The 115942-nt window shown below is 37.3% G+C and overlaps 1 long non-coding RNA gene across 3 annotated transcripts, besides 1 other annotated feature; it reads right to left on the bottom strand.

Moving 5' to 3' along the window:
- Positions 1 to 3438: 3438 nt before the first annotated feature.
- Positions 3439 to 92837, bottom strand: FILNC1 (FOXO induced long non-coding RNA 1). 3 transcript variants are annotated; one of them, NR_038399.2, is made up of 3 exons: positions 92787 to 92837; positions 7091 to 7146; positions 3439 to 4625 (listed from the first exon to the last, which is right to left on the bottom strand). It is a non-coding gene; the product is annotated as an FOXO induced long non-coding RNA 1 (long non-coding RNA). The 3 variants fall into 3 exon arrangements; NR_138541.1 differs by lacking the exon at positions 92787 to 92837 and adding an exon at positions 8933 to 9060; NR_138542.1 differs by lacking the exon at positions 92787 to 92837 and adding an exon at positions 8959 to 9060.
- Positions 93367 to 93544: a silencer, noted in NCBI's record as "fragment chr6:140091503-140091680 (GRCh37/hg19 assembly coordinates)". NCBI's record gives its function as "represses an EF-1alpha promoter that drives an FKBP-Casp9 reporter gene in an ReSE screen in phorbol 12-myristate 13-acetate-treated (for megakaryocytic differentiation) K562 erythroleukemia cells {active_cell/tissue: K562(+PMA)}" and the evidence as "EXISTENCE:reporter gene assay evidence [ECO:0000049][PMID:32094911]".

Raw genomic sequence — 115942 nt, 5'->3', positions numbered from 1 at the left:
ATAGAAACATCAAAGATCACCATAATAGATATATTAATAATGAAAACATTTGAAATATTTAGAGAATTACCAAAATGTGACACAGAGACACAAACTGAGCACAAGTTTTTGAATGATACCAATAGACTCGTTCAACTCAAGGTTACCAAAAACCATCAACTTGTAAAAAAAAAAAAAAAGCCACATCTGCAAAGCATAATAAAATGAAGTATGTTCACACTCATCAATTATGAGAAATTTAAAGTACAATGAATAAAGAAAAATCTGCAGCATGAAAAAGTAAGTACGTGTAACATATTTATCTAGAGGAAGTCTTTGGACTTGAAACATGCATATGACTAAGTGTTCATAGCTCTTCAAAAAACAAACTCCAGTCAAAACTTAAAGAAGAACAGATGGATAGAAAAGAATGGCAGCAGGCTATGTGAGTTTTGGAAACAGGTTTGTAGGGATAAAGTGGCTCAGAGAGATCATTGCCTTGGGGTTACTCCAAGATTAATGTGTAGGCACATTTGTGATAAATGGGGAAATTTTGATCAGAAGTTATTGGAAAAGGCAATCTATGCCACAGTGAGTGTGTGTGTGCGTGTGTGTGTGTGTGTGTGTGTGTGTGTGTGTGTGTGTGTGATTTACATGTTTAAATAACAGGAGACATCTATTTTGAATCCAGTTGAATTATAATCCTTTTCTCTAGAAAGTAGATACAAGATATAAAATATGAACGAAGCTAGTTTTGTTTGTTTGTTTGTTTTGTTTTGTTTTGTTTGAGACAGGGTCTCACTCTGTTACCCAGGCTGGAGTGCAGTGGTGTGACCACAGCTCACTGCAGTCTCAACCTCCAAGGCTCAGGTGATCTTCCTACCTCAGCCTCCCGAGTAGCTGGGACTACAGGTGTGCACCACCATGCCTAGCTGGTATTTTTGTATTTTTTGTAGGAACGGGGTCTCACCATGTTGCTCAGGCTGGTCTCAAACTCCTAGGCTCAAGTGATCCTCCCAATTTGGCCTCCCAAAATGCTGGGATTACAGGCATGAGCCACTGCACCTGGCCATGGATGAAACTAGTTGAGATCAGTCAAGGGAATAAAAAAACAATAGATCTATGCTCTTATTTGGCATAGAATAAAAAAAGAAAATTAACAGAAGCCAAAGAATTGAGAAATAAAAAAGAAAGCAAGTTATATAAAAGGCAAGCACGTTATAATCACTAGGATTATTGTATTATGGCTGTTAAATCATTTCCAGAACTCTTCATGCTTAGTGTAGGGAGAGGGGCAGGACAGGGAGGAAGAGGTAGAAAAGGAGTGGGAGGAAACAGACAGAGAGGGAAACAGAGAAGAGGAGAAAACTAATGGGAAAGATTGGTTTATTTAAAATACCACTTTCACGATTTCTTTTCATTGCGCAAGAACTCATATATCTTAGTTAAAAATCTATTTGTGTAGTAGTGATTATCAGCCTGCTTTAGTGATAGAAGCCATTTTTTAATGTACCCAGGATAACCAACTTCATCAACATGTGGTGGAAATCTAATCACCTTTGAAAAACAGTTTTGAGTAATTTCTTGGACTACCACATCCTTTGTAATAGAAAGTCCAATCTCTCTCTCCCCAGCTACACATTTGCTATTAATATCAGGCCTTATTCAGTCCAAATAAGTTTTATCTTTCTTTTCTTTTGTTTGTTTTTTTTTTTTTTTTTTGAGATGGGGTCTCACTGTGTCACCCAGGCTGGAGTGCAGTGGCGTGATCTCGGCTCACTGCAACCTCTGCCTCCTGGGTTCAAGAGATTCTCCTGCCTCAGTCTCCCCAGTAGCTGGGATTACAGGCACGTGCCACCGTACCTGGCTAATTTTTGTATTTTTAGTAGAGACGGGGTTTCACCATGTTGGCCAGGCTGATCTTGAACTCCTGGCCTCTGGTGATCCACCCACCTTGGCCTCCCAAAGTGCTGGGATTACAGGCATGAGCCACTGCGACCAGCCAGGCTTTTTTTTTTTTTTTTTTTTTTTTTTTTTTTTTTTTTGAGACGGAGTCTCGCTCTGTCCCCCAGGCTGGAGTGCAGTGGCGTGATCTCGGCTCACTGCAAGCTCCGCCACCCGAGTTCACGCCGTTCTCCCGCCTCAGCCTCCTAAGTAGCTGGCACTACAGGTACCTGCCATCATGCCTGGCTAATTTTTTGTATTTTTAGTAGGGACAGGGTTTCACCGTGTTAGCCAGGACAGTCTCGATCTCCTGACCTCGTGATCCGCCTGCCTCCGCCTTCCAAAGTGCTGGGATTGCAGGCGTGAGCCACGGCGCCCGACCCTTCCCCCCCACCCCCTCCAAATTTCCAGAGCAGAGAGAAATTGGAAGACACTAGACTGATATTGCTGATTCTTTTTGCTACTACAATGTGTAGATATACAAAACTGACTTTGCACAGACTCATGAACGTGTAATTCCCACAGTGATTACAAACCCTGCATGGGCCATACTAATCTATTCTGCCTTGCCACTAAATATGTCAGCCATCTTGGTTTACACTCACATGTTCTACCATAGCTACTCAAAGGAGCATACCATTCCAAAATGGATGCTTACTAAGGTTCCAACCTTTCTTTGATTTATCTAGCTCTGTAAAAACTAGTACCTAGTCCTTTATTTCCTTTGATGGTATCTGTTTTTGGAGAATCCTGGTATCCTATTCTACTTTTGGAACTTAGTAGATGACATCATGATCCACTCAGGAAAGTTTTCTGGATTTCATGTGAGTATGTGTAGTCAATTGCATGTTAAAGTAACCACAGATGAAGATCATGTTTAGACATAGTTTCTAACCTGAAGATTCCAATCCTTAACTTGCTGGCATTGCCACCAATAACTGGCATTTACTCGGAGACCCCTTGAAACATGAGTAGAAGTCAACGTCTTCACTGGGATTTTTGTCAGTTGTCTGGATCCCAGGTTTTGGTAGAGAAATCTTAAAGGAAAGTAATTCAGTGTGGTGTGTATGAGGGCAGTTTTGTTTTGTCAATTCTACTAGCCTTGAAATTACAGGCCTGTATGTCATACTTAGATGGTAGGCTGAAGGCAAACCGAGCGTCTCTGAATCCCCCCTTCCCATCTATGATTTCTGATGGTTTTTTCTTAGTCTGAGTTTAGCTTTTTTGATGTAAAGAACAAAAGACAATTAAAATACACTAATGTTTCCTATCATCATCCAACTATACATTATGAAACGTGGTCTTCAAGACGTAGCAGGCAATAACTTGACTAAATGTTTTGCAACCACATGACAGGGTCAACAGTTTTTCACCTCTTAATATCTTCCTCTCCACTCAATTCACTTAGCCAAAGTCATATTTTAAGTTCTGTTTTGCAGCAACCCAGTCATAGTCCTAAATTCGTTATGACTTGGTTCAACTGCATGTAATGAAAATTCCACAAATAACAATGGCTTAAACAAGATAGTTTATTTTTCTTGCACATAAAAGGTGTCCACAAGGAGAGTATCCAAGGCAACTATGGCAGCTTTACGGTTCAATGAAGTACACAGTCCCTTGTCTGTAAGTATCATTCTGCACATGGCTTACATTCTCCAGACCATCATATTCTGGTCCAAGATGGCTGCTGGAGCTACAGATACAATACTCGTACTCTAAATAACAAGGAAAAAAAGAAAGCAAGGAAAAACCGTCATATTTTTAAGGAGACTTTTCAGAAAAATTATACCCAACAGTTATACTTAATTGTCTTTGGGCACAACCTAGTTATACGGCCACACTTAAACACAAAGGAGTCTGGGAAATGTCATTGTTTAGCTGAGTGGCATTGTGTCAACCTAAAAACGTCAGGATTTTTTTACTAAGGAGAAAGGGGGAAATCAATTTGATAAGATGTTTCTCATAGATGTTTAAGAGTTCTTACAGAAGAATTAAGTGTATTTTGTGTGTCTATATTTGGCATCAAGCACGTTTATCTATCAACGTACTAATAAGTGATTTCTTTGTCTTATGTTTTTCAATTATATACAATAGAGAAACATAAAAATTCAGACTGTTCTCAGAGATTAAGTGAAATATATATACACACACATATACACACATATACACACAAACATGCATATAATTGACATGGAGCATAATAAATCCCTATCTATGATTTAAAGATTTTAAAAAATCTATCACTACAAGGAATTTGTTGCCATAATTTGTTGTATAAAATAATATTTTATTGTTTAAACGATATTTGTCACATTTATAACTAATAGCAAAGAATTATTCCAAAACATATTCCTGAGATGAATTTTTGGTCAAAATTTAAACTGAAGCAAATTTGTAAGTTTGCAAAGACATCAAGTTACTTTCCCCACACTCATAAACTTCTTGAATTCAGTTAGCACTAGACGTAGCATATTACAAGAAAGGCTGTTTGTTTTGCTGTTTACAGCCCAAAAAGTACTGGATATCTCCCAGGAAATTCCAATTTTAGGAGGATTCCAACAAGCATGAAGAACTGAGTGGTTCAGATTTAGGCACAGATTGGAATCATAACATGGACATTATTCCAAGTCCAACGTGTCTGATCTTTGAGATTCAGCTTTCATTCATGCAGGTTCCAACAGTGAGGCATTTATAAATAAAACCTGGAGATAAAACAGGATTCAATATGTCAATATATAATCTTCATTACTGGCATAATAAAAATTAAAATGTACCACTTTCACATAAGCAAAAAAGTAATTTTTGTTACTTTTTTCTAAGATAGATGGCAGTTACTTATAGGTTTTTTTTTAATTTATGCTGTCCCATAATATACAAAAATGCTATAAAAAATGCTTAAAAACTTGAGTGAAACCAATGTTGTAAGATTACATATGCCCACCAAATATGCACTTTCATTCATGAAATTAGTTGTTCTTATGTATGTTTAAAATAGGCTTTTAGTAATCATTCATTTGTTATTTAACAAATTTTTCATTGTAATGTACAATAAATGCATTTATTTACTAGAGGTACTTATGGCTCTCAAAGCAAGTAATGCACATTGAACCATATATTAGTGGATTATTTCTGTGATATAAAGTTCAGTGTTCATCTAAAATAGATCTCTTTCTCTTTTTACTCTATGCCCTTAGTCCTCCTAATTTCTTTATCTGGTAAAATATCCTGCACAAGGAAGATATTTAATAAATGAGGTTAAGTAATAGGTAGGTCAACGGTAATATTAGAATTACCTTTCTACAAAGAGATGCATTAAGAAGCAATGTAGGTCAGTCCTGCAGAGCCTGACTAACAGGTTCTGACACAGGCAAACAGTGCACTTTGGCTAATCCTCCAGATTGCTTATTACCAACACTTGCAATTTTAACTTATTGGAGTCAATATCAGAAATAAAGATGAGAAAATGATTCAATCCATATTGCTACACTTCAATCACTGAGTTGAGAGACAAGACGTTTTAAGATTTCCAGAAGTTACAAAACCTGTCTCTACCCAATAATTGGAACAACCTGTTAACAAGTAAAAGTTATCACCAACCCAGTTTTGTTATCCACTGATGGTGTGTGTGGGAAGGGAGATTTACTGGATTTATCGATTTTATTTGACAATTTATATGCATAATTCTAAAGAATCTTTTCTAGCATAAGAAAAATGAACTTGGGACCACTGAGAGTGAGTTCATTAATTTTCCAGTACATAACGTTTTTATCTTTTTCACTAATTTTTTAATTTTTTCCAACTTAGCAGGATATATTTTCCTCATCTTCAGGATTTAATAGGTATATTTCCAATTTCACTAGTACACTAACAAACAGAAAAAAAAAGAAAGAAAAAATCATAGATATGTCAGATAAATATATACATTACATTTTATTATTTAACGTAAAAACATAAATAATTAGCCTGAAAGTAGCAAATATAGAAATGAGGAGAGCAAATTGTCATCCTAGCTTTGTCCTTACTTTCTGGGTGACCTTGAATAAGCCTCTTACTTTCCTGAGCAATAACTTTCTTGTCTGTAACATAGAATGATCATGCTCATTTCGTCTTTCACGGCGTTGTCATAACATCACATAACACAATTTACGTCAAATACTTTTAAAGCATAAAGAATTATATAGTAAAATGTTAGCCTTGTTAAAAACCAATTCAAAATATGAAATGCAATCCTCTTTAAAAAGATAAATTAGAACCTTGGGACGTCATTATTGGCATTTCAAAATGATTATTTGCTTTTTAAACAAATTTACTGCAAGATTAGTACTTTCATTTAAAGGAGAGGATAAAAGAGAAGAAAGAGAAATTTAGAAAATTCTCTGAATCTCTGGGAATAAGCGATTACTCAATTTCTTGGTTTCTGGCATAAAATGTTTAGTAGAAGACTTTCTTTGAATTATTCAAATTATATTAGGAAGTAAGTCTGAATTTACTACCAATATGAATTTCACACCACTGTATTCAACCAAGAGGCATTTGAGCACCCTCTCACTGTGATTATTGTATTTCAAGCATTAGGTAGTTCTAGGGGTCAAACTTTGCACTGTCGTCTGTGTGAATGGTGACTCTAGAGTTCAGTTCTATTCGGCCTGCACAGCCATATGAGGCAGCTCTGAGCAAGGAAATTTGAGTCTGTTTCTATTACATTGGAACTGAGTCAATGATCCCAATAATGTAAGGACACATTACCAAGCTTCCCATAATATATGTGAAACTACAAATTCTAAATTCCAAATCTAAAAGAACAGAGTATTTTCTATCTTAAGGCTTTCTAACACACTTTTAAATAGAAGCCACTCATTTAATTATGATAGGACTTGTCAGGAACATAATTACTACATAAAGCAAAGATTTCAAATGTTTCTTTCACTAATCTTCTTCATATGTCTAATAACTGGGTATTTTCTAAATCATAATCTTTATTTTTGAATGCATTTCACATTCCCATCATTCTAAGCCCTCTGTAATATTAAAAATATGTTTTTATCAGCCATCTACTTTCAATATTTTAAAATGTTGGTAGCTCTGGGGCAGATGGAAATAGGCATGATTACGTGTTGTAAAGGTGTCTTGGGCTTATGTTCTAAGATCACAGATTACTCTGACTTACCTGTTTTCATTCCTTTCTTTTAGATGTTTACCTCCTTTGGGATTATTTGCTGCTGGCTAGAATGAAAAGACAAACATTCCCTTCAAACAGTATGCCATTGCCTAATAATTTTGCAAGCTCAAATGAAATCCAACCAAATTCAGAATTTAGATTTTCCTACTGGCTTGTGTAATTTTTGTTTGTATGGGATAGAATCAGGTTCCATCTTTTATTCTCCTTCAGAATATCATTAACAAAGAAAACTTTGAATGTTAGTTGGTGGGATAGATACATTGACACTGTTTACATAGCACTGTTTCCTACTCGGGCCTGCACACAAACATTCGCACACATTTTCATGTACACACACTCCTGGGGAGGTCAATGAATATTACAATTCTTCTTCTGGAAATAATCCTTAAGAATGAATGAGCAAAAGACACAGTTTTCAACCCTATTTTCTCTTCTCTTTCTCTCTTTTTCTTCCCTCTGTTCTTTCTCTCTCTCTCTTTTTTCCTTCTTTTTATTTTTTTCTTCCTGGAGAGGTTTCTGAAGTTCAACAGTGATTCTTTAATTAAGAGAAAAAAAAAACCACACATACACACACTAGAGAACAAGAAGGAATAGTAAACAGTTCCCTCCACTGCTAGAGGGGTTAGTTACAAAATAAACATTTCACAGACTGGACCACATCTCCTGTAATGAGACAGCTCTGGCTAGTGAGACTGCAGCTAAAGTCCCCCCATTAAGGGCATTCACTCGAAAAATTAAGCGACCCACTTGTGTTGACTGAAAACATCCTTGCAGAGGGTTTTTGCAATCACCTACAGCATTTTTTGACAATCTGCCTTGTGCTTAACACTGCCTTTCCTGAAGGCTCTCTCTGCTGTGTTTTGTTTTAATGGTTCAGCCTCCTCACTGGTGATTCAAGGTCTAAGCTCTTTCTGTTAAGCCTCTGTATAAAATAAAACTCCTTAAGTCAGAGAAAAGGAGAGGTGAGAAGGGCATTCAGTTTGATTTTTTAGAAGGACATACAGAGGCAGGAAATTAGTATTACATTTTTTCCTTCTCCAAACCAAAACATACTGACCAAAGAAGATTGTTCACATTTGCAAAATTTGCTTTGAGCTCCTCGAAGGAAAGATGCTATATAAAATCTAAAAATAAGCCATGAAAAAAAATGCCTTAGAATAAAAAAAAAAAGAGCATTCTAGCAATAACCTCAGAAATGTCAGCATCAGTCCAAGAAATGCAGCAGGAAGTCACACTAGGATATTATTTACAATCCGGTGGCATGTCACATATCAAAATATATCATGATCTATCAAAATTAGGTCACTGTCTCTAAAGCACTAAATACATACAAACTATTAATGAACATGACATTATATTCCTGTTTAAGCAATGAGAAGATGGAAGTAAAGAATTAACCCGGACAAAGTCATTGGAAAAACAACTGAATTTTAGCTCAGTATTTTCAAACAAGAAAAACTCAACAGGGGTCATACTTCATAACATTACAGATGAAATGAGACAAAAGGTCTAAACCACCCATTTATTTGTCTTTCAAGCTACAATTAAGAGCTACTAATTTATGAAGGTGTTTGTTCACTTGTCAACCAACACAGCACTGCATACTGAAATGTGTAATTCACTTCCAAGTCTCTTCTATCATCTAGAGTTATTTCTTTGACCCACTCACAAAAGGCATTTTTCTAACATATTAAATAATTGATTTCTGCTCTCTATTGTATCCATTGTATCAGAATTAAAGAAAAATACAGACAAATACATTTGTTTCTACAAAAGGTAAAAACATATACATGTAAGAATAAATTGTTAGCTAAACACTTCGGGGAGTACCTTGGAAAGCCGGAGACATAGATCACCTTAATTTACTCCAGGCACGGCTAGGTCTTCACTGTTACTCGTTGACGTCTACTCACCTTTGCTTCTTTACTCTTTTCAGCTTTAATAGCTCCCTTCTTCATCTCAACTATTCAAACCCAATCCAGATTTCACAACCCTGCATGAATAGCATTTTTTCTTCAGACTCTTCTTTGAAAAATGCTAGCTTTAAATTGTCCCCCTTCTCTGAATCCTTATTGTAGCTAGATTTCATATAACCCTATTAAAGACTTGGTTGTTTTGCTTTAATGTATGTTAGCTTTGTCATTCATTAATTCATTCCACAAATATTTATGGGATGCCTACTATGTGCCAGGTATAACTCTAGCTGCTGGGTATACAGCAATAAACACAACAGACAAAAATCTGTGCTCTAATTTGTGTTTACATTTTATTGGAATTTGTAGCCAATATACACTATAAATAAGCTATAGCGTCAGGTAGTGATAATGCTAAGAAGAAAAGCTAAAGCAGAGAAGAGTGATTAGAAATCTCATAATGGAGATATATGTGTGGAGAGGTGCATATGTGTGAATAGGGTTCTTATTTGTCTGATTTTGCTGAAAGTTTCCTTATAAAACTGGCATAAGAAAAAGCTTTTGCAAACCACTGCTATATGGTTCTTAACACAGTACTGGACATAATACAAGTATCAATAAATACTTACTAATTAATTCTTTTAGCTCTTTGCTACTGCCTTGGCCTATAATTATAAATAAGCTATTTTTACATTTGACTGTTATTCTCTGATGAAGAGGAAAGCAAAGGATCTTAACTCTGCTTAAAAAACAATGAAGTGTTTTGGAGTCTGAAGTCTTGCATTCTGAATTCACCTTTATTATTCATTAACTGCTTGACCTTGGTCAAATCCATTTTTCTCAGCATCTCTTTTGTCATTTGTAAAACAGTAATAACAATATTTGCTTCGCAGAATAAGGACCAATGAGGTCAGGCATATGACAGTATTTGTAAGATATTCTATGTTATACAAGTGGTGGTTATTTATATTATCAATGAGAAGTTGGGAGAAAAAAAACTTCCCTAATGTCCAGTTAGGAGACATGCATGTAAAAGGAATGTGGGGCTGTGGAGAGCTGAGTTAAGACACTAGAGCTTTAGGAATACACTCATCACATTTTACAAGGCAATATTTTAAAACGTGCCCAAGGGCTTCAACCAATAAAAAACTAAAGTTGCCATTTGCTAGAAGAAATAAACTTCCAGAAGCTATATAGTATCTGTTCCTTGTAGTTTATTCTTAAATGGAGAAAAGCAATTACATACACACAGAAATACCTAGTCAATCAGCCCTGAAGTAGTTACCAGGAACTTGAGACAAGCTACATACTTTTGTTTCAATAACTAACTGAACACGTGCTTCACTCAGGTCTGCTCCTAGATACTTTTATGGCTTATAGTTAACTCTGCTGGGTAAAGGTCTTGCCACTTCCCTGACCTTGGACCTTGATGTCATTGTGAAACTGCTGCATCCAATTCCAACTTCATTCTCAAGTCAGCCTTAACCACACTTACTGTTCTACCCAGCATTTGAGAAAGAGTGTGTCCCCAGAAGCTATGGGAAAAGATCCAGAATGCCTGTGACCATTAACGAGTTGTTAATGGTCTTAACAACTTATATTCTCTTGTATTCAGAACCAAAGCTCTTTGTTTTATGTTTAATGAAGAATATAAAAATGCAAAAATGTCCACAGGACATCAAAAAAGTATACTTGAATCTCTCATCCATTTCTGAAAGAGAAAAAGAAAAAAAAACGATGTTGAATTGTTTGGATTCCATTCAGAGGCATACAGAGAAATAAAAAGTTGAAACTAAGTTTTCGGATTAAAGAGTCTTTAAAGTGTACAATAAAAAAAATCTTGTGTTGTAATAAGGTCCAAAGGAAGAATCTATGTCTTTTCTCACGGCATTAGGAAAACAGGCTCTCACTAGAGCACAATCCACGCAGACCAGCTGTGGAGTCAAAGGGATATTGCTATCACAAATCCTTTTGGTATTCTCAGTGATAACTACTCTGAATTAGATTTTTTTTTTCCCATGGCGGTCTCTTTTCAAGCCAAAATCCTTCTTCAGTGGACCACTGGAATGGTGAGTGTTCAGTGAACCGCACAATTGCCAAAGAGATAAATATTCCAGATGTTGGGAATCAGAGGTTAAACTAGGTTTTGTTTGCATTACTAACAGACACCTTCCTACTTAAATCAGAAAGACTCATGGGCCTACAGGAAGTGACACACAACCTCAGAGGTATTTACTGTCCATAGTCTGTAACAGCATCTCACTCCATGCACAGTTGTAACTGCAGAGACGTTCTTGGACGTGTGTTCCCAGCCCTAAGTAATCTCCATAAACTTAACCATAAATCTAACTACAGCTAAACGTGAGAGTTTCTGTTTTGTTATTATATATCTTAATCTTCCGTGTGGAACATCACTCATTCCACAAGAAAAAGGAGAAGAAAGGCTCTGAACAATAAAATCAGCAATGTGTCTCCCCAAATCATGAAACAGTTAAGAATGAGCCCCACTGAAAATACAACCAGAATGTGAAACAAAGCCCCTCTCAAGCCCATCATAAAACCGTGGTCTGGTCAAGCTGCCTTTGTTTAGTAGTCAGGTCTTTGCTAGTGAAAAGTTGTAAATGCATAGGAATGTTTTATCCTTGGGTGTGACTGTTAGTAGCTTGCAAACAAGGAAGGAGAGGAGATGATAAAAAATATATATCAACCTTTTTTGATACCACTATCTAAAAGTGTTTTTTTCTCTCTTTCTGTAAAACCGTATAGATAGATGCCAAGCCCATAATCAATTTTTCCTATCCAGTGTTTGAATATGAAATCATTATAGTAATAGAAACTTATAATACTCAACCACCTTGACTTACATAAAAACTGACTAAGTCAGAAAAACATAGAAACAAAATTATTGACCAAAGCTGGTAAAATTAAAATAATTGATTTTATCTTTAAGTCTAGCCTTGGTGTATGTGGATATAGGCTGAACCAAATTAAGACAGAGAAGGAATTCCAGATCAATGTGGAGGAATGAAGGCATGCCATTTACCACGTTTTTCTTCCAAAATTGGCAGTAAACGTATTTTAAAAGAAGATAAAAAGCACGTTTAAGAGATTAATGAAAAAGGGAGAGGAGATAACAGGATTTTGTTTTAATAAGAAAATCAAGAAGCAGAAGGATGAGTAGTAAATGACACAGTAGAAACCCCAGACTATTTTAAGAAAACCTTAAAATTGAGCCAAATAACACTAGGATTCTGGGGATCCTTGAAACATAAATCATTAAGTACTTATGGAAGTAGAGTATACAGCTAAAAGTCCATAGGTATTAGCTAAAATTCTGTTTAAGAAACAAATAGAGACCTACACCCTAGGTGCTCAGAGATAGCCCCTTCCCCATCCTTGACAGACTAAAATTTTACTTTCTAACAATACAGAATAACAAAAACCCTGGATGCAAGAAAACCGGGCCCAGATAAGAGCTGTGATTCATTTCTTAAAAAAAGAAGGTTACGTGAAAGTCTATAGTCTGAATATTATTCCAGTCCGCTTATTTGGCGAAGTTCTAGAAAGAATGCTATCAGGGTTATGCCTGCAAGAAGAAGATGGGAGAATTACTAGGGGAGAAAAGCTCTATAAATTCTACCATTTGGGGACCTCCCCCAGTGAAGATTCCCAACCCTGTAATTCTACTGGGAAGTCTAGCATTTAACAAGTTCCACCCATAAATGCACAGTGTCCAGTTAGCTTCTTAGTGTGTCGTTAACAAATGTGCACAGCAAGCTAAATAGTCAAAGATATTTTATGAATGGCATAGACAAAAATAAAGATAATTTAAAACCTTGGAAGACATAAAGAAAAGGAAGATAAAAATAGATTTATAAAATCTATTATCATATTTATAATTTAAAAAATTATATGAATGCAATAAGATAATGCTGTCAAAAAATCTGAGAACAAAAAGAGCTATTCAAAAATTTAAAATATAATATAAAAAATTAAAATTCCATAGAGGATTAGAAGATAAATTTGATGAGGAGCCATAAAATAGAAAAGAAAGAGAAAGATGGAGAACAGGAAATAAATTAATAATAGAGAATCAGCCAAAGAGGTCCAACGTCTGAATAATAGGAGTTTTTGAAGAGAAATTGGAGTGAAAAATTACCCAAGAAATTATTCAAGTAGATTTTTCAAGAATGAAAGGCATGGATTTACAGATTAAAAGATCCCATCAATGAGCCAGCACAATGAATAAAATAAAGAACTACATCAAGGCAAGCTGTGAAATTTTGGATCACCGGGGATATAGTAACAATTCTAAAAAGGTCTATATTTTTAAAAATTGTTCAATTTTACATGAACAACAAAAACCAATTTGGCAGAAAAAGAATCAGAAAATAGAGTAGCATCAGTTTTCTCAAATGTACTCTTGGAAGGTAAAAATGTCTTTAAAATTTTGAATAAAAATTCTTTTCAATCTAGAATTCTATACCCAGCAAACTATCAAACATGTATGAAAGTTACCCAGCAAACTATCAAACATGTATGAAAGTAAAAAGATGTTTTAAGACATGCAAAGTCTCAAAAAATGTAACTCCTATGTATCTTTTCTTAGTGAACTAATAGAAAAGGTATAGCAATTAGATGTGTGTGTGAGTCAAGATAAGGAGCATTTGGGATTCAGAAAACAAGAGACCAACCAAAAAAGACCAGGAGCATTCTCTTCAAAAGGATGAAGGGACATTATGGAATAATAATTGAGGTGTAGATAGCAAGAAACTGGTCCAGGTTGAAGCAACAGGATGGAAAATTCCAGAAGGATGTCTCCTGGGGGATGGGGGAGTGGGGGTGGGGGGTGGATGAAAGCTCACCTGATGCTTTGAATGAACTTTGGCAAAGAATTTTGGAAGAAATCAGTGGTAGGTACACTGATTTCTTATTAATTTCAGGTTAACAAAAAGCTGTATGAACAAGAAATGTAGTCATAGTACACTGTATAGTTAACCTATGGATGCTGGTTAACATAGCCATGACAATGTAAGTACTGAATATTAGTTTAACCTAACTATTGATTGTATTGGGTGAATGGGGAAAACAGTGGAAGGAAGACGGTACTAAGGAAGTGTAAGAGAAATCAAACCTGCATTATCCAGAATGGGGAATTAAGATCTAAAATGGAAAAATCAAGAAATAGTGTCACAAGCATACCATTTAGAAATACAGAGGCAACTAGAAGAAACTACTGAGATCGTACAAGGTGGCAGTTTTGAAGAAGTAGAAACTGAATGTAGACAAGAGTGTGACAAGGAACTTGTTTCTTGTTTAGCATTATAGGACCAGTTGATATGGAAAATTATGTGTGTACAGCTGATAAAAATAACTTTTAGGCCAGGCAAGGTGTCTCAAGCCTGTAATCCCAGCACTTTGGGAGGCCGAGGAGGGCAAATCACAAAGTCAAGAGATCGAGACCATCCTGGCCAACATGGTGAAACCCCATCTACTAAAAATACAAAAATTAGCTGGGCATGGTGGGGCGTGCCTGTAGTCCCAGTTACTTGGGAGGCTGAGGCAGGAGAATTGCTTGAACCCAGGAGGCGGAGGTTGCAGTGAGCCAAGATCACGCCACTACACTCCAGCTTGGTGACAGAGCAAGACTCCGTCACAAAACAAAACAAACAACAACAACAACAACAAAATAACTTTTAATTTTAAAAAGAGAATAGCTAGAGAACTAGTGCTATGAAATGGTTTGGTACATCCAGCTACTAACCAACTGGGGAGATTTATACAACAAACTGTTGCTCAGTTGAATGTTTACAGAGAAGTAGTTACCAACAAGAAATAATTAAGATAGACACTCCTGGCCGACAGTACAGCCCAATCAAATATATAGAGGCAGGACAGGGGAGGACACACTCAGGAACCTACAGGTAATATGAAACGGTCAGAGCAGGGGGGCACAGATGGTGATAGTGGTCTGAGTTGAAGTAGGTGAGGAATGTGTCCAAATGGACATTGGAATCTTGAAATCCACCCTAAGGAGTTTGAACTTTTTTCCGCAGACAGTCGGGAGCTCTCTGCAGATTTAAGCCAGAGAAATAACATAACAGATTTCCATTTGGAAAAGTATATTTGACAGTTTTATGGAGAGTCAATACAAGGCCTGAGACAGAAGGCAAAGAGTCGATGCAGGGGAGTATTACGAAAGTCTAAGCAGAAACAAACAAGTGACTAAACCAAGGTATAGTAAAAGGGATGTAGAAGCATAAGGTTGTGGTAGCTACAATGCAGGAAACTGGTGCTAAGAAGAGAGATGCAGAAAATCTTCCCAATTACCCGAAGACACAAACCATTATCCCTGTTTAAGGGAAAACCATGCTAATTTGTCAAGTAACTTGAGAAGAGAACACAACTAGTAAATGATAAAATCAGAATTAAACCTAGGTCCCCATGAATACAAATCTTGTTTTTTAGCTGGATCACATGGAGAAAAACCTTTACTTCACACATAAAATGGGAATGATGATAGGATGTAACTCATGTGATGACTGGGAGGAGAAAATGAGAATGCACATAAATTTGTTTTTTAACCTAAAAAAAGCGTTACATAATATTGGTAGTTAAAATAACTTTGCCTTAAGTCCAGCTGTTTCCAAACTTCTGTATTCATCATTTCTACTCACTTCTGTACACTTATACTAAGACGTGACAAATATTTGATTTTTACATGTACCGTAATTTCATGCAGTTGTACATCTGTGATGTAATCCTGTCTTTTTGAAAAATTGCCCATTTGTTCCAACTGAATCTAAGTTCCCTGAAAACCAGGTGGGAACTTTAGACCCTTTACATAGAATCTACCTAATGCTTTCTATCTGCTTAAATATATACTGACCCTTTGAATGAAAATCCTTTTCTAATCTCTCCAAATTTCTGTGCAGTATTAAAATACACCTTTCTTTCCCCACCCAGACAGGGAGGACAGACTGAAAGACAAAGACGAGGGTTATTTTTTGGTAATAATCATTTGCACTTGTGGGTTGGGTTAATAACAGTCAAGAGCACACAATCTGTCAGAAACAAAAACACAAAGGTCTTATCTTTGATATGCTCAGAGGTCTCCAAGTTTTTTATTATTTCTGTTTCAGTGTGACACACATTGTCTGAGGGGAGTAGAGGGAGGGGCTCTGCTGGCAGCTCCGTTATCTATGCCTCGATGTTAGCCTGGGGAGAAGATATCATTTACTCTGCCACCTTTGTGTCTCCTGGAAAATCAGATAACCTACTTAATGATTTCTAACCAGTTAAGCAATCTGGACCCTACATAGATGCTGTAACTCCTTGGCACTGATGTCTCAGGCTAAACTGCTTAGTCTCTGAGACTCTATACTATTTCACAAAAATACTGAAGAAAACAGCCTGGTGAAATAAGGTTTGCTGTTTTGTATGGGGGTTGCTATGTTGGTGTTTCTAGGACTTCGTCAGTCTCTCTCCATTTAGGATCATTTGCCTTAATTTTCCTCCATGATTGCACTAGGTTTATTGCTCCAGTAAATTTCTGCAGGGGAAGGGAGGGCGGGGAGGTACCTGAATACCCAAGGGATTGCCAGCCCGCCTGATATCACCTGACTGCTCAGACCTTCTATCACAACAAGCGCATTCCTGAGGATTCAGTTGCATTGGTGGTGCTAATCCCCGGCTAGAGACATCAGAGGAAAGTAAAAGTGAATGTGTATTTTCTATAACTGCAAAGGTAAGGAGCAAAGACAGAAGTGGGAAGAGGGCAGAGCCACAGCTCAACCAGAAACATTCTTAGGGGAAATAAATGAAAAGCCATACTGTGCTTACACCTCTGCCGGAAACAGTCAAATCCAAGGACATGTCATCAAGCTAAACAGTCATATTATTACAAATAAAATTTCATTCTTCACTGGTTTTTTTATTGTTATCCTGACTATATTATTATGCTTAATTATTCATTATCATTTTTCTCCATTATTGCTGTTATTAATGATACTGTGTTTTTAAAAACCCTGTAATAAAGCCACTTCCCTTAATCAGTCACTGTTTATTTTCTGTACTTCTGTCTCCATGGTGCAAGGGACATAATTGCTTTTCATTTTCGGCAGGCAGCAAGGGTGGAGAGAGAGGGAAGGTACTGGAAAAGGAAGGCTCTCCCTAAGCGCCTTGCGCAGGGTACATGGCAAAGCTACTCTCACAGGCATTACACTTTCATCTGACTTTCTCAGCACATTTAAAGTGTGGCATGTGTTCCAGGAAGAGGAACTTAACCTGCAGGAGAAGTTAACCCAGCAAGTTACAAGTCCTAGAAAGCCTGTGCCCAATAGTGAGCCACAAAGCCTACAAGATAAAATTATTAAATATATATCACTGCGTTGGAAAAATTTCTGGCCTTTGATTCCTATCTAAACTTAGTTAGCTTGCTATCCCAGGAAAAAATTTATCTTATAATAACTACCTGGGCAATCTACTGAAAATGTAAAAACTAGAGCAATCTTGTCATTCAAAGTACTTATCCTACAGATGGAAATACTGAGGCTGACAAGAGGTCAAATGACCTCTTGCAAGGTCACACGGCAAATTAGGTGTAGATCCAGGAAAAGAAACCAAGGCCGCAGGATCCTTGTCAGGTTCTCTCTCTTCCTTAAACCACAGTCTTCCTCAATATGATTCTCCAGAACTGACAATGATGAAAAATAACTTACAAGATGACTTATAAACGGTCAGTAAGGCCTATGCTTGCCAATGACAAAAAAAAAAAAAACACTTTAGTTGAATTGGCTTTTCTTCCCCCAAAAATCTGATCATCAAATACAATGTCTGTATATTGCTATAATTTACTGCCAGCAAATTGCATTTAACTTCATATTAGCTGTGGTAACTCAGAAACTTATATTATTCTGATTCACATTCTACCATATACTGAAAGCCGACTATGTGTGAGATATTGCATTAGATGCTGTGGGGACAAAGGCAGCCCCCCCTTTGGGGTTCAAAATCAATGAGGCTGGGATTCAGCAGTTAACCTCTCTGCAAAGACTTTAGGTGGAAATTTGGACATAGGAACCCTTGTAAACCTGTGAGCTTTGGAGCCTTGGGGGCCCACACAGTGATTGTGAAGAGTCTTTAAATCCATATATATATTCACTTGCTCTTTCAATGAATGTCACAAATGTTGCTAACATTAAAAGTGGTCCTTATGGCCGGGCGCGATGGCTCACGCCTGTAATCTCAGCACTTTGGGAGGCCGAAGCGGGTGGATCACGAGGTCAGGAGACCGAGACCATCCTGGCTAACACGGTGAAACCCCGTCTCTACTAAAAATACAAAAATTAGCCGGACTTGGTGGTGGGCACCTGTAATCCCAGCTACTCGGGAGGCTGAGGCAGGAGAATGGCGTGAACCCAGGAGGCGGAGCTTGCAGTGAGCTGAGATCGCGCCACTGCACTCCAGCTGGGCGACAGAGCGAGACTCCGTCTCAAAAAAAAAAAAAAAAAAAAAGTGGTCCTTATGTTGGAAGTTTTAGGAAGCACTTAACTAGAAAAGCTTTTTTTTCCCTTCATCTTTTAAGTTACAGGGTATATGTGCAGGATGTGCATGTTTGTTACATCTGTAAACAAACCAAAAAAATGTGCCGTGGTGGTTTGCTGGACAGATCAATCCATCACCTAGGTAATAAGCCCAGCATCCATTAGCTATTCTTCTTGATGCTCTCCCTCCCTCAGTCCCCAACAGGCCCCAGTGTGTGTTGTTCCCTGCAATGTGTCCATCATCTGCAGGGATGCTCTTATCATCCAGTTCCCACTTATAAGTGAGAACATTTGGTGTTTGGTTTTCCTGCTTACGCATTTGTTTGCTGAGAATAACAGCTTCCAGCTCCATCCATGTCCCTGCAAAGGACATGATCTCGTTCCTTTTTATGTTGCATAGTATTCCATGGTGTATATGTACCACATTTTCTTTATCCAGTCTATCATTGATGGGCATTTGGGTTGATTCCACGTCTTTTCTATTGTGAATAGTGCTGTAATGAACATACCCATGCATATGTCTTTATAATAGAATGATTTATATTCCTTTGGGTATATACCCCATAATAAGATTGCTGGGTCAAATGGTATTTCTGCCCCTAGATCTTTGAGGAATCTCCACATTGTCTTTCACAATTGTTAAACTAATTGAACACTCCCACCAACAGTGTAAAAGTGTTCCTTTTTCTCCACAGCCTCGCCAGCATCTGTTGTTTCTGGACTTGTTAATAATTGCCATTTGGACTGGCGTGAGATGGTATCTCATTATGGTTTTGATACCATTAGAGAAAACTCATTTGATTTCTCTAATGATCAGTGATGTTGAGCTTTTTTTTCATGTTTGTTGGCAACATGAATGGCTTCTTTTGAGAAGTATCTGTTCATGTCCTTTGCTCACTTTTTAATGAAGTTGTTCATTTTTTTCTTGTAAATTTGTTTAACTTTTTTGTAGTCTCTGGATATTAGACCCTTGTCAGATGGATAGATTGCAAAAATTTTCTCCCATTCTGTAGGTTGCCTGTTCACTCTGATGATAGTTTCTTTTTCTATGCAGAAGATCTTTAGTTTAATTAGATCCCATTTGTCAATTTTGGCTTTTGTTGCAATTTTTTTGGCGTTTTCATCATGAAATCTTTGCCTGTGCCTATGTGCTGAATGGTATTGGCTAGATTTTCTTCTAGGATTTTTATAGTTTGGGGTTTTATATTTAAGTCTTTAAACCATGTTGAATTACTTTTTGCACATCATGCAACGAAGGGGTCCAGTTTCAATTTTCTGCATAGGGCTAGCCAGTTCTCTAAGCACCATTTATTAAATAGGGAATCCTTTCCCCATTGCTCATTTTTGTCAGGTTGTTGAAGATCAGATGGTTGTAGGTGCTTGGTCTTATTTCTGAGTTCTCTATTTTGTTCCATTGGTCTATGTGTCTGTTCTTATACCCCACTACCACGCTGTTTTGTTACTGTAGCCTTGTAGTATAGTTTGAAGTCAGGCAGCATGATGCCTCTAGCTTTGTTCTTTTTGCTTAGGGTTGTCTTGGCTATTCGGGCTTAAAGAAGAGTTTTGCTGCTGTTTATCTTTTTCTCTTTTGCTTTTTGATCTGGAAGATCAAGGATGGCACTACTTCATCACTTAATGGTTGTATTCTTATTAACATAAAAGGCTATCAAATGTCCATCCTAGTAATGACTCTTTTAAGTTCTCACCACATGCTATTGGCTTCCAGTCTTTATTTAAGAAAAAAAGGAGGCCGGGCGAGGTGGCTCACACCTGTAATCCCAGCACTTTGGGAGGCCAAGGCAGGAGGATCACAAGGTCAGGAGTTTGAGACCAGCCTGGCCAATATGGTGACACCCCGTCTCTACTAAAAATACAAACATTAGCCGGGCGTGGTGGTGCACACCTATAATCCCGGCTACTTGGGAGGCTGAGGCAGAAGAATCACTTGAACCTGGTAGGCGGAGGTTGCAGTGAGCCAACATCATGCCACTGCACTCCAGCCTGGGTGACAGAGTGAGACTCCATCTCAAAGAAAAGAAAAAAAAGGATGCTATATTCTCATCGTTACAGGTTTTTCTGAGAACAACGGGTAGAGCATTTTATTGGAATATAGCATTCCTGTGGGGAGAAAAGGTTTGTAGGAACTAAATCATGCAGATTTTTAAGTGTCCAATCCAATCTGTCGTGTGAGAGGTTATATAATTTATCCATTCCACAAATATGTAACAAGGGCACACTATCAAAAGAATGATCTGGGAAAGAAGGAGACAGACTGGGTTGAAATTTTATCTTGGATAACTGGAAGGATAGGGAAGACAATAACAGAAATATTAAATTGAAAAAGTAAAGAAAATTAGCTGCCAAAAAAATTTTGATGAGGAAAGGAGATGGCTTAGGAAGAACCTTGAAATACTGACATATTTAATAGTTTGATAGAGAAGAAGGAGCCTGCAAGGGCAACACAGATGGAAGAGAGAGATAGGTATGAGGAAAATAGAGGAATTGTGGAAGATAAGGAAAGAGAATAATTCAAAAGGCAAGAAGATGCCAACATTGTCCAATGCTGCTGAGAGACCCAGTGAGATGAAAGGCAAAGAAATATTCATTCAGGTTGCAGGTATCAAAATGTACTTATATGAGGAGATAAACAATCAGTCTTTAAGAGGGAAGCTAATACAATTATAAATATAAAGAAATAAAGTGGAAATATATAAAGAAAAAAGATACAGTTTTATTGGGAAAGTAAATCATTGATTAATTTTATAAAGGGTAGGTATGAGCTTGTAATTTCTATACTACACAGCCTTTAGTAGAAATGAGAAAATGAAGATAAAGAAACTCAACAAAAAACAACTTGAGTGACCAGGATCATGTTATTCAGTCATATTTTGTGTGTTCGAAAAGAGGGGGTGCAACATTTCAAATTAGATAAAAAAGGTGACCCTGGAGAATCCATATAGAGAGAATCTTGCTTTCTCTATGGTTAAGGGATTATCTATCATGCATCAGATGCCTTTTTGGGTATTTTATACATGACTCCATTCAATGCTTACAATGATAGCTAACACATACTACTATGGGGTAGGCATGTTTCTATGGGCATTATGTGTAACACCTCACTGATAACTTCCATAATGTTGGTAATACTATTCCCTTTTTTAAAATGAGAATAATGAAAGCATTCAGTACGATTAGGTAGTTTGCTGAGAGTCACAAACTAATAAACAGCACATCTGGATTCAAATCCCACTGAGTTCAAAGTCCATGTTACTTTCATTGCATTTATTACTTGGCTCAAAAGAGGAAGAGAAGTGAAACAGAACAAGGAAGTGAAATCAGAGATGCATGTCAAAATGTTTAAATTTAATTAACAAACCAGCGGCATTTTGGCTCAGATATGCCCATAAGGTGCCTTGCAAATGCCTTTGTACTAATATTGCTAAGAGGCAGTAGGTTCTGCTGAAGGCAATACTGTAAGGAAAATGAAAGAGAAAGGCTGTGACAATACAACCATGATTGTCTCCTGAATCATGGTTAACTTTCACCCTTAGAAACACTCACTGAATATAAGCTTTTTGAATAAGGAAGAACAGTTGTATGGTCAAAAGACAATGTTAGGGTCTACCTTTTCCCAGTTATAATTCATTCACATGTATGTTTTTCTGTTCTGCAGCTAATTTCTACAATGGGTACTTCACAGATCCATGGGGAAAATTCAATAAAACAATGTATATACATAGATTTTATGGAATTTAAAGTGCTATACAAATGGCATGCCTCATTATTCTCTGAACATTCAGATTCCAAAAGACTGCCCCATACACCTCAATTCCCTCTAACTTTCTTCTCAGCCTTCTCCATTCCATGTCCACTTCTCACTGTGTTCCAGAAAGGACAGACTGTATGCTCACCAATGATCCTTGTTGATTGCCAAAGGTTAAGTGGCAAAGCATTGTGGGGATACATTATAGATGTTAAAACCCAGGGAATCCAAAAGACCTAGGATTCTGTAATACTGCACTATCACATTCAATCTAAGACGCACATATCTCTGCATTCTAACAACTCTGAAATATGGATGCATCTTGTAATTAACATGATAAGAAACCATAACGTCCTGTCGATCAAATCTAGCTGACCACCTGCTTTTGTATGGCTCTAGCGCTAAGACTGGTTTGTACATTTTTTACAGTTACAAAAAAAAAAGAAAGAAAAATAGTTTTATAACATGTAAAAGTTACATGAAATTCAAATTTCCATGTCCACAATTAAAGCTTTATAGGAACACAGCCATAGCCATTTGTTTACATATTGCCTACGGTTGCTTTCTTGCTGCGATGGCAGGATTCAGCCATTATAATAGAGACCTTGTGGACCTTAAAGCCTAAAATATTTACTATCATCATTTACAGATAAGGCTTGCCGATTCTTATCATACTTCAATTGACAACACTTTATGTTTTTTAGTGGTTGTATTAGAGTTCTCCAGAGAAACAGAAGCAATATGATAGATAGATAGATAGATAGATAGATAGATAGATAGATAGATAATAGGTGGATGGGTAGATAGGTAGATGTTAGATAGAGATATCTCTATCCATCTCTATCTCTATCTCTATCTATATCTATATCTATATCTATATCTATATCTATATCTATATCTATATCTATATCTATATCTATGGCTCCTGCAATTATAGAAGTTGAGAAGTCCCAGGATCTGCCATCTGCAAACTGGAGATTCAGCAAAGCCAGTGGTATAATTGGGTGCAAGTCTGAAGGCCAGAGAACCAGGGCAGGCAATGGTATAAATCTCAGTCTGAGGACAAAAGACCCATGGCTCAACTCAAGCAGTCAGGCTTCTCTGGTACCTTTTTGAAATAATTGCATTATACAGGTGGTTGGAAAATAGTCTTCACAAACTCCTAGAACAAAATTCCAGGTTAGCAGCTGGGAATCAAATGTACATGGGGCAAATCTCTCAGATATTTTAGAGCCTAAATGGTGATAGTGGGGCACTGAGAGAAAAAAATATATATTTCTTATGAAAGAAATAAATCTGGCATGAGAAACTTATTTATGCAGTGGATCCTGGAGTTTGGGGAAGAGTATAAATTACAAGATTAGTACATCTACTTAACACATACCAACACAAGCTAGTTTCTCCTAGTTTAGCAAAAGACCTAAAAATATGCTATTAATAAAAGAATTTTCTCATTAAATGAGGACTTAAGCCACCCTGCTTTTGGACACCACTCTTTGAGGATAGCTGCAGGGGCAGAAAGTATTTGCCGTTATTGATTGCAAAAATAGGAGAGCAGTCATGACCTCGTGATGGACAGCTCAGAGGCTGGGCAGGACTCCTCATAGTTTAGCTCTTTATGTTTGGTTTCATTTTCTCAACTTTCTCTCCTCAAGCACTTCTCGAGGAGTCTTGGCATCCAAGTACTTCTCCCCTCTGGCTCAGATTAGGAAAATCTCATGGAAAGCCTCTGATTGCCTGGTTTAGGTCACGTTCTCACTTCCTGGACCAATCTGCAGGTTAGTAGGTGAGGTTCTACGTGACTGACTCTGCAGAGGTGCATACTTACTCTTAAACCAGTCACTGTTGCTAACCAGGCAGGTTGGGCAGAGGAACTTCCATCTGGCTCTCATGCTTGTGAAATGGAGAGCAGCTGAGGAAGAAAGAATGAAGCTCCTAAAAAGGGAAGGAAGCACAGACATAGCCGTGGGGGAGATCTGAGTCAGCCAGCCTCCCTTGTTCCTGTGTCCTGCCCTAGGTCTGATGTCAAGGCCCTCCAGCGTTCATGTCCACAACACAATATTTCAAGAATACATGAAACAACTTCATCAATGACATCATGGTAAAAATGGTAACTGTGAAATACCTACTGTATTTAATGGTCGGGATCACTGACCATTAAAAAAGTATTTTTCACTAATGTAAATTTATAAATCACAGAAAAAAGATTTAATAGAAAACATAATTTGTTATTATTTGATTGTTGCTCATGACTCAGATTCTTTGATGTCCACCATGTTCTTTAGTAGTCTACAATTTCTATTCATGAGACTTAAGGACTCTGCCTTGAATAAAGAGCAGATCACTTTAGTAGGTGACACAAAGAAAAATGAAATGTCTTAGGATCAGGCAGAGAAAGCTCAGGAGTGCCCCAGCTCTGTATGTGTGAAGGAGACTTGATATTTGGCATATCTGGCACAGTTTAGAGGAGTCTCTTTGGAGTTCGAGTTTCTGGCTGTATTAGTCTGTTCTCATGCTGCTGATAGACATTCCAGAGACTGGGTAATTTATAAAGAAAAAGAGGTTTAATGGACTCACAGTTCCTCATGGCTGAGAAGGCCTCACAATCATAGAAGAAGGTGAAAGTCACATCTTACATGGCGGCAGACAAGGGAGAATGAGAACCAAGTGAAAGGGGAAATAAAATCATCAGATCTCATGAGACTTATTCACTACCATGAGAACAGTATGGGGAAAACTGCCCCCATGATTCAATTACCTCCCACCAAGTCCCTCTCACAACACATGGGAATTATGGGAGCTACAATTCAAGATGAGATTTGGGTATGGACACAGCCAAACCATATCACTGGCCAAAGAGCAACTTATCCCAATATTCCCTTCCTCCTTGTGCACTTAGAAAGGATGTTGTCCCAATGTATCTACATTTTAAACAAGACTCATTTCTTAACTGCTCAGAGAAAATTTTTTTCCTTTCTTATTTTCTTCTATAGTTCTCTAATTTCTTCTTAACATATTTTCCTCTAATTCTCTTTATTTTTAATTTCAATGCCTTAATTTTTTTCCTACTTAGTGATTAATTCCTACTAATCCTTAGTTTTATCTATTTTTATATTGAAATTTTATCTGATGGGTTTAAGTATTTTATCTTATTCTTTAATCTTCTATAGTTTTATAATTTTAATGATCCACTTTTTATCTTTTAAATCTCATTTGTTTAATCTTACTTTCAAACTCAACATTTTGTTCTACTGGAATTTTAATTCTCTTATACGTACTTTTACTTTATTCTTGTTTTTTCAATCTAAATTTTTATGTTAAATTTTTTCTCTAAACCTCTATTGCCTTGACTTTTCTTTTCCCTTTCCTCTTTCTTTTTAAGTTTTAAAAATTATGATTGACAAAAGGAGTGTGAAAGTGGTGAAAATGAGAATGATGATGGAACTGTTAATAATAGTAGCAGAGGAGAGAGGTAGAAGCCCTTCTTTCTCTCCATGGCTCTTAGGGCCTCTGTGTTTGCCCCCAGATGAATTCCTAATTTCTTCTGCTCCACAAAAACCCTCACCTTAGGAAATTTGGGAAAATCTTTAATCAACACCCCCAAGATGACTATTTTCTCTACACAGGAAGAACAACTCATTTATTGAGATGTTTTCACTTCTTGAGACCTCACACTATGTTGGTTTTGGCAGTTTGTAGGCTTTGCAGACAGGAGAGAATGGCCAGGGAGGCACCTTTCCTGAGGGGCATCCACTAGGCGATAATGCTGGCCTAAGCTCCTTACAGTTGACCAGCACGGAGAGTTCCTATCACTAGACCCAAAAAGACACGCAGCGGATAATCCACAGCTGGGTTTCTGACTCTACTTGAACAACAGTCTGCCCTTAGAAATAGTAGTGTTTACCTCATAGACTTTCATAAGTATTCAATGAGTTGATGTTCATAAAACCCTTAGAACTATGCATGGCATACAGTAACTGCTATATGCTAATTCAATTTAAAATTTCTAAGTTGATTCCTCACACTTATTGGTGTCACAGAAGAATCCTCTTGCAGTTCAGTGAACCCTAGTCCCATTTCCTCACTGGGAGAGCAAAGAAAAAGCTAATGAAAGTGAGATTTAATCAAAAGAGGTTTGTTGTTGTTATTTATTTTACTTTTGTTATGGAATCATCTGGCATCTCTGGAAAACCTTCATAGATGCCAGAGACCATATTATTCAAATCAGAAAGTTGTCTGTTTTCCATCTTCTCTTGAGCATAAGAAAGTAATAGAGATTGGTTTCTTTCAGGATCTTTCCACCTTCTTAAGGGACAGATAATTGGGGAAAGTTAGAAAGAACTAATGACCCATTGTATCTACTGCATAGGGATGGTAATCTGTAAGATGGAGCTGATTATATTCCTACTTCAAGAAATTTTCTCTCATCAGAGCTCCATCCTTGCAATGCTCCATGTAGAAGAATTTCCCTCCTTATGACGGCCCTTGTCACATTATTAATGCATGTCCTCCTGCTCAGCCTTTAGGAATTGATACCTCTACCTTTTTCTGCATTAAAGACTGGACCCTTGGGTCTTCTTCAACAATTGCCCAACACTCTTAGGCAACAAATAATCCTTCCTTCGTTGACTCACCAATAAACTCCACCTCAACGCATTTTCCCATTTCCAGAAGGGCCTATCTTGTGTACATGAATTGTCAGGTCTAGGTGAGCCTTCTCCAATTAGGATAGTGGTTTTTAACTGATGATAATTTACCTAGGAATGTTGACAATTATATTTCCTTAGATTTACTAAATTTGCCTGGAGTTTTTCTTTCAAAAGCAAACTGAGCTTAAAAAAATCTTTTTTGTTTCAATAACTTTAAGGGTACAAATGGTTTTTGGTTACATGGATGAATCATATAGTGGTACAGTCTGGGCTTTTAGAGTACCCATTACCCAAAGAGTGGACATTGTGCCCAACAGGCAATTTTTCATCTCTCACCCTCCTTCCCACTCTCCCACCTTCTGAGTCTCCAATGTCCAATGTCCGTTATTACCACTCTGTACGCCCTTACATACCCATATCTTAGTTCTCACTTGTAAGCAAGAACATGTGGTATTTGGTTTTTCATTCCTTAGTTACTTCACTTAGGATAACAGTCTCTAGTTCCATCCAACTTGCTGCAAAAGACACTATTTCATTCTTTTTTATGGATGAGTAGTATTCCATCGTGTGTGTATATACACACACACACACATATAGGTATATATATATACACACACATATGTGTATATATATACACACATATATTATATATATACACATATATGTGTATATACATACACACACACACACACACATTTTCTTTATCCATTCATTGGTTGGGCACTTCGGTTGATTCCATATCTTTGTAATTGTGAATTGTGCTAAAAGCAAATTGTTTTGTTATTTTCATTTTGTTTTTCTCATCTCAGATCTCATAGACTTCTGTATTGTGGAAAACTATTTCTTTGACAGAAGATTAAATTTTAAAATATCCATCAAGTGATATCCACGGTTTTTAGACCATTTATTTTTCTGGTGTTTTTTTAAATACAATACTTACGTTTATTTTGGTACATACATTTCCTAATCAGGGCTCACTCTGTGTGGACATTGGGTTGCTGTTTGACATTCATTTATCCAACTGATCTATGACAAATTTAGTCATTCTTGGATGTAAACACCAAAATTTCTGGTGGCTCACATGCTGAACTACCAGGGTCATTGGAAAGTAGATGGATTGCTTATTCATGGATCACCTTTTAAAGGCCATTATATTTATGAAAATTTTTTTAAACTGCTAAAATTATTCATGAAGTGAATACTGATGGTGCTGAGTGGTAACACACGGAATGAAACACATGAAATGAAACCAGAGAGTATTTGACCCACATACATAGCCTTGGTGTGAGGTTCATAGATAATACTCACAGAGAGTCTCTGTGAGCTGATCATCATCTCTCAGATTGCTATTCTGAACATGGTAAAATGTAATCATTTCCCTACTGTAGTCCCTGGAAGGGCTTTTATGCAGTGTGCCTGCCATCCTGACTGGATTGGGGGAAGCAGTGAGACTCAAACATGAAAACTTTACAGATGAGCAGTTGATCTCCCAGTAATATTTAAAATTATGCATGGGTACCATAAGAGATTTCTTCTCCTATTAATGAATATCTAACAACTTAAACTGTTTATATCCTACTAACAGAGATGATAAAATATTTTTTCCCTTCTGATATATTCACAAGGAAGCAACTGTCTTTGATTAAGAAAATATTTCAGGCCAGGCACGGTGGCTCACACCTGTAATCCCAGCACTTTGGGAGGCCGAGGCAGGTGAATCACTTGAGGTCAGGAGTTTGAGACCAGCCTGGCCAACATGGCAAAACCCCTTCTCTATAAAAAATAGAAAAATTAGCCAGGAATGGTGGCATGCGCCTGTAATCCCAGTTACTCAGGAGCCTAAGGCAGAAGAATCGTTTGAACCAGGGAGGCGGAGTTTGCAGTGAGCTGAGATTGCGCCACTGCACTCCACCCTGAGCAACAGAGCAAGACCTTGTCTCAAAAAAAAAAAAAAAAGAAAGAAAGAAAGAAAATATTTTAACACAGTAGTTAGGGTATCACTTAGGAAACTTGAAAACCTGGGTTCAAAAGTCAATGCATCACATTAAGAGAAAATTGAGAGGACTTTATTTTTATTTCTGAAAAGTGACGGAAGAGAAGAGATAGAAAAAATTTGGGGAGATTAGAGCCTGTCACAGAGGAGGCAGCCAGGGAAAACCTCTGAGGATATATGGTAGCTTGGTGCAAATATCTGCTATAATTTCATCTCCATGAGAGCAGGGATGTTTGTCAGTTTTTTTCACTGATAACTCCCAAGCACCATGAGCTGTGCCCGGCACAATGTAAGGATTTAATGTTTTTTATAGAAAAGAGTGAATGAATGAATGAATGAATACACGAGTAGAAATTTTTAGTGTTCAATTTGAAATAGCTTGATCTTGGAATGTAAACTCTCAAAAAAACATTGGCCAACTTGACTATTTCCAAAGTTCTTTGTGAGTTGGTGAATGTTCTGAGAAAACTGCGGCTGAATTTCACATCTGGTAAAATCATGCCAAACAGACAGCACGTGTGAGAGAACATGATGATCCCTCACCCAACCTAATCCAGCGAAGGCAGATAAAGCCCCAGTACATGTGCAGGGATAATTGCGATATTTTTGGACTTCCATGGGGGCATAGAATGGGCTTCAAGCTGATTTTCTCTAAATACTACATGACCTGAAGTTTCCACCTAATGTCCAGGTTTTGTCCATTCATGTACCACCACATGTAAGAATTTGCCTGCATGTACTAGATCAGGACTGTAAGGAACAACAGAATAACACACACACACACACACACACACACACACACACACACACACACACCAATTTAGAAAACCCTCTCATAATATTAGTATAGTACTAAAGGAAAGGTTTAGAAGTTGATTACCCCAGGAAAGCATTGTGTTTAAGCTATACCAATCCAATGAGAATATACTGTGTCTTTCAAAAATCTTATTACAAAAGAGGCTGGGGGCTGAAAAATGAGATCGGAGGTGACAGATGAAGTGGGAGTAGCAGAGGGGAGCACCATCTCACATCTGGTTGCAGCTCTAAAGCCGTGGCTCAGACTGACCCTTTGCTCACCTGTGTTGATGCTGCCACACACGTAGGCAGCACTATGCCACGGGCACTATGTTTGCCCATGGGCTGCTGTCCATGCTGTTGCAAAATACCCCTGTTCCCATAAACTCTGCCCAGACCATGCATCACTGCCTTATTTGTGGCACTAATTCACCCATGACCTCCAACCTCTTTCAGGATTTAGAGCACCAAGTCCCTCTGCTGCCACTGCCCATTGTTCCTCTTAGTTTTTCTCATTGTCTCTGATGTTCACCCCTCCAGATGGTGGGGAGATGTACTGTTCTTAGGTTTGCACTTTAGCAGAGGCACCACTAGATTGAGGGGCTCTTGAGCCCTAATAATACTGTTTTTATCTTCCACTCAGCAAACTGGATTGAAGTCTAATTTTACAAAGCTTTGATGTTTTCTCTAGCCCTTTCTTTCCCATAACATGCAAAACTTTCTTCCCAAGGCACACAGATAAGGGAAACTGAGGCTATTTGTTTCCCTTTATACACAATTTATTTGTGAAGAGAGTATTTGCCAAACATAATTCACAGAAAACACAAACTGTACTTCATCCCAGGTTTCATCTCATTTTTATATCCTTACTTTCCTTGGGTCTTTTTCCCTAAAAACTTACTTTCCATTTATGTTATCTAGCTGTATTGAATATATTTGTACATGTTCTTCAGTTATTTCTAGAACAAGATGAAGTAAAATTAAGCAAGCATACTACGTACAGGTAGACACTCATGCCAAATGTGGCAAGACTTTTCACCGAGTCACTAGGGAACTTGAGAGCACCATCGTTGTTCCCATTGTACCACAGGTTCATCATACGATCTTGGCTGACTCTCTTCCCCCTCTGTTTTCATTTACTTTGGCATAAAGGAGTATCATAGCAGTTAACCTATCTCTGGGGTGTGTTCAGCTTTAATGAATAAATGTGTATAATGTCTTCGGAGCACCTCACATGAGATGTGCTGTAACTGTACATTATTAGAGCTGCTATTACAGCACCACCTCGGGACCCTTAGCCTTTAAGCTAGCTCGAGACGGGAGGTCTCGGAAATAATAACAGCCATTCTCCCAGTGTGCCTTTCTCCTGAAACCTCAGAGATCTTAAAGACATTACCTTATTATTGTAAAACTCAGCACGAGACGGATGGGAATGACTCCTGAGTATTTCTTGTTTCCAGGTGGGAGACATCAGGCAACACTTTTGCACTAACACACATTTCACCTGAAATGTGAGCACTTAACCGACATTGTTCATGTAAGAGAGAACCCCTAATTCATGGTTTCTCTGCAGAGACCTGGCGCTGGGTGATGCTGCTGCGAAGAGTGGCTCTAGTGTAGTATTACTTACGCCTCTCAAGATAGTAATAAAGGAATCAAGCCACATTCATATATTAATAATCATAGTGGTGATCATATGTTTTTATCTAGCCATAATTTGCAGAAGTTTGCTTAAGAAAGCATCCAATGTTTTTGACAGTAATATCAATGGAATGCACCAGAAGCCTCTATTTGTAGTTATATGGGTTATTGATTACTTTTAAATGGCTGAAACATTGGCTCTTATTTCAAATTATGACACACTTTTCATAGATATGAAATCATTGGCTGAGAATCAGAGTGTATTTGCCTAGAACCTCATTATTTGAAGGATGAAGAGGCCATTGGCTAAAACAATTATAGTATCAGCCTGCTTAAAAGTAATTCAACTACATTTCTTAAAACTATTCTATAAATCAGACAGCCCTTTCTTACAATTAGTCTTAATTGGGAGGCAATAATTTTATGACATTCAGTCTCAGTATTATGCTGTCCTTGATGCCTATATGCCCTGATGAGTTAAACCTTTCTAATAATGCTCTTCAGGCTCTTTAGTAACAAAGTCTTTTTGAATTGAGCTCCAAATGGACCTGGTTATACTGAAGTCTTCAAGAGTATAATTACTATTATTCATGGTGCTTTCAATGTTGAACCCTTTTTACCTTAAATTTTCTCCAACATTTTTATAAGTGATTTTTAAAGTTAACTCCATAATTCCACTACGTAACACTGCCATTACATACGGAGATGATGGAGATTTCAGTGAGTTGTCTGCTCACACAAATATATATTGGAAATAGAACGAGCCCCTGGGCTCTCTGTCACTTGGTTAAACCTCGGGCATTTGGCTGACATCATTCTTTGGCATTTGCCTCTCTGCTCTCACTCTTTTACCAACGGGTAATGGAAATATGGTTTTCAGCCTCAAATTATCCAAATGTGAGGAAACTAACTCCTTATAACATTCTGCCTTTCCCATTCAAGCCCCATCAAACTCCACATGGCTCCAGCACCTCTGTTCTTCAGCTAGTGGGAAAAGAGCCCAGACAAACTCAATGTCAGACGTTTAACTTAGTCTTAGGCCATTGCCAGTCACTGATTCCTCATGCTTCATGTAAAGGCAGAAAAAGACATCAATTTACCCAGGCTAGTTTATAATGATGTATGTTATGAAAGCATTCCTCCTAGACACCTGCAGCAGGTAGCCTAGGCTTTGAAGCATGAGATTTGATTTCTCCATTTCAGCATGCAGGCATACAAATATTGTTATTGATCATAACATTATCCCATCCTTTAAAAATACAGCTACACTATTTGATTAAAGTACTTTCCACTGCCATAAATTTCAGACTGACTCCCCTTCAGTGCAGAAATTCCTTTCCACTTGGTTTTTTAGAGTGTCTGCAATTAATTTCCTTGAGCAATTCTTTAGTCCCATGTCAGTGGATGGTTTAAAAAGGAGGAACTGGCAGGTTCATTATACTGGCAGCTTAGCAGAATACTAAACTGTCACCTCTAGTAAAATACAAAGTTTTGCTGCTTTCTAACCTTCTGGAGAAAAGTACATCATCGTTTCTACTGGACAAGAGACCTGAAATTGGAGAAAAGCCTGTGGTGATACAGTCTCGGTCTCATCACTCACTCATTCATGTGCGGACATTACTCAGCTCTTCCTGAGTCCTGTCTTCTCTTCTCCCAAGGCAAAGAATCAATTCACCCAACTGGGCTACCAATTGTCTGCATTTAGCAAAAGGGCACCATCACTGTTTGGTGGGAGCCAATCCTAGTATTTGTGTTACAAATCAGTTCAAGTTCTGACTCATAGCTTTCTTAAAAGCCAAAGAAAAATATTGGGGCTGGTGTATTATAGAATGAATTTTGAGTTTTCCCAGGAATTAAACTTGATTTACCACTAACCAAAACAGAACACTGCACGCTATTTTTAACAACAGTTCTTTTATTGAAACAATTAGAACAATTTCCCAGTAATTTGAGTCCAAAGATAGGACTTTCCTGGGAATATTTTGAAAATTAGTTTTTAGCATCAATTATTAAGGATAAATTTATATATTTTCCTCTTCGCTACTTTAGATTTGGCCTTAGGAAATCCTTTGGAAGCTTGCCCTAAAAAAAAAATCACTTGGAGCCAGCAATCAATCACAATTTCAGAGTGCTTGATTACCAAAAAGACCAAGAAAGAATAACCTTTCATCACTCTTCATGTTAGCGTGTGTCAACGCTGACAGCAATTTCTACCTATGTTGTGGGTTGGTTGAAAAGATAGATTTGGTAACAATATTTTTTTCCATGTTTTGAACACAAAAAAAATGGCCTTTGATTTCTGGCCATAGACCTTATTTGATGGACTTGATATTGCTTTCAGTGAAAAAGGAGTAGTTAGTAATAATCAATGTAATTTTAAACCCCAGTGTTTTTATTTATCCCACAGATCAATACCTCTATAGGAGCACTGCTTTCCATCAAAGACACTACGGAGAAACTCTGTTCATCAGCTTAACCATATCCATTTCTCAGCACCAATGATTAAATAACTTCAGCCTGTATGAATTTGTTTGGGGTGTACTTAAAGTAGGCTAATTCTGTTCCAGTTGAATGTCCTTGATTATATGGTACTCAGACAGAAGGAGATTACAAACACTAGAAACGATTCAAATGTCTTTGTGTTAATTAAATTGCCAGAAATTTTATCATCAGGTTGTAATGATTCCAAGGCCCTGGCAGGATGTGGCTCCTTTAAAAGGAGCAACACGCTGGACCCGCAACCTCCCTTTGCTGACTTAGCAGGGCTGTAATCAGCCTGCATGCTAGAGCCCCTGGGAAATGGGCAAAGCAGCCCTTTAGTACTAAGTGGATGTACAGAGGTTTTGCAGGAAGATTTTAAAAATGCGTGCTGAATGTCAAATCTCAAACCTGCTCAAATAGGACAAGGTTTTAGAAAACCTCCTTTTTATTTCAAAGTCCAACACTGCTATTAGAACTTGGAAATGCAACTTTTCTCTTCACCTTTACAGCCTGCTAGAACTCATTTCGTGAACAATATTTTAGGAATTGTCTATTGATTCTTATCATTGTACTTTCTTTTCCACTCTTTGGAACTTGATAGGAAATGTCCCATGCATTCTTCTCTCCAGTGCGAACTTTGAAAAACCCTCTGGGAGAGTATTTTCCCCTAGCTTGGCTTTGAATGTGGGAACATTATGATACAATGTGATAATGAACAATGTGAAACTGTTGGTGCAGTGATAGCAGCCAGGTCCATTGAAAACTGCATGTTCTGAAAGAGGCTGGATGGGTTGCTATGAAATATGTCTCCCTGGAGGTTTTATTCTTGGTGAATTGTCTCTTCCAATAAGTTATCCAAAGTAAGAAACTTGGATTTTTCTCAATTGCAAGCAGCCTTCTTGCTTAGACTGTTGAACATTTTACACTGGAAATTTGAAGCCAGGTAAAACTTTCATATTTCTTTTGGAATCTGACACTACCCAGTTTACCAAGAGATTTGCCAAGATTTGACGAACCTTCCTATGAACCTCGGGAAATTTCACGCTAGTGCTGAAACCGGAAACGAGGCACATTTCACCAGGTGTCAGATTTCCTTCTGACCAGCTATCCGGGCTCTTCCCCCAGGTTGTATTAATTATTTCCTGCCTCAAGATGCAAGAGAAAGATTAACTGGCCTCACACACTACCAAATAAAATATTTCTATGGAAAAAGGATTCCTACCAAATACGTATCGGAAGAAGATGACTTCATGATATCACATCATTTTTATCTGGACTCGTTTAACCAGTGGCTTTGTTACAACACGGATAGTGTTCTGTGAAAATGGAAGCACAAATGGGGATTAAAAGTATATTATGACGGTCTAATAATGATAATAACAAGACCTGCAGTAATAGCTTCAGAAGGAAAAGAAGGAAGGAGTGAAGAACTTTTGAAGATGTTCTTAGTAAATTTACCAGTGAATTCAGTGACCCAATAGAGTTGTTGATGTGGAAGAGGAATGCAAAAACAAGCGTGCAACTTATAAAATTTTACAATATTAGTACACCTAGGCAAGCCATTTTGTAATTCTTTCCTTCTTTTCAAATGAATGAGATTTTTATGTGATATTTATTTCTTAGATGTTTGTGGAAACCAGGCTTCCTCAGCCTCGGCATTATTGGCATTTTGGGCTGGATGATTCTTTGTTGTGGAGGCTCTGTCCCGAGCATTGCAGGGTGTTTAGCAGCATCGCTGCCCTCTATTCACTAGATACCAGAAGCATCGCCTCCGCCACAAGTCATGGCAGTCAATACCCATCTCCAGACATTGCCAAATGTCCCCTGTGAGGCAAAATTGTCCCGGTTAGAACCATTTGTTTAAATCTTGTGTGCCCTATGTCTCCAAATGTTCCAAATTCTGCGATTTATGTGTCAGTTTTGTTTGTCGTTTGTTTGTTGTCCCATGCATTCAGAGTACTTTATATATATCAAGACTATAATTGCTCAACGTTTCCAAGGAACATCTAGAAACAATGATAGAATCTATGAGTTTGAAGAGACCTTAGGAAAAGAGGATCATAACAACAGTAGCAGCAGTAGCAACAAACTAAATTCTGAAGTTCAAACCTATCAATGAGGAAACAAAAAATGCCCTAAAAAGAAAGTACAAATATCAACAATCTCTTGAAATTTCTGAAGGGCCAGCATGTGAAAATGATCGCTAGCTTTTTCAGCAAACTACTATGGTTGTGTTGTCCAGTACAATAGTCACTAGCCTATTGTATTTTGTGATTATTTACATTGTATTATGTTGTGATTATTTAGGTTGTATTGTGTGACTATTCATATTTAAATTTAAATTAAGTAAAATTAAATAAAATGAAAATTTCCGTTCCTCAAGTCACTAGTGCTCAAAGCCATATGCAGCTAGTGACTGCCCTATCAGATGGTGCAGATAAAGAATATTTCCATCAGGGGGAAAAAGTTCTGGCCAATGCTGCTGAGAGTGGAGATGTAACAGGTGGAAATTCCAGTAAGATAAGTTTCAATTTAATATATATTTTTTAAAAAACATTTAAAAATTAGAGCTTTGCAACAGTTATTCTCTTCAATAAGGTTTGAGTAGATACCAAGGAAGAATTCTTGCTGAGTAGACTGCTGCAATGGATGAACTAAATCCTCTAGCCCAGACTCAAAGGGCCTGGTACAAGTTTTTATAATGTTTTAATGTAATAAAATTTTCATAATTTCTAAATACAACCCCATGAAATTGAAAGAAACATTCATATTTTAAAATTGAGACATTTCAAATATTACATATCTTCTCGATTAAGACAATATTTACAAAATGAAGACTGCTTATTTAAAATTTTCCCCTGTGCTAAGACCTGTTCATACCTTATCTGCCTTCCAAAAGAAAGTATATATTATTATGCCAATATTCTCAAGTGAATTCCAGCCACTTATAAAATATGAACCTTGGTTGTATGCCATTTCAGTTCATACGATATCCAAACTCAAGATTTAGTTCTGTATTAGGGGAAATGAAAAACAAGGACTCAGGATGCTCAGGGCATGAGAGGGTCATCAGAGTGAAAGTCAAATGCTACACCAGCTTGACAGGGAAGATATTGCTCTTATATGTAGCAAAACAACTTCCGGTTAAAGAAAGAAGTCCTCTGGAAGGCATTTGAAATTCAGGTGATAATTGAGGCTAAATTATCCTCTAAAACTACTCCCAAAAACAAAACAAAAATGCTACATATACAGTTGACCCTTGAAAAACATGCATTTGAACTACCTGGGTCCACTTCCACATGGATTTTTTTTTCAATAAATATATTGGGAAAAATTTTGGAGATTTGTGTAAATTTGAAAAAACTTGTAGGTGAACCATGTGCCTATCCTAGAAATATCCAAGAAATTAAGAAAAAGTATATCAGGAATGCATAAAATATATGCAGATACTAGTGTATTTTATCATTCACTGCCATAAAATATACACAAATCTGTTATAAAAAGTTAAAATTTATCAAAACACACACACAGACAATACAGGGTGTCATTCAAAGTTGCGAGAAATATAAACAAACATAAAGATGCAAAATTAAATCATAACTGCATAAAATTAATTGTAGTACAAACTGTACTACTGTAATAATTTCATAGCCATCCCCTATTGCTATTGCAGTGAGCTCATGTGAGTATCTGCTTAAAACACCATGTGATGCTAATGATCCCCACGTGAGCAGTTCCAATTCCATATTGCGGTAAAAAGTGATCTCTTGAAGTTCTCGCATATTTTCCATCATGTTTAGTACAATAGTGTCAGCTTTGAATAACACCATGGGATCCATAGGAAGCGCCAACAGTGAGGCTGGAAGTGCCCATAAGAAGCAGATTAAAAGTCATGACATTGCAAAAAAGAGCTGAATTGGTTAACATGTGTGGACTGTAGATTGAGGTCTGTAGCTGCAGTTACTGCCATCTTAGACGATTCATCTTGTAAACAGACAATGTAAACTTATAGTATGGAATACAGTACTGTAAATATATTTTCTCTTCCTCATGATTTCTTAATAACATTTTCTTTCTCTAGCTTATTTTATTGAAGGAATACAGTATAGAATACTCATACAAAATACGTGTTACTCAACTGTGTTATCAGTAAGGCATTCTGGTCAGTTAAGTTTTGTGAGTTAAAAGTTTTATGTGGGTTTCTGACCGCATGAGAGGTTGGTACTCCTGACTCCCAAGTTGTTCAAGAATCAATGTACTACTCTCTTTATTTATGATCTTTTTTTCCCAAAATACAAAGTCAATTCATAAAGCATGCACACATGCACATGCACAGTTTACAAATCTAATTCACTGAATTCCAGAGAACCAACTGGTACTTATTGAGGATTTTATTTTGTTTTTATGATTTTTATTTATTTTACTTTGTACTACTGGTAAGGCAAAAAGAAGACACAATTCCTGTCCTCTAGGAAGCTTAGTGGTTTAGGTGTATTGTAGTCACACACAAATACAATGAGAGAATATTTGTAGGTAATACAAACACACAGGGCAATTAGAGTTGACGCAGTAAAGAGATTGCTACAACTACAGCAGTCCATGGAGGCTTCGTGGAGGGCATGAGAGGAGTAGGGCTTAGAAGCATGGATGAAGAAGTGAAAACCAAACTCTGGATGAAAAGCAGAATGTGCAAAAGCAAAGCAATATCCCAATGCAAGCAAAGACGAGAGCTGCAAATCTGGACTAGGATAGGGAAATGACAGTTGAAAAATGGAGCAGGGTCCGCTAGTGTGTGGCCTTAAAAGCTAGGTAGAGGATCATACACCTGATGTGTTAGGAAACAGGAGGTCTTTACACTCTTGTTTAATTAAGTGGTACAATGAAATAGAACCTAGGAATGTCACTGGGCATAGACCATAGAGTTAACTTGAGGATGGGTGGAGGAGAGTGACTACTAAAGGGTGCCTAGTCATAAGGCTATTACAGGGAATCGAGTCATGACAAAATGAGTGCTGGGATTTATTTGTGGATGATGGCAAAGGCTGAGGAGGATCATTCTAGTAATGAAGAATATTAAATATTGGTATGGATTAGAGTCAGGAGCTTGACATATCTTCTGGCTAAATTCACATATAGGCTTCTCTAAAAAGAGGATAGTAGGCTGCCCGTTTCTCAAAGAATCTTTCAGCCCCATGGTGTTCTGATCCTTAGCAAAGGAGAATCAGAGAGGAATTAGGTTCTTTCTTTTCTCTGTCTTTATTCTGCAATTCCTTGCTGAGCTGCTGGCAGCCTGGAGCAGATCACATACTTTCTCTGTGCCTCAGTTTTAGCATCTATAAAATATAAATTGGTTTGTTACCCATCTCACAGCAATGCTGCTGAGCTTGTGAAATATTGGACCCTAGGAAATATTAGACATTGGGAGAAAAAAAACTTGTCATAAATAGGAGACAGAGACCACCTAAAATTAGTACAGACTTTTACCTTTGAGAGCTGCGCATTTCTTATCCTGCAGGTACCCAGAATTCATCAGGGACAAATATATTCATGCACACAAACTCTGAACAGTAGAGAATATTAAAATCCACATATCTTCTAGTGTTCCAGGATTGCAATGATGCGTTATAAATGTGAACCTCAAAAAATATATGGTCAAGGTAATTTTTCTATGTATTTAGTACTCTAGAAAGGAATATGTGAAATGAATGTTAAGACAAAATGACAGATATTCATGAGCAGTTGTTAGAAAGTGAGAAGAAGTAAATCATTTCTTTATAACCAACACCACTGAAAACCAATTACCATCTGCTGGCCATCAAGCACAACACTCCCAACCTAGGAGAGGACTACTGTATTAGTGTATGGCACTAAGAGGCCACACAGGAAATATTATACTCATGGTTGGAAGATACTAATGTCAAATAAGAAAATTTCTCAGAGGACATCTAGTTCAACCCCTTCACTTTAAGTGGGGGAGAATCTGATGGACTGGATGATTAAGTGGCAAGTCCAAGGTCCCAGGGTAATTAGTATGAGGGGCAGAGTGGATTCCTCAGTCCAGGGACACACTGCTCACTTTTTGTGGGTCAGAATTGGCCTGGGTGCCATATTGAGCAATCATGGACGTGCCATTCCTGAAAGTGATATGATTTCTCCCTCTGAGGTTCCAACCTTGCCAGAAGACCAAAGCTGAACAGTGGCAGCAAAGGGATGGAAAAGTAAGAGTAAGACAAAGATATGAAACATTCAGATTATAGGTCTCCTCAGAGGAGGTCTGGTTATCTCTACTGCTTGTCCTCATTACAAATATCTAGTCCTAGCGGCCTGCAGGAAGGAAAAGGAGGAGTTACATCATAACTTGTATTAGAGATAAAATATCTGCTAGAGCAAAACATAAAGAAACTTAACAGGGAAATTTCCCTTTTTGGTGTATTAGAAAATATGAAGGATTGCTACTGAGAAGTCAGAAATAGGGACCAAAAAAATGAAATGAATGGAGCAAACTTAGTATCAAGACTTTGGAGAGTAGAATGTTGTGACAAAGAGGAGAAGAGAAACTGTATCATTGGATTCACATGTTGGGCATGAGAAGGAACCTTTCAAATAAGGTGAATCAAGATCTTCTGAAAAAAATAAATTGCTGGCTTCACAGAATACTAAGAAAGGTTCACAAGTTTTGGATACCCTTGAAGTGAGATAAGGGGCGTCCATCGTCTAACAGAGATTGTAACTCTCGGGAAGGGAGGTCTGAGCTTCTCACGTGTTGACTTGGCATGACAGGAGTGTAGCAGCACAGCAGTTTGCAGTCTCTGAAGGAGAATTTGCTTATGTTTCCTGAACCAACCAACTCTGCCACTTTTGCTTGTTCACTTGAACCAATAATTAGAGAGACAAATAATAAAGAAAAAAATTGAAAGAGACAGAATCTCTACCTGGGAATTTTGATTCCCTGAGAAGGATTAAGAACATCCAGACACATGTACTATCTGAAAATTTTCTTTGAATTTATTCTCATGGCATAGTAAGAAAAAGTATTTAGAGGTTGTTGAATAACCACTCTTTTATTCAGAGGCATATCACCTAGTATATAAAATATAGTCAAAGGGTGCTTGGGGGAGTGTTATTGATATGCTTATTTATAGATTTGACAACATGATCAAAAAAGTATTAACTTGAAATTTGAAAAACAGAGATAACTACTCAGATAAATTGATAAAGATGGAAATTATCAAGAGCAGCAGATAACACATATGAAAAGTATTAATTCAAGAGAAAAGTGACAGGGAATAACATTAAGCAATATTAAACCTTGGATTCTTCTATTCTAATGTACAGAAAATGCTACGGTAAAGCAGGCTTCAAATTTTTATGAAAGAGACTACCTAAACCTTGTGTACTAATAAAATTTTAAACATAGCAATGAACATTGTGTTTACAAAATGAGACTTATCAGAAGTGGTAAGAGTATGGTACAGTAGAAGGAGACACGCAGTTGTACAAAATTTCATTAGCTACCAAGGTAAACTGGAGAAAAGGCCATTTAGGTGAAAATTTTAAAGAGAGAGAGGGAAAGAAAGAATATAACAGTGTGAGGATGCTTTTGATGTGGAATGACTACTTGTCCTTGGCTGTCTTAAATCTCATCTTAAATATTTTTTCCAAGTGTAATTGCTAATAGTATATCTTTCAGTCTCATAAGTGTCCTCGTTTGAATAAAAAGCATGTGGTGTTCCTAGCTAATGGTAAATATAGACTGTAAATTTAGATTACATTTGTAAATGCATAGTATGCTGATTTTTGAAAAAAGTGCTGTTCAAACCTAGTTTTTATACATTTTTAAAAAGACTAACAAACTAGAGTAACCCATGCTAGTAAGGAGCTGTGAATTACATCAGAAGAAAATCCATTTAAGAAGTAAAACAAGAAAAGACTTCAGTCTAGCATGACATTATCTTTATTCTTTTAATAAGACTTTCAAGAAATGATGATTCAGCTTCATCTTAAACATTGTAGTAGGGAGATCTTTGATTAATGGATACAATTTATGGAAAGGCAGATTTCAATGAATTGTAAACAAGTTCTTTCTAGTAGTTAGAGCTGTTGTTAAAAGGGATGAACTACTTTGACAACTTATGACAGCTCAATTGGAGGCTGGATTTCTGCCAGTCATGGATGATACAGAAGGAAATCTCGTTTTCCTGGAAGTCTGGATTAAGTACTCTCAAGATTTTATGTATCCACAACTTAAGTCTTCAGCAAATGAATAGCGTGCCTGTTCTTTGAGCTTTCTGTATCACAACAAATGCACATGGCCAATATCCACTTAGAGATATAGACTCATAAATAAATAATATTTATTGTTTATAAATTTGTAAGCAAATAATATTTATTAAGCACCCACTTTATACCAGAGTCTTACACATATAGCACTATTTTTAATCTTCATAATAAGCACGGGAAAGTCACTGTTAACCCTTCCTAACAGATAAGGAAGATGAGGTTCCAAAGGCTTTTGATGTCACCAAAGTTACTCAGTTAAAAACTGGGAGAACTGGAATTCCAGTAAATATACTGTGAAATCAGTCTATTCAAGTCAACTTTCACTTTGTGCTCCTAACACCCTAGCAGTGTACCCTCCTGGGAGAAGTGCTGAAATGCTGTTTTTTTTTTTCATTTTTCTGTATTTCCCTTAAAATTTCTACAGCTTAGCTGTGTGCTGCAGAAAATTAAGTATCAAGTGATATCAGAGGAATGTGCTCTAGAGTGTCTTCCTCTCCCACTCTGTGTGTGTGACCTCTTTTGGTGATCCAACACCTTTCTCACTCCTACAACTAAAATTAAAGCAGTGGAAAGTGTTTGCCTCAATGTACACGTTCTCTTAAAGAAACACAAGTGGGCTTAAAGTCAATAGATTAACAAGGGAACACAGATAGTGTTTCTTATCTGGTGGGCAGAGTGATGGTACTAGCACTGGCATTTGGGGAATAAGAGAAAAAGAAGTTTTGGGGTTATATGACAGAGAACAGGAATATTGTGTGAGATGAGAGAAAAACCAGGGGGTGGATGAATGAAGCAAGGGAAGTATTTGAAAGTCACATTCAGGGCTGGGCGCGGTGACTCACGCCTGTAATCCCAGCACTCTGGGAGGCCGAGATGGGCGGATCACGAGGTCAGGAGATCGAGACCACCCCCTGGCCAACACAGTGAAACCCCGTCTCTACTAAAAATACAAAAAAATTGCCGGTCGTGCTGGCGGGCACCCTTAGTCCCAGCTACTAGGGAGGCCGAGGCAGGAGAATGGCCTGAACCTGGGAGGCGGAGCTTGCAGTGAGCAGAGGTCGCACCACTGCACTCCAGCCTGGGCAACAGGGCGAGACTCCATCTCAGAAAAAAAAAAAGAAAGTCACATTCAGGCTAATCGTAATCCAGAGAACATCAGTGCTATGATTAAGAAATCATTTGCCCTAGAATCACTGCAAAATAATAAATAATATCACACTTCATAGGTATGCAGCATTTCTGCTTTATGGAACATGTTCACTTGTATTATCTCATTGGATTGTCATGATATTTATGGAAAATATACATAATTGTCTCCCATTTTACCAAAGAGGAAACTAGGCTCCAGGGACATGAATGACTCACCAATGTCCATAAATCAGGAGCAGTCCAGTAATGTTTTTCCACTACATTCCTTTTATTCCACAAATATAGTATCTGCTCCTTTGAAGAGCACTTCTTCTGCCTGATATGAAATTGCATATAAAAATAAGAGTTTTCATTCTTTACAGAAATTCTAAGCCCAAACTTGTTTATAAAAGGACTTGGGTGTCATCTCTGTTTTTATACTGTACATAATTTTTAAGTTGATGTTTCTTTTTTCTTTGTATGATTATTCACAATGAATAATTCCATTTGGTGATTTCAGATTAAAATCTTAAGGACTCTATAATGAAAAAAAATCAAAAAGAAGTGGAAGATTATCTTTCATTCAGGCTCGTGACCCACTCATTCCAAGGTGATCTATCTCTGGGCTGCCAAGCCAATCTTGGCCGGCTTTTATTTTTATTATTGAACCAGGTCATCTGAAGTATTCCACACCAGGGATCAAAGAAAGTCACACTTTTTTTTTGTCAAGATGAGCTTTATGGAGCAAACCGGCCATTGAACTGCTTTTATGACCAAGAAATCGTTTGTCTGCCAGGCAGTGTGATTTGCTGAGTTGAGCCATATGATTTCCAGTAATATTTTCTTTTCAAGATTTTCTTTTAGTCCTGAAACATCTTGTAAATATCAACACAGGTAGCAATATACACAGCAATATAGCACTATATTTAATCTTCATAATAAGCAGGGGAAAGTCACTGTTAACCCTTCCTAACAGATAAGGAAGATGAGGTTCCAAAGGCTTTTGATGTCACCAAAGTTACTCAGTTAAAATCTGGGAGAACTGGGATTCTAATAAATATACTGTGAAATCAGTCTATTCAAATCAACTTTCATATTGTGCTCCTAACACCCTAGCAGTGTACCCTCCTGTGAGAAGTGCTGGTAGTTATTTGTACCTGTTCCTTTGCAAAGGAAAAAAAACAATTGGAGTCATTGGCCTACACATTGACTGAGACACAACACAAAGGACTTTGAGAGGGTTCAGTTACCTTTCAAAATGAGATGAATGGAGTCAAATTAGAAGGTTTTTTGGTGTATTTTGATTTTCTGAGTTTATTCTGTCACTGTTGAGCCTTCTTGAGTTCTTCATATGGAATCATTTGAGAATCAGTGGGGCTTACCAAGCCAGGTTACATAGTTAGAACTGGAGAATTGGAAGAATTAATTTGCTTTAGGAGAGATTTCAGGGTACACCAAAGATGGGGATAAGAGATGTAGCTTTATCTTGGCATAATCTTATAATGGCCTTGACACATGCATTAATGTATTACAAGCAAACACAAAAACACTCCTCTCCTTATATTGTATTGGTTCAGAGATGACGGAGGGAACTGAAAATTGCCCACCAAAATATATACTCTCCTTCTTCCATGAAATTAGCCCATGGCTACATTGCTACACTGTTCTGTGGCCTCCCATGCAGTTAGATATGGCCATGAGATCCATTTCCCACAAATGGATGTCAGGGGAAGTGATGTCTACCATTTCTAGATCTGAATTTTAAAAATATGTTGTAACTTCTCTACCCTCTCTTCCTCCTACCTGCTGGCTGGTACTCAGGATGTGATGGCACCTTTATTTGACCATGCAAGCATGGAAAATGCCCAGATGATTGCAGATCTGCCTCTACAGCTTAAACTCGTCACATTTTACTGGAAAGCAAAATAGACTTATATCTTCTTTACAACACTGAGTTTGGGGCCATTCTGTTATAGCAATGTGACCTTTACCCTAATTAAAACAGAGGCTGACTAAAAAGTTCATGAGCCAATGACTAATATCTCCATAAAGGAAAATATAACAGCTTACATAAAGTCCAAGATTCAGAGCAGCAGTAGTATTTCCAACTTACTATCAGGATTCAAATAGGACTCAGTCCTCAAAGCTAATACAGTATATATAAAGAGGCACCCTGATTCTTTGCAGATTTTTCATTTCTTTTCTTTCCCAAGAACTGCCTCCACTTTGAAACATGCAGCTCATGGTTTGTAGAATCCTCCATTGCTGGGTGTATCTTGGTCATCTGTTCTAAGACTATATGCTATACTTCGCCAGATGCTAGAAACAGCACAGTGACCCAGTCTTCAATGGAGACACTAACTAAATTGAAGGCGATGGCATAGAACATCATTTTATAATGAGGTTTCTTTAAATGAGTATGTGCCAGGTATTTTTTAGCTGAAGCAGAGGAAAGTACTAGAGTTATAAAAGTGCTGAAGTCCTGTTACTTACGTGTAAAACCTGACAAAATCACTTCTTGTGCTCTAAATTGCATGAGGCAAGTTAATTCAACAGTTTTCAGTCATCCACTCAGTGTTGGGCACTGTACTGGGTGTATATATAGGGATACACGGATAAATAAAACACAGACTCTGTCTCGAAGAATTTATATATATATTACAACTTAGCAAGAGAAGAGCCACATGTCAATCACCACTTCCCAATTCTGGCATCAAGACCTGATCCCTGTTGCCCTACTCTATTTTTTTGTTCTCCATAGCTCTTTTTATCTTTTGACATATTATATAATTTACTTATCATATTTATTGTTTTGTCTTCTCACCACCACCACTAGAATTTAACCTCCAGAAGGGAACACCTTTTGTTTTGTTCACTGAGCTATCTCAAGGAGCTAAAACAGTGTCAGACATGCAGTGGCCCTCCAATAACTATTTGTGAAATAAATGTCACCCAAAAGGGTGACAGATTCAAGCACTAGTGTCACATGAGACAGATATAGTACGGATTGGGAGGAAAATTAAAAACACAGAAGTAATAGAGTGCAAGCAGTCATATGAACTCTCTAATCCTGCAGCTTAGATCTGAGCCATCAATGGTCTTCATGTTTCACAGTTGACATTCTAGTAGAGAGGGTTCCTCACTCCGCAATGCATTTATGTAGCAATGGAAGCTTCTTGGTTGAAGAATAAACCATGTTAGAAGAGGGTACCTGATGAGCCTGTGACTGATGTCCTGTTTTTTGGTAAATCTAACACAAACCTGCTGAGTTACCAAAAATAAGGAGGATATGAGCCTTCAGAGTGATTCTAATCTCCTTCTCATTAATGAATTCACAAATAAATGATAAATCAAGAAGGAATTTAGTTTCCATAATCTACTAATACTTGAGCAATAGTTTTTAGTCTACTATAGGACCTGTTTGAGGGAAACAGAGAAAGAGTTAAGAAACATTAACTACATGCTGTTTCCTGACCCCATACTGAAAGCTACCATTTCTACCATAATGGACTCTCTGGCTATTTTTTGTGGAAAAAGACCCACTTCACTGCCAGGATACTGAGTGCCCCAAATTTAATGTTTGCATGACAGAACTAGCAAAATGCTGATGGTGATGCTTCTTTTTTTATTTCATTCTAGGAACTTCAGTGATCTGCCAATATAACAAGAAAGGTAGGAGGGACTGTATTTGAAGATGTTACGATACCAGATCAAAGAAAAATGGTGACCTGTGGAAAAATAACATCAAAAGGAATGAATTTCATTTTGATTTCCAGAAATCAAGGAATAAAATATATACTGAAGTCGATTAATGATTTTCAGTGAGTTTAGCACCAGTATTGGGTACATAGATAAAAAATAGTTTTCATCCTTTTTACTAATACCAAATCTTAATTTTATCTTTGCTCCCTTTTTCTTGGTTTCCCATTTCAATCTCCACCATTACATTTTCCACTGTGACTATAGCAAGGAGGGCAAAGTGGCTGTATTACAAAAAATTCTGGAGGTAGATATTTCACTTACAAGGGTAGAAAGGTATAATTTGTATGAGTAAGGAAGTTCTTGGGTTGTTTGGGTTTATTTTACCCAAAAAACAATTGAATCAACCTATTTGGGTGCAAAAAATAAACCCCCTCCCAAGGACATGATCTGGAAGCAGATTGTAAAATAATAAGATAATAACGTTGGAAATTTAAGATACTGTTGTCAGCACAGGAGAGAAAATAAGGGACAAATGAACATTAAGAAGATGTGAGAAGATTATGGAAAGAGATGAGTACCACCAGTATAATGAAAGTGATAGCCAATAAGAAATATGACCACTGAGAGTGTCCTCATGATGGGGGATGCTCAATGCATTCCTACAACACTAATTTTTGACATCAAATTGGAAATTAATATATGCTTTATTGATTAAATAAACTCACTGATGTGGTTTGGCTGTGTCCCCACCCAAATCTCACCTTGAATTGTAGTTCCCATAATGCTCACATGGGAGGGACCCAGTGGGAGGTAATTGCATCATGGGGGTGGTTACCTTTCTCCCGGCACCTCTCCTTGCTGTCTCCATGGGCAGAAAAACGTGTTTGCTTCCCCTTCAACCACAATTGTAAGTTTCCAGAGGCCTCCCAAGCTATGCTGAACTGTGAGTCAATTAAACCTTGTTTCTTTATCAATTACCCAGTCTTGGGTATGCCTTTATTAGCAGTGTGAGAATGGACTAATATACTCACTAACCATAAATGTTTAGTAAAACAAATACACCAATAACCTTGTATTAGTGTTGAAATTATTTTCTTCTCTGTGTTAGAGTAACTGTCTACCCTCTTCAAACTTTCAGAAAGGACTCTTCTAAATCCTACATCTTGAGTTAGTCATACGTAACAGTCATGAAAGAAGAGGAGGGGTGAGTGAAGAAAGCAACTGCTGAGAGGGATTTGCAATGTAGGAAGCAGACTATGGGTTGGTCTGACCAGAAGAATATAGAAATTACTGAGATTTCCCACAGAGATATGATCCATATTGGATATGAAAGTAAGGGGTAACCCCTGAGGATTAGAGAACATATGGATTTTCTGAGTTACAGCTGGGCCTCTCATCTGGAATTGCTATGAGCACTGGTGCATACTCACCAATATTCTGAACCAGTCAATACCTAAGCTCTGAGCCAGAAGTATATCCTTACCATGGGTGCAAAACAGTCACTGAATGAGCCATGGAGTTCTATCACACAGCAATTTGGGGATGGTGGCAGCAACTCCCTTACCAGATCAATATTGGGATATAGTTTCAGGAATCTTTCCTGTTAGCTTATATCTTGTAATTCCAGTCTTGCCCATGATTCCAAGAACAATATTTCTTGTATAACCAGGTAGAGTGAATTTTGCTCTTTCCAGTTAGGAATCTTAACAAATATAACATCCTAACCCTGAACTTTTTGCATGAGATAAATCTCTTTTTGGTCATTAGGCATGATGGAGGCAGAAGCCCAGGTCATTGCATTTCTATTATAGGCAGAAACTGTGGAAACTGAGATTCACATATAACATTTTTTAAACTATGCATCAGGCCAAGACGGGGAGATCACTGGAGGTCAGGAGTTGAGACCAGCCTGGTCAACATGGCAAAGCCCTGTCTCTACCAAAAATACAAAAAATTAGCTGGGTGTGGTGGCACATGCCTCTACTCTCAGCTACTCGGGAGGCTGAAGAATGAGAATAGTTTGAATCTGGGAGGTGGAGGTGCAGTGAGCCAAGATCATGCCACTGCACTCCAGCCTGGATGACAAAGCGAGACTCTGGCAAAAATAAAAATAAAAATAAAAATAAAAATAAATAAAAAATTCTGCACCAGAGGGAAGCCTTCCCAAAATGCTAATATTAGAAGAAGTCCTGCCCCAGGCTTATTTTCCTCCACCAAGTTCACCATATTTACACAGTTCACTTTAAAAAACACTATAAAATATGACCTCCTCTAAGCCATTTCAACTACATATGCTACTTCCTACATTTTCTCACCCTTCTGCTTTTATTATAACATTTCTACAATTTCATGGTGTAAAATTGTCATATTTGGTTCCATAAGCATAATTCCCACAACTGTTGAGCATTAGTTTAATGTTTAAATGAATTCGCTCCTCACCGTGACTCCATTTATCTTCACTTCTAAATTCCTATTTTGGTTGGCTGAAGTCTGTCCTCTGGTAGTTTTTACAAGGATGTTTATGGAAACAATATTTCTTGATTTCTTGTATGTTTGAAAATATTTTTCCTTGTTTTTTATTATCACACAGTGGTGTAGCTGGACATAAAATATGATGATGTTCCTTTCTATTAAAGCTTTGTAGACATTGCTCCACAGTCGCTAGCGTTGGATGCGGTTCTAAAGAAGTCTGAATCCAAACTTACTGTTTTTCTTCATTAAACATCAGGTTCTTTTTTTCTTTCCTTGCCTGATGGTTCACAGGAGTGTTCTGATATGATTATGTCCAATAACTTTTCTCAGGAAAGACCTGAAGTTGATCAATTAATGTCAGTTTTTTCTCTGACATGTTCTGCTCTCAATTGTGAGAATATCTTTCATTATTCCAAGAAAGATTTCTTTGAATTTATTGGTGGAAATTTTATCTTTTTAATGTGCATTAGTTTTACATCTGTTGAGGCTTTATAATTTTTCACATTTTCCCACTAATTCTTTGAAACTTTCTTTTTTTCCTACTTAATTTTGCTCATTTATGTCAAACGTCTGTTGTCCTAATTGTGTTCTCAGCTGCTTTCAAAAATACTATTTTTAAGGTGGTTTTATTTTTCTCCTCAATTTTTGTTTTGGTGGTGGTGAAATTGGATATGATTTTTACATTTACTGAATAAATAATACGTGAATAATGTTCAAAATTTAGGCAGCAAAAGGTCTATACCCTTGAGGCAATTCTAATGCCTTTCCCTATAAACAACAAATGCTCTTCTATATCTTCCTCCATGTATAAGCAGCAAAAATATTATTTATCTTTTTTACACAAATGGTGGCACACCCTATATATACTGTTCTGCATTTTGATTTTGTTTTATATTTAAATATATCTTGAAGATCTTTCCATATTAATATATAAAGAGCTTATTTTCTTCTTTCTTTGTTAGTTCTTTTCTTTCACACTTGTTGATATTCTTTTGTATTATTCAACCTCTTAGAGACAAATATTCAAGTTATTTTTATTCTTTTGTTATTATAAACTATATTGTACTAAATAACTTCACAGGTATGTCATTTCACACATGTGATATGTTTATTGGATAAATTCTTAAAGGTGTAATTGCTGAACTAAAAGGTATTTGCATTAGTAATTTGCATAAATATTGCCAGGTTATGATCAGTAAGAGCTGTTCTAATTCACACTCCCACCAGTAGCATACCAGTTTTCTCACGCCCATGCTAACACTATGTATTATGAAACTTTTACTCTTTGCCAACTAGATAGGTAAAAGATATTATTTATTGTTGTGTGTATTTGCATTTCTCATATTACGTGTGAGTCAGGCACATAGTTGCACATTTAAGATTTGCATTTTCTTTTCCTTTCATTCTTATTTTTATCCCTAACCCATTTTTATTGAGTTATTGGTCTTTTACTTTCGGTATATATTATGGAAATTATACATAACAAATTTTTTTGAAAGTTTCTTGCTCATCTTTTAAGGTGGTTAAGAAAATTTTAAGTAGATTTTTATCCTGCATAATCTATCTTTTTATGAGTATTGCAATTTATATCTTACTTAAAATTCTTGTCACTCTAATATTATTTATTTCTGTGTGACTGTTTTTTTCAAATGCAATCTGATCAGTAATGCATCTTTTCTCCAATGATTTGAGATGCTACTCAAGTGCACTGAACTGCTTCTGGACTTTTATTTCTGTTCCATTGAGTTATCCATTCATTTATTTGCCATTACCACACTGGTTTGATTTATGTCACTGTATGATATGTAATTCTTCTTATTTAGAATTTTCTCTGCTTGTTTATTTTTTATATGAAATGAAAATTCAAGTTGTTTAGATCCCTCAAAATCATCTTAATATCTCATTGCTATTATACAATAGCAATTAAAGTTAACACATTAATAAAATTGTTATTTATATTATATTGAATCTTTCAATCCAAAAATATTATGAAGTTCTCTTTTTTCAAGTCCTCATGTCACTCAGGAGTGCCTTAAGTTTTCCTTTATAGAGATAGTGCTTATTTCTCAAATATATTCTTAGGTAGAGAAATTTCTGTCCAATCATTAGAAGACCACGAAGGCAACCCAACACAGACTTTAGTAGCCACAGCCAACCTCATAGAATACAGACTTTATGGAATTAGTTCATGAAAGTCATTCAGGAAACAAACAGCACAAAACAAACCCTGAGGAGTGAGCAGAATCTTATTTTCATAATTAAACATAATATTATCTTAAATGTCCAGTTTTTAACAAAAATTTTAGTACATAGAGACATCGGCAAATATAGTTTATAAACAGGGGAAGAAAAATATACCCAATAGAAACTATTCCTAAAGAAATTCAGATATTATATTTACTAGATTAAGACTTAAATTCAAGTATTTTAAATAAATTTGAAGAACTAAAATAAACCAGGTTTAAAGAACGAAAGAAAAATACCAGAAGTATGTCTCATCAAATAAAGAATACTCATAAAGTGATAGAAATTTTTTTTTAATGAACAGACAGAAAATCTGGAACTCAAAAGTAGAGTAAATAAAATAAAAGTTTACTATAGGGCCACAACAGTGGATTTGAGCTGGCAGAAGAAAGAATCAGCAAACTTGAAGATAGTTCAGTTGAAATTACCTTGCCTGAGAAACAGAAAAAGAATAAAGAAAAATGCATGGAGCCACAGAGACCCGCGGGACACCATCAAGCATACTAACACAACCGGAGTCTCAGAATGAGCAAAGATGAAGAAAGGGGTAGAAAGAATATTTAAAGAAATAATGGCAAAAAGATTCCCAATTTTAATTAAAAAAGTAATTTTCACATCAGATAAATTCTTTGTGAATTCAACATAGGATAAATTCTATGAAATTTACACCTGAACACATCATAATCAAACTATTGAAAGACAAAGGTAGTGAATCTCAAAAGCAGTAACAGAGAAATAACTCATTGCCTGTAAGGGATTCCCAGTAAGATATCAACTGATTTCTCATGTGAAACTACGGAGACCAGTAGGCTGCAGGATGACGTATTCAAAGTGCTGAAAGAAAAAGACTGCCCACAAAGAATTCTACATCTGACAAAGGTACAATTTTTAAAACAAGGAGAAATTAAAACATTCTCAGATAAATAAAAACTGTTGCTAACAAAACTTCCCTGTAGCATACTAGACAGTAAATTATATCTACATAAAGAAACGAGGCACGGTGGCTTATGCCTGTAATCCCAGCACTTTGGGAGGCCGAGATGGGCAGATCATGAGGTCAGGAGATCGAGACCATCCTGGCTAACATGGTGAAACCTCATCTCTACTAAAAATACAAAAAATTAGCTGGGCGTGGTGGCGGGCGCCTGTAGTCCCAGCTACTCCTCGGGAGGCTGAGGCAGGAGAATGGCGTGAACTCGGGAAGCAGAGCTTGCAGTGAGCCCAGATAGCTCCACTGCACTCCAGCCCAGGTGACAGAGCGACACTCCATCTCAAAAAAAAAAAAAAAAAAAAAGCAACGAGGGAAACTACATAGGTAAATATAAAAGACAGTATGGGCTCATGCTTATAATCCCAGCATTTTGGGAGGCAAAGGTAGCAGGATTGCTTGAAACTAGGATTTTGAGACCAGCTTGGGCAACAAAATGAGACTTTGTCTTTACAAAAAAGTACATAAGTAAATAAATAAGCCAGACATGGTAAAGTGTGCCTGTAGTCTTAGCTACTTGGGAGGCCAAGACAGGAGGATCACTTGAGGCCAGGAGTTCAAGGCTACAGTGAGCTATGATCTTGCCACTGCATTCCAGCCTGAATGACAGAACAAGTCCAGATCTCTAAAAAACTTTTAAAAATCAAAGACAGTATAAGTGTATTTTGTATGTATAACTCTTTTTTTTCTTATCTGACTTAAAAGACAACTTTTAAGAATAAAGAATAGTTATAAATCTGTGTTGATGGATATACAGTGTAATTACTTCACAATAATAGCAAAAAGGAGAAGGGAGGTAGGGATGAGGCTTTATATAAGCAGCCGTATTATATGCTATTAGACAAACAGAATTGTAATATATTAGATGTTAATTGCAATCTCTAGGACAACCTGTAAAAACAAGTCAAAATATATAATAACAGAAACAACAAGGAAATTAAAATGGTACACTAGAAAGTATCTGTTTAAAACAAAAGAGATAGTAATGAAATGAGAAAGAAGACATATACAGTAAACAAAAAGTAAAATGGCAGATATAAATTATTTTAGTAATTACATTAAATTTAAATGGATTAACTGCTCCAATAAAAAGGCAAAGATTCACATAATGGATTAAAAATATGGGCCAACTCTATGCAGTATGCAGTAGACAAACTATTCTTTTTAATTTTTTTTTTCTTTTCAACTTTTATTTTAGATTCAAGTGGTACATGTGCAGGTTTGTTACATGGGTAAATTGTGTGTTGTGGGGGTTTAGTGTACAGATAATGTTGTCACCCAGGTAAACAGCATAATACCTGATAGGTAGCTTTTTGATCCTTACCCTTCTCCCACCCTTCACCTTTAAGTAGGCCCTGGTGCATGTTGATCCCTTATTTGTGTCCATGTGTACTCAATGTTTAGTTCTCACTTATAAGTAAGAACATGAAGTATTTGGTTTTTTGTTCTGCAACGATTTGCTCTCCAGCTCCATCCATGTTGCTCCAAAGGCCATGACCTTGTTCTTTTTTATGTCTGTGTTATTCCAAAAATAGTATATTTTCTTTATCCAGTCCATCGTTATGGGCACCTAGGTGGTTTCCATGTCCTTGCTATTGTGACTAGCGCTGTAATAAACATGTGTGTACATATATCTTTATGACAGAATAATTTTTATTCCTTTGGGTAAGTACCTAGTAATGGGATTGCTGAGTCAAATGGTAGTTCTATTTTAAGTTCTTTGAGAAATCTCCAGAATGCTTTCCGTAGTGGCTGAACTAATTTACATTCCCATCAGCAGCATATAAGCATTCTGTTTTCTCTGCAACCTCACTAGCATCTGTGATTTTTTACTTTAGTAGTAGCCATTCTATTTAGTGTGAGATGGTATATCATTGTAGTTTTGATTTGCATTTCCTTAATGATTAGTGATATTGAGCATTTTTTCACATGCTTGTTGGCTACATGTATGTCTTCTTTTGAGAAGTGAGGAGTCAAACTTTAGATTTAACAACACAAGTTAATTGAAAGTAAAATGATGGAAACAGATAGAACATGCAAACTGTAACCAAAAAACATCCAGAATGGTTACATACAAATCAGGCAAAATAAACTTTAAAACGAAAATTGTGGCAACAGACAAGGAAGGACATTTTATGATGATAAAAGGGTCAATACATCAAGAAATGACAATCGTAAACATATATTCACTTATTAAATGAGATCTAAAATACATAAAGTAAAAATTGACAAAGTTGAAGGAAGAAGTAGAAAATTCAACAATAAGGGTCGTAGCCTTCAGTAGCTTACTTTATTTTTTATTTTATTTTATTTTATTTTATTTTTATTTTTTGAGATGGAGTCTTGCCCCTGTTGCCCAGGCTGGAGTGCAATGGCACGATCTTGCCTCACTGCCTCCACCTCCCAGGTTCAAGTGATTCTCCTGCCTCAGCCCCCCGAGTAGCTGGGATTACAGGTGCCCACCACCCACGCCTGGCTAATTTTTGTATTTTTAGTAGAGACAGGGTTTCACCATGTTGGCCAGCCTGGTCTTGAACTCCTGACCTCCTGATCCTCCTGCCTAGGCCTCCCAAAGTGCTGGGATTACAGGCGTGAGCCACCGCGCCTGGCCCAGTAGCTTACTTTAAATAATGAATAGGACTACTAGACAGAAGATCAACAAGTAAGACTTGAACAACTAGACATAACTGGCATCAGTAGAACACTCTACCCCAAAGCAGCAAAATACGTATTCTTTTCAAGTATACATGAAACGTTTTCCAGAATAAACCATGTTAGGCCATAAAATACATCTTAATGAATTGAAAAGAATTGAAATCATGCAAAGTATGATCCTTAATCAAAACGTAGTAAAATTATGGATTAATAACAATACATTTTGGGAAATTTACAAATGTGGAAATTAAATAACACACTCCTAAATAGCCAATGGCTCAAGGAAAAAAAATCAAAGAGAAATTATAAAATACTTTGAGATGAATAAAATAAAGACATAATAAACCAAAATGTATGGGATATAGCTAAACTAATTTTTAGAGGTATATTTGGAAAACAAACTAAATTCAAATAAAGCAAAAGAAAAAATAAATATCAGAGGAGAACTAAATTAAGTAGAGAATTTTAAAAATGAGAGAGAAAATTGACTAAAAAAGTTTGTTCTTTGAAAAGATCAATGAAAAAAATTGAAAACTTTTAGATAATTTTACCTACCAATTACAAAGATCAGGAATGAAAGAGGGGATATTACTACTGACTTTACTAAATTAACAAGCATTATAAAGTAATACTGTGAACAACTGTATACAAAACTTTTAGATAACATAGATGAAATAGACAAATTCTTAGAAAGATACAAACTACTGAAACTGAATCAAGTATAAATTAAAAATCTGAATAGAACTATAACAAGTAAAGAGATTGAATTGAATCAGTAATCAGAAACTCACACATGCACACAAAAACTTCTAGGACCAGATGGCTCCACCGGTGAATTTTACCAAATGTTTAAGGAAGAATTAACACTAATTCTTCACACATACAAAAGAATCCCTTCCAAAAAATACAAGAGAAGGGAACATTTCCCAGCTCATTTTATGAAACCAATATTATCCTGATACCAAAACCAGACAAATACGCTGCAAAAAATTAAAGACCAACATATCTTATTAATATAGACACAAAATCCTCAAAAAATACTAAGAAGGTGAGTCCAAGAACATATAAAAGGATTAGACATCATGATCAAATATAATTTAACTCAAGAATGCAAAATTGTTTCAAAATACAAAAATTAGTCAATGTAATACACCATATAACAGAAAGACAAAAAACACATGGTTGATAAGATGACAATAATGCCCAATAGTAATTCAACACAATCAAAATTCCAGCTGCCTTTTCCCTAGAAGTGGATAAGCTCATTTTAAAATATATATGGAAATGCTGAATAGCCAAAACAATCTTGAGAGAAGAACTAAGTTTGAGAATTCACATTTTCTGATTTCAAGACTCACTACAATGAAACAGTAATCAAGACAGTGTGGCACTGGCATATGAGACCATGGAATAGAATTGAGAGTCAAGAAACACACACACATGTACACACATACACATGCATGTGCCCCTTTACATTGATGGTCAACTGATTTTTAACAAGGGTGCTGAAATAACTGAATGGGGAAAACAACTGTCTTTTCAACAAATAATGCTGAAAATAATGAATTTCCACAGGCAAAATAATAAAGTTGGACCCCTGCCTCACACCATACACAGATATTAACTCCAAATTGATCAACAACTTAAATGTGTGTAACTAAAACTATGTAGCTAAAAGTATACGGCTCTTAGAAAAAAACGTAAGCATAAATCTTTGTGATCTTGGATCAGGCAATGGTTACTTAGATATGACACCAAAGCACAAGCAACAAAAGAAAAATTTGATAAATTGCACTTCATGAAAGTTACAAACTTTTGTACCTTAGAAGGTACAATCAAGAAAGCAAAAAGACAACCCACAAAACAGGAGAAAATATTTGTAAATCATATATCTAGTAATTGAATACTACCTAAAATGTATGAAGAACTTGCACCCAACAATAAAAAGACTACACAATTTTTTTAAATGGGCAAAGAATTTGAACAGATATTTCTCCAAAGAATATATACAAATGGCCAATAAACAAATGAAAAGAAGGGAAAACAAATCAAAACTACAATATTATATGGGAGGGAGGATGTAAAGTAGCATTCCTGCTTTGGAAAACAGTTTTGCAATTCCTCAAAAAGTTAAACATAGAGTTACAATGAGACTCAGAAATTCTGCTCTTAGGTGTATACACAATGTATACATGAGATAATTAAAAATATGTGCATGTAAAAACTTGTATGCAAATGGTCATAACAGCATTATTCATAATAACAAAATTTTAGAAATAATCTAAATGTCTACTGACTGATGAATGAGTAAACAAAATATGACATATCCATACACCAGAAGGTCATTTGGCTATAAAAACAAATGAAGTTCTGATACTTGCTAAAACATAGATGAACTCTGAAAATATGCCATGTGAAATAATCCAGACTCAAAAAGTCACATATTATATAATTTTATTTATATAGAATGTTCAGAATGGGTAAATCCATAGAGATAGAAAGTAGATTAATGATTGCGGGGAATGGGGAGTGACAGCTAATGGGTATGTGTTTCTTTTAGGTGACACAAATAAACTAGAATTAAATAGTGGTACTGGTAGTATAACTCTTTGAATATATTAGAAATACCTGAATTGTACACTTTTAAAAGGTGAGCTTTATGGTATATGTATCATATCACAACAGGGGGAAAAAAAACTAGTGTGCTATCTATTAGAATTGTGTATTCTGTGTATTCTGTCATCTATGCCAAAAAGTCTTCAGCAGCTGCCATCTTGTTGATGGCAGTGGTGGCCCAACTGGAGCAGCCACTGCGAAGATGCCAGCTGCAACAGGAGAGGGTGGCTAGGGCTACATGCTCCATGGAGCTCACAGGAGCCAGGAACAGGTGGGAGCCTTGCCCCCTTCCAAGTTGGTGGGGCAGGAGCCCTGCCCTCCTGGGCACAGCTGCAGTCACCCAGCTGTGGCTGCTGACCTGGGCATTCCTGTACTCTTGAGGGCCCAGGAAACCCCCCTGGCCCCCCATCCCCACAGGCTTGGGAGTGCCTGCTCCCACTGCCTGGCCTCTCCCTACTCCCAGCACCCACTCCAATTTCAGAGCAAAATTGGAGGCTGAGCTCCAGCACTGTCACAACCCAGCCAGGTGTGCATGTTCTGAGGGTGGCACTGACATGCCAATCCCTGCCACCTTGGCCACCTCCAGACTTTGGGCACCGATGAGCACAGGAAGGAAGCTGAGAGGGGGCTGAGGATGGCTTGGCACAGGCCTGCAGGCACCCCTTGTCACAAATAGCCTGGGTGCCATAGACAACATGTTGATGGTGGCAGGAGGCAGGCTCCTGGGTGGAAAGGGGAGGGTCTTCAGTTAAACCCCACCTTCAAGCCTGGGAAGGCCTGAAGCATGGGAGCCTGGCTGTCAGTTCAGTAGAGTCTGTGCAAGAGTGAGAACTTAACAGTGCTTTTTCCAGGCCTGCGCATGGATGCCCATGGACCAATCAGCATGCACTTCCTTCCTTCTGAAGCCCATAAAAACTCCAGACTCAGCCAGACTCAGGATGATCTGCCTGTGGATAGGAGGTACCCACTCCAGGTGTCCTCTCTGCTGGGGGCTGCACAGTCATTGGGATGATCTGCCTGCAGATAGGAGCTCCACTCTGGATCTTCTCTCCACTGAGAGCTGCACTCGATGGGATGACCTGCCTGTGGAAAGGAGCAACCCACTTTGGGTTTCCTGAAAACTGTACTCTTGCTCAGTAAAGCACTTCTTCACCTTGCTCACCCTTCAGTTGTCCGCATACCTCATTCTTCCTGGACGCAGGACAAGAACTCGGGACTTGCCAAATGGTGGAGCTGAACAAGCTATAACACAAACAGGGCTGAAACATGCCCCTCCTTGCTCACCAAGTTGCAGGTGATGAGGAAGAGAGAAGAACTGTGGCCCTTCTCAGGGCCCAGACCAAGAAGCTCCCCGAGCCAGGGCTGTGACACCCTCTTTGGGGCTCTGCAGTTTCTGGTGTCTCCAAGCTTCTGGGCACTAGCACATTCCCCTCATCCAGATGCAGGTGCCAGCAACGGAAGCTGCTTGCAGTGCATCTGATCTAGCCACAGGATCTCATAGAGCCAGCACCTGGAGCTGCCCACACAGCTGCAGCAGCTGGCATGCCTGGCTGTGCACAGTGGCCAGATCCTGCACTCACTAGTTCATGCATCCTTTTCCACTCCATGTCTGGCTTGCCCTTGGCAAGCATGGGATCCCGGCCAGTAGCATGAGCTGAGCACAGCCTGCCAGGCCAGGTGGGTGGAACAAGCCCAGTGGGCTCGAGCAAAACTCGGGCGAAGGTGCCACCGGCCACAGAGGTTTCCAGCTGGAAAAGTGACACCTGAAGAATCCTGTAACATTTTGACATCATTTTCTCTTCTTCTACATTAGTCCACATTTTATTACACTTAGCTGTCCCTCCTCATGTTTTAGTTTGGAATTTTAGGTACTCCACAATTGTGTTGAATATAGAACTTCCATTTTTGTTTCTCACTCACTTTGTCATTTTCCAATTGATTTTTGAGAAAAAGTGGAAAATAATTGATTTTTTTCCTCATGTCCTAACAAATGGCTAGACTTTGTTTTTCAAACATTCTAGAGCAGAAGTTCTCAAATTCTTCTATCTCAGGACCTTTGTGCTCTTAAAAATTATTGAGGACCCCAATATGTGTTATTAATATATGCTATGTCTATCACAGTGGAAATTAAAACTGAGAGTGTAAAAAATATTTGTATTACTGGCCGGGCTTGGTGGCTCATGCCTATAATACCAGCACTTTGGGAGGTCTAGGTGGGCAGACCACCTGAGGTCAGGAGTTTGAGACCAGCCTGGCCAACATGGTAAAACCCCATCTCTACAAAAAAAATAAAAAATAAAAAAAATTAGCTGGGCTTGGTGGCTCACACTTGTAATCCTAGCTACTCAGGAGGCTGAGGCAAAAGAATCGCTTGAACCAAGGAGGTGGAAGTTGCAGTGGGCCAAGATCGTGCCACTGCACTCCAGCCTGAGTGACAGAGCAAGACTCCATCTTAAAAAAAGAAAATGTGTATATATGAAAAGTGGCATCGTTTTATATTTCTACAAATATCGTAAATGTCTTGCATCATAGAAGATAGCTGGATTATCATATCTGCTTCTGCGTATAGTCTGTTGTGATATCAAACATCTTGTCAAGCCATTGGAAAACTGTACCAATCATTTTTGAGAAGATGAGTGAAAGGGTAAAAAACATCCTCATATTAGTATGAAAATAGTTCATGAACCTCCAAAATGGTCTCAAGGGTCCTCAGGAGTCCCGAGACCACACTTTGGGAACTGCTGCTGTAAGCTATATTTGTTACATAATACACTTCTTTTCAAGCCCATAAAATTCCATTCTCAAAATTCAAGAAGTCTGTGTCGCCTTCTGATTCTCCATCTTATGTTTTCCCTGTCTCTGAGGGTACATCATAAAAGCAGGATAAATAATCTACCAAGAGTAAAATTCTCATTGCATAATCAATTCTGCTAGCAGAAGACATTTTGTCACCTGTGCAACTCCTATGTCAGAAACAATCTTGGCATAACAAGGACTTGAGTTATCTTGAGGGATGTCCTAAAAGAAAGAGGCATTCTTTCACATTGCTTGGCTCAGGCATTCCCCACTCATCAGCTTCTGAGACAATATGCCAGACTGTCTGACATGCCTCCCTTACACAGCCTCCACAAAATGTTTGGAAATGAAGAACTATAAAAGAAAACAACATCACCGTCACTTGATCTGCAGTCTGTATGTGGTTATTAAGTATCTTACACTGTTCTGCTCTCTTTCCACCTCACCATGAATATGACCACTACTTCATTATAGCTGTTGAAAAAAAGAGAAGAATTTCCCTCTTTTTGAATCATAGCTCCTCATCTGTTCCACCTTGCACTTCACTCCCGGACGTTCTTTGCCTTCAAATCCTGCCTTGGCTCTTGACTAAAGTTTATCTTCCTACATAGCATCTATTTCAAATAATCAACACCTACAGCTTTTCTCAAATACATCTCCTGTTCTTATGTTTTGAGTCTACCCTGCCACTATTTGCAGCTCCATGTCCTGAAACTTCCACCCTGCCCAGGTATATGGAGAAGAAAAATTTTTGAAAAAGCTTTTTCCAAACATGTCTTGCCTTCAGACTCGTTTTTTTTTTCATTGCTCCTCCTCCCGGGTAAAATACATTTGATCCAAAATATTTTAGGTTTTCATATCTTGAAGACATCCTCTCAGAAAGCTTTTATGGTGGAGGAAGAGAGACTAGCATGAGCTGCTACCCTGCTATTATCACTAGCTGTGAGAATACAGGCTCATGACTGGTGGTGCTGTGACTCAGCACCTAGGACAGCATCTTGCATATGGAAGGTCTTCCACTGTATGTCTGTTGAATGGTTAAGTGAATGACTGATTGCCTTCCAGCACCAAAATTAGCCTTCCAATAAAATAATGTAGCTTTCTGGCTTTTCTCTCTACCTTTCCCTACATTAGTCCTATGTGTTCTGCCTTCTTTGCCAGTTATCACTAAAAGCAATCTGATAATGATCAATATAGAATACAGATTTCTGTGCAGGAAATATGGTAATTTTATGGAGTTTCATGGAGATAACACCTTCACTTTATGAAAACAAAGTCTAATGATGAGGATAGCAGTCACTGCAAATGGCAAAGGTAATTCTGGACAGGGAAGTTATTTCTTGTACCTCATAAATCATGGTGGAGAAAAAATACCTCATCCACCTCTAGATAAAACTGTCACAGCTTAATCCTGTGCCTGAGGAAATCTGATAGTTTACTTTTCAGTTCCATTTTCCCCTAACTCTTTTATGGGATTCAGGTCAAAGTTTCTTCCGTGACATTTCTCTTTAAACAATATCTCTCGCCATTTTCATTTTCTTATCAGAACATCCAGGCCAGACCAAGAGCCAGGTACTGATATTTACGATGCTAACCTCAGTGCACATTAATAATGTATTTTTATAATTCAGAGATTTTTTTATCTTGTCATGGAATATTTTAGGTGTTGTACAACTCAAAGTCTACCGGATTCTCTTTTGATCTGTTTATTTACAGGAGGGAAATAAATAATGACAACTTAAATTTATATTTAGCACACATGGGCACACACAGGCTTGATTTTGATAACTGTTATGTTTACATTTGGAAGTAATGAAATGTAGTAGAAATAGTAAGGGGACCTTGAGTCAGAGACCTGAGCTTCATCTTGGGTTTATGTTACCAGCTCTGTAAACTTAGGCAATTTATTCAGCACCCCTGATACTCAATCTCCTTGTTTGTAATATGAATGTAATAACAGTAATACTATCTCACAGTAATAATGAGAGGTTTGAAGGAGATTTTAAAAATGTAAATATGCCATGTAAGCCCTGAAACTCCTTGTGAGTGCGTGCCACAGCACATTCATTCTTGACTTTGTTTCTGCTGTACCATGAGAGAGGGAGGAGCCTTATATACATAAGGAACTCCCATGTTCAGGTTTCAGGATTAGGCAGAACTACATCAGAATCCTTGCTAAGGTTTCATTTCCTCTAAAGGTTGCAGAAAATAAAAACACTTAATTCATGTGTTTTAATGAAATAATGCATATAAACCATAGGGATTGTCACATAATAATAACCAATAGATATTTGGTTATGAATTTTTTTCCAAGCACACTACCTACAACTGCACCCATTCTCTCCTACTTACACACAAAAAAAATCACCGGAAGAAATGTAGGAATAATAATTCTTTGATATACCACTGAATCCATCCTGATTTATTCTTTAATTGGGTCAGTCCAAAACTTGGCAATTTATTCTTTAAAAAGTATTACTTCCAGTACATCTTTTGATCAACTATTATACACCAGAGTGTCTGCCTGTGCGCCGTCAGTGGTCTCTACACTGTATGTCATCGACTGATTAAAAAGCTGTAGGATTATTATATGCCCCAAGTTTTATCTGTAGACTAAATAAATAAAAGTAAAACTCTGATTAAGCGGGATTCCACCACATGTTTTAATATTTAAAATGGTTTAACGTTAAAATATGAAAATGCTGGGTTGCAATAACCTTTCAAAAATTTTCCAAATGACTGAAACCATACCAATTAATTTATGTCATCAAAATCCTAACACAGCTGTAGGCAGGGGGAATCTTTAATCAGTATGGCTTGATGATGGTTTGATGGAACAATGTGAGGTGAGAACAAAAATAGGAATATGAAAACTAGAGGAGATGAAATCTGACCTAGATATCTTTTCTGGTACACATTATGCTTCTCTAAAATTTTGAATTCTTGATTGAAACAGCCTCCACCTAAAGTCCTCCTGGTTAGAATTGTGATTATGTGGTCAAGGTGATTCCAGTTGATCAGTGGGCAGATGCTTAGTTGAATACTCATTTCCATGATAGGACATTATGATACACATGAGAGAATCAGAAGCCAATCTGAAGATAACATAGAACATTTCAAACAGGTGATTACAACATCTACGCAAACATTGTTTGCTTGAATGCAGTGAAAAGTAAAAGGAAGAAAATCAAGGAGCGTGTTATAGGAGAATTTTTCTGTGTGCCAAAGAACCGTTCTGGCTTAATTATTTTCTTTCTTTTTCCAATCAATTGTCTGTGTATCAATGAGTGACAGTCAAAACAAATTCTCTCTTCTCTCTCTTTCTTTCCATATATCTATGTATACATATGAATGTATACGTATATATACATACATTGTGCGTGTGTGTGTGCGTGCACGTGTGTGTCTTTATGAGAGGCACATTGGGGATTTGAAATTTGCTGGAGTTTATGGTACTGGACAATTGATAAGATCATCCCAAGGGAAGTCAGAGAACAGTGAGTGGGAAGCAAAAAGAACAAAGGGGCAAAGCTAAGTCAAAAACTCGACTAAGTTATATAAACTAACTCTTAGTTACAGTGAATTTGTGATGCTTTACTCAGCTGTTATTTTCAAAAGTCAAAAATTTTGAATGGGGGCCAGAATTGGATCCTATTCTGAATCAACAAAACCAAGCTCTTTCCATCTCCATCAAAAAATTTTCATTTTGCCAAATAAGAACATATTGAAAATGTCACCAAAATGTAACGTTCTCCTTCCACCAGCCCACTTGACACAGGGATTATCTCACTTACGGCTCACAACAACTTTTAAAGTAAGGATTAATATTATCCCTATCTTAGACATAAAGAAGCCAAAGAACAAAGTGCCTACAGTCACACATCTCATAAGCTTTGGAGATGAGATCTGAACCTAGACAAGTTTGTGAACACACTTTAGCTCTTAATCACTATATCTATACATCTTCCAAGAAGAAAGAGCTGAACAATAGGCTCCTTGGGAGTATATATACGTATTCAAATCAGTACTATAGCCTAAGAAAGGCTTGAAATTCATTTTAAAATTTTATTCATAGTATTATACCAACTACATATATAAATATATATATAATCACATTACTTTCTTATTACAAGGAAATAAAAGTTCCCTTTTCTTCTATTTTTTTTCCTCTCTTTTTCAGGTTGATCTATTTGCCTCCATAACAAATAAAGAGCCTAATTAAAAAGGTAAGACTGAAAAGCAACATAGGATAAAGGGAAAAGTGAGGTTAAGTCAAGGATAGAAGCTGGAAGATCAGAGCTTGGCCTGTGGTCTGCTGTACATGCTGTTAGGTAGCAGCATGAATGTGACTGGTTGAGTATAATGACTGGGAATATATGGAAAATCATATCAAATCAATGACTAATATTCTAAATCATCATGTGATTGAATGTTGATTTCAGTAGTGAAAAAAAGTCTGTCCAAATCTTAGAGAAAAATCAATACAGTCCTGTGCCACACAATAATGTTTCAGTCAATGATGCACCGCATATATGATAGTAGTTTCACAAGATTATAATACCATATTTTTACTGTATATTTTCTATGTTTAGATATACAAATATCTATTATTGTGTCACAATTGCCTACAGTACTCAGTACAGTAACATGTTGTATGAGTCTGTAGCTTAGGAGCACTAGGCTCTACTATATAGCCTAGGTGTATAGGAGGCTGTATCATCTAGGTTTGTGTAAGTACATGCTAGATGTTTGCACAATGATAAAATCGCCTAGTGATTTATTTCTCAGAATGTATACCTGATATTAAGTGAAGCATGACTGTATAAGAATATTTCCATAATAAGTGGAAATTAAACTAAAATTTACAGTAATGGGAGAGATTAAGAGAAACGAAGAGAAATGGGTATTGAAACTCAAAGTAGTAAGGATACTATGAGAAAAGCCATGGAACCTAAATTAGTACGATATGTTCACAAGACAGAGAAACTATGCACTATAATGTCATGAGAATTGTGTTGGCTAGGAGACGAATAGCGGTTATGAAAATTTGGTCAGAGTTAGATTATTAATGTCAAATATTTCAATATAAGTATTTTGCACTTTCTTTTGTAAGCATATGGAGGCAATGACTGATATTTAATGCAAATTGAATTGGTGTAGTGAGAAACTAGAGTAGGGCTCCAGTTACAAAATGCTTGCATAGTAAAGATATGAGACAGGAAAGATCTTGAATACAGTCGTGGCAATGGATATTGGGACGGCAAGGCAGATGTAAAATGTTAAAAGCATTTGCAGGACTTCTTAGAGGATTAGATATGGACAAGGAAGAAATGTAAGGATTCAAAAATAACTTCAAAGCTAAAAGCCCGAGTATCTGATAAAATATAATAGTGCCATTTGCAGAAACTAGAAAGAAGAAAAGAGAATTGGATTGTGTCATAGTCCATTTTGTGTAGCTATAAAGAAATACCTGAATCTGGGTTATTTATAAAGAAAAGAGATTTATTTGGCTTACAGTTATGCAGGCTGTACAAGAAGCATAACATCAGCATGTGTTTTGGTGAGAACCTTAGGAAGTTTGCAATCATGACAGAAGGTGAAGGGGGAGCAAGAATGTCACATGGTAAGAGAGGGAGGAAGAACCAGGAGAGGGATGCCATGCTCTTTTAAACCACTAGCACTCTTGGCACAGTGCGGTGACTCACACCTGTAGTGCCAGCACTTTGAAAGGCCAAGGTAGGTGGATCACCTGAGGTCAGGAGTTTGAGACCAGCCTAGCCAACATGGCAAAACCCCATGTCTACTAAAAATACAAAATATAGGTGAGCATGGTGGTGGGCTCCTATAATCCCAGCTACTTGAGAAGCTGAGGCAGGAGAAGCACTTGAACCTAGGAGGCAGAGGTTGCAGTGAACTCAGATCGCACCATTGCACTCCAGCCTGGATGACAGAGTGAGACTCCATCTCAAAAAAAAAAAAAAAAACAACTAGCTCTCTCATGAACTAATTGAGTTAAAACCCACTCATTGCCATGGGGACAGCACCAAGGCATTAATTAAGGATCCACTTCCATGACCCAAACACCTTCCACTAGGCCCCATCTTCAACAATGTGGATCAAATTTCAACATGAGATTTGGAGGGAACAAATGTCCAAACTCTATCTAGTTGAGAAGCATATCAAGTACTAGAAATATCAACATTGACATGAAAGAAAGAAATTTATCTGGAATGGCAATATGCCTAATTTAGAGGTCATGGATTGAGATTCATCTTTGGGAAACAGCTTCATAAATGTAAATATTATATTTGTTTGACTTGATGAGTCCTTCAAAGATAGTCATGAATTGTTTGTGACCATGACGGATTCACAGGGACCGGGTTTACCCTTCTATCTTCAATAAGCAAAAATTTTGAAATATTCCAGCACACATATCAAGACTATAATCACTCAGGAAAAGAAACAAGTTAAGTGAATTTTACATTTTACATCACTACCTACAGTTCAAAGAAGCCAAAATCATTGAAATTTATTGGGAAGAATATCAGAGAGGAGGGACACAGATAAAGTGTCCCAAAGACCTGCAGAAGATCCCTTCAGAGAACTGTAAAGTGATACTCAACTAGGGAATGCTTCAAGTCTGAGTACTGATCTGCATATAAATGAGCAGAAACTACCCAAGTCTGAAGAAAAAACTATGGGAAAACAGCAACATTTAGGGCTCCCACAAAACTGGGCATATTTTGTATTTCCACCATCCAAAGTAGAAAGTCATAAAGCACTGGGTAGAGTTCTTGGAAGGAGATTATCTTAGTAGTGGGACCATAATGACTTTAGATTAATGGCTATTCTAGATCACACCTCACCCTTTCAAGAATCTTAAAAGGAAGGCTAAAGTTAGCTGATCCCAAGCAAATGTTCACCAGGACAAGTTCAAAACAAACAAAAAAAAATCATGCAACATCCATCAACATAATATTCACAAGGTTGGATAATCAATCAAAAATTACCAGACCTGAAAAAAAGGTAGGAAATGTAACCATAATCAGGAGGCAAAAAGTAAAAAACAATCAACAAAAATATACATAGATGTGACATAGATAATAAAATTAATAGATCAGGAAGGGCCAGGCATGGTGGCTCACGCCTGTAATCCCAGCACTTTGGGAGGCTGAGGTGGGCGGATCACGAGGTCGGGAGATGGATACTATCCTGGCTAACATGGTGAAACCCCGTCTCTACTGAAAATACAAAAAATTAGCAGGGCGTGGTGGCGGGCGCCTGTAGTCCCAGCTACTCAGGAGGCTGAGGCAGGACAATGGCGTGAACCCGGGAGGCGCAGCTTGCAGTGAGCCGAGATTGCACCACTGCATTCCAGCCTGGGCGACAGAGCAAGACTCCGTCTCAAAAAAATAATAGATCGGGAAGGACTGGGAAGTTAAAACACACACGCACACATATATATGTATATCCATATATCCATACATATATATATACACACACATAGATATGTATATCCATCCATGTATGTTATTCCATATATTAAAGAAAGAGGAGGAAAGCATGAAAGTGATGAGGTGCAAAATGGAGATTTTTAAAAATAAAGCTAAAACTTCGAGAGGTGAAAAAATAGATTTCAAATTGTTAAGACACAAAATAGGATTAACCATAAATACTGTAAAAGAAATGATTAGTAATTTGAAAGATGTAGCAATAGAAAGTATCTAAAATAAATAAAAAATTAAAAAGCCATTAAAAAGAGCTTTAATAATAAGATCTTATGTTGGGAAAAGCCTAAAGATTCCATCTAAAAACTATTAGAACGGATAGATTTAATAAAGTTTCTGGATACAAAATCAACATAAAAATCATTAGCATTTCTATATGCCAACAGTGAACAATCTGAAAAAGGTTATCAAGAAAGTAATCCCATATACAATAGTTACAAATAAAATTAAATACCTAGGAATTAACCAAAGAAATTAAGGATCTCTATAATGAAAACCATAAAACACTGATGAAAGAAATTGAAGATTATACCAAAAAAATGGAAAAATGTTCTATGTTCATGGATTGGAAGGATTAATATTGTTAAAATGTCCATACTACCCAAGGCAGAGCTGCCCAAAACCATGGGAACCCACCTCTTGCATCAGCATGACCTGGATGTGAGACATGGAGTCAAAGGAGATCATTTTGGAGCTTTAAGATTTGACTGCCCTGTTGGATTTTGGACTTTCATGGGACCTGTAACCCCTTTGTTTTGGCCAATTTCACACATTTGAAATGACTATATTTACCCAATGCCTGTACCCCCATTGCATCTAGGAAATAACTGACTTGCATTTGATTTTACAGGCTCAGAAGCAGAAAGGAATTCCCTTGTCTCAGATGAGACTCTGGAATGTAGACTTTTGAGTTAATGCTGAAATGAGTTAAGACTTTGAGGGCCTGTTGGGAAGGCATGATTGGTTTTGAAATATGAGGACATGAGATTTGGAGGGGCCAGGGTGGAATGATATGGTTTGGCTGTGTCCCACCCAAATCTCACCTTGAATTCCCATATGTTGTGGGAGGGACCCAGTGGGAGGTAATTGAATCACGGGGGCACGTCTTTCCCATGCTGTTTTGTGATAGTGAATAAGTCTCACAAAACCTGATGGTTTTATAAGAAGGAGTTTCCCTGTACAAGCTTTCTGCCTGCCACCATCCACATAAGATGAGATTTGCTCCTCCTTGCCTTCCGCCATGATTTTGAGGCCTCCCCAGCCATATGGAACTGCAAGTCCATTAAACCTCTTTTTTTGTAAGTTGCCCAGTCTCAGGTGCATGAAAATGGACTAATACAGGAACCCTTATACACTGTTGATGGGTATGTATATTTGTACAACCACTATGGGAAACAGTTTGGAGGTTCCTCAGAAAACTAAAAGTTGAGCTACCATATAATCCAGCAATTCCGCTGCTAGATATATACCCAAAAGAAAATAAATCAGTATATCAAAGAGATATCTGAACTCCCATGTTGGTTGCAGCACTGTTCACAGTAGCCAAGATTTGGAAGCAACTTAAGTGTCCATCAACAGATGAAGGGATACAGAAAATGTGGTACATATACAGGAGTACTGTTCAGCCATAAAAATCAATGAGATCCAATTATTTGCAACAACATGGATGGAACTGGAGTTCACTATGTTAAGTGAAATAAGCCAGGCACAGAAAGACAAATATTGTATGTTCTCATTTATTTGTGAGATCTAAAAATCAAAACAATTGAACTTATGGACATAGAGAGTAGAAGGATGGTTACCAGAGGCTGGGAAAGGTTGGGTTAGGTGCCGTGTGGGGAGGTGGGGATGGTTAATGGATACCAAAAAAAATAGGAAGAATGAATAAAACTCACTCTTCGATAACACAACAGAGTGACTATAGTCAATAATAATTTAATTGTACATTTAAAAATAACTAAAACAGTATAATTGGATTGTTTGTAACACAAAGGATAAATGCTTGAAGGGATTCTCCATGAACTGATTATTAGGCATTGCATGCCTATATCAAAACATCTTATGGACCCCATAAATATATATATATATATATATATATATATATATATATATATATATATCTCTACAATATACCCCAAAAAATTAAAAATATTTTTTAAAGTGCTTTAGTAACTTAGGGACAATATCAAGCAGATGAACATACATATAAATAGTGTACTAGAAACAGAGGTGGAGTCTTTGAAAACTATTTTAAGAACTAATGACCAAAATTTTTTCAAAGTTGATAACTATAAATTATACAAATCCAAGAATCAACAAACACCAAGAAGAAATATGAAAATTACTATACCAAAGAACTTAATAATCAAATTGCCAAAAAAAAGAAAAAATGATGAAGGGAAAATCTTAAGAGCAGCCAGAGAAGAAGAGACACATTATGTACAGAGGAACAAATGTAATAATGACAACAGACCTCTCACAAAAACAACACTGCCAAGGGCACAATGGAGTGACAATATTAAAATACTTAAAGGGGAAAAATAAGCTGTCAATATAGAATCCCATATCTAGCAAGTACATTATCCAAAATTAATAACAAAATAAAAGCTTTACGGCCAGTCACAGTGGTTCCCACCTGTAATTCCAGCACTTTGGGAGTCCAAGGCAGGCCAATCACTTGAGGTCAGGAGTTCAAGATCAGCCTGGTCAACATGGTAAAACCCCATAATCCCAGCACTTTGGGAGGCCTAGGCGGGTGGATCACCTGAGGTCACGAATTCGAGACCAGCCTGGCCAATATGACAAAACCCCGTCTCTACTAAAAATACAAAAATTAGCCGGGCCTGGTGGCACGCACCTGTAATCCCAGCTACTCAAGAGGCTGAGGCAAGAGAATCACTTGAACCCAAGAGGTGGAGGTTTCAGTCAGCCGAGATCACGCCACCGTACTCCCCTCCAGCCTGAGTGACAGAGCGAGACTCTGTCTCAAAAAAATAAAAAGGCTTTTTTTCCATACAAACAAAAATGGACATAATTAATTTCCAGAAGTATAGTAAAGATATATGTTTTAGTTATTCAGGCAGAAATATATCTAATGAGCAAAATCTGGATATTTACAAAATTCATAAAAATAATCCACTAGAAGACAGCAAACGTAGAAAAAAGGACAAACGGTAAAATGGATTAAATCCAATTATCTTGATAAATGCATTAAATATGGTCCAAATATGCCAGTTGAAAGACAAATGTGTAAGATTGGATTTAAAGAGCAAGACTCAACCATATGCTGTTTATAAAAGCCTACTTTAGTATACATATATAAGTTAAAATTAAATGCAGGGGAAAAGGTATACTATACAATACAAACACTAATCAAAAGAAAATTGAATGGCTAAATTAGTATCAAACAAAAATTTCAGAACAAAGGAATCACTAGGAATAAAGAGAAATAATTTATAATAATGAAGGGAACATGATAATTTTGAACAGTTTCTAAATACAAAAAAGAAGCAAATTTAAGGAAAAATAGGCAAATTCACAAATATCATTGTGAGATCAATATTTTGCTCCCAATAATCAATAGAAGTAAACAAAAACTCAGTAATAATTGAAGATACTAGAAAAGCATTATAGAACTACTTAGCTTACAGGATATTTATACGCATGCCACCAAACAGGAGAATACATATGTGCAAATGGAAATTCACAATATATATTTGGGTTCATGAGGCAATTATCAATACATTTAACATAATTGAAGTTATGTAAATTACATTCTGTGACTACAATGGAATTATAAAAGTGAATAATAGAAATATAACTGGAAGAAATCTACAAATATGTGGTAATATAAAAATAAATGCTTCTAATACCTCATGAGCCAATAAAAATATCATAAGATAAATGTGAATATATCTTGACCTCAGTGCAAATTAAAAATACATGCAACATTTTGTGGGATGTAGATAAAGCAACAGCATTCATTCTCAGCAGAGGGAAATTTATAGCATTAGAAGCTTATATTAGAAGAGATGAGATTTCTCAAATCAGCAAGTTTAGTTTCTATTGTAAGAAACCAGAAAAAGAAAAATAAGTTTTTACAAAGGAAAGCAGAAGAAAGGAAATGATTAAAAATAAAAGAAAAAATTTAAAATATGGAAAAATGATAGAAAAAGTAAACAAAACCAAAGAAATAAAAAACCGGTTCTTTGAAATGTCAATAAAATTAATAGCCCTCAAGCAATGCAAATCAGGGAAAAAAATGACACAAACTACCATTATTGTAAAAGAAGGAAAAGATATTACTACAGATCCAACAAACATGGAAATGGTATTAAAAGAATAATATGAACAATATCAAACCAATTTGACAAAAGTTCTTAAAAGACACAATCTACCAAAGCTCACTTGAGAAAATAATCAATAACTTGTGTAGCTGTATGTCTTTTAAAGAAATTGAATTGTTAGTTCATAACATTTCAGAAAATAAAACATTGGACCCACGTGATTTAACTGTGGAATTGTAGAAAACGTTTACAGAAGAATTAATACCAATTCCGTGCAAACTTCCAGAAAACAAAAGAGGAAACAGTTTCATTTGGTGAGGCCAGTATTACTCTGTCACCAATATAGTAATATGTTCAAAAAAAGAAAACTTCAGACTACTCTCCCTAATGAACATAGATGAAAAATCTTTAACAATATTTTGTTAAATGTAATCCAAGGGCATATCTAAAGAATAAAACTAGATAATCATCTCAATAGATGCAGAAAAAGCATTTGATAAAATTCAACATCCATTTATGATTTACAAACTCTCTGTAAATTACTACTCAAGTTAATAAATGGCATCTACGAAAAACCTTCAGTTAAATCATACTCATCAGCAAAAAGATGAATGTTTTCTTTCTATTACCAGGAACAGGTCAAAAGTATTTGGTCTTACCACATCTGTTCAACATTCACTACTGGAAGTCTTAACCAATGAGACAAAGTCAGAAAATGAAATAAACAACCTACAAATTGGAAAGAAAGATGCAAGATTATCTTCATTCACAAATGACCCAAATGTTTCTACAGAAAAACCCTCAAAATTTTATTTTTAAAAATCCCCTAGAACTAATAAGTAAATTTATTAAGGCTGTGTGATACAAAATCAACACACAAAAATCACTTGTAATCCTATGTACTGACAACCAGCAATTACAAAATGAAATTTTAAAAATTACTATTTACTACTACAGTACCCATTATCATGAATATTTAGAAATTTTATTTACCAAAATACATGCAAACATGTATGCTGAAACTCGTAATTGCTAAAGGAAAATTTTCAAGACCTAAATAAATGCAGAGATATAATATACTCATGGATTGGAAAACTTGAGATTATTTAGATGTAAGTTCTCTTCAAACTGTTCAGTAGAATCAATGCAGAATATTTTGTAGAAAATGGCAAGTCAATTCCAAAATTTATATAAAAGAATGAAATTGGAAGACTCACACTACCTAACTTCAAGTCTTACTATAAGGCTACAGGAAGTAAGAGACTGTGGTATTGACTAATGCTAGACACATAGACCAGTGGGACTAAATAAAGTCTGGAAGTAGATAAATATCTGTAGGGTCAATAGATTTTTCACAAAAGTGCCAAGGTAACTCAATGTGAGAAAGAAGAATCTTTATTATAGTTGGCTATCCATACATGAACAGACATAAACACACACACACCAATTTCACTATTTAATCCATATCATTTAAAAAACCAACTCAAAAGGGATAATAAGCCTAAATATAAGAGCTAAAATGATAAAACTCCTAGAAAATATATGAGAAAAATCTTTGTGACCTTGTGGTAGATAAAAATTTCATGTAAGATACAAAAAGCAAGAAGCATAAAAAGAAAACAAATTGATAAATAGGATTTCATCAACATAAAAATATTTATTCCTTCAAAAATACCACTAAGGTACACACCAAGGGGATTTCAGCCAACATGGCCATCAAGACACAGCCAGGAGAAACATCTGCCACCAAGAGACTAGGACATTGGGATGACTGGAATGCTCCAAACAGATCTTCAAAAGGAAGCCATTGAGAGTAGACAGAGGGAGGATGCAGATGCTAGACTGAAAAGGGAGGAAGCTGGGAAACCTGCATAGGGCTACCAAGCACCAGGACTCATTCTCAAACCCTATATAGTGACTCCTGGGAAGGGGTGAATTGAACAGGTGAGGTGTGTCCTGCTTTCACTGTGGACCTCCAGAATCCTGGAAGCAGGAGACCCTACAACCCCCATGGACACTTGAGCTGGCAGGGTGAGATCCTTAAAGCGGAAGTAGGGGCAGGACTCCAGCCTGTGCAGAGCCCAGAGTTATTGATGCAGGAATGTCTGCAGTGGAGCACAGTCAAGGATGCCTACCTCCCAAGGCTCACCATGCTCTTCTAGGAGACTTTAGCCTTGGCGTTACTGTTGGACTTGGGCAGAGCAAGGTGATCTTGCCTGTGAGATGAGGGCAGCCTCTAATCTGAGCACACCCCTCTCTGTTGGCCTCTTCTAGGGTCCCAGCTTGACCATGCCAACTTGCAGTACAGCCTCAGATGCTGAACCAGCGTGCTTTCCTAGGAGCCCTCATCATAGCTCCTTCACCAGTAGACCATGCCTGACCATTGGAGAGCTACAGCAGAGTGGCCCCTGCCATGCACACAAACCTACCTGCACCCTCTCCCAAAGGCAACTTCTCCTGCACCATTTTGCTGGTACACACTCGCCCATGGCCAATCCCCAGTGCTTTCCCAGTGTGTGTGTGCAGGGGGATTTTACCTACCCTCTCCTGCTGGTACACATGTGCATACACACCCCACAGTGCCACTGTTGCCAGCATGAGCACCCCCCACCACCCCCTCCCACTGACATGGAGGCACCCAGCTGAGTCTCCCATTGCCAGTGTAAATGTGTGCATATATACCAGCAACCCTGCTCCCCCATGCCATTACGGCCACAAATGCAAACATACTCATGGATGCCAGCAACTCTGCCTGCCCCATGCTGACACCACCACTGCTGCCATCATGCACATGAACACTGTCAGCCCTGCCCCCTCCTGTAGCCACCACTGCTGATGTGAACACATGCACTGAAGCCAGCAGCCTCACATCTGCCAAAGCCCCACCCTACCATGCTGCCACCACCACCAGCATGAGTACATGCAGGAATGCCACAATCTCACTCCCACTGATACTCCACCTGAGCAGGCGCAGGTGCATTCTGCTGTGCTGCTACATCTGCTGACACATGAAAACAATTATGGATCCCACTCCCACTGCCCTGATGAAGCATTTTGGTCAGCACCACCCATCAGAGTGTTGTGACACGCAGAGAGTGAACACATTGGCCCCTCCAGCACAGCAGGTTCCTAATCTTGAGGGACCAGAGAACAAAGCTGAAAATACTAGCCCCCCACCCGAGTTAGAATATTCAGCCCAAGAGTGTTGGCCTGAGCCTTGGCCCCCCAAAATCTTCCAGAAACAAATCCAGTTGACTGAACCCACCTTATAACACAATCAGACCCCCAAGGGCATTAAAGAAGATAAAAGAAAAAAAAAACCATAGAAAGCATAGAAACTTCAAAGATTGCAGGAAAAATAGCCCACACAGATGAGAGAGAATCAGCAGAAGAACTCTGGCAACTCAAAAAGCCAGCATGTCTTTTCACCTCGAAATGACCACACTAGTTCTCCAGTAATGGTTCTTAACTAGCCTGAAATGGCTGAAATGACAGATATAGAATTCAGAATATGGATAGAAACAAAGATCATTGAGATTCAGAAGAAAGTCAAAACCCAATCAAAAGAATCTAAGAAATATAATGAAATGGTACAGAAAATGGAAGATGAAATGGCCACTTTAAGAAAAACCCAAACTGATCTTACAGAGCTGAAAAAATCACTTCAAGAATTTCAGAATACAATTACAAGTACTAACAGCCAAATTGACCAAGCTAAGGAAAGAATTTTAGAGTTTGAAGACTAGTTCTCTGAAATAAGTCAGACAAAAATTTTTAAAAAAAGAATAAGGAAGAATGAGCAAGGCCTCCAAGAAATATGGGATTCTACCAAATTTACAACTCACTGGTGTCCCTAAAAGAGAGGATGAGAAAGCAAGCAACTTGGAAAACATATCTGAGGATGTTGTCCATGAAAGTTTCCCCTCCCTCACTAGAGGGGTCAACATTCAAATTCAGGAAAAGCAGAGAACCCCTGCAAGATACTATACAAGATGACCGTCCTCAAGCTATATAGTCATCAGGTTCTCCAAGGTCAAAATGAAAGAAAAACTGTTAAAGGCAGCTAGAGAGAAGGGGCAGGTCACCTATAAAGAGACTCACATCAGGCTAATAGCAGAACTTTCAGCAGAAACCCTACAAGCCAGAAGAGATTGGGGGGCTGTATTCAGCATTCTTAAAGAAAAAACTGACAATCAAGATTTCCATTTCCCACCAAACTAAGCTTCATAAGTGAAGGAGAAATAACCTCCTTTTCAGACAAGCAAATGCTCAGGGAATTTGTCACCACCAGACCTGCCTTACAAGAGGTACTTAAGGCAGTGCTAAACATGGAAAGGAAAAATTGTTACTGGCCACAAAAACACACTTAAGTACATAGACCATTGACACTACAAAGAAACCACACAATCAAGTCTGCATAATAATCAGGTAACAACACAATGACAGCACCAAATCTGCACATATCAATATTAACTTTGAATGTAAATGGTCTCCATGCCTCAATTAAAAGGCACAGAGTGGCAAGTTGAATAAAGTAGCAAAACCAATTGTATGCTGTCTTCAAGGAACCCATCTCACATGCAATGACACCCATAGGCTGAAAGTAAAGGGATGGAAAAAAAAAATCTACCAAGCAAACAGAAGACAGAGTTTGCTATTCTAACTTCAAGAAAAATGGACTTTAAACCAAAAATAATAAAATAGAACGAAGAAGGACACTACATAATGGTAAAGGATTCAATTCAACAAGAAGACCTAACTATGCTAAATATATATGCACCCAAGACAAGAGCACCCAGATTGATAAAACAAATTCTTAGAGATCTACAAAGAGTCTTAGATAATCACAAAATAATAGTATGAGACCTCAACACCCCACTGACAGTATTAAACACATCAATGAGGCAGAAACTAACAAAGATATTCAGGATCTGAACTCAACACTTGATCAAATGGACCTGATAGACATCTACAGAATTCTCCACCCCAAAACAAAAGAATATACATTCTTCTTATCTGTACATGGTACATACTATAAAATCAGCCACACAACTGGCCATAAAACAAACCTCAGCAAATTCAAAAACCTGGGTTTATATCAACTATTAATACATTCCTGGACCCTAGTACAATAAAAATAGAAATCAGTTTCTCAGTGAAAATCACAAACCATACAATTCAATGAAAATTTAAAAACCTGCTTGTTAGCTTCAAAGAATTTCTTGATTTCTTCCTTAATTTTGTGTATGACCTTTTGGGTGAACAACAAAAACAAAAATTAACAAGCTAATATCACACCTAGAGGACATAAAAAACAAGAGCAAACCTAACCCAAAGCTAGCAGAAGAAAAGAAATAACTAAAAACAGACCTGAACTAAAAGAAATTGAGATTAAAAAAAAAAAAAAAAAAAAAATAGGTGGCCAAGATGGCCCACTAGAAGCAGCTAGTGTGCACAGCTCTCACAGAGAGGAATGGAAGGGCAAATAAAATACAGCACCTTCAACTGAAACATCCAGATACACACATTGGGACTAATTAAGGAAACAACTTTACCCTGGAAGAACAAAGAAAAGCAAGGCAGGACAATGGCCCACCCAGGAGCAACACAGAGCTAGGGGAACCTCCGCTGCCCAGGGAAGTGGTTAGTGAATGTGCAACACCAGGAACCCATGCTTCTCCCACAGATCATTGCAACCCTTGGCTCAGGAGATCCCCTCATAAACTCACTCCACAAAGGCCTTCAGTCTAACACACAGAGCTATGTGAAGCCTTGGTAGCATTGCTATACACCAAGAATACCCAAGCTAAGAGCCAAATCAAGAATGCAATCTCTTCACAATAGCCACAAAAAGAATAAAATACCGAGGAATCCAGCTAACCAGGGAAGTGAAATGTCTCTACAACAAGAATTACAAAACACTGCTCAAAGGAATCATAGATGACACAAACAAATGAAAAGACATTCCTTGTCCATGGATAGGAAGAATCAGTATCATTAAAATGCCCATATTGCCCCAAGCAATCTACAGATTCAATGCTATTTTTATCAAACTACCAATGACATTATTAAGAGAACTAGAAAAAAAAACTATTTAAAAATTCATATGGAACAAAAACAACAAAAAAGGCCCAAATAGCCAAGGCAAACTTAAGCAAAAGGAACAAAGCTGGAGGCATAACATTACCCAACTTCAAAGTACACTACAGGGCTTCAGTAACCAAAACAGCATGATGCTGTACAAAAACAGGCACATGGACCAATGAAACAGAATAGAGAGCCCAGAAATAAGGACACATATCTAAGACCATCTCATCTTTGACAAAGTTGACAAAAATAAGCAATGGGGAAAAGCTCCCTATTCAATAAATGGTGCTGAGATAACTGGCTAGCCTGTTGCAGAAGATTGAAACTGGACCCCTTTCTTATACTATATACAAAAATCAACTCAAGATGGATAATGACTTAAATGTAAAACCTAAAACTATAAAAATCCTGGAAGACAACCTAGGAGATACTATTCCATACTTAGGCCTAGGCAAAGATTTTGTGACAAAAATGCCAAGAGCAATTGCAACAAAAACAAAATTTGACAAAAGAGACCTAATTAAACTTAACAGCTTCTGCAAAGCAGAAGGAACTATTGCCAGAGTAAACAGACAATCTACAGAGTGGTAGGAAATATTTGAAAACTATGCATCCCACAAAGATCTGATGTCCAGCATCTATACGGAACTAAAACAAATTTACAAGCAAAAAAACAAAAACTCCATTAAAAACTGAGCAAAGGACATGAACATACACTTTTCAAAATAAGACATACATGTGGCCAACAAGGATATGACAAAATGCTCAACATCACTAATAATCAGAGAACTGAAAATCAAAACCATGATGAGATTCCATCTCACACCAGTTGCAATAGCTCTTATTAAAAAGTCAAAAAGTAATAGATTTTGGCAAAGTTGCAGAGAAAAAGGATGACTTATACACTGCTAGTGCGAATTGTAAATCAGTTCAGCCATTGTGGAAAGCAATTTGTTGATTTTTCAAAGAACTTAAAACAGAATTATCATTCAACCTGGAAATCTCATTATTAGGTATATCCAAAGAAATACAAATAATTCTGTCTTAAAAACATACACATGCATATGTCCATCACAGCACTATTCACTATAGCAAAGACATAGAGTCAACCTAGATGCCCATCAGTGGTAGACTGGATAAAGAAAATTTGGTACAAATACACCATGGGATACTACACAGCCATGAAAAAGAATAAGATTATGTCCTTTGCAGCAACATAGATTGGAGGCCATTATCCTGGGCAAACTAACACAGGAGCAGAAAACCAAATATCACGTTCTTACTTATAAGTGGGAGCTAAACCTTACATACACATGGACACAAAAAGGGAACAACAGACAGTGGGACCTATAGCGTAAAGGGTGGGAGGAGGGTGAAGATCAAAAAATTACCTATCAGGTATTATGCTGATTAACTGGGTGACAAAATTGTACACCAAACCCCCATGATATGCAATTTACCTATAAAACAAACCTGCTCATGTACCCCAGAACCTAAATTAAAAATTAAAAAAAAAAAAGATATCATTAAAATAGAAATGGACAAGTCACCATCTGGGAGAAAATATTTTCAAAACATGTAGCTCACAAATGACATATCAAGTATATATTTAAAAATTATACAACTAAATAATAAGAAAAGAAACAATCTACTTAGAAAACAGACAAAAGTTTGAACAGACACATCTCAAAAAATCATATAAATTGAAAATATGTGTATGAACGGATGCTCAACATCAGTAGCCATTAGAAAAATGCAGATTAAAGCTATCATGAAATACCACTAAGAACCCACAAGAATGATTAAAGTAGACTAAAAAGTGGGTGAGGATGTAGAATAACTAAAAATTGGATATTGCTGGTGTGAATGCAAAATGGCACATCCACTTTGGAAAATATTTTAGTCATTTCTTATGATATAAAGTATATGCTTATTATATATACCAAGAGTAACTCTCCTGGGTACTGTTACCCAACAGAAATGAAAATATATTTCTTAGTTGTTTAGAATATCTTTATTTATTGTAGGCCAAACTACAAATACTCCGGTATCCATCAGCAAGTGAATGGATAAACAAATTTGGTACCTCATACAATGGAATACTATTCATAAACAAATTACCACTCAGAAACATATTACTGCTGTATTCATGATGTGCATAAATATCTAAAACATTATGCTAAATTTAAAAAGCTAAACCTAAAACACTAAATGCTGTATGATTCCACTTATATGAAATTCTAGAACAGGCCAAACTCTAGACACAGATAAATGATAAGGGTTTATAAGGGGTTAGGTTTGTGGGGAGGAGATTGAGTGGAAAAAGGCAGAGGAAACAAAAGTGTTGGGAGTATTCTACATCGTAACTGTGGTTGGTGAGGGTTAAATGGCTGCATGCATTTACTTCAATGCTTTGTACACTTAAAAATGATAAATTGTAGGCTGGGTGTAGTGGCTCACGCCTGTAATCACAGCACTTTGGGAGGCCGAGGCGGGTGGATCACGAGGTCAGAAGATCGAGGCCATCCTGGCTAACACGGTGAAATCCCGTCTCTACTTAAAAAATACAAAAAAAAAATTAGGCGGGCGTGGTGGCGGGCGCCTGTAGTCCCAGCTACTCAGGAGGCTGAGGCAGGAGAATGGCGTGAACCCGGGAGGCGGAGCTTGCAGTGAGCTGAGATCGCACCACTGCACTCCAGCCTGGGTGACAGAGCGAGACTCCGTCTCAAAAAAAAAAAAAAAAAAAAAAAAAAAAAATGGTAAATTGTATTGTATATACATCGTGCCTCAATGAAACTGAAAGATAAAGAGAGTAATAGATGTCCAAGGAGCATGACTTGAAGAAGGTCTACAGTTAAAATTACCTAGGAGAAAGGGGACAAGAAGTCACCAAAGGAAAAAGATGGATCAGAAATGCAGGAATGAACAGAGGAATGCCACTTGGGCTAAAGATAAGCTAATACAGAATAGTAGTTTTCAAGAGGTACTTCACCACCACCCACTAAGAGGTATTTTAGAAATTTTTGGTTGACAGCAATACTGGAAGATGTTTTTACATTTCGTGTTGGGGGAGTAGGAAAGGAGGCTAGATATCTTGCAGTGTATCAGACAGTCCTACAGGTAGAAGAATTGTTTTGCATCAAAACAAACTTTTGAATGACTCACGGACATTCATACATGTAGAAATATCTGTTTAAAATGACTTTAGTCTAGGACCTAACTTATTCATAAAAATCCAAATATGTTTACATGTTATTAAATATACCAAATTTTCCAGAAATACAACTACTATGTAGTTCTTTAGTTTGCTTGGTTTGAATCCTTACCAAACGTTGTTTAAAAGTCCAATAATTGACATTTCTTCTAACAGTGCTGTTCATGGTATTTGAATCACATTTGTATCAATCTGCATTTGTATCATATTAATGATGACTCTGTGCATTGATGCATATTATTTTATCATAAATTAATCCATTTGTATATAGTTAAAGCATTATGCTGAGTTATTAAAATTGTGTGAGTAGGACAATTATATCACCAATGCATTTTATTTCAACATGATAGGGCAGCATTCTAAGGATTAGTTTTAAAGTGGGGTGAGGGTTTGGTAGGATTAAGAATAATTATTCTAGAAGATAGGATTGTTAAAAGAGTTAAATTTTTAAGACATAAAGAAGAATAAGGACTTAGTAGATTTCCCCAAGTTTTGCTGATTTGAAGTTAGTCAAACTTTTAAGGAATGAGCAGGCATTGAGAGATGGAGAAATAGGGTATTTAAAATATGCACTTCAAAGTGTGGACAGTAAAAGAGGAAACAAACAGAATTGTTAGAATATGCACCAGAATCAGATGAAGGATTATCAAGTTTTGTGAACCTGTGCATCCTTGAAGTGAAGGCAAAGGGAGGTATTCATGTAGAGTGGAGAACTAGAGATTTTTTAAAAAGCCAGAGAAAGTGCCAGATAAAAATGAGAACACATCTTTCCTGAGCTAAAAGGAATGGAAAAAGCTCTTCAGGTTGAAGATTTATCTCTGTGGTGATCATCGGGGCAGGCTGTCCATGTATATGTTGACAGAGGAGGTGACCTACTCTGTGAGATCCTGTGCTTTGAGTACCATTGCCCCCCAAATATCTCAGTCATTCACAGTGGTGTCTGATGCCCCACAATCATAAATGTGTCCTTTGGCATGTGGATTCTTTCTCCTATTAAAAAAAAATTAAAAGCTCTTGTATTGAGAAAAATAACATACTGAGTCTTTTTAAAGATTTTTACAATCCTGTGTTTATCAGGTCTTCACCAAGTTCAGGTTTTGAATAAGGATTGTAGCAGTGGTATACAGACCTAGAGCTTCAGAAATAGAGTGGGGGAAATCTTGAGGGCAAAAAAGGACACAAGCTCCAAAGCCAATCCTCAGTGATCCCACCATTTAGTGTAAAAAAGCCAGAGAGGGGCAGCTCTTCTGGCAAAGTCTAAATTATTGCCCTGCCTCTTATTAACTGTGTGACTCTGGGCAAGTTACTTACCTCTCTGGGCAGGGTACTGAGGGAGTGCTGAGATGGGAGTTGGAAGTTGTTATTAAGGTGAAGATGAGGTATCACATGCCAGATGTTCTCATTAAGATATGAGATCATTTACCAGTTGCATTGCGGGCTTGAAAACAGAGAATGCCTGGAATGGCTCCTGGAAGCCTCAGAAAGAGATGACTAGCACAGTCAGCAAGCAGATGTGACCACTCAGGTGTAATTGGAGTCCTTGACGGTGTAGATGGCCAGGGCTACATGGCTCTCCCTTTTCGTTGAAGTGTCCTCCATAAAGCAAAAAGAAACGCAGATAGTAGAGGTGTGATAGGCATGGAAAACACAGTAAAGATTTGGTAGATCTTAGGAATCAATGGTGAAGGTCCACGTGAAGGCGAGAAACGCAGTGGGAACTGTCAGAAAGACACTGGACTGGGCCTCAAAGACAAATTGTAGTCTCATGTCTACACTAATAATCTATTTGACCTTAGACAAGCCATCAGTAGAAATAACATTTTGTTCCTGATTTGATAAGGACCTGAAAGTTTCACTGAGAACAGATGGAGAATTCCCTTAGTAAGGAGGGGAGAGATGCCAGGTTGGTTGCTCCTTCAGAGTCTCCCTTTCAGCCTTTTGCCAAGAGAGTTGCAGATGTAGTTTAAGAGTTGTATTATAGTTTGGGGCTGGGCTTGGTGGTTCACGCCTGTAATCCCAGCACTTTGGGAAGTTGAGGGGGGCAGACTGCTTGAGCTCAGGAATTCAAGATCAACCTGGGCAATATGGCGAGACCCCATCTCTACAAAAAAATACAAAAATTAGCCTAGAGTGGTGGTGCATACCTCTAGTTCCAGCTATTTTGGGGGGCTAAGGCAGGAGGATCACCTGAGCCCAGGAGGTTGAGGCCACCATGAGCCAAGATCATGCCACTGCACTCCAGCTTGGATGACAGAGTGAAACGCTCTCTCTCTCTCTCAAAAAAACAAAAACAAAAAACAAAACCAAACAAAAAAACAGTAATAGGTTGTAAGTTTAAATTCCTGCTCTGCCTCTTATTAACTGCATGACTCTGGAAAAGTTACTTACCTCTCTGGGCTTCAGTTTCTTTACCTATTAAATGGAAATGATACAAATATAAATACACTGTGCTCCACGACGTAGGGCATGTAAGATTCCAAAAACTACTGAGTACTGCAAACACTCTCTATTCTATTTTTTTGTTTGTTTGTTTCAGCTAAAAGTTCACTTCTTCTGATTTCTACAGCACTTTTCATCTTCCCATATTTAGTCATTTACCAAAATGGCCCACAGCCTTTGTTCCTGAAAGGGTGTGTATATGGTTATGTCTTTCGGTCTGTCTATCTTATCTCTTTAAGAAGATTGCCAGCTTTTGGACAGTAGAAGAATATATATTAGATTCCTTGTATATCCCTTTCAGCTTCTAGAATGCACTTAACCATAGCACTCGACAAACATGTATTAGATAAATGAGGTTTACAGTCCCAGATACAAAACTTCCCTATGCTCTGTATCAATTACACAGCTTAGGAAGACACAGGTGTGGAATAATTTATCTAGGGTTTGGGTGTTTTTGTTTGTTTCCAGTTGGTCTGTGACTATACATAGATTCAATCATAATGAAGCTGACAAAGAAGAGATGACATTTTGGAAAACGAAAAGGAATTTTGGATATTACAGCTCAACATTTGTCACCTCCCTGGCTGATAGCAGTGCACGTTCTTTCCCTTTGGCTAAATTTGGATCCAACGCCGGCTAAGTGCACTAAGCAAGCCAGAACTACATTGTACCTCTATTTTGTGACATATGAGCTCCCTGCTTTAATCTCCCCTCTACTGTATAAAAGAGGATCTGAGGCTGTTAGACTTCAATCCGGTGATTCATGCAGCTGGCACACAATAGATTCCACCTCTCTTCTCACTGCTGCACAATATCAAGCTAAACAAAATGTCTTAGAAAGCTTTGGTTCATGTAGTCAGCCTGTCACAGATCCCTCCCCCCACCCCCAATGCCACCCCCACCCCCCACACACCCCTTTTTTTCTTCTACTAAGCAAAAGAGTCCGAATGCCCAGCACCTGCCTTTTTACTGACATTTCCACAAAGGTAAAGGAATGAACCTTTTGTCAATTCCTACCAAACGATCTGTTTTGAAACAATGAGATGAAAAGCCTGGGCCCCTCTCCTTGCTACTGGATTACAGTGCAGAGGATTAAAATAAAGGACATTTGATTTTATTGATTTAATGAGGGATGGAGGCTTTTGCTGGAGCATCCCTCGTGGCAAAGGAACAAGTCTTGTTGGCAGGTACCTCCACTGAGGCACTTCTTCTACATTTGTTTGGTTTTTCAGTGGTGCTTGTTTATGGGTTTGGCTGTTAGAATGACCCACAGTGTTCCTTGCCATGCTGCATGAAGCAGTCAAATGCCTGCAGTGATTTCAGTGTGTGTCTCCAGACAGGGAGAAAGCAGGAGAGACGCGGATGGGAGGATACACAGTTCTGCAGGATAAAGAGCTGCTGGAAGAGGTGACAGGGAAAGCATTTCTTTGAAAAAAGAAGGAGAGTCAAAGAAAGCAGACTGGAAAAGAAATAGTACTTCTACCGGCAAAAAAGATCATCTGCAGAGCCTATTATTTCTCAGCTGCATCTACTTCAGCTAGGTTTTTAAAATCCCCTTTCTGTCCACACCATTCTGTTCCCATGCCCATCCTTGCCCCCTCCCCTTCCATTACCCAAGTTTGAATATTGAGAAAACTAAGGGGGTTCAGACACCATGTTTGCTGTGGATGGGGCTGGGCACAGCTAGATAATCTTTTTGCTTTTGTTCTCTTCTTTGGGGCTTCTTGTGATACTATTATTGACATTTTCATATGGTAATTTTTGCATTATATGTTTCTTCTTTTATATTTGCCCTATTTTTTTCCATACAGCCTGACTTCATTGTCTACTGAGCCGTGTGAAAGGGACATTGCCAGTCACCTGCTGACCAAATCTAAGCAGTGATCTACTTTTAATACCGAAATGTACTGCATGTTTCTTAATAGACATGTGTACACTCAGGATTCCTATTAATATGAGCATATGTCCCTATACACTGTGTACATTTATTGAAATGTATTTATGCAGTCCACCCATAGATTAAACACCCCCAATTCCCTCTGGTGATACTGTCTCTCTGACTGCTAGCTTAAAGAGAAACAGTTCCTAAGAGCATATGGTTTCCAAAACACAGCCCTTCCCCCGCCCTTTTAGTGTACACAAAATGAGCGGCCACCCCTCCCCCACAGCGTCTCTGCTCTCTGCTGCAAGAGCCTGAAACCAGGGGGCAAAATCATTAGTTCCCAATTACCTTAAGACATGCAAGATAACCTCTCTCAAGGGCTGTTGGTAAAATATGCACACAGTTGCCCTGTCTAGACAGTTATGAAATATAGGTGTAGGGCTCGGCCATTGCAGAACACCAATGCATCTCAAATGAAGTGCTTTTATTAAAGAAGTATAATCACCAGGATAACTAATTACATCAATGCCACATAGTTAATTAAACCCATTATAGTTACTATTCCCATGGAGAGAAGGTCAAATGAAGCGACCATCTTTTTGATTCTACTATGCTAACAAAAAAAGAAATTAAGTAAAACATAACACAGACCTCTTCATTTTGTGTCTGTTTTTTAACATTTAATAACTACCTAGGGTGTCATCCAAGATCTTCAAGTATAATCCATAGCCAAAGACTGCCAGGCTGTTCAAAAGACCACCTTGTAACTTACCTGAACTTCCATTAAATGATTACCAACTGTTTGCTTGATTGGTGCAAGAAGTAATGACAAGTAAAACTGAAAGGCAGAATGAGCAGCCACTGTGTTTTTATTAATATCTTACAGAGAAACATGATGGAAGGTAGTGCTTATGTTTCAGTCTACTCTGGCTTCATGGCTAATAAGGGGGAGGTAGCCCCGTGTACCCCTCTAGGCCCTACCAGGGACTGTGAGAGTGACCCGCTAAGGTTAGGTATTAAAGCTCATTAACCAGCCGAAGACACACAGATTGCATATCCTGCGGTTTCAGCAACAACAAAATCTTGCTCTGACACCCAAGTATAAAGGATAATTCAGATATAAACATGGAAAAGGAGAGAATTCAAGAACTCTATTGCATAATGACATTGTCTTCCAGAGGAAGAATGTGGACACACACACACACACATCTCTCAAATATTAATCTTTAGAAAATAAATCAAGAAATTTTGATCCTCCTTGTCTGAAAATTCACCAGGTCATTATATCACTGTCACACCTTCTTCTCAAAGCAGTTCATTGTACAGAGAGAGGATTTGCATTCACTTCTCCTGATTAACAAAGAAAACTTTGTATAAAAGGGCTATGCACTGAGACGTGCAAATGTGGCCAGTCTGACCCCCTGCAGGAGAAGGCAGACAAGCAGTAGGGAGAAGAGGTAGATGAGGAACGAGAAAGAATGCTTTGATCCCAGTACAGCACACACAATGTAGCAGGCGGCACACTCCCAGCAAGCTCTGACCCTAAGCAGGCTGAAGTTTGGCATGGAGTCAAAGAGTGGAAAGCAATATAATGAGTATAGTTTCGTGCAGTCGTGAACAACAGAAGGCTGCAAAATCACTGTTCTTGCTGGGTTTGTTGTGACGGTGGTTGTTGTGATTGTTGCTCATATTATTATTGTTATTGTCACTATTTTCCAACTCAGGAAACTATAATATTGCTTCAATTGCAAGATAAGCCTAATTATTTTAATATAGACTGTAAGCAAAAGGCAGCACACACACACACAAAAATCACATAGGCCCCATGAAAAACAAAGGATCAGGTGTTAAATCCTTTATTTGTCCAGTGGTTTAAGCTGAGGTATGAAGCATTTAGTTTAGATGTAAAGAGATCTTTTCTTTACCATCCATAACCCTCACCTCCACCCCAAAAGCTGCTTCTCAGACTTCTTTGTTCTTCTCATGGAGCCATCATGCTACCAGTCACCCAGACAGAAACACCAGGGGAAGGTGTCATTTTTTTTAACTTTGTCTCCTTTTCCCCTTTCGTCAAATCAGTGGCCAAGTCTGGGAAAGTCCTCGCCGTCATCCACTTCCCTCCAAACCCTTTTCCATTACCACCCGCCTCTGATCTCCTGTCTCTGTCCTTCCTGCTTCCAGTTACCCTCCCCTTTCAATCCCTGTTACTCAACCCACCCAAGACATCTTTCTTTCTAAAGTATTGTCCCCATCTGGTTGCTCTTTGCCTCGAAAATACGCATTGATTCCCCAGAATTGCCCTATAGAGTAATTTGCAAATTCCTCACTTTGGCATTGAGGTTGTCTCCACTCTGCCTCTGCTATGTGTGCAGGTTTACCTCGCAGGGCTTCCCTAGCTGGGACCTGAGCTCCCATTCTGATCATGTCGCGCACTCCAGTGACTCCAGACCTCCGCTTCTTACATGCACTTCACTGCCAGTCCTTCCCTCCCTCACCAGGTCGTTCTTGAACTCCCACACATCCTTTGATGTTCACCTTTTATATATCTGTTTTTAGAGACAAGATCTTGCTCTGTCACCCAGGCTGAAGTGCAGTGGCACAATCATAGCTCACTGCAACCTTGAACTCCTGGCCTCAAGCGATCCTCCCACCTCAGCCTCCCAAGATGCTGGGACTACAGGCATGAGCTACGGTGCCCTGCTCAATGTCATCTTAATGCCTTCTACCAGGAAGCCTTTTCTGATGTGCCTAAGCTACAGATACTTTATCACTTTGATTTTCCAGGACATGTTTTTTACATGTACTTTATGACCAGTATCATAATATGCCTATAATAATCAAAAGTATTGATCATATTATTTCTTCAGATTTTAAACTGTAAAAATGCAAAAATTATATCTTCCTGATCTTTGTATGAGGTTAATTAAATATCCATCTACTGGGATCAAATTAAAAGGTTATTTTACAAAATTATGGAGTCTTAAATATAGGGTAATTATCCATCTACTTGGAAAAGTTTTGTACTATCATAGTTCAAGTGAGTGAAAGAAATGAACATTCTCAGACACTTCTGTCTCCATTGTTGTGTGATCTAAAGAAAGTGAGCTTCATTCTTATAGCTGATTTATAAGAGAAGTAGTGTGGACAAACCAACCCTATAAATTATCCAAAAAGTATTCTGACCCAATAAAGTGTGTTATAATTTGAAAATATTTGTTGATAAGTTATGTTATTATAAATTTTGTGATTTATACCTTGATGCCCAAGCAGGCACAAATACCCACCTTATAACTATAGAATGGTTAATGTTACTCACCTGCCCTGATCTGTGCCTTTGCAATGTTCATGGTGGACTAGATTTGACAACCTAAAATTATTTTACTTAACTTTCACAGACCAAGGCAATTGACTGGGTATACAGTAATCACCCCACCCCGAACCCTTATCCGCATTTTGCTTTTCATGGTTTTCAGTTACCTAAAGTACAAGAAGATATTTTGAGAGACAGAGACCACATTCACATAACTTTTATTAGAATATATTGTTATAATTGTTGTTTTATTATTACTTATTGTTGTTAATCTCTTACTATGCCTAATTTATAAATTATCATCATAGGTATATATGTATAAGAAAAAACACGCCTGGCACGGTGGCTCACACCTGTAATCCCAGCACTTTGGGAGGCCGAGGCAGGTGGATCACCTGAGGTCAGGAGTTCAAGACCAGCCTGGCCAACATGGTGAAACCCCATCTCTACTAAAAATACAAAAAAATTAGCCAGGTGTGGTGGCATGCACCTGTAATCCCAGCTGCTTGGGAGGCTAAGGCAGGAGAATTGCTTGAACCCAAAAGGCAGAGGTTGCAGTGAGCTGAGATCATGCCACTGCACTCTAGCCTCTAGCCTGGGCGACAGAGCAAAGCCCTGTCTCAAAAAAAAAAAAAAAAAAAAGAAAAAAAGAAAAAACAGAGTGTATACTATCCAAATACTCAGGTATACACTGAGGGTGATAGGAAGTGTCTAATGAGGATAAGGATGGGACTAATGTATTAATTATGTGAAGGGCTGAATAGTAGAGGAAAGATAGAAAGATGCGTTAGGACTCAAAAGATCTGAGTTCTAGTCCTGGTTCTGCAAACTCACAGGTTGGATGAATTACTTAATATCTAAATTAATATCTAAAGGGCTCCCCCATGAACACACACACACACATACAAAGTCATACTGCTGGACTTTCTGAATTTTAAAGAGAAAATAGAAGAATAGCCTTAAATGTCTTAAAGTAACCAAATTGAAACTATGATTTAAGTATGATTATTCACAACTTTAAGCTGTATAAAATTGTAATTATTTGGGAGAAGAATATTAATTTTCTACTCATTTGATGTTATAATGCAGTATGAATAATTCAAATAAAGTAGACAAAATAAAATTAGAAAGACAGAACCACAATACAAACTTGGAATAATACAAAACAAAACAAAACAAAACACACAATATAAAATGCAATAAAACTCAGAACAATAACCAAGTCACCACTACCACTTGTATAAAACTACAGAGGCACATGGAGTAATGACAAAATAAACCAGGGCTACCATTCTGGGTGATACATAATTATAGTAACGCAAATGCAAGCAATTCTGAGCCAACATGAAAAATCATTGTTTCTCAATATTTTTGTGCCTATGGAAAATTTTTGTTTTAGTGCTTAAGAAAAGCAGTTTTGGGGCTGAAGTTTATTTCAGTTTATTTTATTCTTTAAAAACGGACTTTTATTCCCATTGAATAAACAGGGTATAAACTACTAAAATACAATAAACTCCAAGTCAAGAAGCTTAGAGGTTTGACTCTGTCTCAGGTTGAAATGAGCCCTGGCTAGTTCATGGTTTACCAGTAAACTCTTCTTCATGGATATAGAGTGTGAACTGCTATAACACCATCTTCATTCAAAAAGACTAACCAGAAAGAAAAAAATATATAGAATTTATGCTCTATGTTGAAGGAACAAGGAAAAAAAAAGAAGGTAGAAGAAAGGGAAGGAGAGGGAGAAGGAAGGAGGGAGGGGAGAGAAAAAGAGAAAGGAAGGAAAGAGACAGAGAAGAGAAGAAGAAAAGATAGACCAAAAAAAAAATTTTTTTTTGAAATGGAGTCTAGCCCTGTCGCCCAGGATGGAGTGCAGTGACGCCATCTCTGCTCACTGCAAGCTCCGCCTCCCGGGTTCACGCCATTCTCCTGCCTCAGCCTCCAGAGTAGCTGGGACTACAGGCTCCCACCACCACGCCCAGCTGATTTTTTGTATTTTTAGTAGAGACGGGGTTTCACTGTGTTAGCCAGGATGGTCTCGATCTCCTGACCTCATGATCCGCCCGCCTCGACCTCCCAGAGTGCTGGGATTACAGGCATGAGCCACGGCACTCGGCCAACAAAAGAAAATTTTTGGAAGAAAGATGAGGAGTTAACAAGCCTGGAGAACTTAAGTGATTTCCCTAATTTCTTTCAGAATCTTGACAAACTTTTTCTCTTCCATACCTGAGTTCTTGGCATCTTACTTTTATTATAGCTTCACTAGGGACGTGATTGTACAAGGATGAGGCATGATCATGAATAAAACGAAGTTGGAACCCTAAGCCTAATAGTAATGAAAGGTTTCCTGTAAATGTCCGAACAAATGTACCGGGTCTGTGCAGGAATACACCAATGATGTTTCAATATACTTAAGGCATCAATACTACAGACACATACCCGTTTCCCTGCCTAAGATGTTCCACTGGTTTTCCATTTTTTACAAGAAACATGATCCATAAGGCTGTCCAAAAACCACTTAGCCCTACAAAATCTTCTACAACAGCACACAAAATATTCTGACGAAATACCAAAAGACATAGTTTCCTGTGTGTGTTCACCGGAGAACGGAGGAGAAAAGATCATTTCAAGTAAAGGATGCAGTGTTGACTGAGAGGTGTCGGAGGGTGTGACCTGCTCTCTGCGAAGTCTCCCCTGACCTCCCGGAAGAGTGAACACTCTCTCCACCAGAAAACCTCTGACCCATAGCTTTCTTATCTTACGGCGCTTATCTAACAATCTTAGATCTCTCATTTATGTAGGTGCCTTCTCTACTGAACTGGAATCATTTCTGAAATAAGAAACTCTTGTTAACAATGTGTCTGATACATGTTCATAATAATAGTTAAAACATGCATCAGGAATTCAGAATAATTCTGCTATTGCGAAGATTGTACTGAGCTACAAAAATAATTCCTTCCATTTGTAAAACATTCATTGCTTAAGAGGCACATTCACAAATCTTATATTTTACCATTAGATCTGTCAAGATATTTTTAACTTCAACTTCAGGTTAAGAAAAGTGTTAATAGACTAGATTAACTAATGTGATTAACTAATTAGATTAACTAGTTGAGAGTTTCATAAAAGTGAATTAACTTCTCTAGGCCTCAGCTTTTCTACTTATAAAACAAAAATATTTCATGTGAGTCTCTTTGAAGTCCCTCTAGCTCTATAGCAAGCAGCCAAATGGAAAAGTATAAGCAGCCAAAATTGCCATTGTTGTATTAATAAAATGAAATAAGGATCAGATAAACTCACAGAATGAGAACTGTCATCATCTGTAGGAGTTGTTGGCTCTTTCTGCAAATCCTACGGATGACAACAAGAACGAAAAACTGTTAGAGAGTTTAGAGAGGAAAGAGGAACCACGAAGAAGGACCAAGTAGTTGCAAAGGACACCAAAAATAAAAAATAAAATAAAATAAAAATTGAGAATGAATAAGCTTAATTTATACTGCCTAGGAATCTCTCTTTTATTTTATTTTATTTTATTTTATTTTTTCTGGAGACAGAGTTTCACCCTGTCACCCAGGCTGGAGTGTAGTGGCATGATCTCAGCTCACTGCAGTCTCTACCTCCCGGGTTCAAGCAATTCTCCTGCCTCAGCCTCCCAGGTAGCTGGGATTACAGGCATGCGCCACCACGCCCGGCTAATTTTTGTATTTTTACTAGAGACGGGGTTTTGCTGTGTTGGCCAGGCTGGTTTTGAACTCCTGACATCAAGTGATCCGTCCACCTCTGCCTCCCGAAGTGCTGGGATTACAGGCGTGAGCCACGGCACCAGGCCTAGGAATGCTTTTTCACAAAAAACACACAGGACACTTTTTTTTTTTTTTAATTATACTTTAAGTTCTACGGTACACGTGCGCAACGTGCAGGTTTGTTACATATGTATACATGTGCCATGTTGGTGTGTTGCACCCATTAACTCATCATTTACATTAGGTATATCTCCTAATGCCATCCCTCCCCCCTCCACCCAACCCACGACAGGCCCCAGTGTGTGATGTTCCCTGCCTGTGTCCAAGTGTTCTCATTGTTCAATTCCCACCTATGAGTGAGAACATGAGGTGTTTGGTTTTTTGTCCTTGTGATACTTTGCTGAGAATGATGGTTTCCAGCTTCAACCATGTCCCTACAAAGGACATGAACTCATCCTTTTTATTGCTGCATAGTATTCCATGGTGTATATGTGCCACATTTTCTTAATCCAGTCTATCATTGATGGACATTTGGGTTGGTTCCAAGTCTTTGCTATTGTGAATAGTGCCGCAATAAACATATGTGTGCATGTGTCTTTATAGCGGCATGATTTATAATCCTTTGGGTATACACCCAGCAATGGGATGGCTGGGTAAAATGGTATTTCTAGTTCTAGATCCTTGAGGAATTGCCACACTGTCTTCCACAATGGTTGAACTAGTTTACAGTCCCACCAACAGTGTAAAAGTGTTCCTGTTTCTCCACATCCTCTTCAGCACCTGTTGTTTCCTGACTTTTTAATGATTGCCATTCTAACTGGTGTGAGATGGTATCTCATTGTGGTTTTGATTTGCATTTCTCTGATGGCCAGTGATGATGAGCATTTTTTCATGTGTCTGTTGGCTGCATAAATGTCTTCTTTTGAGAAGTGTCTGTTCATATCCTTTGCCCACTTTTTGATGGGGTTGTTTGTTTTTTTCTTGTAAATTTGTTTGAGTTCTTTGTAGGTTTTGGATATTAGCCCTTTGTCAGATGAGCACATTGCAAAAATTTTCTCCCATTCTGTAGGTTGCCTATTCACTCTGATGGTAGTTTCTTTTGCTGTGCAGAAGCTCTTTCATTTAATTAGATCCCATTTGTCAATTTTGGCTTTTGTTGCCATTGCTTTTGGTATTTCAGACATGAAGTCCTTGCCCCTGCCTATGTACACAGTACACTTTTTTATTCAAGCACATGGAATGTAAAAAAATAATCTATCATGCAATAAGCCACAAAAAAAGCTTCAATACTCCCCCTAAAATCAGTATCATATAGACTTTTAGCTCTGATCACAACACAATAAAATCAGAAATCAAAACTAAGGGATTGCTTTAGTAATTCCATGATCCATGTTGCTGGAAACAATAAAACATATTATTAAAAAAATGAGGGTTTTTTTTGGTTAAAGAGAAAGACATAAGAAAAACTGTGAAATATTTACAGTTTAATAACAATGAAAGCTTAAAGGTCAAATTTTGGAAGTAAATTAGTACTAATGAAATTTTTAGTTTTAGAGACATTTATCAGAAACTGAGATTTACATAAATAAGTTAAGTGATTGATTACTCAAAGCACCAATAAAACACTAACCAAGTAAACCAAAGAAACAAGAAGAAAATAATAAAAGATAATAGAGGGATTTCCAGTTAAAAATGGGGGATTAGATGTGTGCCTTTGAATTCACCCCCCACAGAAACCCCATAAAACAATGGTAAAAGGATCTTTTAAAGCACAAACTTATAAGGACAAAGAGAAGAGAGTATGGGAGAATAACAATAAAACTTCAGAAGATGAAAAAAAAGAATGAGTATTAAATGACTTCATGAACTAAGAAAGTAAATCCTAAACTGGCAGCAGAAATCTGAGAAACTATTCTAACTCTTTGGCAAAACCTTCCCAAGGTCCAGATAGTTTTAGCACCATATGGCTCTGAAAGTGGGGATAAGGTGAAACCAAACAAAACCAAAGAGGAGTGGTTAAAACTGTTTATGAAATCTAGCTCCAGATACCCTCCTCCAGTCTGTGTCATTTCTACTCCACACAACAAAAGAACTGGAAGCTTATTCTCCAGACATAGGAAAACAGAGACTCTCTGACATGGGGGACATCAAGCCTAGTGGAAAAAAGAAATGGCATAGTCAGGATAGGGGGATTAAGTGAAAGTTTACATACTGAACTTTGAGATCCCTCAGTTACCAGAGTGCTAATAGCTAGCTTCATGCTATCTAGGCTGGAGATCAGAAGATCATTATCTGGCAATACTGATAAACCAGAGAGGGGAGGCCTGAAGATAATGGCATTACAGGCTCTGAGCAGCCTAGCCAGTAAAGGCCATAGGGGAGCCCACAGTTGGCAAGTCCCAACCATGAGCACAGAGCTTCTAATTCACTTTTCAAACCTCCACTCTAAAATATGATCAGGTACTGGGAATAGAAAATATAAGAAGCAAGCTGGAGGAAAAGAGATAAAACTATGATTAATATTTTTGGAGAGATGAAAGAAAATATTACATCCATGAATCAAAAACAAGATGCTGTTACAAAGGAACAATCAGAAAACATGATAAAGACCTTGGATATTAAACTTACAATAGTTAACATTAAAAATGCAATGGAAGATCTTAAATATACTGTTGAGAAAATGGAAAGGACAAAGAGCAAACAGACAAAGGGATGGAGAATAGGAGAGAAAGTATTTTGAAATTAGAAGATTAATTGCTAAAAATCAGCTAAATTTATTTCAACAACTGCAAAGACCCATAAATATCTAAAACAATATTGGCAAGGAAAGCAAAATCATTGCACCTCGTGATAACTAGGCAGCAGCCTATGCTCCTGGAAAAGCGTACAGAACCCGGGTACAGCGCCATGTTTGTAGGAACTAGCTATTTGATATAGGTGGCACCACTAATTTAGTCAGAAAAGGAAATATACAAATATTGTATATTTTTCAATTTTTGAAAATTATAATTAATAGGAAATGGGAATTGGGAAGACATGTTAATTTGAATCATATGAAATTGTTGATATTTGACTGTTTTGACCTACATAATGTCTGTTTCATGAAGTTCAAATTAACGCATGAAACGATTAATGTTTGCAGATGAAAAAAGGAGAATAGATGCAGAAATGGATTAAGGTATATGATTAAACAAAAGAAAAGTCTTTTGTGGATGTACAATAAGCTCTGAACTGGGAAGGAGAATAATTCAGTTCGATGCACCAATAGGTGACAATGATGCAAGGTTTGCAGACAGGCTTACAAAGTCATAACAGATGGAAAAATTACCACAATGGAGCTCAAAGTTGTTATGTTAAGAAAATCAGCAAAAATCTAAAAGAAAGAAGACAGGCGAGATAAGTTATGAGAAAGCTGTCTTGGAAGAGAAAGAAATATTTAAAAGATGAATACTTATAGCTATGAGAAAGTGTAAAATTAGGTTCAGAGAACAAAAAAAAATATCAAAGCACAAGACTTTGAGGACACAATGAAAGTTAAAACCATTTTTAATAATTCTTTGGGATATTCCCAAAACAGAAGAAAAAGACAGACTGCCATCCTTTCCTCAAAGAAATAGTGCTAACAGTGAAAGTGAGGCACATGTCCAACACTTTTTTACACCTCCTACCACCACTGCCATTATACTCATCATCGTGTCAGACACATACTAAGTTCACAAAATGTGGTTAATGGAACCTAGTGGGAGGGGTGATCTTAAATGATTTAATTTTTCCCCTTGAAAGGGATTTTCCTTTGGATCGCACAGTTTCTTAAACTCCAGATTTAGAAAAAGACACAGGCTTCACATATTTTTCTGGATAAGGGTCATTATTCTTGCCCTCTTCAATAGACACTTGCAACAGTGAGAATAAAGCCCATAAATTATATATATTAGACTTGACCATGACGTGATACATCTTCTACTTATAATTTAGGTGATCTTATATAATGTGCTAGACAGTATTGTTATCATTATTTACAGAACCTTGAATGCAGCAGCAATCATCAATCTAAATGCCTGTGCATTGTTTTTAAGGGAGAAGCACAGTGATCTATTAATATTTCAGGTTAATGCACATTGAGTGGGATGGAGGGTTTAAACCAGGAGATAGAAATAGAGATTTCTCTGCAGCTTCAACAGCTATCTCCTGAGCACTTTTCTACTCCCCACCCTTCCTTGGGCCACTCTTTGGTGATCCAGTAAGCTAACTTCCTCAAATATCCATTCACAGTTAATCCTTTGAAATTGTCATGAATGAAGTAAAAGGTGTAGTAAATTACTGAAGACATTAATTTTGCAAGCAGCATAAAATGTTTGCCCATCATCTCGCAAATAAAGACTAAATAGTTGTTCTTGACATTATCCACACCTAAACTTAACTTCTTTTTCTGTTTCAATAGGTTTTAATATTTAACTTGCTCAAATTATGACTTGTTGATATAAATAAGAAATTTGTTTACTCTCCCCAACTGAAAGAGGAAGGCCAAATACTCAGTTATGTTCTATAGTAGGAATCTATGAATCATAGCATAATAATTGAGGCAAATGTCTTCCATCAATCTCATAGTTGCTGACCATTTGCAGCACGAGACCGAAATGAAAAAACTAGGTCCTAGCAGCTCTCTGAGTCATCTTAGTGGGTAAACAGGGTTATCTTGATTGAACTCACAGAGTATCTGACCTACCCAAATGTTAACATGTGTTGAAAACCACTCTCCAGCCATGACAGAAAATGCAGGTGCTTCATAAAACCTGTTGACTGAATCAAATGAGTCTACCAATTGATATTATTTACACCTATTTTGCTCTCCTTAACCGCACAGACTCTTCCACGCCCTTCCTAATCTTTCAGATAAATAATGATGCCCCAAAATAATGTGAATTCTCTAAATATCTGCCATAAACATATTACCTAAAATACAAATGAATTTATGGTTTCTTATTACTTGGGGATTTTCCTGTGCCATTTCTTCTTACATTTGTACAGGTTTTCTTTTCTGCATACAAATGAAATAATTAGGTTCTAGATCTACATCTTTGCAAATTACAAAATGGTTTTCTAGCTGCTTTCAGAGCAATAAAAACAAGTTAGGGAACAAGGATTTAATAAGTAGAAAAAAATTAAATATATTTTTTAAAGGTTTTCAATTAAGCTGTCATTAATGAATGAGTCTTTAAGATACGATTTATGAGGTGAATACACACACACACACACACACACACACAAATGCAGGATTTGCTAATTACTAGCTGTATGATCCTTATCCTTGGCAGTATACTTAATCTCTCTAAACCTTAGTTTCCTGGTTTATAAAATAAAGATAATAACAATTATTTTATGAAGTTGTAGTGAAGTTTAAACAAAAGAATGGACATAAAGGTAATTTTTCATTTTAAAGTCCCATATAAATGAAATTAGTGCTTGTATGCACTACCTACTCTGGGCCAAAGGCTAATCTTTCAGTTTGGAGAGAATATAAGAGGAATATAAGGCATATTCTCTTTCCACAACAAACTTAATATCCATTTGGGGAAGAGGAAATAATTAGAAAAAGAGTTGAGATTGCAGAAAACTAAGTTGTGTGACCCAGGTTATGTGTGCAGTAACAATTCTAAGAAGGAAGAGTTTAAAATGGGCTGGAAATTATGACCATTTTCTTTCCAAATGGAACAGGCTAAGCTTTGCCTGAACAAAGAAGCAAAGATATCTAACAGCTGCTTGCCACTCTCTGTTGCTTAAAATATCAGAGGAGTATGAGGTTTAGGCAGCTCTGAGTCATCTTCCTCCTAACTTGGTATTTATTCAGGACATAGCTCTAACCCTGATGACAACAGCATTCCTGACCTATGAGCTGCTCAAAATGCTAAGATGGTCCTGAAGGTGAAATAGACACCTTCTCCCCGTGCGGTCAGCTGCCATTCCCACTTGTGCTTCTGCAGCCTCCTCATTTTGTCACAGTGTTTTTCTAAATGAAAGAGGTCTGGACAGCTGAAGAAGAGGAACTGAAGCCAAATGAGAAATATCCTAGATTCTCTTCTTATGACAATGCTCAAGACTCACAGCTGAGGCAATTGTAGAAAGAACTGGAGCTTGGGCTTAGACCATGTGACTTTGGAAGCTTGTATATCATGAATGAAGCCCAATAAATTCAATTCAGTTGTTCAAACTCTATGCAGGCCTATTTTGATCAAAGTCCTGTAACTGTTAGATATGCAAAACTTATTAAGGGAGAATAATGAAAGATATGGAGGGATAAGACAATTTAACATATATTTTATGTGTTCTCATCTCATCCAGTGGTATCTGTAAATGGGCTCTGTAATCAATATTTTTGCAGATGAGGAGGATGAGGCCCAGATGGGTTGGATAACTTGTCCAAGGTCACACAATTTATAAGCTGCAGAGGGAAAATCCAGTCCCACAAAATCCTGGCTCTAAAGCCTGTGCTCTTTACACTTACATTGTCAGAGGGAGAAATACAAACACACAGAGAAGCATTTTTTTAAGAGGAGGGCTCAGGGAACAGAATATTTTCACAATTCTAGATGATGGGGTATTTTCGCAATAGGTGAACTGTGGAGGAGTAGGCTGGAAGGAGGTTGAGGCCATATGATGGAGAACTATGCTAAAGATCACCACTTTAGACTCAATTATGTAAACACTGAGGAGTCACCAGTGACTGACCAAGTATGAGGGAGTTCTGGGTATGGACAATGAGGGGGTACCCTGTCTATAAAAAATTTTAAAGCTATAATAAAACCCAGTCATTCTGATTCTAATCATCACTTCCTGCCGACATTTCTAAACAATGAAGTGATAAAATACTCCTCCTCAAAAAAAAAAAAAAATCATTTCTGGTCTTAGTTTTAAACAATTGCTGCCATTACCATTGAGTTTTAATAATACATTGTGTGGTTTGAATTAGCACATTTTTATTATTTGTCCTTTATTAAATATTGTGTTCAACATAAAAGTTAACTCAGCAAATTCCCAGTTAAACAATTGTTCCCCAAACGTACCCCACTCAGCTACAATCATTCAGGATAAATTGGGAAACCTTGGCAATTGCCTTGGGCAGACATAGCTGCAATTCTAAGTCAAAGAAACAGAACTTGAGTTATTATGGGATCACTTGGAGTTTCCTATTTTCGTTTAAATGCAAAATGCAAGTATAACATTTTTTATTTGATAAGTGCAAATTTTAGTTCATATATAAAATATCCCAAATTTGCACAATCTTTAGAATCAAAATCACTTCTTTTCATTTGTTTTAAAACAGAAGATTTAAAAATTATATTGATTGCTAATTACTACATGAAAATAATTGCATCACAAAGTGAGGGGTGTTATAAAAATGATCCAGCCAAGGTGTCAAAAATGCTAGGAATGCCACTGGAAGTCACTGAATGTTTTTGATGGCAGGGGTCACGAAAGAATGGTTAAGGTGAATCATAAAAGGCATCATCATTATACCAATCTATGTTATGTATATGTCTAGTTACCAATATGTTTTCCTAGAGAAGGAAAAAATGTGGAGTTTAAGTTGTCAAAAGCAATAAAAAGTATTAAGTGGTGGAGAGTATTCTGGCATGGCTCCTTTAAGCTGCTGCATTTTCATGGTAGAATATCAATCCTACCCGCAGCCGGTCTATCCTTGAAAGCAGACAGTTCTCATTTTAAACTGCCAGCAGAGAACACTACCACTTCAGGGAGTCAGTAGGGAATGATGCAATTTGGAAATTTTTGTCACCCAATATGTTGGGAAATGACAGTTGAGAAAATCATTATTTAGGTTTTTTTGTTAAGGACACATGGTTGTCATAACCTGTATTGTTGTTTACAATATTCAGTGCACTTCCCTATGGGAGGATTGCACATCCCTTTCTATAGAAGACTGGCCTGGCCTGATGACTGATTTGCTTCAGTCAGCAGACGTGATGACTGTTCTGGGCCAAAGTTTTAAGAGCTACTACGTGGTTTGCTGTGTCCTTTCCCCAAGTCTCTGTGATCATGAAAGCATGAAGCCTCTATTCACCAAGGGTTCCTTAATAACTTCAATGAGCAGAGTCCTTTTTTAACCCATTGTGAACGTGTTGCCTGAACAAAAATTAAATATTGTAGTTTTAAGCAACTGACATTTTCTGGCACAAACTAGCCCTACCTAATTGATAGAGTAGTCCTTCCATTTGGGCAGATACTCTCATATCTATTCCCAAATTTAGACGGACTAGAGGAAATTATTTCATAGAACTCCTGTATAAATATCAGTAGAATTGCTTTTACTGAACTACATTTGATGTGAAGATTGTTCATACTGAAAGACACTGTAAACACACCTCATGAAACTCAAGCTGGTCCACGCTTAAGAATTGTCATGAATGAGAGGCATTATGCAGTCATAACTTGATGAACATCCTCAAGAGGTCTTTGCCTGTATTTTGCATTAAGAGTCGTTACAGTTCTCCTGACCAGTGTGAACTATTTCTGTCACTTAAACACTATCTATTGTGTACCTGATCACGTACCTAATTTATTTCAGGTTAGTTGCCAGGAAGCTTAGGCCCAAATTTTTGGCAAGGGTGCAAGTGTTTGCAGGATCTGTTTTCAATTTAGTCTTAATTTTAACTCTATTTTATGAATCTCGTTTCGTGTTCCTTTTTTTAACAATTTTTAATGATATGTTGTATTTAATCTCATTAATCTTTTCAAATCCTTTAAAAAACAAGAGTGGATATAAATAAATTTTATAGAGAATATCATTGCCATGTGACTGACTCTTTCTAAACATGTAAATGTCCTCAATCTACATCATGTCACCAAAATTGCTCCTAAAAAATATCACAATTTAGTAGACGCTCCCTTAAACCTGAGCCCTGAATAGCTCATGGCCACGTCAAATTGAAGAGGTTGTCATTTGAGAAAAAAAGTTCTGCCAGCTGCGTTTGCTTTAATAGTTTCTGTTTGCTTGTTTGTTTCCAGAAAACCTTCAGGGTTCTAATTTTTTTATCTAATTAATATAATTCTTATACTTAATTGAGCTCCCCTTCCTACTGAGTAAAACTAAGCACTATTAAATCCCATAAAGGAATGGAAGACATATTCCTAGGCTTCTGAAACTTTTCATAGGCTAGCTGGGGAGTTCAGTAACTAAAGCAACAAACAAAAACAACTCAGAAGACACAAAATTTTTCCAGGCCAACTATGGACCCAGAGGCTGGGGAAACTTGGAATAAAGGGGTGGAATAAAGGGATGGTTAGTGAAAGAATAGGATTAATTGGAGGAGGCTTTCTGGAGGAGGTAAAAGTTGAGCCATGTCTATTCATCACTATTCCCTCAAAGCTTCCCTTATCACTTTCCTCCCCCTCCTCCCTTAAACATTAAAAAAAAAAAATCTAGCAATTAAAATGCCTGGCTCAGGGAGACTAAGAGCTCAGCCTTATCCCATCCCAAGGAGCTATCTGAAGTTGGGCCTCAGGACCCCTAAGGCTTCATGCTGGCTTAGGTGCAGATCTGCCATTTGTTGACAGACTCTTTCCCAGCACCGAGTATGTTGGGGTCACTGGGAAAGAGGAAACTTATGAATAAATTTGAAAAGGGGTCTGAAAATTTAGATGAATGCCAAAGGAGTCCTTTGTGAATAAAATTAAGCAGTCATTGCCACAGAGGACAAATGTTTTAACTGACTCTGGTCCACACAGCCTCCTAAGGTTTCCTCCAGGAGGCAGAGGCATGGGTCTGTACTAAATGGCTTAATTTTCTTAATCAACTATTTCATTGTGGGTTTTAAATTTTATTCCCATGCCTATTTTTTTCCATTTTGCCATAATACAGCTCTAAGTACCGTGGCAAACATTTGACAGTTTGCTCAGCAGGTGCTGGGCTCTGCAGAGCTTGCGTAGCTCTACCTTTTATTAATTGGGTTTCAAAATGTGTTCTTGTGTGAACAGAAGCTAAGATGGGACTATTGTACCTGTCAACAGGAAGCTGGGCAAAATAAAATATTTGGAATGTGTTTTAAAATAACTCATTGTGCGCTTGATCAGTAGAGACTTTAAAAGAGAAATATTCTTTAATGTTGAAATAAATAATCATACAATCAAAATTGCAATAAAATTAAAGAAATGATGGGGTTTCTTCAACGTTCTTCAGTATTTGATTACAATGAGAACATTCTCTTTGTGCCCAATAGATTATGCAATGATGAGATATTTCTTAAAAAGCATTTTAATAAAAAAATCTAGAGGCTTGGGGATGTAGTAACTACTTGGAAAACCAACAAATAGGCCTCTCTAAATACGTCTGGATGTTTCCAATTTAATTTTTTATCTCCATTTAAAAGTTTTTTTCCTTATCAAGAAAAGCTCTGGATCCAAAATTTCACATTCCAGCTTTAAAAAGCTCTGCCTAGCCTTGACCGTCTGAGGAATATATTTTTCTTTTGGTAAAGCAAAAGGATCTTTGTGATTCTTTTCCTTTTTTAATATGTGTGCTTCAAATGAAATGAACTTTAATGACATACATTCTAACACTCTCATTTAGGGCAGGGGATCACAGGGAGGTGAAGAGCGAGCAGTAAAAGTTGACGAAAAGCTCAGAAATGTGTCAGGCCCTCTCTTGTCATTATCATTGTCATTTCCATCATTAGCTCTACTCAGCTATAAAATAGTGAATGGTGTCTGTCTTCTCTTGAGGGACTGGGTAGGCAGTTCCCCTAAAAAGGGTTGTGTTCTGAAGTTTAAGTATGGTGAAAACAGAGATGAAGCCATAACAATCTTAAGGTGAAAGGCTGAAGAGATAAAGAAATCTTTATGTTTGTTTCCAATTAATAACATAAGGTATTGTTATTGTAAAAGTCTTGAAGAGTTGTGAAAATGAGGACGATGTAAAAAACAAAAAGCCCCTGAAATTCTACTCCAAGAAATGACCACTAATCAGTCTATTCCTTCGTGAACTTTCTTACATGCATCCTACACACACACACACACACCCCCCCTACACAAAGACACACATATACTTTTTTTAAAAATAAAGATGTAGTTACATTAAGCTGTGTGTCTCAGCTTGCTTTTGCATAATTGTCATTATAAACAAGGACAAGATTTGTGTTTGATGGATAAAACTGCCACATCCTTTTAATGTCTGCCCAATATTTCCCCAAAGGGATGGAAAATAATTTTTTAATCCAATTCTTATTGACAAACTTTCATGATGTTTCTAATATATCACTATTACAATCACTTGGGTGAATATTTCTGGAGAATAAATTTATAAAAACAGAACTATGGAGGGAGAAGTTTAAAACTTTGCTACATAGTTCCAAGTTACTGCCCAAAAAGTTGTAACAATTTATATCCCTGTCAGCAATATATGAGAAAGTACACTATTCCACATATTTTTAAGCTTTGCTAATCTGAAAGATAAAAATGTATCTAATTATTATTTAAATTTACATTTTTAGCTGCACTGAGGTAATTTATACATTTACTTGGAATTTTTCCAGTACTAAATCATCTCACCGAAGAATACAGCGCAGTTTTGTATTTATTAAGTCCTCCTTCATGATTGTCAGGAAAGTTATTTTATTTTTCTGGTAGACGTCTTGCAAAGAGCTTATTAAATTTTGATGTATTATATACTTTTATCACTGATGAACTGGGATTGTTAAAAATTATATTACCAAGTAATTTTGCAAATATAAACCTATTGACATTTAAATTTATTTTATATCTAGCCACTTTCCTGAATTCTATTAGTTTTAGTACTAAAAGTTTCAGTTAGTTTTTTGTTTTGTTCTTAGGTAGACTATAATAATGCTGCAGGTAATAAATTTTGCCTTTATTTTCCAATAAATACGATGTAATCATAATGGTCATCCTCGTCTAATTTTGGAATTCAGTGATAAACTGTCTAGTTTTTCACTGCTTATGATAGTGTTTTATTTTATCATCTGTTTTGGGCCTTAGACCACTTTGAGAATCTCAACAAATCTTTCTTTCAAAGCACATGTGCTGCACAAACAAGCAAAATTTTCATATATTTTTAGTTGATTCATACACCCCTTGAGACCGATGAACCCACTCACACAAAAACACACCACGGAACAGACTCAGCTGACATAACTAAAGTTGCTTCAACGGGACTGGCCAAAAAGAACATTTCCAAGTAGGTGAAGGGTGTCAACTTAATGCAGCAAGCATTTGTCCAGTTCTCTTTCATCAGGGGTTCTAGTTACCCAACAGAAGGGTTAGCTTTCCAGTGCAATTAAAAACAGACATTCTGCAAGGCAATGGCTGTAAACTCTCTTTGAATTACTCTCAGTCTATCCAGAAAGAGAGGCAGATAAGTAAACAGAGCAACATGAAAGTGATATTAAAGATGTGTGTGTTCTGGATGACAGCATACCTAGATACTGCCTTTCATCAACTGCAAGATGTTTAACAGAGAATGTGTCTTTTGGAGTGAGACTAAAAAAATGATATTGAAGACATAAAGACATTCAAAAAAAAAGCAAAGGTAGTTTGGGCTGATATATTTTTAGAATGATAGGTAGTCCCTTGAGCTTGGAACACAGAAAAAGTGCAAAGATTTTCGGTGCACTGTTGGAAATGACTTTGTTTTTATGGTATCCTCAGCCAAAATAACATAGTGTTACAAATCTTGCAAAATAAAGATTCCTCAGAAACCTCACACAAATTGCATAACTCTTCAACTATTTTGTTTCAGGGTAGGAACCTCATAGATATTCTCAGTCTTACCATTGACTTACCAATTTAATCCTTTTGTTCCTTTCTTATTTAACTGATCCAGAATATTATGGCCTGCTGAAAATGCCTGATAGCTCTCTTTGTCTGGTACCAATTTCAGAAACTTCTGGATGAATGCACAGTGGGAGTTGTTAGCAGTGGCTGGAAATTTAGTGTGAAAAAGCCAGGTTTGGGAGATTTACCAAGAAATATCAATAATCTACTTTACATCCATACATAGGAAAGTATATGTCTCTTGGGAATATTAACTCATCTTCTATTTACCGCAGTTAAGCTCCTTGGATGGTTTGTCCATGAACTGCATGCCTCTTTTCCCATTGTTTCTGTCAATTCATTCTCTTTCTTGTCTCAGTCCCTTCTATATTAAGATTTCCTCCATGCTTTTCCCCCATCTTCACTATTTCCAAGCAATCTTCAGAACTAGTCATCAGATCAGTTTGCACACCAAAAATCTTCCATATTTTGTTTGTCCTCCACTCTCAATTGAATCAGAATATGGAGGGTGGGGTGTGGCAGAGAGGGGTTTGTGGCAGACATCGGTACTTTTTAAAGGCTCCTCAAAAACGAATCTCATGAACAGCCACCACTGAGAATCACTGGAACCAACAGCATCCCTCATTAAATCCTCATTGTACCCCTCACTACTTAGTTCCCTCGTTCTGCCACCTGTTTCCAAATAGGCTTTGAGTCTCCCTTTTTCTAGTAAACAGTCAATAGCTGCATTCTGCTGTAGAAATGACCACTATTACACCAGATTTTCTTATATTATGAATGCCCATGAGTTTTCACAATTAAGATGCTGAAAGCATATGTGAAAAAGAAAAACATCTTCAATGGAAATATAGTTTCCCGTGTTTTTTTCCCCTCCTTTATCTCCCCAGTGTAAAATTACTGAGCTCTCTTTGTGCCTTGTCCATTCGTCATTTGTTACTTCACCCTAATTTATGAATTCATGTGATGGGCAACATATTTATATAGTATGATTACAATGGCACTGATACAGGAATTTTGATGCTCAAAGCATATTAAGAAAAGAAAAAAGTAACAATAATGATGAGGAATTCCTAAAAGAATTCCTCAGGTCTTTAGAAAATGATTATGTGTAAAATATTTCCTAAAGTATTCCATCTTATAACTGCTAAGATACTCTACTGTGAATGCAAAGCACATCTATTTGATTATTTTCTTTTCCTCGTGTCCTTAGTTGTATCTGTATCCTTTAAATCAGTGTTGCTTTAGTAAACTCTTTGTTAGTATTTGCCAAATTATCCTTGGATTCAGCTACCTTCCATTGTGTTATTATTGTAGTCATATCCTCAAAGTGTATTTGTAATACATTTTTCACAGATGATCCTAAAACAAGCTGTAATTAAGTATATAATTATAGCATATATAGTAGAAGGATTATTTTTTTTAAAAAATGCCAAGTAGCTTGTAAGGCCTCTGGAGAATTCTGAAATACACAAAACAAAAGCCATCATAAACTTGCTCCTTTTTTTTTTTTTCAAGACTGGCTCCTTTTAGTTCTGCTGTCTCCTGATTCCTCATTCACGAAGTGTCACACAGTAGATGATCACTGGATTCATGATACATGTGATGGCAGAGTCGATCTTTTTTTTTTTTTTTTTTCTGGATTGTGTTTTGCTCTTGCTGCCCAGGCTGGAGTACAATGGCATGATCTTAGCTCACCGCAACCTCTGCCTCCCGGGTTCAAGTGATTCTCCTGTCTCAGCCTCCCGACTAGCTGGGATTACAGGCATGTGCTAACACGCCTGGCTAATCTTTTGTATTTTTAGTAGAGATGGGGTTTCTCCAGGTTGGTTAGGCTGTCTCGAGCTCTTGACATCAGGTGATCTGCCTGCCTCGGCCTCCCAAAGTGCTGGAATTACAGGTGTGAGCCACTGCACCCGGCCTGAGTCAAACTTGTATGTGTTGACTTTATCAGGCTATATTTCTCTTACTACATTAATAATTTCATTGAATAAGTTCCAGTTAAGTGATAGTGCTTTAAGGGCAATACATTTCCCCAAACCAAAATGTCATATTTATACTTTAAAGTAATTTAAAACAATTAAATATTATAGTCAGTCAGAAACAATTTTTCTAATCTCAATTGATATCATGCCTACAAATAGCATAAATTTATTTCCATGCAAAAGCTCTTCAATCCTGTACTAAAAACAAAAACCTGAGCTCTATTTTTGGCTTAGCATTAATTTCCTGCTGTAAGTCTTCCAGTTTCCACGTTTATGAAACCAGCAAACTAGAGAAAAATAAACGGTTGTGTCCTTGAAGCCTAAGGACCTCAGGAATTAACGAGTTAATAATTTACACACTGCACATGTTCCTTAGGGGGAAATAGCCTTCATAACACACCACAAGTATAAAGTTAAAATAACTAAGGATGATAGAAGCAGTGAACTCCATTTATTGTGTGATGTGTATGGCATTTTGATTCTACAAATTCTGCCTTAACATATGGTAGCATTTAGCCAATACTCCTAATAATATTTATAAGTAGATTGAGAATTAGCTCACAAATACAATTCAGGAAGTTTATTCTGGTGATTTGTTTTTCATGTTCTGTGAAATGAATTGCATTAGAGGTCAGAGTAAGGGCCTTAAAGGGGCACTTCTTTAATATTTACAGTGAAGTTGATCTAGTTGAACATTGTAATGAGATACACACAACTGGCATCTCTTCTGGGAGTCAAATGCTGTCACTTTCTGCCCAGTTAGCCAAATTGTTGCATAATACGCAAAGATGGAAAAGGTCAGAGCAAATGGTCTCTGTGTTTACTGTTTTTCATTTTTAGCCACGGAAAAGAGGTAAACAAACTACTGTATGTGAGGACAAAGCAGGAATCGGAACCTAACTCCATAGCTGGCTAAATCTGTTCTCAGAGATCATTGCAACATGAATGCAATTCCTACCAAGTGTACTTAATTTGATCCTGCAAACCCTTAACCATTTTAGTGATTTGAAAAGAAGAGAAGAAAGAAAAATAACTGTTATCAGTCAAGCTGAAGGCAGTCAGCTCTCAAGGTTGATATCAACTCCCCAAATACATCACCAAATACCTTCATATCTCAATTTTCTCCTCCACAACTCACCTCTCATATTCCAGCTACCTCAGCCATCCACACACACACACACACACACACACACACACACACACACACAGTGAGAGAGAGAAGCAGATGGAACCACACAACTATCCCAACAACACTGGAGCAAATTAACAACTTAGAAAAGATGTACAAAAGGTTAAAGAGGAACAATTTGGGCTGAATAATTTTTTTAAAAGAAACACAAATTCACATATACTTTTCTAGGACACTTTCCTAAGTCTTTGCAAAACTTCTATTTAAAAAAAGAATGAAAGTACTTCATATTAAGGGTTTTTAAAAGTTAGTAATCATTTGAACATGTTTTTAATTACAAAATGCAATTAAAGTTTATTTGTGACCTACTAAAGAAGCTTCCTGCATCAGAAAAAGAGAATGAAAATGCTTGTTAAGGAGTCTATGCCTTGGACATCAGAGCATTCTAGGATTTTAAGATGGAGAATTCTCTTACAAAGGAAAGACTGTTATATTAGGTGTGACTACGTCAGAAAAACATTAAATTTTTCATTTGCTCCCGAAGGGGAAGCATTTTAATTCAAGTGACTAAATTTTTTTTTTCACTCAGCAAGAGATTCCTCAATCCTCTCAGGCTTGTAAAGATTTTGAGATTTTTACTTCTCTCTCTATGGCAATAAGTTGTCTATCTCTAATTTTCACCTAGCTTATTTTTTTCTCTGCCAGTGAAGTTTGGCTTAACTCCCCTTTTTAGAAGGTGTAAACAAATACATTGATTATTATCTAACCCATTTTAACTAAAAATAGCTAAGTTCATATTAAAATAAAACATATACACCACAATACTTATGTGTCAATTCTTTGAGCATTCATTTTCCTGACAACTATACATTTTCTTTGCACTATAAGCACCTCAGAATGTATGCTAGGATGTGCATTTTGCATGCCTAAAAGCACTTGTATTATTACGAGTGTGTTCATTCTACATTCCGCAGAGAATCAAAGCACCTAGAACATTAGTGGTGGAGTTATCAGATATCAAAGAATTTCCCCATGAAAAGAGTCTGGTGTCATCTGAAAGCAAATAATTTGTGTCCCTCCACTACATAAGCAAATAAGGCCTCTGGGCAAGAGAAATAGTTTTCCTGACATCCAGACGGTAAAGCTCATTCACTGCATAAAGCATGTTTCTCCTGTTTTCACAAAATTTTAAGAATGCTAGCTATGTGCTTCCCAGACCATAGCAGATTAGAAACTGCAAAAGGAAAAGAGATGGAACTGAGTAATAGAGTAGGCACCCCAAGAATGGCAAGGATTAATAGCTAACAGAAAAACTACTAAAAGCAGACAAATAAAATATAGTAATTTGAGATAATACAAAGATTTATTGAAAAGGTGAACTGCTTCAAACTTTTAATGGGCCATAAGTGCATTGGTACATTTATATTTATAGTTATACCTGAGTCATAAAAATAGTTATGTTTAATATACCGTTTAAGGTGTTTAAGAAAGCAGAGAAATTTCAAGTATAATTATGTTTCCAATAAAAATAATTCAATTTTTTAAAGGTTTGAAGTTCAAAAATACAACTTTCAGATATTTAGGAAGTTTAGTTTTGCAGCACAACTTCTTTTATTGCAATCATAGAATTAAATGAGGTATTGGCATAATATAACTTTAAAGTTTGACTATTTTTGTTGAGGTAAAAAATTATCAAGAGTTCAAGTAAAAGACTAGGAGAAGTTTTATCTAGAAGAGACTAAGCCTGTTGTCACATTGAAAATGTTTTCCTGGTCACCAGATAAATGCAGTGAATAAGAACAGATTTTGTCAATTGTCCTGATTTCATTGTATTTTACTAAATTAACAATGTTCACACAGAGAGGATAACAGCTGAGTGAACCCCTAAGTTATGGGGGTTGTCAGAGGAGAGGATGCCTTGCCACCACATTTATTGCCTCGTTTGTCGAGATCTTGCATTTTTCCAGGCCCAGGAGATTGTTAGTTTTAAAAGCCTGTGACACTTTTTAGACAATTCACTCTTACATAAATGCATGCATGCCCATATAGAAGTGTAAACCATTTCTGGTCTCATATTTTTGCAAGGGGCAGAGAAGGAGGAGATGGAGCTGGATAGTAGTGTCTAGGTTAGATATATTAGGAACCATGCAAAACTGGTTAAATATGAGTTTTCTTAACCACAGCAATCTGAAAAAAAAAATAGCTAGCTCATGAACCCAATCCATAGTCAACATTCACTAGCTGTTTAATTTGGCCATGTTTCTCTCAGATGAGACACCTGGGCTGCTGATTACCATTATCCCATTATCTCACCATTATCCTATATTGTGTGTGTTTAATCCCGTCATATTTTGTGGCAGATTGGCAAACTAATATCACAAAATACCAGTAACACAATAACACTTAATGTCTATTGCTCAAATGAGGGGAATATTCAATGCAGGTTGGATCACACTGGCCAAGCTGATGACTTAGATCTGATCCAGATGTCTGAAGTCATTTATAGCCAATTCTCTAGTCTGGCCAATTAGTCTTAACACTGAAGCAATTGACTTACCTGATGACAGTCTGAATCAACAGATAATTTATGACCTGAACTTCTGTAATTATTTTAATAGCCTTTTCATACCCTTTTTATTCTATTTATCGTAATAGGAACATTTAAAATGAGAACCTTCACTAAAGGAAAGAGATGTGAAGTTTTTAAAGAAATATTTTTTTAAAGGAATCAGAGACTTGCCCTTTGAAGAAAGTCTATATTGAAAAATGCCCACATTCTTCCTTTTAGCGCATTAGTTTGGAAATATTTTGGACTCATTTTCACCATTTTGAAGTATTACTATCTCCTAAATTGCAACTTGTTTATTGCCTGTACTAAGAAAACCTTCAAACATCTCGAAGATTAATTTCCTCTTCATTATCTTACTATTACTAGCAATGGGAACTGAAAGAGAAGTCGTTCCTATAATCCTGAATTTTTCCTCACTAATAGGCCAAGGATTCTTGACTTTGAGAGGCCAGTTTGCAGCCAAAATGGTGCCAGCCCGTGGGCACTCTGCGTTCATTCACCCCCTACTACAGGAGGGTCTCTCAGAATCACCAACATTGATGACAGGCAAATGTCATGACCACACAGTGGTGGCCTAAGAAAAAACATGGGATAAGGCAAGTTTTTGTGAAGAAAATGGAATAAATAAGTTGTTTTAGTTCACTTAGCTCACTAAAGAAACTCTGACTCAATATTAAACTGCTATACTTTCAACATACCATTGAGAATACCAAAGAAAATATTGCCTGGGGAGATACATGCTCAAACCTTCTCGTCTGCAGCTGCTATCAATTATTCTGCCCCAATGTGACCAGAAATCTCAGTTTTCAATAGAGAACTATGAGTTGTAAAAGAATCCTTATTGGCCACCCCTACATTCCCCTCCCCACCCCCACCTCTTGATTCTGTTTTGCTTTTCAAACCTTTTGAGTGTCCACGTACTTTGTATCCTAGCCCACTGGGAAGTTAGAAAAGCAAACTTAGTTAGTTTTAGGGCACAGGAGAGGTTTTGTGGCTTTCAGAGATTCTCCGTTGGATTACAAAAGCTCATAAAAGGGTACCTTCACCCTAAATGTTATATAAACAGAGTTCTGACGGTGTGTGTGTGATTTACACTCTTACAGAAGATCTTGAATCTTCCTTTTCTCCATGCCGGAAGATAAGTGAAGGACAAAAAAGCTATTTAGAAGAGTTAACCTGATCATTTTTTAAAAGATGTGTGCAAATCATTGAGGCTGGGATCCCGTTTGTCAACCAGATTGTCAGGAAATAATGTATTACTGACAAGAACAAAGTGTGCAGCTGGATACCCCAAACAACAGCATGCTAAATGAGCCAGAGACTTGTTATAAATATCTTCCCCAGGACTGCATTTCCTATAGCCTAAAATTATTCTAGAAGCAGCATGGTATAATGGAAAAAAGAACAGTCCTAGGCCTCGGGATGTTGGGGTTTTCTTTTAGCTGTTCTAATAACTAGCTTTGTTATCAAGTTATTCCACCTCCTGCTTTTTGTAAAATAAAATAAAATTATGAATGTATATACTCGATGATCTCTGAATTTCCTTCAAGCTCTAAAATTCTATATTGACAACAATGATATCTTACACGGGGAATGTTGCCACTCAAATGCTATACAAATTAATCTATGCTCACACAAAAGATAGGAAAACAGAATTTTTTTAAAAAAGGAAATAAAGGGCAATTGTAAAATAGCCTTTTTTATTTCTGCATGAATTATATAATCAAGAAATTATTCTTTTGGTGCAGTTAGTACAGTAAATTCAAGAAGTGAAAAGAAGTTAATAACAAGAAGAGACAAAGTAATTAGGAATTAAGACTTCACTTTGGCCAGGTGCAGTGGCTCACATCTGTAATCCCAGCACTTTGGGAAGCCGAGGCAGGCAGATCACCTGAGGTCGAGAGTTGGAGACCAGCCTGAACAACATGGAGAAACCCCATCTCTACTAAAAATACAAAAATTAGCTGGGCTTGGTGGCACATGCCTGTAATCCCAGCTACTTGGGAGGCTGAGGCAGGAGAATCACTCGAACCCAGGAAGCAGAGGTTGTGGTGAGCCAAGATCGTGCCATTGTACTCCAGCCTGGGCAATAAGAGCGAAACGCCATCTAAAAAAAAAAAAAAAAAAAAAAGACTTCACTTTACAAAACAGATTCTTAAAAATGAAATGGTAATAAACTAAATCTCTCTTCTTTAAATCTCCCAGCCTTTTGCTTTCGTTATATTCCCCCTTGTTTTACAGGTTTCTGCGTCGCTGTCTTCTCTTTTAGAACATAGGCTGCTGAATGGCAGAGGACCTACTTTATTCATGTTCAGACCTTCACAGTGCTTTGCCCAGAAAGGCATTCAATAAATATGTATTAAATTAAATTATATTTTTAATATATTGGATGAATGTGGTAAATGCTTAGCTGAAGTAATCAATCCAACACAATTTAGCTTTTTGTAAATTCGAATTTAAGATAAATCCCTAAATTCCCTTCCCTTATAAATGACATGGAGGATTATGGTTTCATGTAGAATCTGTGAAAAATCTAACCAATAAGAGAAGAGTGTTCTTATCTTGAAAGAAAGAAAACTATCAAATTGTAAGTATTAGTTTTATTCTGATCTATTAGAATTTCTCTGTCACTCATTCATTTATTTATTCATTCATCATATATTTAATGGGTATCAGATATGCCAAACCTTTGTTTATACCACTATAAATAAGATATAGTTCCTTCTCTCAAGAGTAGAGTGTTTTTATGGTCTACAGAGAAAAAGCATCAATTACAGTACAGTGGAATAATTGTGGTGATACTAATATGCATACAATACATCGTAGCATGTAAGAAGGACACCTGAATGAATGTTGAGGATCATTGGAAGCTTCTCAGAAAAGGAGCTGGCTAAGCTGAATAGCACAGGCCAAATTTAGGTCAGTCAGGGCAAGGGCCTAAAACCTGTAGGAAAAGCCAGTGGAATTTTACATTTATTTAAGAAACTTTATATATCACTTATAATATGCCAGGCATTCTTCTACTTAAAAATAGTAACTCCTCGAATACAACAATCATAAGAGGGAACGATTACTATTCCCATTTTACAGATTAGGAACCCAAGGCACAGAGAGGATAAGTAACTTCAAAGATCAAATAGCTAACAGGTGACAGTACTGGAATTTGAACCCAGGCATTCTCAGGTAAGAGTTTATGCTCTTAGCATTCCTGATTACATGCTGCTGCTCTAAGGCCAGCTAGAGAGCCTGGCTCCTCTCCCCTCACCTCTTCCCCATTTATTCCCTATCTCAGCATTCTACGTGTTTGATTTTGCAACACTTTGCTTATCTGTGTCCTTGCATGCTATCTCATGCTGTCTGTCTTCCTTATTACATTCCAAGCATTGCACGAGCAAGGACTCTGAGAACTCATTGAGGAGTTTTAAGCAGGAGAGTCAGGCAGTCATATTTGTACTCTAGAAAGAGCACTCTGAAGTAGAGGAAAAGGACGTCATTTTCAGGATAATATCTATGATTTATCTGATGTTAAACTGGAGGTTTCAGCCCCAGCACATGCCAGAGTGTGTGGATAGACCAAGAAGCAAAAATGTTTCAAAGTGAGTGACCGAGGCCTTTTAGATGACACTTAGATGCCTCAACCACATCAAAGGTATAAAAGGGCCTATCATTGGAGATTAGAAGATAATTTTTGGAAGGGAGAGGATTTATTTTAAGAGGGCTTTGCTCTGAGTCACAACCACCCTATCTCTGCTCCAAGGGAGTGGGAGACACCCCTAACCTCCAGCCCATAAACTCAAGGAAGAATTTTCTGGAGAGAGCAATAGCAGGTGCTGGCCCCTCAGCTCATGTCTGTGAATAACAACTTCAATAGGACTACTCCAAGAACTTAATGTTTGTCCTCTGCAGTTTAGGTTTGTGTCTGAGTACCACCTGAAAACCTAGAAGGCATGAGATAAACTGATTAACTTTTCTGACAGAATGCAAAGAAAAGGGGCTGTGCTGAGAAGGGGTAGCAGGTTTGGAGTCCCTGGAATCCAGAATTTGTGAGTGTAGAGCAAGGATCTGGATGAGGCTGTGCATGAGATGCGCACACAGAGCTGAGCCAGCCAAGGCTGCCCTAGGTCCTTCTAAGAGGAGTGCCCAGGGAATCACTCACACCTTGACAGAAGCCGAAGGTTTTGCTGGTTGCAGAGGGACTAAGGGATCAGCCTAAGCAGGAAAGTGCACTGATC

The sequence above is a fragment of the Homo sapiens genome, chromosome 6 (genome assembly GCF_000001405.40).
Source record: "Homo sapiens chromosome 6, GRCh38.p14 Primary Assembly".
Classification (NCBI taxonomy): Eukaryota; Metazoa; Chordata; class Mammalia; order Primates; family Hominidae; genus Homo; species Homo sapiens.
This window is presented reverse-complemented; position numbering and strand designations above follow the sequence as displayed.